Source organism: Salmo salar, chromosome ssa16 (assembly GCF_905237065.1).
Source record: "Salmo salar chromosome ssa16, Ssal_v3.1, whole genome shotgun sequence".
Classification (NCBI taxonomy): Eukaryota; Metazoa; Chordata; class Actinopteri; order Salmoniformes; family Salmonidae; genus Salmo; species Salmo salar.
The window spans coordinates 82216886-82337239 of record NC_059457.1 but is presented as its reverse complement, the minus strand read 5'-3'; the positions used below and the strand labels follow the sequence as shown (position 1 = coordinate 82337239).

At 42.1% G+C, this 120354-nt stretch overlaps 13 protein-coding genes across 24 annotated transcripts; 6 read left to right on the top strand and 7 right to left on the bottom strand.

Moving 5' to 3' along the window:
• Positions 1 to 25698: 25698 nt before the first annotated feature.
• Positions 25699 to 27195, bottom strand: LOC123727769 (gamma-crystallin S-1-like). The gene is made up of 3 exons (XM_045696818.1): positions 27051 to 27195; positions 26644 to 26886; positions 25699 to 26214 (listed from the first exon to the last, which is right to left on the bottom strand). The coding sequence occupies exons 1-3, from the start codon at positions 27069 to 27071 to the stop codon at positions 25942 to 25944; spliced, it is 537 nt and encodes a 178-aa protein (XP_045552774.1). The 5' UTR covers positions 27072 to 27195; the 3' UTR covers positions 25699 to 25941.
• A 4389-nt stretch (positions 27196 to 31584) lies between these two features.
• Positions 31585 to 35801, bottom strand: LOC106596684 (gamma-crystallin S-1). The gene is made up of 3 exons (XM_045696817.1): positions 35764 to 35801; positions 32282 to 32524; positions 31585 to 31978 (listed from the first exon to the last, which is right to left on the bottom strand). The coding sequence occupies exons 1-3, from the start codon at positions 35770 to 35772 to the stop codon at positions 31664 to 31666; spliced, it is 567 nt and encodes a 188-aa protein (XP_045552773.1). The 5' UTR covers positions 35773 to 35801; the 3' UTR covers positions 31585 to 31663.
• A 5485-nt stretch (positions 35802 to 41286) lies between these two features.
• On the bottom strand, positions 41287 to 43101 carry LOC123727895 (gamma-crystallin M2-like). The gene is made up of 3 exons (XM_045698147.1): positions 43056 to 43101; positions 42485 to 42727; positions 41287 to 41655 (listed from the first exon to the last, which is right to left on the bottom strand). The coding sequence occupies exons 1-3, from the start codon at positions 43062 to 43064 to the stop codon at positions 41380 to 41382; spliced, it is 528 nt and encodes a 175-aa protein (XP_045554103.1). The 5' UTR covers positions 43065 to 43101; the 3' UTR covers positions 41287 to 41379.
• Positions 43102 to 46665: 3564 nt separating this feature from the next.
• On the top strand, positions 46666 to 48022 carry LOC123727894 (gamma-crystallin M3-like). Its single transcript, XM_045698146.1, has 3 exons — positions 46666 to 46882; positions 47253 to 47492; positions 47676 to 48022. The coding sequence occupies exons 1-3, from the start codon at positions 46874 to 46876 to the stop codon at positions 47967 to 47969; spliced, it is 543 nt and encodes a 180-aa protein (XP_045554102.1). The 5' UTR covers positions 46666 to 46873; the 3' UTR covers positions 47970 to 48022.
• A 3101-nt stretch (positions 48023 to 51123) lies between these two features.
• Positions 51124 to 52132, bottom strand: LOC106575865 (gamma-crystallin M3-like). Its single transcript, XM_014152566.2, has 3 exons — positions 52033 to 52132; positions 51615 to 51863; positions 51124 to 51450 (listed from the first exon to the last, which is right to left on the bottom strand). The coding sequence occupies exons 1-3, from the start codon at positions 52045 to 52047 to the stop codon at positions 51172 to 51174; spliced, it is 543 nt and encodes a 180-aa protein (XP_014008041.1). The 5' UTR covers positions 52048 to 52132; the 3' UTR covers positions 51124 to 51171.
• Positions 52133 to 54533: 2401 nt separating this feature from the next.
• LOC106595105 (gamma-crystallin M3-like) lies at positions 54534 to 56155 on the top strand. The gene is made up of 3 exons (XM_045696815.1): positions 54534 to 54684; positions 55088 to 55354; positions 55776 to 56155. Exons 1-3 carry the CDS (start codon positions 54676 to 54678, stop codon positions 56067 to 56069), a joined length of 570 nt encoding a protein of 189 aa, XP_045552771.1. The 5' UTR covers positions 54534 to 54675; the 3' UTR covers positions 56070 to 56155.
• Positions 56156 to 59802: 3647 nt separating this feature from the next.
• Positions 59803 to 61289, top strand: LOC106595106 (gamma-crystallin M3-like). The gene is made up of 3 exons (XM_014186480.2): positions 59803 to 60021; positions 60342 to 60584; positions 60945 to 61289. Exons 1-3 carry the CDS (start codon positions 60010 to 60012, stop codon positions 61230 to 61232), a joined length of 543 nt encoding a protein of 180 aa, XP_014041955.1. The 5' UTR covers positions 59803 to 60009; the 3' UTR covers positions 61233 to 61289.
• A 2892-nt stretch (positions 61290 to 64181) lies between these two features.
• LOC106597011 (gamma-crystallin M3-like) lies at positions 64182 to 65097 on the top strand. The gene is made up of 3 exons (XM_014188248.2): positions 64182 to 64290; positions 64387 to 64626; positions 64764 to 65097. The coding sequence occupies exons 1-3, from the start codon at positions 64276 to 64278 to the stop codon at positions 65043 to 65045; spliced, it is 537 nt and encodes a 178-aa protein (XP_014043723.1). The 5' UTR covers positions 64182 to 64275; the 3' UTR covers positions 65046 to 65097.
• A 6855-nt stretch (positions 65098 to 71952) lies between these two features.
• On the top strand, positions 71953 to 73105 carry LOC123727893 (gamma-crystallin B). The gene is made up of 3 exons (XM_045698145.1): positions 71953 to 72031; positions 72258 to 72500; positions 72764 to 73105. Exons 1-3 carry the CDS (start codon positions 72023 to 72025, stop codon positions 73031 to 73033), a joined length of 522 nt encoding a protein of 173 aa, XP_045554101.1. The 5' UTR covers positions 71953 to 72022; the 3' UTR covers positions 73034 to 73105.
• Positions 73106 to 74241: 1136 nt separating this feature from the next.
• On the bottom strand, positions 74242 to 75284 carry LOC123727892 (gamma-crystallin M2-like). Its single transcript, XM_045698144.1, has 3 exons — positions 75230 to 75284; positions 74807 to 75049; positions 74242 to 74573 (listed from the first exon to the last, which is right to left on the bottom strand). Exons 1-3 carry the CDS (start codon positions 75242 to 75244, stop codon positions 74295 to 74297), a joined length of 537 nt encoding a protein of 178 aa, XP_045554100.1. The 5' UTR covers positions 75245 to 75284; the 3' UTR covers positions 74242 to 74294.
• A 4935-nt stretch (positions 75285 to 80219) lies between these two features.
• Positions 80220 to 82245, bottom strand: LOC106575866 (gamma-crystallin M2). Its single transcript, XM_014152567.2, has 3 exons — positions 82113 to 82245; positions 81407 to 81649; positions 80220 to 80546 (listed from the first exon to the last, which is right to left on the bottom strand). Exons 1-3 carry the CDS (start codon positions 82119 to 82121, stop codon positions 80271 to 80273), a joined length of 528 nt encoding a protein of 175 aa, XP_014008042.2. The 5' UTR covers positions 82122 to 82245; the 3' UTR covers positions 80220 to 80270.
• Positions 82246 to 85320: 3075 nt separating this feature from the next.
• Positions 85321 to 91498, top strand: LOC123727891 (MOB-like protein phocein). 3 transcript variants are annotated; one of them, XR_006759852.1, is made up of 9 exons: positions 85339 to 85544; positions 86657 to 86719; positions 87058 to 87158; positions 87277 to 87319; positions 87649 to 87735; positions 88120 to 88199; positions 88429 to 88540; positions 88983 to 90595; positions 90638 to 91498. XR_006759852.1 is itself a non-coding variant. In XM_045698143.1 (8 exons), exons 1-8 carry the CDS (start codon positions 85485 to 85487, stop codon positions 89115 to 89117), a joined length of 681 nt encoding a protein of 226 aa, XP_045554099.1. In that variant the 5' UTR covers positions 85321 to 85484; the 3' UTR covers positions 89118 to 91498. The 3 variants fall into 3 exon arrangements, 1 of the variants encoding a protein (XP_045554099.1); XR_006759853.1 differs by having other exon boundaries at positions 88983 to 90637; positions 90680 to 91498; XM_045698143.1 differs by having other exon boundaries at positions 85321 to 85544; positions 88983 to 91498.
• A 1242-nt stretch (positions 91499 to 92740) lies between these two features.
• LOC106575875 (protein boule-like) lies at positions 92741 to 98991 on the bottom strand. 10 transcript variants are annotated; one of them, XM_014152578.2, is made up of 12 exons: positions 98950 to 98991; positions 98086 to 98129; positions 97068 to 97220; positions 96849 to 96940; positions 96664 to 96718; positions 96191 to 96266; positions 95589 to 95749; positions 95202 to 95285; positions 94835 to 94882; positions 94598 to 94726; positions 94236 to 94346; positions 92741 to 94096 (listed from the first exon to the last, which is right to left on the bottom strand). In XM_014152578.2, the coding sequence occupies exons 2-12, from the start codon at positions 98101 to 98103 to the stop codon at positions 93935 to 93937; spliced, it is 1089 nt and encodes a 362-aa protein (XP_014008053.2). In that variant the 5' UTR covers positions 98104 to 98129; positions 98950 to 98991; the 3' UTR covers positions 92741 to 93934. The 10 variants fall into 10 exon arrangements, with proteins under 10 accessions (XP_014008053.2, XP_014008056.2, XP_045554098.1 ...); XM_014152581.2 differs by having other exon boundaries at positions 97068 to 97199; positions 98950 to 98985; XM_045698142.1 differs by lacking the exon at positions 98950 to 98991 and adding an exon at positions 98735 to 98908 and having other exon boundaries at positions 97068 to 97199.
• Between the last annotated feature and the right edge of the window lie 21363 nt (positions 98992 to 120354).

Below are 120354 nucleotides of genomic sequence, written 5' to 3'. Positions count from 1 at the left end.
TATTTGAGGTTTAAAAAAGCTTCAGAATTTTGAAATTTCCACTTTGAAATTTCAGACTTGATTTTCCCTCACATAAAATGTATCAACCCCTTGTCACGTCCTGACCAGTAAAGGGGTTATTTGTTATTGTAGTTTGGTCAGGACGTGGCAGGGGGGTGTTTGTTTTATGTGGTTCGGGATTTGTTGGGATATGTGTTTATGTAGAGGGGTGTTTGTTTAGAGTATTCCGGGGTTTTTGGTTATGTTCTGTATTTCTATGCTCTGTCTATGTTGTGTATTTCTTTGTGTTGCCCTGTTATGGCTCTCAATCAGGAACAGCTGTACATCGTTGTTGCTGATTGGGAGTCATACTTAGGTAGCCCTGTTTTCACCTGTCATTTGTGGGAATTATAATTTTTTTTTTTTGCATAGCTGTGTGTGTAGCCTGCATTACTGTTCGTTTTCTTGTTTTGTTAAGTGTTCTAATAAAAGTTCAAATGAGCACTCAACCCGTTGCGCCTTGGTCCACTATATACGACGACCGTTACACCCCTACAAAAATTTCCATTACTTATAATCCACATAATAATGAAAATGTTCTGTTGCTGCAGGATTATTTTCCTGCTGTAGCAAACTTTCTCAAATTAAGTGAGCAAGTTTAATAAAATCAAATTAAGATCCAAACAGAACAGCACTGTTTCTTTCTAATAGTTTAGCTGCCCTTGATTGAGCTTTCCAGGCACAATGGAACCAATAGAATAATCCACAAAGTGCAAAACCCACTCCTCTGGCACCCAGGGCAGGCTCAATCAAACGTTCAATCAAACACTTTAAAGAAAACAAATACTATGTGAGTACAGCTCATTGGAGTGATGTTGTCAAGGAGGACTAGAAATATCAATGTTTTTCATTTTCTCTGGTGAATCTCTAACTCTCAATGAAAAACATGGTGTAAAAGATACATGAACAGAGCACTGTGTTTGGCTGGCAGAGTGTTCCTCTCTATCAAGGAACAACATGGTGTAAAGATAGATGAACAGAGGACTGGCTGGCAGAGTGTTCCTCTCTATCAAGGAACAACATGGTGTAAAGATAGATGAACAGAGGACTGGCTGGCAGAGTGTTCCTCTCTATCAAGGAACAACATGGTGTAAAGATAGATGAACAGAGGACTGGCTGGCAGAGTGTTCCTCTCTATCAAGGAACAACATGGTGTAAAGATAGATGAACAGAGGACTGGCTGGCAGAGTGTTCCTCTCTATCAAGGAACAACATGGTGTAAAGATAGATGAACAGAGGACTGGCTGGCAGAGTGTTCCTCTCTATCAAGGAACAACATGGTGTAAAGATAGATGAACAGAGGACTGGCTGGCAGAGTGTTCCTCTCTATCAAGGAACAACATGGTGTAAAGATAGATGAACAGAGGACTGGCTGGCAGAGTGCCACAGGGACAGAAGTGGATGAAAAACATCCAGTAGAGAAACAACAGAACTTATCTTATGACATTGACTCTCTCAGAGAGAGTCAATGTCATAAGATAAGTTCTGTTGTTTCTCTACTGGATGTTTTTCATCCACTTCTGTTCATCCACTTTCATCCACACTGCTGAGTTGTGTAGTGGCTACAGTGCAGAGTGATCATTGTTCCTTAGATGCCTCCCCATGCAGCCCTCCCTTACTCACTCACTCACTCACTCACTCACTCACTCACTCACTCACTCTGCCCCCCCTTGTCTCTCTCCCTCCTTCTGTCTCTACCCCCTCTTTCCCCCCTCTCCCCCTCTCTCCCTCTGCCCCCCCCCCCTGCCACTAGTCTAATTAGCTAACATTATCACAACAAAGTAACATTCCCACACCACAAACATAACATGAGGACATTAAGTGATATTGCGCAACATGGCTTCAGTCGGGCGAATTGAACATTTACCATTGTTTTCTATGGGGATTTTTCAATTCATGCATTTGATTTCAATCCACTTCATGAACTGGGAACATAATTGACCCAAACCCTGTTGTGTAAAATGACGCCAAAAGTGCAAGATGACAAAACATGAGGTAACCAGGCTAGCAACACTATAGCTCTGACATAATATAGAACATATACTTTGCCTGCGCTATGTTTCTCATAGGATTACACAACATTGGCAGCAGCAGTATGTCAGTCCAGTCTCAGATGGAGTGGGAGGAAGGTTTTATATAATACAGTCGTCACTAGGCTTCATGTATGAGGATCCATGCTGCTAAAGCTTCTCTGTTTCTGCCTCCCTCAGGGCTCCAATCATACTGTCCTACTTATATAAAACACCAGATGTATTTTGGGCCTTCCTACAATGCCTGCCGGTGAATATGAGCACTAAGACCCAAAATACCAGTGAGGTGATAAGTTGAAAGAAAAGAGAAACCCCATACACTGCTTTGTCTTGTATCACCTATTTTATTAAAGCTTGAAATGAGAGCAGACCAGAGTCAGACTTCTGAACATCTTACACGTCTTCGGTTATAATAAACATTAAAGTGGCAATCTGGGGTATAAAATGACGCCGGAAGAAATGGCAGCAGTTTTACGGGCGCCCAACCAATTGTGCTCCAAGCTCCTGAACAGGTAATCAAATGGCTACCCGGACTATTTGCATTGTGAGCCCCCCACGCTACTTTTATAGCCTCGCTACTGTATATAGCCTGTCTTTTTACTGTTGTTTTATTTCTTTACTTACCTATTGTTCACTTAATACCTTTTTTGTACTATTGGTTACAGCCTGTAAGTAAGCATTTCACTGTAAGGTCTACACCTGTTGTATTCGGCGCACGTGACAAATAAACTTTGATTTGATTTGATTTGCAGTTGCTACATCCATTCTTGGAATCATAAATTAATGATATGTACCCATTGATTCTTGAAGAATATAACTTAGAAATGCCTCATGAGCTCAGTTCAACAGTCGTACCCCATCAGAACCCAGAATATAAGCTTGTTTTACTCTTATGTTTGTAAACAAAGTAATGTAAACAAACACTAAATAGCCTCAACAAGGTTAAAACTATAATTTTGATATCATGGATGGTCAGTCTCTGCATCCATAGCTCTGTCTATGAATTTGAGAGTGGTTACATTTCTCCAGCCCCATCCCTTTAGCTTTTTACTGAAACGGGGGAGGGCAGAATGCTTTGTTATTGTTTCAACTGCTGATTGCCTCTTCAAGGTGAGACGAGTATGATGTTAGAAAACCCAATGATAGCTAATAACCATGCCTCTACTACTCAACACACTTCTACTACTCAACACACTTCTTCTACTACTCAGCACACTTCTACTACTCAACACACTTCTTCTACTACTCAGCACACTTCTTCTACTCAACACACTTCTTCTACTACTCAGCACACTTCTTCTACTCAACACAATTCTTCTACTACTCAGCACACTTCTACTACTCAACACACTTCTTCTACTACTCAGCACACTTCTACTACTCAACACACTTCTACTACTCAACACACTTCTTCTACTACTCAGCACACTTCTTCTACTCAACACACTTCTTCTACTACTCAGCACACTTCTACTACTCAACACACTTCTACTACTCAGCACACTTCTTCTACTCAACACAATTCTTCTACTACTCAGCACACTTCTACTACTCAACACACTTCTTCTACTACTCAGCCCACTTCTACTACTCAACACAATTCTTCTACTACTCAGCACTCTTCTACTACTCAACACAATTCTTCTACTACTAAGCACACTTCTTCTACTCAACACACCTCTACTACTCAGCACACTTCTTCTACCACTCAACACACTTCTTCTACTACTCAACACACTTCTTCTACTACTCAACACACTTCTTCTACTACTCAGCACACTTCTACTACTCAACACACTTCTTCTACTACTCAGCACACTTCTTCTACTCAACACAATTCTTCTACTACTCAGCACACTTCTACTACTCAACACAATTCTTCTACTACTCAGCACACTTCTACTACTCAACACACTTCTTCTACTACTCAGCCCACTTCTACTACTCAACACACTTCTTCTACTACTCAGCACACTACTACTACTCAACACACTTCTTCTACGACTCAGCACACTTCTTCTACTACTCAGCACACTTCTTCTACTCAACACACCTCTACTACTCAGCACACTTCTTCTACTACTCAACACACTTCTTCTACTACTCAACACACTTCTTCTACTACTCAACACACTTCTACTACTCAGCACACTTATTCTACTACTCAACACACTTCTACTACTCAACACACTTCTACTACTCAGCACACCTCTACTACTCAGCACACTTCTTCTACTACTCAACACACTTCTACTACTCAGCACACTTCTTCTACTACTCAGCACACTTCTTCTATTACTAAGCACACTTCTTCTACTACTCAACACACCTCTAGCACTACTCAACACATTTCTTCTACTATTCAACACACTTCTTCTACTACTCAGCACACTTCTTCCACTACTCAGCACACTTCTACTACTCAACACACATCTTCTACTACTCAGCACACTTCTTCTACTACTCAGCAAACTTCTACTAATCAACACACTTCTTCTACTACTCAACACACTTCTTCTACTACTCAACACACTTCTACTACTCAGCATACTTCTTCTACTACTCAACACACTTCTACTACTCAGCACACTTCTTCTACTACTCAACACACTTCTTCTACTACTCAGCACATTTCTTCTACTACTCAACACACTTATTCTACTACTCAGCACACTTCTTCTACTACTCAACACACTTCTTCTACTACTCAACACACTTCTTCTACTACTCAGCCCACTTCTTCTACTACTCAGCACACCTCTACTACTCAACACACTTCTTCTACTACTCAACACACTTATTCTACTACTCAACACACTTCTCCATCTACTACTCAGCACACTTCTTCTACTACTCAACACACTTCTACTACTCAACACACTTCTTCTACTACTCAGCACACTTCTTCTACTACTCAACACACCTCTAGCACTACTCAGCACACTTCTTCTACTACTCAACACACTTCTTCTACTACTCAGCACACTTCTTCTACTACTCAGCACACTTCTTCCACTACTCAGCACACTTCTACTACTCAACACACATCTTCTACTACTCAGCACACTTCTTCTACTACTCAACACACCTCTACTACTCAGCACACTTCTTCTACTACTCAACACACTTCTACTACTCAGCACACTTCTTCTACTACTCAGCACACTTCTACTACTCAACACACTTATTCTACTACTCAACATTATTCTACTACTCAGCACACTTCTTCTACTACTCAGCACACTTCTTCTACTACTCAGCACACTTCTACTACTCAACACACTTCTTACTACTCAACACACTTATTCTACTACTCAACACACTTCTTCTACTACTCAACACACTTATTCTACTACTCAACACACTTCTACTACTACTCAGCACACTTCTACTACTCAGCACACTTCTACAACTCAACACACTTCTTCTACTACTCAGCACACTTCTTCTACTACTCAACACACTTCTTCTTTACTCAACACACTTCTTCTACTACTCAGCACACTTCTACTACTCAACACACTTCTCACTACTCAGCACACTTCTACTACTCAACACACTTCTTCTACTACTCAACACACTTCTTCTACTACTCAGCACACTTCTTCTACTACTCAACACACTTCTTCTACTACTCAGCACACTTCTTCTACTACTCAGCACACTTCTTCTACTACTCAGCACACTTCTACTACTCAACACACTTCTTCTACTACTCAGCACACTTCTACTACTCAACACACTTCTTCTACTACTCAGCACACTTCTACTACTCAACACATCTTCTACTACTCAGCACACTTCTACTACTCACACACTCTTCTACTACTCAGCACACTTCTTCTACTACTCAACACACTTCTACTACTCAACACACTTCTTCTACTACTCAACACACTTCTTCTACTACTCAGCACACTTCTACTACTCAACACACTTCTACTACTCAGCACACTTCTTCTACTACTCAACACACTTCTACTACTCAACACACTTCTTCTACTACTCAACACACTTCTACTACTCAACACACTTCTACTACTCAGCACACTTCTTCTACTACTCAGCACACTTCTACTACTCAGCACACTTCTTCTACTACTCAACACACTTCTACTACTCAGCACACTTCTTCTACTACTCAGCACACTTCTTCTACTACTCAACACACTTCTTCTACTACTCAACACACTTCTTCTACTACTCAGCACACTTCTTCTACTACTCAACACACTTCTTCTACTACTCAGCACACTTCTTCTACTACTCAGCACACTTCTTCTACTACTCAACACACTTCTTCTACTACTCAGCACACCTCTACTACTCAGCACACTTCTTCTACTACTCAACACACTTCTACTACTCAGCACACTTCTTCTACTACTCAGCACACTTCTTCTACTACTCAGCACACTTCTTCTACTACTCAACACACTTCTACCTACTCAACACATTTCTTCTACTACTCAACACACTTCTTCTACTACTCAGCACACTTCTTCTACTACTCAACACACTTCTTCTACTACTCAACACACTTCTTCTACTACTCAGCACACTTCTTCTACTACTCAGCACACTTCTACTACTCAGCACACTTCTACTACTCAACACACTTCTTCTACTACTCAACACACTTCTTCTACTACTCAACACACTTCTACTACTCAGCACACTTCTTCTACTACTCAACACACTTCTACTACTCAGCACACTTCTTCTACTACTCAACACACTTCTTCTACTACTCAGCACACTTCTTCTACTACTCAACACACTTCTTCTACTACTCAGCACACTTCTTCTACTACTCAACACACTTCTTCTACTACTCAACACACCTCTTCTACTACTCAACACACTTCTACTACTCAGCACACTTCTTCTACTACTCAGCACACCTCTACTACTCAACACACTTCTTCTACTACTCAGCACACTTATTCTACTACTCAACACACTTCTACTACTCAGCACACCTCTACTACTCAGCACACTTCTTCTACTACTCAACACACTTCTACTACTCAGCACACTTCTTCTACTACTCAGCACACTTCTTCTACTACTCAACACACTTCTTCTACTACTCAGCACACTTCTTCTACTACTCAACACACTTCTTCTACTACTCAGCACACTTCTTCTACTACTCAGCACACTTCTTCTACTACTCAGCACACTTCTACTACTCAACACACTTCTTCTACTACTCAGCACACTTCTTCTACTACTCAGCACACTTCTTCTACTACTCAACACACTTCTTCTACTACTCAGCACACTTCTTCTACTACTCAACACACTTCTACTACTCAGCACACTTCTTCTACTACTCAACACACTTCTACTACTCAACACACTTCTACTACTCAGCACACTTCTTCTACTACTCAGCACACTTCTTCTACTACTCAGCACACTTCTTCTACTACTCAACACACTTCTTCTACTACTCAGCACACTTCTTCTACTACTCAACACACCTCTACTACTCAGCACACTTCTTCTACTACTCAACACACTTCTTCTACTACTCAGCACACTTCTTCTACTACTCAGCACACTTCTTCTACTACTCAACACACTTCTTCTACTACTCAACACACTTCTTCTACTACTCAGCACACTTCTTCTACTACTCAGCACACTTCTTCTACTACTCAGCACACTTCTTCACTACTCAACACACTTCTCACTACTCAACACACTTCTTCTACTACTCAACACACTTCTTCTACTACTCAGCACACTTCTTCTACTACTCAACACACTTCTTCTACTACTCAGCACACTTCTCTCTCACTTCTACTACTCAGCACACTTCTTCTACTACTCAGCACACTTCTTCTACTACTCAACACACTTCTTCTACTACTCAGCACACTTCTTCTACTACTCAACACACTTCTTCTACTACTCAACACACTTCTTCTACTACTCAACACACTTCTACTACTCAGCACACTTCTTCTACTACTCAACACACTTCTTCTACTACTCAGCACACTTCTTCTACTACTCAGCACACTTCTTCTACTACTCAGCACACTTCTTCTACTACTCAGCACACTTCTTCTACTACTCAACACACTTCTTCTACTACTCAACACACTTCTTCTACTACTCAGCACACTTCTTCTACTACTCAACACACTTCTACTACTCAACACACTCTTCTACTACTCAGCACACTTCTTCTACTACTCAACACACTTCTACTACTCAGCACACTTCTACTACACACTTCTACTACTCAACACACTTCTTCTACTACTCAACACACTTCTTCTACTACTCAACACACTTCTTCTACTACTCAACACACTTCTTCTACTACTCAGCACACTTCTTCTACTACTCAGCACACTTCTACTACTCAACACACTTCTACTACTCAGCACACTTCTTCTACTACTCAACACACTTCTTCTACTACTCAACACACTTCTTCTACTACTCAACACACTTCTTCTACTACTCAGCACACTTCTTCTACTACTCAGCACACTTCTTCTACTACTCAGCACACTTCTTCTACTACTCAACACACTTCTTCTACTACTCAGCACACTTCTTCTACTACTCAGCACACCTCTACTACTCAGCACACTTCTTCTACTACTCAACACACTTCTTCTACTACTCAACACACTTCTTCTACTACTCAGCACACTTCTTCTACTACTCAGCACACTTCTTCTACTACTCAGCACACTTCTACTACTCAGCACACTTCTTCTACTACTCAACACACTTCTTCTACTACTCAGCACACTTCTTCTACTACTCAACACACTTCTGCCACTACTCAGCACACTTCTTCTACTACTCAACACACTTCTTCTACTACTCAGCACACTTCTTCTACTACTCAGCACACTTCTTCTACTACTCAGCACACTTCTACTACTCAACACACATCTTCTACTACTCAGCACACTTCTTCTACTACTCAACACACTTCTTCTACTACTCAGCACACTTCTTCTACTACTCAACACACTTCTACTACTCAACACACTTCTTCTACTACTCAGCACACTTCTACTACTCAACACACTTCTACTACTACACTTTTCTACTACTCAACACACTTATTCTACTACTCAGCACACTTCTTCTACTACTCAGCACACTTCTTCTACTACTCAACACACTTCTACTACTCAACACACTTCTTCTACTACTCAGCACACTTCTTCTACTACTCAACACACTTCTTCTACTACTCAACACACTTCTTCTACTACTCAACACACTTCTTCTACTACTCAGCACACTTCTCTACTACTCAGCACACTTCTACTACTCAACACACTTCTTCTACTACTCAGCACACTTCTCTACTACTCAACACACTTCTTCTACTACTCTACACACTTCTTCTACTACTCAGCACACTTCTTCTACTCAACACACTTCTTCTACTACTCAGCACACTTCTACTACTCAACACACTTCTTCTACTACTCAGCACACTTCTTCTACTCAACACAATTCTTCTACTACTCAGCACACTTCTACTACTCAACACACTTCTTCTACTACTCAGCCCACTTCTACTACTCAACACAATTCTTCTACTACTCAGCACTCTTCTACTACTCAACACAATTCTTCTACTACTCAGCACACTTCTTCTACTCAACACACCTCTACTACTCAGCACACTTCTTCTACTACTCAACACACTTCTTCTACTACTCAACACACTTCTTCTACTACTCAACACACTTCTTCTACTACTCAGCACACTTCTACTACTCAACACACTTCTTCTACTACTCAGCACACTTCTTCTACTCAACACAATTCTTCTACTACTCAGCACACTTCTACTACTCAACACAATTCTTCTACTACTCAGCACACTTCTACTACTCAGCACACTTCTTCTACTACTCAACACACTTCTTCTACTACTCAACACACTTCTTCTACTACTCAACACACTTCTACTACTCAGCACACTTATTCTACTACTCAACACACTTCTACTACTCAACACACTTCTACTACTCAGCACACCTCTACTACTCAGCACACTTCTTCTACTACTCAACACACTTCTACTACTCAGCACACTTCTTCTACTACTCAGCACACTTCTTCTATTACTAAGCACACTTCTTCTACTACTCAACACACCTCTAGCACTACTCAACACATTTCTTCTACTATTCAACACACTTCTTCTACTACTCAGCACACTTCTTCCACTACTCAGCACACTTCTACTACTCAACACACATCTTCTACTACTCAGCACACTTCTTCTACTACTCAGCACACTTCTACTAATCAACACACTTCTTCTACTACTCAACACACTTCTTCTACTACTCAACACACTTCTACTACTCAGCATACTTCTTCTACTACTCAACACACTTCTACTACTCAGCACACTTCTTCTACTACTCAACACACTTCTTCTACTACTCAGCACATTTCTTCTACTACTCAACACACTTCTTCTACTACTCAGCACACTTCTTCTACTACTCAACACACTTCTTCTACTACTCAACACACTTCTTCTACTACTCAGCCCACTTCTTCTACTACTCAGCACACCTCTACTACTCAACACACTTCTTCTACTACTCAACACACTTATTCTACTACTCAACACACTTCTACTACTCAGCACACCTCTACTACTCAGCATACTTCTTCTACTACTCAACACACTTCTACTACTCAGCACACTTTTTCTACTACTCAGCACACTTCTTCTACTACTCAACACACCTCTAGCACTACTCAGCACACTTCTTCTACTACTCAACACACTTCTTCTACTACTCAGCACACTTCTTCTACTACTCAGCACACTTCTTCCACTACTCAGCACACTTCTACTACTCAACACACATCTTCTACTACTCAGCACACTTCTTCTACTACTCAACACACCTCTACTACTCAGCACACTTCTTCTACTACTCAACACACTTCTACTACTCAGCACACTTCTTCTACTACTCAGCACACTTCTACTACTCAACACACTTATTCTACTACTCAACATTATTCTACTACTCAGCACACTTCTTCTACTACTCAGCACACTTCTTCTACTACTCAGCACACTTCTACTACTCAACACACTTATACTACTCAACACACTTATTCTACTACTCAACACACTTCTTCTACTACTCAACACACTTCTTCTACTACTCAACACACTTCTACTACTACTCAGCACACTTCTACTACTCAGCACACTTCTACAACTCAACACACTTCTTCTACTACTCAGCACACTTCTTCTACTACTCAACACACTTCTTCTATTACTCAACACACTTCTTCTACTACTCAACACACTTCTTCTGCTACTCAACACTCTTCTTCTACTACTCAACACACTTATTCTACTACTCAGCACACTTCTTCTACTACTCAATACACTTCTTCTACTACTCAGCACACTTCTTCTACTACTCAACACACTTCTTCTACTACTCAGCACACTTCTTCTACTACTCAACACACTTCTACTACTCAGCACTCTTCTTCTACTACTCAGCACTCTTCTTCTACAACTCAGCACACTTCTTCTACTACTCAACACACTTCTTCTATTACTCAACACACTTCTTCTACTACTCAACACACTTCTTCTGCTACTCAGCACACTTCTTCTACTACTCAACACACTTCTACTACTCAACACACTTCTTCTACTACTCAGCACACTTCTTCTACTACTCAACACACTTCTACTAATCAGCACACTTCTTCTACTACTCAGCACACTTCTTCTACTACTCAGCACACTTCTTCTACTACTCAGCACACTTCTACTAATCAACACACTTCTTCTACTACTCAACACACTTCTTCTACTACTCAACACACTTCTACTACTCAGCATACTTCTTCTACTACTCAACACACTTCTACTACTCAGCACACTTCTTCTACTACTCAACACACTTCTTCTACTACTCAGCACATTTCTTCTACTACTCAACACACTTCTTCTACTACTCAGCACACTTCTTCTACTACTCAACACACTTCTTCTACTACTCAACACACTTCTTCTACTACTCAGCCCACTTCTTCTACTACTCAGCACACCTCTACTACTCAACACACTTCTTCTACTACTCAACACACTTATTCTACTACTCAACACACTTCTACTACTCAGCACACCTCTACTACTCAGCATACTTCTTCTACTACTCAACACACTTCTACTACTCAGCACACTTCTTCTACTACTCAGCACACTTCTTCTACTACTCAACACACCTCTAGCACTACTCAGCACACTTCTTCTACTACTCAACACACTTCTTCTACTACTCAGCACACTTCTTCTACTACTCAGCACACTTCTTCCACTACTCAGCACACTTCTACTACTCAACACACATCTTCTACTACTCAGCACACTTCTTCTACTACTTAACACACCTCTACTACTCAGCACACTTCTTCTACTACTCAACACACTTCTACTACTCAGCACACTTCTTCTACTACTCAGCACACTTTTACTACTCAACACACTTATTCTACTACTCAACATTATTCTACTACTCAGCACACTTCTTCTACTACTCAGCACACTTCTACTACTCAACACACTTCTACTACTCAACACACTTATTCTACTACTCAACACACTTCTTCTACTACTCAACACAATTATTCTACTACTCAACACACTTCTACTACTACTCAGCACACTTCTACTACTCAGCACACTTCTACAACTCAACACACTTCTTCTACTACTCAGCACACTTATTCTACTACTCAACACACTTCTTCTATTACTCAACACACTTCTTCTACTACTCAACACACTTCTTCTGCTTCTCAACACTCTTCTTCTACTACTCAACACACTTCTTCTACTACTCAGCACACTTCTTCTACTACTCAATACACTTCTTCTACTACTCAGCACACTTCTTCTACTACTCAACACACTTCTTCTACTACTCAGCACACTTCTTCTACTACTCAACACACTTCTACTACTCAGCACACTTCTTCTACTACTCAGCACACTTCTACTACTCAACACACTTCTTCTACTACTCAACACACTTATTCTACTACTCAACACACTTCTACTACTACTCAGCACACTTCTACTACTCAGCACACTTCTACAACTCAACACACTTCTTCTACTACTCAGCACACTTCTTCTACTACTCAACACACTTCTTCTATTACTCAACACACTTCTTCTACTACTCAGCACACTTCTACTACTCAACACACTTCTTCTACTACTCAGCACACTTCTACTACTCAACACACTTCTACTACTCAACACACTTCTTCTACTACTCAGCACACTTCTTCTACTCAACACACTTCTTCTACTACTCAGCACACTTCTACTACTCAACACACTTCTACTACTCAGCACACTTCTTCTACTCAACACAATTCTTCTACTACTCAGCACACTTCTACTACTCAACACACTTCTTCTACTACTCAGCCCACTTCTACTACTCAACACAATTCTTCTACTACTCAGCACTCTTCTACTACTCAACACAATTCTTCTACTACTCAGCACACTTCTTCTACTCAACACACCTCTACTACTCAGCACACTTCTTCTACTACTCAACACACTTCTTCTACTACTCAACACACTTCTTCTACTACTCAACACACTTCTTCTACTACTCAGCACACTTCTACTACTCAACACACTTCTTCTACTACTCAGCACACTTCTTCTACTCAACACAATTCTTCTACTACTCAGCACACTTCTACTACTCAACACAATTCTTCTACTACTCAGCACACTTCTACTACTCAGCACACTTATTCTACTACTCAACACACTTCTACTACTCAACACACTTCTACTACTCAGCACACCTCTACTACTCAGCACACTTCTTCTACTACTCAACACACTTCTACTACTCAGCACACTTCTTCTACTACTCAGCACACTTCTTCTATTACTAAGCACACTTCTTCTACTACTCAACACACCTCTAGCACTACTCAACACATTTCTTCTACTATTCAACACACTTCTTCTACTACTCAGCACACTTCTTCCACTACTCAGCACACTTCTACTACTCAACACACATCTTCTACTACTCAGCACACTTCTTCTACTACTCAGCACACTTCTACTAATCAACACACTTCTTCTACTACTCAACACACTTCTTCTACTACTCAACACACTTCTACTACTCAGCATACTTCTTCTACTACTCAACACACTTCTACTACTCAGCACACTTCTTCTACTACTCAACACACTTCTTCTACTACTCAGCACATTTCTTCTACTACTCAACACACTTCTTCTACTACTCAGCACACTTCTTCTACTACTCAACACACTTCTTCTACTACTCAACACACTTCTTCTACTACTCAGCCCACTTCTTCTACTACTCAGCACACCTCTACTACTCAACACACTTCTTCTACTACTCAACACACTTATTCTACTACTCAACACACTTCTACTACTCACACACCTCTCTCTCAGCATACTTCTTCTACTACTCAACACACTTCTACTACTCAGCACACTTTTTCTACTACTCAGCACACTTCTTCTACTACTCAACACACCTCTAGCACTACTCAGCACACTTCTTCTACTACTCAACACACTTCTTCTACTACTCAGCACACTTCTTCTATTACTCAGCACACTTCTTCCACTACTCAGCACACTTCTACTACTCAACACACATCTTCTACTACTCAGCACACTTCTTCTACTACTCAACACACCTCTACTACTCAGCACACTTCTTCTACTACTCAACACACTTCTACTACTCAGCACACTTCTTCTACTACTCAGCACACTTCTACTACTCAACACACTTATTCTACTACTCAACATTATTCTACTACTCAGCACACTTCTTCTACTACTCAGCACACTTCTTCTACTACTCAGCACACTTCTACTACTCAACACACTTCTACTACTCAACACACTTATTCTACTACTCAACACACTTCTTCTACTACTCAACACACTTATTCTACTACTCAACACACTTCTACTACTACTCAGCACACTTCTACTACTCAGCACACTTCTACAACTCAACACACTTCTTCTACTACTCAGCACACTTCTTCTACTACTCAACACACTTCTTCTATTACTCAACACACTTCTTCTACTACTCAACACACTTCTTCTGCTACTCAACACTCTTCTTCTACTACTCAACACACTTATTCTACTACTCAGCACACTTCTTCTACTACTCAATACACTTCTTCTACTACTCAGCACACTTCTTCTACTACTCAACACACTTCTTCTACTACGCAGCACACTTCTTCTACTACTCAACACACTTCTACTACTCAGCACTCTTCTTCTACTACTCAGCACTCTTCTTCTACTACTCAGCACACTTCTTCTACTACTCAACACACTTCTTCTATTACTCAACACACTTCTTCTACTACTCAACACACTTCTTCTGCTACTCAGCACACTTCTTCTACTACTCAACACACTTCTACTACTCAACACACTTCTTCTACTACTCAGCACACTTCTTCTACTACTCAACACACTTCTACTAATCAGCACACTTCTTCTACTACTCAGCACACTTCTTCTACTACTCAGCACACTTCTTCTACTACTCAGCACACTTCTACTAATCAACACACTTCTTCTACTACTCAACACACTTCTTCTACTACTCAACACACTTCTACTACTCAGCATACTTCTTCTACTACTCAACACACTTCTACTACTCAGCACACTTCTTCTACTACTCAACACACTTCTTCTACTACTCAGCACATTTCTTCTACTACTCAACACACTTCTTCTACTACTCAGCACACTTCTTCTACTACTCAACACACTTCTTCTACTACTCAACACACTTCTTCTACTACTCAGCCCACTTCTTCTACTACTCAGCACACCTCTACTACTCAACACACTTCTTCTACTACTCAACACACTTATTCTACTACTCAACACACTTCTTCTACTACTCAACACACTTCTTCTACTACTCAGCCCACTTCTTCTACTACTCAGCACACCTCTACTACTCAACACACTTCTTCTACTACTCAACACACTTATTCTACTACTCAACACACTTCTACTACTCAGCACACCTCTACTACTCAGCATACTTCTTCTACTACTCAACACACTTCTACTACTCAGCACACTTTTTCTACTACTCAGCACACTTCTTCTACTACTCAACACACCTCTAGCACTACTCAGCACACTTCTTCTACTACTCAACACACTTCTTCTACTACTCAGCACACTTCTTCTATTACTCAGCACACTTCTTCCACTACTCAGCACACTTCTACTACTCAACACACATCTTCTACTACTCAGCACACTTCTTCTACTACTCAACACACCTCTACTACTCAGCACACTTCTTCTACTACTCAACACACTTCTACTACTCAGCACACTTCTTCTACTACTCAGCACACTTCTACTACTCAACACACTTATTCTACTACTCAACATTATTCTACTACTCAGCACACTTCTTCTACTACTCAGCACACTTCTTCTACTACTCAGCACACTTCTACTACTCAACACACTTCTACTACTCAACACACTTATTCTACTACTCAACACACTTCTTCTACTACTCAACACACTTATTCTACTACTCAACACACTTCTACTACTACTCAGCACACTTCTACTACTCAGCACACTTCTACAACTCAACACACTTCTTCTACTACTCAGCACACTTCTTCTACTACTCAACACACTTCTTCTATTACTCAACACACTTCTTCTACTACTCAACACACTTCTTCTGCTACTCAACACTCTTCTTCTACTACTCAACACACTTATTCTACTACTCAGCACACTTCTTCTACTACTCAATACACTTCTTCTACTACTCAGCACACTTCTTCTACTACTCAACACACTTCTTCTACTACTCAGCACACTTCTTCTACTACTCAACACACTTCTACTACTCAGCACTCTTCTTCTACTACTCAGCACTCTTCTTCTACTACTCAGCACACTTCTTCTACTACTCAACACACTTCTTCTATTACTCAACACACTTCTTCTACTACTCAGCACACTTCTTCTGCTACTCAGCACACTTCTTCTACTACTCAACACACTTCTACTACTCAACACACTTCTTCTACTACTCAGCACACTTCTTCTACTACTCAACACACTTCTACTAATCAGCACACTTCTTCTACTACTCAGCACACTTCTTCTACTACTCAGCACACTTCTTCTACTACTCAGCACACTTCTACTAATCAACACACTTCTTCTACTACTCAACACACTTCTTCTACTACTCAACACACTTCTACTACTCAGCATACTTCTTCTACTACTCAACACACTTCTACTACTCAGCACACTTCTTCTACTACTCAACACACTTCTTCTACTACTCAGCACATTTCTTCTACTACTCAACACACTTCTTCTACTACTCAGCACACTTCTTCTACTACTCAACACACTTCTTCTACTACTCAACACACTTCTTCTACTACTCAGCCCACTTCTTCTACTACTCAGCACACCTCTACTACTCAACACACTTCTTCTACTACTCAACACACTTATTCTACTACTCAACACACTTCTACTACTCAGCACACCTCTACTACTCAGCATACTTCTTCTACTACTCAACACACTTCTACTACTCAGCACACTTCTTCTACTACTCAGCACACTTCTTCTACTACTCAACACACCTCTAGCACTACTCAGCACACTTCTTCTACTACTCAACACACTTCTTCTACTACTCAGCACACTTCTTCTACTACTCAGCACACTTCTTCCACTACTCAGCACACTTCTACTACTCAACACACATCTTCTACTACTCAGCACACTTCTTCTACTACTCAACACACCTCTACTACTCAGCACACTTCTTCTACTACTCAACACACTTCTACTACTCAGCACACTTCTTCTACTACTCAGCACACTTTTACTACTCAACACACTTATTCTACTACTCAACATTATTCTACTACTCAGCACACTTCTTCTACTACTCAGCACACTTCTACTACTCAACACACTTCTACTACTCAACACACTTATTCTACTACTCAACACACTTCTTCTACTACTCAACACAATTATTCTACTACTCAACACACTTCTACTACTACTCAGCACACTTCTACTACTCAGCACACTTCTACAACTCAACACACTTCTTCTACTACTCAGCACACTTATTCTACTACTCAACACACTTCTTCTACTACTCAACACACTTCTTCTGCTTCTCAACACTCTTCTTCTACTACTCAACACACTTCTTCTACTACTCAGCACACTTCTTCTACTACTCAATACACTTCTTCTACTACTCAGCACACTTCTTCTACTACTCAACACACTTCTTCTACTACTCAGCACACTTCTTCTACTACTCAACACACTTCTACTACTCAGCACTCTTCTTCTACTACTCAGCACTCTTCTTCTACTACTCAGCACACTTCTTCTACTACTCAACACACTTCTTCTATTACTCAACACACTTCTTCTACTACTCAACACACTTCTTCTGCTACTCAGCACACTTCTTCTACTACTCAACACACTTCTACTACTCAACACACTTCTTCTACTACTCAGCACACTTCTTCTACTACTCAACACACTTCTACTAATCAGCACACTTCTTCTACTACTCAGCACACTTCTTCTACTACTCAGCACACTTCTTCTACTACTCAGCACACTTCTTCTACTACTCAGCACACTTCTTATACTACTCATCACACTTCTTCTACTACTCAGCACACTTCTTCTACTACTCAGCACACTTCCTCTACTACTCAACACACCTCTACTACTCAGCACACTTCTTCTACTACTCAGCACACTTCTTCTACTACTCAACACACTTCTTCTATTACTCAACACATTTCTTCTACTACTCACCACACTTCTTCTGCTACTCAACACTCTTCTTCTACTACTCAACACACTTCTTCTACTACTCAGCACACTTCTTCTACTACTCAATACACTTCTTCTACTACTCAGCACACTTCTTCTACTACTCAACACACTTCTACTACTCAACACACTTCTTCTACTACTTAGCACACTTCTTCTACCACTCAACACACTTCTTCTACTACTCAACACACTTCTTCTATTACTCAACACACTTCTTCTACTACTCAGCACTCTTCTTCTACTACTCAACACACTTCTTCTACTACTCAGCACACTTCTTCTACTACTCAACACACTTCTACTACTCAGCACTCTTCTTCTACTACTCAGCACACTTCTTCTACTACTCAGCACACTTCTTCTACTATTCAACACACTTCTACTACTCAGCACTCTTCTTCTACTACTCAACACACTTCTACTAATCAACACACTTCTACTACTCAGCACACTTCTTCTACTACTCAGCACACTTCTTCTACTACTCAGCACACTTCTTCTACTACTCAGCACACTTCTTCTACTACTCAGCACACTTCTTATACTACTCAGCACACTTCTTCTACTACTCAGCACACTTCCTCTAGTACTCAACACACCTCTACTACTCAGCACACTTCTACTACTCAGCACACTTCTTCTACTACTCAACACACTTCTTCTACTACTCAACACACTTCTTCTACTACTCAGCACACGTCTACTACTCAGCACACTTCTACTACTACTCAACACACTTCTTCTACTACTCAGCCCACTTCTTCTACTACTCAACACACTTCTTCTACTACTCAGCCCACTTCTTCTACTACTCAACACACTTCTTCTACTACTCAACACACTTCTACTACTCAACACACTTCTTCTACTACTCAACACACTTCTACTACTACTCAGCACACTTCTACTACTCAGCACACTTCTTCTACTACTCAGCACACTTCTTCTACTACTCAGCACACTTCTTCTACTACTCAGCACACTTCTTCTACTACTCAGCACACTTCCTCTAGTACTCAACACACCTCTACTACTCAGCACACTTCTACTACTCAGCACACTTCTTCTACTACTCAACACACTTCTTCTACTACTCAACACACTTATTCTACTACTCAACACACTTCTACTACTACTCAGCACACTTCTACTACTCAGCACACTTCTTCTACTACTCAACACACTTCTTCTACTACTCAACACACTTCTTCTACTACTCAACACACTTCTACTACTCAACACACTTCTTCTACTACTCAGCACACTTTTTCTACTATTTAACACACTTCTTCTACTACTCACCGTAAGGACATCCAGCCAACTTGGCACAACTGTGGGAAGCATTGGATTTAACATGGGCTAGCATCCCTGTGGAACGCTTTTGACACATTGTAGACTCCATGCCCTGATGAATTGAGGCTTCTTCTAAGGGCAAAAGGGGGTGCAACTCAATATTAGGAAGGTGTTCCTAATGTTGTACACTCAGTGTAGCTAGAAAGGAGTGATGAATATGCTTTTGAAGCTGTGCTGCAGTGGGTTCACAGGGCCAAGCACAGGTACTTCAGAGCAAGACTCAAAGGGCCTTTAATCTGAGAGGAGGCAGCAAAGGCAGTGAGAACAGAGAGGTGTGCTTCCCAAATGCCACCCTTTTTACTATGTAGTGCACTTCTTTTGATCAGGGCCCATAGAGCTCTGGTCAAAAGTAGTGCACTATATAGGGAATAGGGCAACATGTTGTGACTCGCAGAGAGGATTCATTGGGCACTCATCTTTCATCCTCTCTCTGCAGCTGCCAAATGTAACACCCACACCGTGGTCCATGTCTGACTGCTAGACAGAAATGAAAGTGACACTTCCCTCTGCTGGCCAATGTTGGTAACTGCAGCCCTTATCAGATCTAATGGTCAATTCAGCACATTTGATTTCAACAATAATAATAATAATAATAATACAAGTACCTAATATTTTTTGGTTTCATAAATATTGGTATTTGTCCATTTCTGTTGCATACACCTTTTCCATCAAGTTAGATACAATTGACTGGTTTTGGATACAGTAAAAATAGCAAGGATATTCCCTCACAGACAGATGCTTTTAGCACTGCACAAGGTATTAGTTATGTGCAAAGACATTACAAAGACTTTGCTATGGCAGGTTTGCATGAATCCGACCCTATGACCCTATGAATGATTCCCTCTGCTGGGGGGGTACCCATACTGTACAAGTATACAAAGAGATTTATGAAAGAGATTTAAAGGGATTGAGTGAGAGGATGCACTTACAGGAAAACAATGAAATGAACACCTATAGGTTAATAATACAGGTCAATTAGACTAAAGTAAGATGTAGGGAATCCTTTCATGAAACTGTATTGTTGTTATTGTCACTGTGAATACACAAAGACTACAGAAAACAAATTAATAGCTACAAATGCATGTATGGTGCACGTAGGGAAATATATATATATTTTTAAAATCCCAGACATGATCAACACTTACACATCACAGACAATCATCTATCCATGAGTTATAGGTCCCCTAAATAACAATGACTCGCCATTGATTTGTTGGAGTGGACTAGAAGATGGGGTGAGAATCAATGCTTTTCAATACTATTTATAGATGTCTAAGAACACTTCTATAAAGTAGCTACTTGCAGGAATCCATTTGACCATTCCTGTCATATTATGATGCTGGATACTGTACTGTGCATTGCATGCTGGGTAGCAGGCCCTATGCAGGATGGGTAGTGGTAGTAGTGTCAGAGCTGGCATGTGGTACAATACATTGGGCTGTGCAGGCCCAGGCCCACCAGACCCATGCCTGTTTTTTGCATTGTCAGCCACCTCTGTGTATAAAACACTGTGTTATTTCAGCCACCCCTGGCACCAATCTGGTCTCAGAGCATTTTGTAATATCCTGTATGTAAATCTGAGACGCTCCATTTAGTGTGATATGTTACGTTTCGTATGGTATGTATTAATTTGTGGATGTCCATCATCCATTTCGTATGATGTGTTATGAATTACAATTCGTATTAGATGTTACAAATGTGCATAACGTAGAATATGTTACAAATTTGCTAAATGTATAATATGTTACGAATTCTAGCAAGGTGGCTATCATTAGCTAGGCTATGGGTTAGGGTTAAGGGTTAATGTTAGGTTTAAGGAGTTAGGTTAAAGGGTTAAAGTTAGGGTTAGGGAAAGGGTTAGCTAAAAGGGATAAGGTTAGGATTAGGGGAAGGGTTAGCTATCCATGAGGAGATTTGAACTTGCAACCTTCGGGTTGCTAGATGTTCATGTTATACGCCTATCTGTACACCCCGACCACACACGCTACTTTCATTTTTGCCGTAGCCCTTTCCTGCAGTCAAATGACCTAGTTGCCTCAGGGGTGGAATGTTATGAATATTTTTCATAATTAATAAACAGACAAAGATCCTGTGTTTCTATGTTTCTATGTCAAACATTATTATTATTATTTCAGTCTTCTGTGGTGTATATAAAGTGTAATATTGTAACTCAAACTCAAAATGTAATACATTTCAACTCTATATGTGACATGGTACAGGTATCTTCTTTTTTTAAGCCCATAACCATGTGTGTGAGGTGGATACTTTTGTTTCAAAGTAGATTTGTTTAAGACTACCAAGAAACACTCTGTGTGACCCAGATTTCGCCCACTGCAGTAAATTAAGTAACCATCTGTATTAAAGTGCCTTGCGAAAGTATTCGGCCCCCTTGAACTTTTCGACCTTTTGCCACATTTCAGGCTTCAAACATAAAGATATAAAACTGTCATTTTTTGTGAAGAATCAACAACAAGTGGGACACAATCATGAAGTGGAACGAAATTTATTGGATATTTCAAACTTTTTTAACAAATAAAAAACTGAAAAATTGGGCATGCAAAATTATTCAGCCCCCTTAAGTTAATACTTTGTAGCGCCACCTTTTGCTGCGATTACAGCTGTAAGTCGCTTGGGGTATGTCTCTATCAGTTTTGCACATCGAGAGACTGACATTTTTGCCCATTCCTCCTTGCAAAACAGCTCGAGCTCAGTGAGGTTGGATGGAGAGCGTTTGTGAACAGCAGTTTTCAGTTCTTTCCACAGATTCTCGATTGGATTCAGGTCTGGACTTTGACTTGGCCATTCTAACACCTGGATATGTTTATTTGTGAACCATTCCATTGTAGATTTTGCTTTATGTTTTGGATCATTGTCTTGTTGGAAGACAAATCTCCGTCCCAGTCTCAGGTCTTTTGCAGACTCTTCCAGAATGGTCCTGTATTTGGCTCCATCCATCTTCCCATCAATTTTAACCATCTTCCCTGCCCCTGCTGAAGAAAAGCAGGCCCAAACCATGATGCTGCCACCACCATGTTTGACAGTGGGGATGGTGTGTTCAGGGTGATGAGCTGTGTTGCTTTTACGCCAAACATAATGTTTTGCATTGTTGCCAAAAAGTTCGATTTTGGTTTCATCTGACCAGAGCACCTTCTTCCACATGTTTGGTGTGTCTCCCAGGTGGCTAGTGGCAAACTTTAAACAACACTTTTTATGGATATCTTTAAGAAATGGCTTTCTTCTTGCCACTCTTCCATAAAGGCCAGATTTGTGCAGTATACGACTGATTGTTGTCCTATGGACAGAATCTCCCACCTCAGCTGTAGATCTCTGCAGTTCATCCAGAGTGATCATGGGCCTCTTGGCTGCATCTCTGATCAGTCTTCTCCTTGTATGAGCTGAAAGTTTAGAGGGACGGCCGGGTCTTCGTAGATTTGCAGTGGTCTGATACTCCTTCCATTTCAATATTATCGCTTGCACAGTGCTCCTTGGGATGTTTAAACCTTGGGAAATCTTTTTGTATCCAAATCCGGCTTTAAACTTCTCCACAACAGTATCTCGGACCTGCCTGGTGTGTTCCTTGTTCTTCATGATGCTCACTGCGCTTTAAACGGACCTCTGAGACTATCACAGAGCAGGTGCATTTATACGGAGACTTGATTACACACAGGTGGATTCTATTTATCATCATTAGTCATTTAGGTCAACATTGGATCATTCAGAGATCCTCACTGAACTTCTGGAGAGAGTTTGCTGCACTGAAAGTAAAGGGGCTGAATAATTTTGCACGGACAATTTTTCAGTTTTTTATTTGTTAAAAAAGTTTGAAATATCCAATAAATTGCGTTCCACTTCATAATTGTGTCCCACTTGTTGTTGATTCTTCACAAAAAATGACAGTTTTATATCTTTATGTTTGAAGCCTGAAATGTGGCAAAAGGTCGAAAAGTTCAAGGGGGCCGAATACTTTCGCAAGGCACTGTATGTAACCATACCAAACGTAACATATCATATTAATTTTAGTGTTCCAGATTTACATTTACTATGTTACGTCTAGCCTATGAGACCAGGCTGCTGGCACAGGCTCATCAGGCTGCCAGCTCAGCACAATACCCCCCACTCACATTGCTGTGGATCCTTATTGGCAAATCCCCCTGAATCATCACTGGGGTTTACTGACCCATTGTTCAGACTTTTTAGCCCACATGCCCATTGACCACCACCTGCACCCACCTTTTACCCCACCCCAAACAGACTCCCCAGCTCCCCCCTGCCTCCCAATCCAAATAATCTCTGTATTGATGTTAGGAATCATCGGGTGGCTTCATGACAAAATACAAAAGAGTGATACGGTATTATTGTTGTATCTCTTCCTGAATGTTCCTCGTAAGAGGCGGCTGGTGGGCGAACAGCGGCAGGGTCGAATTTCAATTGGTCGCGTGTGGTCACACGAGGGCACGTCAGGACACAAACACTGTACACAAGATTCAGTTGACCTCATATGACCGAGGGATGTCACCATGACTACACACTTACTGTACTACACAGTCTGGTTGCTCTCAAAAACATCTCACCAAATACCAGCCTGGTCTCATAGACTAGACGTAAAATAGTGAATGTAAATCCAGGACACTCAAATTATAATGATATGTTAAGTTTGGTATGGTTACTTAAGACAGATGGTTAGTTAAGGCAAAAACAAAAGTAGAGTGGTTGGATCGGCGTATAACTCGCATTGCAACTACATTGGAACCCTAACCTTAATACTTTTAGCTAACCCTTGCCCTAACCCTAACCTGGGGCGGCAGGTAGCCTAGTGGTTAGAGCGTTGGACTAGTAACCAAAAGGTTGCAGCTCATTTGGTATGCCAATTGACGGTCTTGATGCACTCCTTCTAGTCTATACAATGCAGCTTACCACATTCATGTGGTGTTTGAAATTACAATTCATGCTGGATTTGTATGTGTTGAGATTCTATTGAGTAGATATGATGGGACAGGCAATGTGTACCCAAAAGGCTTGCTGGCACTCTCTTCTACTGTGGGAACTTACCTCAAGCGCTCTGATGATGTCACACAATGGTGAAAATGTAGCACAATTAAAGATAATGTCATAGTTTCCAGAAACTACACATTTTACAGTGTGCTGTCAAATCTATCTATATGGACCGGTACCATTGATGGCACTACAGAGCCCCACATGCAATCAAGACATATCAAGAGAAAAGGAAGTAGAGTGGAAAAGAAAGGAAGTAAAAAGTCAGATGCCTTCTGATTGGCTGTTGAGCATAACAATGTCTTTATTTGATCACCCTGTTGCAGGAAATTAAAAACTTGTAGTGTATTTGAGTTTTAAAAAGGCTTCTGAAGTTTGTAATTTCCACTTGATTTTCCCTTACAAAATGTCCATTAATTATAATCCACATAATAATTCATATTTCCTGTTGCTGCAGTATTATTTTCCTGCTGTAGCAACCTGACTCAAATTAAAATCCTACATCTGTATGACATGGATGGTCTAAAAGTCCTGGACGCGGCGGAGGGAGCCCACGTTGGCCTGCATGCCCCCCCACTCGGTGTGGCGTCTGTACTCGCCCCTTTCCAGCAGGTGCTGGTGCCCCCTGTAGTTGGGGTGCTCGTAGAAGACCCAGGCGCCGTCCAGCACGTTGGCAGAGTGCACCTCGCGGTGTCGGAAACGCTCAGACAAGTTGGGGCTGTCCTCACTGAACTCAATCATCTGACCGGCAAAGTCGGGGCGCTCGTACACGCGGATCCTGTGCATGCCAGTGGTCTACAACACAGTGGAGCACAGTTCCAAACTTCATCTGAACAATATCCCCAGGGATCAATCAGCTGTGTCATTATACCTGGGATATCAGTGTCCTCATACGGGACACCAACATCAGGTTTCAACAGATCAAAAGACCAATGTTAGAATGGAAATGGATGCACTATAATAATTACATTTGGTCCTGTGTGTGTGTGTGTGTGTGTGTGTGTGTGTGTGTGTGTGTGTGTGTGTGTGTGTGTGTGTGTGTGTGTGTGTGTGTGTGTGTGTGTGTGTGTGTGTGTGTGTGTGTGTGTGGTTTGCATGCGTGCATGGATGCGTGCTTGCGTGTGTGTATGTTCGTGTGTGTGCATGCATGTCTGTGTAGATCCATGAATGAGTAATCAGCATGTACCACTACCACGCACAAATCACCTCAGTGGCTTGACTTACATGTCTGATAATCCGGCAGGACCTGATAGTGTCGTTGTAGCCCATCCAGCGCTGGTAGTCGGGGTACTCTCCCCTGGTCAAGATGTACTGAGAGCCCATGTAGTTGGGTTTCTCGTAGACCACCCAGGCACCACTCTCCACCCTGATGGAGTTGCAGCGGCTGAAATGAGAGCTCAGTTCGGGGCAGTCGCTGCTGCACTCATAGTGGAGGCCCTGGAAGTTCCGGTCCTCATAGAAGAAGATCTGCACAAAGGATTGTTGTCTTTTAAAAACAGTTACTTAAAAAAAAGAGGGAGGAACACACACACACACACACACACACACACACACACACACACACACACACACACACACACACACACACACACACACACACACACACACACACACACAGCCACCTACAGTACCTTCCCCTGCATGCGGTCCATGTTTGGATTATTCTTTTTAATACTATTCTACACACAATAAAAAATATCCCTCTAGACATACACGGTAATGTAAGGACACTGCTCTGGGGGAGTTTTATATATGTATGACATGGAAATGCATGGCCAGTGGAATCATTGTCATTCAAATGTGCACCACTATTAACTAGGGCACAACAGCTGATGCTGTGTTTGTTTTAAAACACCGCGGCTTCATGCCAAGTTTAATGATCTGTTGTATAAATGCTGACCTTTTGATCCTACGGAGCCTGATTCCAGAATCTTTTTAATTTATCCAATAAAATTGTTGCCAGCGGTGAGCAGCAGTTACTAGAACATAGCTATTAGTCTGAATACACTGTAGTCTCTGATAGTTCCAGTTTGCTGTCTGTAACACTTTACCTAAAGCCAGCTGCTATAATGCCTTATGATGTAGTTATAATGCATTGTAAGACTTGAATTAAGAAGGAAAGAAATTCCTCAAATTAACTTTTGACAAGGCAAACCTGTTAATTGAAATGCATTCCAGGTGACTACCTCATGAAGCTGGTTGAGAGTATGCCAAGAGTGTGCAAAGCTATCATCAAGACAAAGGGTGGCTACTTTGAAGAATCTCAAATATAAAATATATTTTTATTTCTTTAACACTTTTTTGCTTTCTATATGTTTCCATATGTGTTATTTCATCATGTTGATGTCTTCACAATTATTCTAGAATGTAGAAAATAGTACAAATTAAGAAAAACCCTGAAATGAGTACATGTGTCCAATCTTTTGACTGGGACTATCCAGTTGAAGTCGGAAGTTTACATACACTTAGGTTGGAGTCATTATAACTTGTTTTTCAACCACTCCACAAATTTCTTGTTAACAAACTATAGTTTTGGCAAGTCGGTTAGGACATCTACTTTGTGCATGGCACAAGTAATATTTGCACCAATTGCTTACAGACAGATTATTTCACTTATAATTCACTGTATCACAATTCCAGTGGGTCAGAAGTTTACATACACTAAGTTGACTGTGTCTTTAAACAGCTTGGAGATTCCAGAAAATGATGTCATGGCTTTAGAAGCATTTTATAGGCTAATTGACATAATTTCTGTCAATTGGAGGTGTACCTGTGGATGTATTTCAAGGCCTACCTTCAAACTCATTGCCTCTTTGATTGAAATCATGGGAAAATCAAAAGAAATCAGCCAAGACCTCAGCAAATACGTTGTAGACCTCCACAAGTCTGGTTCATCATCGGGAACAATTTCCAAACGCCTGAAGGTACCACGTTCATCTGTACAAACAATAGTACGCTAGAATAAACACCATAGGACCACGCAGCCGTCATACCGCTCAGGAAGGAGACGTGTTCTGTCTCCTAGAGATGAACGTACTTTGGTGCGAAAAGTGCAAATCAATCCCAGAACAACAGCAAGGGACATTGTGATGATGCTGGAGGAAACGGGTACAAAAGTATCTATATCCACAGTAAAACGAGTCCTATATCGACATAATCTGAAAGGCCGCTCAGCAAGGAAGAAGCCACTGCTCCAAAACCGCCATAAAAAAGCCAGACTACGGTTTGCAACTGCACATGAGGACAAAGATTGTACTTTTTGGAGAAATGTCCTCTGGTCTGATGAAACAAAAATAGAACTGTTTGGCCATAATGACCATCGTTATGTTTGGAGGAAAAAGGGGGAGGCTTGCAAGCCGAAGAACACCATCCCAACCGTGAAGCACGGGGGTGGCAGCATCATGTTGCGTGGGTGCTTTGCTGCAGGAGGGACTGGTGCACTTCACAAAATAGATGGCATCATGAGGGAGGAAAATGATGTGGATATATTGAAGCAACATCTCAAGACATCAGTCAGGAAGTTAAAGCTTAAATTTGTGGAGTGGTTGAAAAACGAGTTTTAATGACTCCAACCTAAGTGTATGTAAACATCTGACTTCAACTGTGTATATATATATATACTGCTCATAGTTGAATGTGCTGACAACAAAATCACACAAAAATAATCAATGGAAATCCAATTTATCAACCCACGGAGGTCTGGATTTGGAGTCACTCAAAATTAAAGTGGAAAACCACACTACAGGCTGATCCAACTTTGATGTAATGTCCTTAAAACAAGTAAAAATGAGGCTCAGTAGTGTGTGTGGCCTCCACGTGCCTGTATGACCTCCCTACAAAGCCTGGGCATGCTCCTGATGAGTTGGCGGATGGTCTCCAGAGGGATCTCCTCCCAGAGCTGGACTAAAGCATCCGCCAACTCCTGGACAGTCTGTGGTGCAACGTGGCGTTGGTGGATAGAGCGAGACATGATGTCCCAGATGTGCTCAACTGGATTCAGGTCTGGGGAATGGGCGGGCCAGTCCATAGCATCAATGCCTTCCTCTTGCAGGAACTGCTGACACACTCTAGCCACATGAGGTCTAGCATTGTCTTGCATTAGGAGGAACCCAGGGCCAACCGCACCAGCATATGCTCTCACAAGGGGTCTGAGGATCTCATCTCGGTACCTAATGGCAGTCAGGCTACCTCTGGCGAGCACATGGAGGGCTGTGCGGCCCCCAAAAGAAATGCCACCCCACACTATGACTGACGCACCGCCAAACCGGTCATGCTGGAGGATGTTGCAGGCAGCAGAACGTTCTCCACGGCCTCTCCAGACTCTGTCACGTCTGTCACATGCTCAGTGTGAACCTGCTTTCATCTGTGAAGAGCACAGGGCGTCAGTGGCGAATTTGCCAATCTTGGTGTTCTCTGGCAAATGCCAAACGTCCTGCACGGTGTTGGGCTGTAAGCACAACCCCCACCTGTGGACGTCGGGCCCTCATACCACCCTCATGGAGTCTGTTTCTGACCGTTTGAGCAGACACATGCACATTTGTGGCCTTTGTATAAATGATTGGAGACAGGTGCAGGAATACGTAATAAGGGTTTTTAATACTCCACCAAAAATACAACATGCTATGAAAGTCACAGGGACAAAGCCCAAAACAAACAAGTATACGAAACACAGGGATGTAACCTAACAAAAGAGTGAGGTAAAACCTCTAAGTATACAGGACGAGACCCGCAATACACTACACGGGGTGAGACCCGTAATAACAAGTGCACAATACACGCAGCACGAAAGCCGAAATAACAAAGCACAGGTACTCACAAGACCAATGGACATGGGAACAATAACCGCTCAAGACAATGGTGAACGGAGGGCACATATATTCACATACTAATCAGGGGGAATGGGAACCAGTCTGTGTAATGAGATAAGACAGTCCAGGGTTGTTGGTGATGATCCAGTTCAGTGATGCCTAGAAGGTCTATGACGTAGACCTCTGGAACTGGTGAACAGAATGAGCAGCAGTACCGGGGGAATCCGTGACAATTATTCTAAAATTGATTTTTTTTTTAAATGCTTTCCTAATCAATCTACACACAATACCCCATAATGACAAAGCAAAAACAGGTTTTTAGAAATGTTTGCACATTTTTATTCAGAAGTATTCAGACCCTTTGCTCAGTACGTTGTTGAAGCACCTTTGGCAGCGTCTTGGTGGTTCCAAACTTCTCCCATTTAAGAATGATGGAGGCCACTGTGTTCTTGGGGACCTTCAATGCTGCAGACATTTTTTGGTACCCTTCCCCAGATCTGTGCCTCGACACAATCCTGCCTCCGAGCTCTACGGACAATTCATTCATGGCTTGGTTTTTGCTCTGACATGCACTAACTGTGGGACCTTATATAGACAGGTGTGTGCCTTTCCCAAATCATGTCCAATCAATTGAATTTACCACAGGTGGACTCCAATCAAGTTGTAACATCTCAAGGATGATCAATGGAAACAGGATGCACCTGAGCTCAATTTTGAGTCTCATAGCAAGGGGTCTGAATACTTATGTAAAAAGGTACATTTGCAAAAATGTCAACCAAAAAAAAATGTTTTCGCTTTGTCATTATGGGGTATTGTGTGTAGATTGAAAATAAATAAAATAAATATAATCCATTTTCGAATAAGGCTGTAACATAACAGAATGTGTAAAAAGTCAAGGGGTCTGAATAGTTTCCGAAGGCACTGTATTTCCATATTGTTTCTGTAGTGGTTGTGCATCTACAGACCCATGATCCTGGAACAGGGTCCTAGCTCAGCTGTAATGCTTGGTAACCTCTGACCATTGTTTTGGTTAAAACTTAGAAAAATGTCTTTAACCCTTCTGGGTGACAACCAATAGTTGTAATGCTTTTTAAGTAGCATGTACATGTTGTTTCTCTGCATGGGTTTTGGAGCTGATAATAGCTGTTATTTCGACAGGATCGTTATATGAAGACACACGGATGTCATAATGAGCTTAAGACACATCTTACTATGCATTCAAACTGCATCACAAAGCATTGTACCTATCGCCATTAAGTTAAGTGTTACCTCATGCGCCCAGGTTTTGAAATGGGACTACAACTGTCACGAAAATCTATGGTCAGGACCAAAATAAAGGAATGAGATTCAGCCCATATCGATCACTCAAGCCTGAATATTGTACTCATATTGCAAATAAGTTTTTTAGATTTTCAACACAACTTTATTTGTACTTCTTACACACAATCATGCACATCCTCAACCCTTGGTGGTGACGTGCCGTACTGCCTGACACAGCGGATGGAGCCTACGTTGGCTTGCACGCCCCCCCACTCGGTGTGGCGTCTGTACTCTCCCCTCTCCAGCAGGTACTGGCGCCCCCTGTAGTTGGGATGCTCAAAGAAAACCCAGGCGCCTTCGAACACCTTGCAGGAGTTCACCTCGCGGCTGTGCCAGCGCTCCTGGAAGGAGGGCATGTTGTCTGCCACCTCCATGCTCTGGCCCTCAAAGTTAGGCTTCTCCCACAGCTTCATTCTCCACGAGTTGCCCACCTGGAGTCAGGAAACAGAATCACAACAAGAACTAAATGTTACAGCATACATTTTTTTAGGGAGGATATGACCATCTAAATAAAAAAATTATATCTTGACCTGCCCCTTTATGGCTGAACAATAACTGCTGCACAATCAGACATGTAAAATACATTTACAGTAGGGTGGTAAGGTCTTGTTAGGAACAAGCTCTGTAAGTGTGATGCTAACCTGGGTATAATGATTACAGGTTGGTTATACTTCTCTATTCCATATGAACTCTTTCAAAGTGTCTCATATTGTCCATCCATCCACTCTACTCACATTTCTAACGATGCGACAGGACCTGACGGTGTCATTAAAGCCCATCCAGCGCTGGTAGTCAGGGTACTCTCCAGGGGTCAGCACATACTGGAAGCCCATGTAGTTGGGCCTTTCGTACACCACCCAGAATCCCCCCTCCACCCTGACTGAGTTACAGCGGCTGAGGAAGGTGTGCAGGTCGCTGGAGTCACTGTCGCACTCATAGTACCGTCCCTGGTAGTTCCGGTCCTCGTAGAAGGTGATCTGACACCAAACATCATATAATTAAGTGATCATTCCTGAGAAGCCTGTGGTAACTTGTGGCATAGACACCAGCTGGAATGCGGTTTTAACCAATCAGCATTCAGGATTAGACCCACCCGTTGTATAATACATATTATGAGTTACTGTGTAACTTCAATGACATATGCAGTTTGTATATAACTTACTATAGAGTTATACTTTATGGTAACTTTGATAACTTTGTGATAGCTTTATCAATAACTGAATGTGGTAACTTTATCAATAACTTAATGTGATAGCCTTATCAATAACTTAATGTGATAGCTTAATCAATAACTTCATGTGATTGCTTTATCAATAACTTAATGTGATAGCCTTATCAATAACTTAATGTGATAGCCTTATCAATAACTTCATGTGATAGCCTTATCAATACTTCATGTGATAGCCTTATCAATAACTTCATGTGATTGCTTTATCAATAACTTCATGTGATAGCCTTATCAATAAATTTGTGATAACTTTATGAATTACTTTCTGATTATTTTATCGATAACTTCATGTGATAGCCTTATCGATAACTTCATGTGATAGCCTTATCAATACTTCATGTGTGTCACGTCCTGGCCAGTATATAAGGTTAATTGTTTTGTAGTTTGGTCAGGGCGTGGCAGGGGGTATTTGTTTTATGTGGTTCGGGGTGGTGTGTTTGTGTAAAGGGTGTTTGATTTAGTATTTCTGGGTTTTTGGTTGATGGTCTATGTGGTTGTATTCTATGGTTAGTCTGGTGTGTGTGTTTCTATGTTTGGTTAATTGGGGTTGGGACTCTCAGTTGAAGGCAGGTGTTCTCTATCTGCCTTTGATTGAGAGTCCCATATATTAGGGTGTGTTTGTGTGTGATTTGTGGGTGATTGTTCTGTGTTTCGCCTTGTGCCTTACCAGACTGTTTTTGTTGATCGTTCGTGGTTTGTTATTTTGTACGTTCATTTTGAAGATAATTAAAAATCAAGATGAGCATTCACGTACCTGCTGCGTTTTGGTCCTCATTCACCGACAACAGCCGTGACAGAATCACCCACCACTCAAGGACCAAGCAGCAGAAGAAGGAGCAGAGGGAATTCGAGTTGGACTGGCGGGAGAAATGGACCTGGGAGGAAGTTCTGGACGGGGCCGCACCTTGGCACCAGGCTGGGGATTATCGACGCCCGCAGTGGGAAATTGAGGCAGCCAAGGCAGAGAGGCGGTGGTACGAGGCCAAGTACGCGCTGAAGGAGAAGCACGAGAGGCCCCCCAATAATTTTTTTTGGGGGGGCACACGGGTAGTTTGGCTAGGCGTAAGAAGAGCCGGAAGCCAGCTACCCGTGGTTATATGGAGGTGCGTATGGGGTGGAGAGCGCTATGTTTCGCAGAGGAGCGCACTATCTCACCCATACGCACGCACAGTCCGGTGCGCGTTATTCCAGCCCCTCGCAGGTGCCGTGCTAGAGCGGGCATCCAGCCTGGTAGGAGGATGCCTGCGCAGCGCATCTGGTCGCCGGTACGCCTCCGAGGACCAGGCTACCCAACTCCCGCTCTACGCACGGCTACCATCAGGCCCCTGCACAGCCCAGTCTGCCCTGTACGGGCACCCCGCTCGTACAGGGCTACTAGTTCCATCCAGCCAAGACGGGTTGTGCAGGAGGTAAGATCGAGACCGACTGTGCGCATCCATAGCCCTGGGTTTCCAGCTCCTGTCTCTCGTGCGGACCCGGAAGTGCGTCAACCCAGTCCGACTCGTCCTGTTCCCGCTCCCCGCACTAGCCTGGAGGTGCGTGTACATAATCTGGTAAACCCAGTACCAGCACCACGCACCAGGCTACAAGTGCGTCAACCCAGCCTCGCCAGTCAACAGTCTTCATCAGAGCTGCCCGCCAGTCAACAGTCTTCATCAGAGCTGCCCGCCAGTCAACAGTCTTCATCAGAGCTGCCCGCCAGTCAACAGTCTTCATCAGAGCTGCCCGCCAGTCAACAGTCATCGTCAGAGCTGCCCGCCAGTCAACAGTCTTCGTCAGAGCTGCCCGCCAGTCAACAGTCATCGTCAGAGCTGCCCGCCAGTCAACAGTCATCGTCAGAGCTGCCCGCCAGTCAACAGTCATCGTCAGAGCTGCCCGCCAGTCAACAGTCATCGTCAGAGCTGCCCGCCAGTCAACAGTCATCGTCAGAGCTGCCCGCCAGTCAACAGTCATCGTCAGAGCTGCCCGCCAGTGCTGAACTGCCGGAGTGGCCAGACTGCCCCGAACTGCCGGAGTGGCCAGACTGCCCCGAACTGCCGGAGTGGCCAGACTGCCCCGAACTGCCGGAGTGGCCAGACTGCCCCGAACTGCCGGAGTGGCCAGACTGCCCCGAATTGACAGACTGCCCCCCGAATTTCCAGACTGGCCCGACTGCCCCCCGGCGATGCCAGACTGGCCCGACTGCCCCCCGGCGATGCCAGACTGGCCCGACTGCCCCTCGGCGATGCCAGAGTGGCCCGACAGCCTGGAACGGCCGGAACCAGAGCCACCTCCAGAAATAGGTGGGTTGGGGAGGGGGGGTGTAGCACAGTGCCGTCGTTGACGGCAGCCACCCTCCCTTCCCTCCCTTTAGAAAAGGGGACTTTTTGTTGGTGTTGCTTGGGGTTATTTTTTGTTAAGGTGCTTCTGGGGTAGCACCTTTAAGGGGGGGGGGGGGTACTGTCACGTCCTGGCCAGTATATAAGGTTAATTGTTTTGTAGTTTGGTCAGGGCGTGGCAGGGGGTATTTGTTTTATGTGGTTCGGGGTGGTGTGTTTGTGTAAAGGGTGTTTGATTTAGTATTTCTGGGTTTTTGGTTGATGGTCTATGTGGTTGTATTCTATGGTTAGTCTGGTGTGTGTGTTTCTATGTTTGGTTAATTGGGGTTGGGACTCTCAGTTGAAGGCAGGTGTTGAAGGCAGGTGTTGTCTATCTGCCTTTGATTGAGAGTCCCATATATTAGGGTGTGTTTGTGTGTGTGATTTGTGGGTGATTGTTCTGTGTTTCGCCTTGTGCCTTACCAGACTGTTTTTGTTGATCGTTCGTGTTTTGTTATTTTGTACGTTCATTTTGAAGATAATTAAAAATCAAGATGAGCATTCACGTACCTGCTGCGTATTGGTCCTCATTCACCGACAACAGCCGTGACAATGTGATAGCCTTATCAATAACTTCATGTGATAGCTTTATCAATAACTTTGTGATAACTTTATCAATAACTCTGCTTACCTTTTCCATGGTTAATTACCAGTAGGCCAGGCGTGATACATTAAACATTAAACCACCAAGCTCCACCAATATTCTCTTTATATGGAGCCAGGACAATAAATGCAAGCACATGGTTACTAGCACTGTTTGAATTGTATATAATTCATTCAGCAATTCAAATCCAGACTCATCACATTGTTCAGAAGCACTGATGCCCCAATCTACAAACAAAGACAAATGGAAACCATCCAAACCATGCACTTTATACGCAACACCATGCTGACCAAAACAAGGGCACTAGAGGACATTGGTTTGATATCAAATGTTTTGGGTCAGGGCCCATCCTTTTTCATTTGTCAAAGAACCTGCAAGAGGTCTGGTCTCCACAACAGGACAACAGGTCTGGTCTCCACAACAGGACAACAGGTCTGGTCTCCACAACAGGACAACAGGTCTGGTCTCCACAACAGGACAACAGGTCTGTTCTCCACAACAGGACAACAGGTCTGTTCTCCACAACAGGACAACAGGTCTGGTCTCCACAACAGGACAACAGGTCTGTTCTCCACAACAGGACAACAGGTCTGTTCTCCACAACAGGACAACAGGTCTGTTCTCCACAACAGGACAACAGGTCTGTTCTCCACAACAGGACAACAGGTCTGTTCTCCACAACAGGACAACAGGTCTGGTCTCCACAACAGGACAACAGGTCTGGTCTCCACAACAGGACAACAGGTCTGGTCTCCACAACAGGTCAACAGGTCTGGTCTCCACAACAGGTCTGGTCTCCACAACAGGACAACAGGTCTGGTCTCGACAACAGGTCTGTTCTCCACAACAGGACAACAGGTCTGGTCTCGACAACAGGTCTGTTCTCCACAACAGGACAACAGGTTTGGTCTCCACAACAGGACAACAGGTCTGTTCCACAACAGGACAACAGGTCTGTTCGGCACAACAGGACAACAGTTCTGTTCTCCACAAAAGGACAACAGGTCTGTTCGGCACAACAGGACAACAGGTCTGTTCGGCACAACAGGACAACAGGTCTGTTCGGCACAACAGGACAACAGGTCTGTTCTCCACAACAGGACAACAGGTCTGTTCTCCACAACAGGACAACAGGTCTGGTCTCCACAACAGGACAACAGGTCTGTTCTCCACAACAGGACAACAGGTCTGTTCTCCACAACAGGACAACAGGTCTGTTCTCCACAACAGGACAACAGGTCTGTTCTCCACAACAGGACAACAGGTCTGTTCTCCACAACAGGACAACAGGTCTGGTCTCCACAACAGGACAACAGGTCTGGTCTCCACAACAGGACAACAGGTCTGGTCTCCACAACAGGTCAACAGGTCTGGTCTCCACAACAGGTCTGGTCTCCACAACAGGACAACAGGTCTGGTCTCGACAACAGGTCTGTTCTCCACAACAGGACAACAGGTCTGGTCTCGACAACAGGTCTGTTCTCCACAACAGGACAACAGGTTTGGTCTCCACAACAGGACAACAGGTCTGTTCCACAACAGGACAACAGGTCTGTTCGGCACAACAGGACAACAGTTCTGTTCTCCACAAAAGGACAACAGGTCTGTTCGGCACAACAGGACAACAGGTCTGTTCGGCACAACAGGACAACAGGTCTGTTCGGCACAACAGGACAACAGGTCTGTTCGGCACAACAGGACAACAGGTCTGTTCGGCACAACAGGACAACAGGTCTGGTCTCCACAACAGGACAACAGGTCTGGTCTCCACAACAGGACAACAGGTCTGGTCTCCACAACAGGACAACAGGTCTCACAACAGGACAACAGGTCTGGTCTCCACAACAGGACAACAGGTCTGGTCTCCACAACAGGACAACAGGTCTGGTCTCCACAACAGGACAACAGGTCTGGTCTCCACAACAGGACAACAGGTCTGTTCTGCACAACAGGACAACAGGTCTGGTCTCCACAACAGGTCTATTCATGTGCATCTTTTTTGCCACTGCTGATGGTGCTTATGATGATGTCTATAACCCTCTTAAAGGGATAGTTCACCAACACATTTCAAAATGACAAATGTTTTGTGGTACCTTGATATCAGGTTATGAACAAGGAGAAGGAGAGACTGCAGTCCATGCTTTTGGTTTGTTTACCCAGCCACTGTCACTACCTGCTTAAAAAAAAAGTCTAGCCCCAAACTAATGTGAGACAATGTAGCATACCAGATATCAGTGTTGTAGTACTCGAGAGGTCTTAAGACCACGTATTGAGTGTCTCAGTCTTGTCTTGGTGTTGGGAATACATTTGTACTCGGTCTTGACTCACCGAGACCAGCAGAGACCAGCGGAGTAAAAAACTCCTAATTATCAGCTTCCATTCAGTCAGCACATTAAACTCCTAATTATCAGCTTCCATTCAGTCAGCACATAAAACTCCTAATTATCAGCTTCCATTCAGTCAGCACATAAAACTCCTAATTATCAGCTTCCATTCAGTCAACACATAAAACTCCTAATTATCAGCTTCCATTCAGTCAGCACATAAAACTCCTAATTATCAGCTCCCATTCAGTCAGCACATAAAACTCCTAATTATCAGCTTCCATTCAGTCAGCACATAAAACTCCTAATTATCAGCTTCCATTCAGTCAGCACATAAAACTCCTAATTATCAGCTTCCATTCAGTCAGCACATAAAACTCCTAATTATCAGCTCCCATTCAGTCCAGTTCATAGTGAATGATGGCAGGTCCTACTGCCTGTAAACACACAGTCCAGTTCATAGTAAATGATGGCAGGCCATTCTGCCTGTAAACACACAGTCCAGTTCATAGTGAATGATGGCAGGGCCAACTGCCGGTAAACACACAGTCCAGTTCAAAGTGAATGATGACAGGTCCTACTGCCTGTTAACACACAGCCCAGTTCATAGTAAATGATGGCAGGCCATTCTGCCTGTAAACACACAGTCCAGTTCATAGTGAATTATGGCAGGGCCAACTGCCGGTAAACACACAGTCCAGTTCAAAGTAAATGATGGCAGGTCCTACTGCCTGTAAACACACAGTCCAGTTCAAAGTAAATGATGGCAGGTCCTACTGCCTGTAAACACACAGTCCAGTTCATAGTGAAGGATGGCAGGTCTTATCGTTCAAGTAATGATGGCAGGTCCTACTGCCTGTTAACACACAGTCCAGTTCAAAGTGAATGATGACAGGTCCTACTGCCTGTAAACACACAGTCCAGTTCATAGTGAATGATGGCAGGTCCTACTGCCTGTTAACACACAGTCCAGTTCAAAGTGAATGATGACAGGTCCTACTGCCTGTAAACACACAGTCTAGTTCAAAGTGAATGATGGCAGGTCCTACTGCCTGTAAACACACAGTCCAGTTCAAAGTGAATGATGGCAGGTCCTACTGCCTTTAAACACACAGTCTAGTTCAAAGTGAATGACGGCAGGTCCTACTGCCTGTAAACACACAGTCCGGTTCAAAGTGAATGATGGCAGGTCCTACTGCCTGTTAACACAAATTGTCAAATGATTTGAATACATGTCATTAAATGGCACTTATTACATTTGTTAGAAGTTGTTTCAAGTTGTGTGTATGCAGGGAGGGGGCATGTAACCATAGATATATTATTGCATGTAATGAGTGTGGAATGACTAACCTGTTTACAGCTTTACTCAGACTTCAAAGCTGGGGTCTTTATCTTTGTAAAGAGTGTATAACTACATCTAGAATGTAAGTATCGTCTATTATTTCCTATTCTACGTCTTTATATACTGTAAGGTTGGGATGTTTTGACTTTTACTTTCCCTAGAAACTTGATTTCAGAAATGATGTTAAATTATTGGTTGGCAGATTGTGGTGAGTTGTACAAAGGTGTGCATATCTACTAAGACATATTATGGATCATAATTTAAGGATCGAGGTACAAAGGGAAATCCAATAGAAACATTAGGATCCTGGTGGCGCAGCAGACTAAGTAGGTTACAGGGCTTGAAGATCGCAGGTTTAAATCCTTCTTTAAAAAAGCTATAGATACTTTTGTATATATAGTGTATGTGGACACCCCTTCAAATTAGTGGAATCGGCTATTTCAGCCCACCCGTTGCTGACAGGCGTATAAAATCGAGCATACAGCCATGCAATCTCCATAGACAAACATTGGCAGTAGAAGTGCCTTACTGAAGAGCTCAGTGACTTTCAACGTGGCACTGTCATAGGATGCCAGCTTTCCATCAAGTCAGTTTATCAAATCTCTGCCCTGCTAGAGCTGCTGTGGTCAACTGTAAGTGCTGTTATTGTGAAGTGGAAACGTCTGGGAGCAACAATGGCTCAGCCGCAAAGTGGTAGCTCACAGAACAGGACCGCCGAGTGCTGAAGCGCGTAGTGCGTCAAAATCGTCTGTCCTTGGTTGCAACATTCGCTACCGAGTTCAAAACTGCTTCTGGAAGCAAGCCTAAAATCACCATGCGCAATGCCAAGCGTTGGCTGGAGTGATGAAAAGCTCGCCGCAATTGGACACTGGAGCAGTGGAAAACGCGTTCTCTGGAGTGATGAATCACATTTCACCATCTGGAAGTCCGATGGACCAATCTGAGTTTGGCAGATGCCAGGAGAACGCTACCTGCCCGAATGCATAGTGCCAACTGTAAAGTTTGGTGGAGGAGGAATAATGGTCTGGGGCTGTTTTTCATGGTTCAGGCTAGACCCCTTAGTTTCAGTGAAGGGAAATCTTAGCGCTACAGCATACAATGACATTCTAGATGATTCTGTGCTTCCAACTATGTGTTAACAGTTTGGGGAAGGCCCTTTCCTGTTTCAGCATGACAATGCCCCGGGCACAAACTGAGGTCCATACAGAAATGGTTTGTCGAGTTCGGTGTGGAAGAACTTGACTGTCCTGCACAGAGCCCTGACCTTAACCCCATTAAACACCTTTGGGATGAATTGGAATGCCGACTGCGAGCCAGGCCTAATCGGCCAACATCAGTGTCCGACCTCACTAATGTTCTTGTGGTTGAATGGAAGCAAGTCCCCGCAGCAATGTTCCAACATCTAGTCGAAAGCCTTCCCAGAAGAGTGGAGGCTGTTATAGCAGCAAAGGAGGGGAACCAACTCCATATTAATGCCCATGAAATTAGATGTTCGATGAGCAGATACTTTTGGTCATGTAGTGTATGTTTGGACAATACCCTAATAAAATATAATGATGTCAGAAGATTGAAATGCCATTATCTTTAAGTTTGCCAATGATAATAATGTTACATTCTTTGAATGTTAGCTCAAACCCTAACTAGAACTTGGGACTGTGGACTGTTAGCTAATGTTCTGGGAATGTTCTCGGTTTGCTTGGCAGTTTGTTCATTGACATTTAGAATACTCAGAAGGTCGCTTATGAAATTAATTTGTCAGAAAAGTTTAGCATTGTGGTAGGATCATGGTGTCCTACCACCAAACTCATGAAACCTTGATGTTATCTTTTGCACATGTTTGTATCTCATCTCAACAGATCACAAAACCAGTTTCAGACACTTGCAAATAGTTCATTTTTTATTGGATCATGTCACACAGACTCAATAAGATCAGAGAACAACTCGATCCTACACTCAAAGGTCAAAGGTCACAGAGCCCTAGAACTCGGTGATCCTGCGGAAGGAGCCCACAGCGGCAGATGCGGCGCTCCAGTCTGTGTGGCGGGGGTACTCGCCGCGCTCCAGGAAGTACTGGCGTCCCCTGTAGTTCGGCAGCTCGTAGAAGGCCCAGGCGCCGTGGGTCACCATGCACGAGTACACCTCGCGGAACTTAAAGGCCTCGTAGACCGAGGGGCAGTCCTCAGCCCACTCCACCATCTGACCGCCGAAGTCTGGCCTCTCGTACAGCCTCAGCTTCCACACGTTGCCATGCACCTGGCAGGAACAGAGGGAGAGAAAGACAACCATTGTGAAGGGTTAGTTAGGGTTTTGATTTGTACCAAATCTACTGTAATATAATTTATTGGGTGTTTCAGAGGCTTCTGAAATTCAGTTGGATATCATAATAGCTATAGCTGCCGTACATTCATGTTAAATATAATAAACTGCATGTAAGATATTGTCTTCACTTATGTTGGTCAATAAATTATTTTTAATTTAGAACAACTCATTCAAATTTAAATGACGTTGTAGCATATCTAACGTGGATTTGTTCGTCTCTTTTCGTGTTCGAAGGGCATGAAGTATTAAAGGAAAATGCCCCTTTAAAGGTTTCTTGGCATATTTCCTCTTAAAGTGATGGGCGTGGGGGTAAAATGCTGCCAAAAATGTCTGCTTTTGTCTGCTTGTATTGTCTGCTGGATTATAGAGCAGTGTGTTATTCCCTGATGCATTCTGGGCCTGAGGTCCACTTAACCCTGTATGAAACACTATCTCAGTCCCGTTCTGTAACATAGACTTTTATACAATATTAGACAAGAGGGAGAATTAGCTTACCTCCTAGTCGAGACTATCAAACATCATATTATACAGCTTTTTTTTTTACACACTTTTCAGAGCAAATTTTAAATGCATATTGGTTTGCGTTACAAGTTTCTGCGATGAAAGAGACACATTAACTGCTGGGAACTATGGGACTAAGATTTTTTTTTGAAAGCATACAGAAGAGAGAGAGAGAGAGTATGGAGGGCGGGAGGAGATAATTAGGGATGTAGGGAGTAGAGAATTATGATATGAAATATGGATATGCAAGGAATCATCTTACGTTTTTGATGGCGCGGCAGGACTTGACGCTATCGTTGAATCCCATCCATTGCTGGTTGTCTGCGTACTCCCCTGGGCTCAGGATGTATTGGTAGCCCTTGTAGTTGGGTTTCTCATAAAGCACCCAGGCCCCGCTCTCCACCCGCGCCGAGTTGCAGCGGCTGAAGTAGCAGTGCAGGTCGGCACAGTCGGTGCTGCACTCATAGCAGCGGCCCTGGAAATTATTTTCCTCGTAGAATGTGATCTAAGGAAGGATGGGAAGCAGAGAATACTCTGCGGTGAGTTATGGATAAAAACAAATATCATATTACTACAGGATCACATATTACATGTCCGCTTTATTCACATATTCTCAAAGTCATATAAAAATGGCAAAGCCATATCTTCAAACTATTATCAAGTTCACTTTTTGTGTTTGCAGGAATATGAAGAGTCTTGGCTGCATATGAATGAATAAAAAAATAAACATATAAAAACCCAAATGCTCAGCATTTCTATTGAATAAGTATATGCATTGAAATTACTATCATCACTGATAAATACAGACCATTTTTTTTCATGCGTCACCTTACCTTCACCATTTTGCAGCACTGTATACTACTTTCTTAGCTGCCGCACCGTCAAAGTATTTATGGATAAACAAAATGTGCAGAGTGTGGAAAGCCTTTGATATCCAAATGAGGTCGATTTGCATATCAGCAAAAATGATTTGGTCATGTTTCATTTCTCTTTGTTCCAGTCTAATGACTCTGTAACAAACAATTGCTGGAACAGTGAAATGAATGTTATAAAGGCCTAAGTCACAGCATTCTGCTCAGACTATTTTATGATGATTTATTTTTCTGTTGGGGTTTACATCTTGGATATACTGAGTGGGTTTCCTATTCCACTACTCTTGTTGAGGAAAATGGACTTGATCAAGTTTCTTCTTCATCTGATATCAAAGATGATCTGCATGTTTATGTGAGATTTGTGCTTTCTTTTTTTTTAAATATCCGTAACTGTTTCTGCTGTATTGTACTACATTTTCAAATGATACAAACATTTAAATTGCTACTTGGGCTTTAAATACAGTATCTGACATTTTTCAATAATTACTTCAGTTGTGATTTTTGAAATTACAAACATGTAGCCTATTTTTAATTGATAAGCAGGGTGTTGATAAGCGGGTGTTGATATTGGCAAGATATTTGCCTCGCTACCACTCTCTGTGAACAGATACTTGATACTGATTTGAGGTCAAATCATTCCTTGGTAGAAATTGAAGTGGATGTATACTGAAAGTAACTATGGATACTCAATGAAATGTCAATGAGAGCTAAATTAACTCTAACCTTGATAATGAAAATACTGGAAAAACAACCTTTTAGCTAAGCTTAGCATATTTATCTATAATCTTGGATAATTTCTCAACCTGGTCTCAGAGCATTTTGTATCATTCTGTACGTAAATTCGAGACACTTCATTTAGTATGATATGTTAGGTTTCTTCTGGTATGTATTCATTTGTGGATGTCCATCACCAATTTCATATGATATTTTAGGAATTACAATTCCTATTATATGTTACGAATTTGCAAAATGTACAATATGTTACGAATTTACAAAACGTATGATATGTTACAGATTCTAGCTAGGTGGCTAACATTAGCTAGGTGGGGTGGGCCGTCATTGTAAATAAGAAATTGTTCTTAACTGACTTGTCTAGTTAAATACAGGTTAAATAAAAAATGTACAAATACATAAAAAATCTAGGCTAGGGGTTAGGTTTAAGGTTAGGGTTAAGTTTAGAAGTTAGGTTAAAGGGTTAAGGTTAGGGGAAGGGTTAGCTAAAAGGGTTAAGGTTAGGGGAAGGGTTAAGGTTATGGTTAGGGTTAGGGGATGGGTTAGCTAACATGCTAAGTAGTTGCAAAGTAGCTAAAAAAGTAGTAAGTACCTAAAATGCTAAAGTTGTCCATGATGAGATTTGAACTTTCATCCTTTGGGTTGCCTTAGATTTCAATCTGTTTTATGTAACCATACCAAACAAATGGTTATCATACATTTTCTATGTTAGGTCTAGTCTATGAGACCAGGTTGCATTTATATATAATTATGTAGGCCTATCATTACCTCAAGTACTGCATCCAGCTTTTCCATATTTAGTCATCAGAGCCAACCTCTTTGAATGTAAAGTAAAACCCTTAATGGCCCTCTATCAGCCATCAGTAAAGAAGTCAAGCATTCATAATTTCATAATTGGTTGCATTACTGGCATGCTTGTTAAGGCCCACCTCCAAGGAAGTATTTAGAGTAATTCATGTCGTAGAGCAGAAATTCTTGTTTAGATTCCACCTCAAAGGCTGACTTAGACTGCTAAAACATATTATGGAATTGGAGATGGATAAAGTTGTGGTGATTCCCACGTGTAGCAGAGAAATAACAACAAATAGGCCACTGATTGACAGCGGTCAGTGTAACTAGCTAGCATGCTAACCTTAGCTAGCTAATGAAAGTTATATGAGTACCATTTAAACTAAGACAAGTCAGGTGAAAATAATGATTTCAGAAACAAACTACCAGCCTACCTGTCAAGAGATGAGTCTCAGCTAAACTGTGCCTATACCAGTTGTTGACATGTTGAGGGCTGACATTTGTCTGACTCTTGCAGTTTTGATAATTCCAGTGAAACTGTCGGCTTCCAGACATCATTAATATTTATACTTGTACAAGAACATAATCAAATAGCTATATTCTTTGTTCTCTCTGTTATCATTTCAGCTAGCTAGCTATACACTGACTATACATAACATTAAGACCACCTGCTCTTTCCGTGACATAGACTGACCAGGTGAATCCAGGTAAAAGCTATGATCCGTTATTGATGTCACTTGTTAAATCCGTCATTGTAGGCCGTCATTGTAAATAAGATTTTGTTCTTAACTGACTTGCCTCGTTAAATAAAGGTAAAATAAAATAAAAATGTAATCCACCTCAATCAGTATATTGGTGTTCTAAAATACAATCATATCACACAATTTGACCATTTATAAAATCATCATGTATCTTTTTCTATGTAGACTAGCTTAAAAATAAGTGAAATCTGACAAATGATCCAATGGATTATGATAATTAGCTGGTAAAAAAAGGGAAAGTGTAAAAACATTACTTTGCCCCCCTATTTTAATTTTCTCCATGGCAAGTCGGTCAAGTGTAGGGTCGTCACTAGTTAACACAGCCACAAAGTCATAAAACAGGATTTTAAACCTAACTCTCACTTTAACCCTAACCTTAACAACACTGCTAACTTTAGCCTGACCCTAACCTTAAATTAAGACCAAAAAAGCACATTTTTGTATTGTATTGTATTGTATGATATAGCCAAGTCTGACTTTGTGTCTGTTTTTATCTAGTAGAGCCCCACATGTAGACTTGAGAAAAGCTGTTTGGCTCTCAGTCGACTCGCGGATAGGAAGAACTTTGCAGCGGAATGAAAAAAAAACATTGCCATGCTGGTGGGTGGTAACATTTAAAGAAAACCCGGCCCTGAAACGGAACGTAGGCTGAAAATAATTCGCACATAATCTCATAGGATATGATACGGAAGACTCACGGAAACGTCTGAAGTCACACATTCGGATTTGGCACTTCAAGGTCAATTATATCATACTTTGACTAAAATGATGACTGAGTGACTTACATTGTTGTGCAACATCATAGGTAAGCTGTGGCCATCATCTTTTAGCTGTAAAAAGTGGATTTCTACTAGTGTGGGCGTTTAATAATGTTAAGTAAACTGCTGGGTTGGTTTCCTTACTCTGAGTTCCCCTAGCCTCTGTCCCCCTATAGGCTGAGTCACTGCAGGATTAACTGAGCATGACCTCGTGACCCCATCTGCTCCCAGGACTGTTGACATTCGCCTCTCAAAACAGTTGTCATGGTGACAGACACATTCTCACCCCCCCATAAAATGTGTATGTTAAATACATTACACAATCATTAAGATATATCTTCACTGCCTAAAAAAATGAAATAAAAAATGAATGCACCATATATTTGATACTCCAAACCAATTATAATGATGGTCAAATGTGTTGTTCTTTTGTAAAACACAATCCAATACGTGTAAAAAGTGTTTGTAAATACTCTTGGTAAACTATGATAAAAACAGCTACATGTTTTAAATACCTATGATCACGTGATAATTCTAATACAGTATTCGTGCCCACTGTCTCTCTGCTTGTGCCAGCCAAGGGCACAGCTGCACAAAAACAACAGCAAGAAGCATCCTGCTTATTCATCAGGATGGGGAATTTGAATAACAAAAAGCCATTTGAAATGGTATAAGGTATAAAAGCTTGAGTGAACATGGCCTATTGGACAACATCCCAGAGCCGCAGCAAACAAACACCATGGCCAAGGTACAGTGCTGTATAGCTGGATTTTCTGCCTGATACAATGGCAATTTACTTTATTTTATTTCTTTATTTTAGAATTGTTAAGTTACAGTTTTGACGTTAAAAGCTCTTTTTACTTGACTGTTTTTATGTTCAGTAACGTTCAGTTACATTTCAACAGCTGTTCTTCATGGCTGAGATTGTGTGGGCCTCATTCCTACATTTAACCATTTCATTGTTGATTTACTCAATTAATTACCAGTTGTTCTTCTTACAGATCAAATTGTTTACATTTCAATATTTAATTATTTAGTTGATTAAAAATTACTTTTGATTTGAGGCGTATCCATCTCCTCTCTGTGTTATGATTGATGTCTTTCCTTGGTTGCTCCAGATCATCTTCTACGAGGACAGGAACTTCCAGGGTCGTTCCTATGAGACCAGCTCAGACTGCCCTGAGTTGACCCCCTACCTGAGCAGGTGCAACTCCTGCAGGGTGGAGAGCGGCTGCTTCATGGTGTACGACCGCTCCAACTTCCAGGGAAACCAGTACTTTGTGAGGAGAGGAGAGTATGGTGACTACCAGCGTATGGGCATGTCTGACTCCGTTCACTCTTGCCGTATGATCCCCATGGTAAGATGGCTCTATTAGAAAACAAGTTATATATGATGCATTTATAGTGTCATATGTATAATATATATAGCTTAATACAATGCATAAAAAAATGTAAGTATTTGATTGTAAACTGATCAGATTCCTATTTAATTACTTTGATCATGTTCTTACTTTAAATATGTGTCCTTATAAACTTTACAGCACAAAGGACAGTTCAGGATGAGGATCTATGAGAGGGAGAACTTCGGAGGCCAGATGCACGAGGTGATGGACGACTGTGACTCCATCCAGGAGCGTTACCGCATGTCCGACTGCCAGTCCAGCAACGTGATGGAGGGCCACTGGCTCATGTACGAGCAGCCCCAATTCAGAGGCAGGCAGATGTACGTGAGGCCTGGAGAGTACAGGAACCTCAGAGAGATGGGAAACAGCTCCGTGAACAGATACAGCTCCATGAGACGTATCCTGGATTCCTGCGAGAGCCAGCATCATTGAAGTCTGAGATTCTTATTGTTCTGACATTCAAAATAAATATTGTATAATTGAAATGCATGTTTCATTGTCTATGTATTACCTACCTAAACTTTACTGATCATTCTAGTACAAGTGAATGATATTTTGTCTCCAGTGCCTTTAGAAAGTATTCATACCCCTTAACTTATTCCACACTTTGTTGTGTCACAAGCTGAATAATAAAACATTTAAAAAGTGAATACATGTTTTTAGATATTTTTGCACATTTATTGCAATTTAAATACAGAAATATCCCATTTATATAAGTATTCAATACTTTGTATAAACACATTTGGCAGCGATTACAGCTATGTGTCCTTCTGGGTAAGTCTAAGAGCTTTCCACAAGTGGATTGTGCAACATTTGCCCATTATTCTTTTCAAAATTCTTCAAGCTCTGTCAAATTGGTTGTTGATTATTGCTAGACAACCATTTTCAGGTCTTGATATAGATTTGCAAGTAGATTTAAGTCAAAACTGTAACTCGACCACTCAGGAACATTCATTGTCTTCTTGGTAAGCAACTCCAGTGTAGATTTGGCCTTGTGTTTGAGATTATTGTCCTGCTGAAATGGGAATTAATCTCCCATTGTCTCGTGGAAAGTAGACTGAACCAGGTTTTCCTCTAGGATTTTGACTGTGCTTAGCTCCATTCTGTTTCTTTTTTATCCTGAAAAACTCTCCAGTCCTTCAACGATGACAAGCATACCCATAACATGATGCAGCGACCACTATGCTTGAAAATATGGAGAGTGGTACTCAGTAATGTGTTGTATTGGATTTGCCCCAAACATAACACTTTGTATTCAGGATATAAAGTTAATTGTGTATTACTTTAGTGCTTTGTTGCAAACAGGATGCATGTTTTGGTATATTTTTTATTCTGTAAAGGCTTCCTTCTTTTCACTCTGTTAATTAGTTAGTATTGTGGAGTAAGTATTGTGTTGTTAATCCATCCTCAGTTTTCTCCTATCACAGCCATGAAACTCTGTAACTGTTTTAAAGTCACCATTGGCCTCATGGTGAAATCCTTGAGCGGTTTCCTTCCTCTCCTACAAGGTACAGAGATGAGGTAGTCATTGAAAAATCATGTTAAACACTATTATTGCACACAGAGTGAGTCCATGCAACTTATTGTGTGACTTGTTAAGCCACATTTTACTCCTGAACTTATTGAGGCTTGTCATAACAAAGGGGTTGAATACTTATTGACTCAAGACATTTCAACATTTCATGTTTAATAAATCTGTAACAATTTAGAAAAACATAATTCCACTTTGACATTATGGGGTATTGTGTGTAGGCCAGTGACCAAAATATCTATATTTAATCCATTTTAAATTCAATCTGTAACAGGACAAAATGTGGAAACGTGAAGGGTGTGAATACTTTCTGAAGGCACTATATTTCCTTTAGTGTCAATTAATGAAAAAATGCTTTTGGTTTAGGAGACTTATGTTATATTGAATAGTCCTAAAATATACACCATGTTCAGTTCTGAAACAACTAATATTGCATATACTGTATATGTTTATATCAGAGCCAACTTAGGTGCACACTACCACCTTACCACCCCGATACAGATTCAAACACAGCTCTGATGATTATAACCATGTTTACATCTAGACATTATTCTGAAGCCCACCAGGCACCAGAATAATGGATAGTCCATATGAATGACAGAAACTCATATACGGTATGTGTCTGTGATATCATCTTGAGTTGAACTTAGGTAATGCAAGTGAGTAAATTGATCTAAAAAGGAACATTTGTAAATAAAAAAGGGACATTGTACAGACAACTTCATTATGTACAGGGCCACAACATGCACTTGCAGTGTTGCTCTATGTTTTGGTGATTGTGGGTAATTTGGCTCATTGTGAATTTCGTAAATCTTGGGTTATTGAACTTAATACCCTTCGTTCTTACAGTGGTAAATGGTCAGTAATTCTAATAACCGGCAAAGTCAGCCCTTCCAACGTGGAATTGGCTGGTCAAACTACTGAATGTACCATTTGAGGGGTAGAGTATGCAACCTACTGTAAAAAATAACTAACAAAATATAATTTGGCTGACATGTTGTCTAAGCCTTTAACTTATTTTGAATTTACTTGATTATTATGAGTTACACAAACAAATAAATCTAAGTTGAAACTTTGTTGAATTTAATAAATCAGGCTAGCCTACCATTTTTCCTAGGATAGCTACTGCAGCAAGAGAGTGAAGGAGAGGTTGCTAACTAAGTGTATGTAACTTTTGCTAGCCAGCTAACTAACTTTGGTACCTGGGGTGAAACAATGAAGCTCTTTTAGTTAGGTAGCTCCTGCAGCGCTCTTTGCTACTTAACATAACGCCAAAACTCATAGAACTCCAAAACTGGTAAGGTAGCTTCAATAATGTTGATATTTGTGATCTGTCCCCTTTCCAAACGTATTGCATAATATTTACTGAACTTATTTATGGATTCAACTTCAATTCTTTGTCATTGAATCTAATTACAGATTATCTCAACATTTTGAATGCCGGTGACACCATGTCCCTTTGTCAAATGATGCATGTCTGATTAAAATGAAAGAGTGATCTTTGTAAAGGAGTGGTTTACCATGTACAGTACATGTTTACAGGTTAGTGGTTTACCATGTACAGTACATGTTTACAGGTTAGTGCTGTAGCCTTCTAAAACTATAACCAGCACCATTCACTTAGAAAGTGGATTACATCACAATCTGTCAAATGTAAACACAACTGCAGACACCTTATCATTTTTGGAGGCGTGTTCTTGACACAACAGCATTACAGTAGCTAGTAAAAGAGTTTAGGAGTGTCTGTTAACAATCTGTAAATAACTTTGGCTGGCTGGCTAACTAACTTTGCTGATCTGCAGGCCAAAACAGTTCACTTATTCACAGCTAGTTAGCTATCTCACCGTTCTTTGCTATCAAATGTAATGTTACCCCCAAAACTGAAAAGGTGTCTTCTCTAATGCTTCCATTTTCCTCTTTGTGACATGTCCACTTTCCAAGCCTATTAGCTCATGGCAGACACCAGACCTTACGCACTTGTCTTACTAATTGGTTCCTTTTGATTGATGAGATGGTTGTTGTGCTCTGTTTTAAAGAACTAGGACACATCAGGAATAATTACAAATTTAACACTTTATTAAGTTAAACTACAAAGTTGTGATTTTAACAGGAATCAGTGATACGTCTAACAGACATGAATCTATTCATGGAGCTGTTTCCCATCTCTCTGAGGTTCCTGTACTCTCCAGGCCTCACGTACATCTGCCTGCCTCTGAAGTGGGGCTGCTCGTACATGAGCCAGTGGCCCTCCATCACGTTGCAGGACTGGCAGTCGGACATACGGTAACGATCCTGGATGGAGTCACAGTCGTCCATCAGCTCGTGCATCTGGCCTCCGAAGTTCTCCCTCTCGTACATCCTCATTCTGAACTGGCCCCTATACTGTTGATAAAAGCAACAGGTCAGACAGATATGGAACTACTGGAGATCCAACCGCTGGGCTCATACATTTAAATGTCAAATCTTGTTGATGACACGAGTTCACGACCCTTGCTGTTGAAACTATCTGCATCAGCTAAGAAGCAGCTACACACTCCATTACTTACACTGGGGATGTTACGACAGGACCTGATGCAGTCGCTCATGGTCATACCCATCAGACGCTGGTTGTCGGGGTACTCTCCTCTCCTAACCATCATCTGGTGACCCATGAAGTTGGGGCGCTCATAGACCATGAAGCAGCCGCTCTCCACCCTGCAGGAGTTGCACCTGCTCAGGTAGGAGGTCACCTCAGCACAGTCGTTGCTGGTCTCATAGGAACGACCCTGGAAGTTCTTGTCCTCGTAGAAGATGATCTACACAGACAATCACACAGTTAGTGCTCGATATGTTGAAATTAGTGCACTAATGCTCATTTGATTAGCAATGCCTTGTGTTTCCGATCCGACAGTCTTCTTTGGATGCAGGGCTGCTTGGATAGACCCAGAGAGATAGGCATGGAGGAAGACTTGCAGTGGCACTTACCTTGCCCATGGTCATGGTGATGGTGATCCAATCTCTTATCCAATTTCAGATGGAATGCTGGACCATCAACCTCATGTCCCTTTTATACCTTGGACTGCATTCACATCTCCATATTTATTGTTCTGGAACTCCATGAGTCATCATTCTATATTGTTGTGCAAGCCAGTCCTATAGTGCCACGTAGTGAATGCCACTTTTCTAACTATGTCACGGGGGGTAAAATAGAGGATCATGTTTGTTTCCAGCTAACCCTAGCTACCCTAATACTAGCTGAATTAGTATATCAGTATTTTATCAAATATTCCAGATAAATTGAGATGGAACTGAGATGGAATTCAATGTATATTGTAGCATTATTTTATTGTGAGGTATTATTTGGTTGGATATTTTTTTTTATGGCACTATGTACACTACCGGTCAAAAGTTTTAGAACACGTACTCATTCAAGGGTTTTTCTTTATTTTTACTATTTTCTACATTGTAGAATAATAGTGAAGACATCAGAACTATGAAATAACACATGGAATAATGTAGTAACCAAAAAAGTGTTAAACAAATCAAAATATATTTTATATTTGAGATTCTTCAAATAGCAACCTTATGTATTGATGACAGCTTTGCACACTCTTAGCATTCTCTCAACCAGCTTCATCTGGAATGCTTTTACAACAATCTTGAAAGAGTTCCAACATACCCTGAGCACTTGTTGGCTGCTTTCCCTTCACTCTGCGGTCAGACTCATCCCAAACCATCTCAATTTGGTTGAGGGCGGGGGATTGCGGAGGCCAGGTCATCTGATGCAGCACTCCATTACTCTCCTTCTGAGTAAAATAGCCCTTATACAGCCTGGAGGTGTGGTGGGTCATTGTCCTGTTGAAAAATAAATGATAGTCCCACTAAGCCCAAACCAGATGGGATGACGGATCGGTGCAGAATGCTGTGGTAGACATGCTGGTTAAGAGTGCCTTAAATTCTAAATAAATCACAGACAGTGTCACCAGCAAAGCACCCCCACACCATAACACCTCCTCCTCCATGCTTTACGGTGGGAAATACACATGCAGAGATCATCCGTTCACCCCCATCGCGTTTCACAAAGACACGGCGGTTGGAACCAACGATCTCCAATTTGGACTCATCAGACCAAAGGACAAATTTCCACCGGTCTAACGTCCATTGCTCGTGTTTCTTGGCACAAGCAACTCTCTTCTTCTTCTTAATTTCCTTTAGTAGTGGTTTCTTTGCAGCAATTCGACCATGAAGGCCTGATTCACAGTCTCCTCTGAACAGTTGATGTTGAGATGTGTCTGTTACTTGAACTGTATAAACCATTTATTTGGGCTGAAATTTCTGAGGATGGTAAATCTAATGAACTTATCCTCTGCATCAGAGGTAACTCTTGGTCTTCCATTTCTGTGGCGGTCCTCATGAGAGCCAGTTTCATCATAGCGCTTGATGGTTTTTGCGACTGCTCTTGAAGAAACTTTCAAAGTTCTTGTAATGTTCCTTATTGACTGACCTTCATGTCTTAAAGTAAGGATGGACTGTCGTTTCTCTTTGCTTATTTGAGCTGTTCTTGCTATAATATGGACTTGGTCTTTTACCAAATAGGGCTATCTTCTGTATACCCCCCTACCTTGTGACAACACAACTGATTGGCTCAAATGTAATAAGAAGGAAAGAAATTCCACAAATTAACTTTTAAGAAGGCACACTGTTAATTGAAATGCATTCCAGGTGACTACCTCATGACGCTGGTTGAGAGAATGCCAAAAGTGTATAAAGCTGTGATCAAGGCAAAGGGTGGCTATTTGAAGAATCTCAAATATAAAATATATTTAGATTTTCTTTGGTTACTACATGATTCCATGTGTGTTATTTCATAATTTTGATCTCTTCATTATTATTCTACAATGTAGAAAATAGTAAAAATAAAGAAAAACCCTTGAATCAATAGGTGCTCTAAAACAGTAGTGTATGTATTTCTAAAATGTAGGAAATCAGTAGTGTTGTATTAATTCATTATTTACCTGATAATTACTTTGTTCTCTGATTCTTATTTTTTGTTATTTTGAGAAGAACCAGAAAGTTGTTGACTAAGTGTGACCGAGTTCACTAAGTGGGACCAAGTTCACTAAGTGGGACCAAGTTCAGTTACTGTGACCAAGTTCCCTAAGTGTGACCAAGTTCCCTAAGTGGGACCAAGTTCACTTAGTGTGACCAAGTTCACTTAGTGAGTCCTAATTCACTGTGACCAAGTTCACTTAGTGGGACAAAGTTCACTAAGTGTGACCAAGTTCACTAGTAAATATACTGTAACTGTATTTTGACCTGGTAAAGTACCATCGAGCATAATCACCCAAACTGAAGAATATGCCATGTTCTATTTCTGGTGAGAACAATACATGTCATGGCCCCCATGCTGCATTCAGCATCCAATAATAACTAATTGAGATGTGCTGTGTAAAATGTATACAAGCCCCACGTGGGCCTTGTGATGACTCATGCTATTTAGCACAAAGGTGTGCAAGGTGCCCTGTGGACCCAATGTCAACATAAAAGTGCCACTGGATCGACACAACACACCGTGTCTTCTGCGTGTCATCTAATCAAGCTTCACCATCAAGCTAAACCACTGTAACCATGACCAGGGTAATACAGAGCAGCGGATTTTTATTCACTATAAGAGCTGGCCATTGAGATATGAATATAGTGTCTTGCATAGCAGCTATAACCACAAAATCCTAATCCAAATAATATCAATCTGTGAGAATAAAGCAACGTTTTTCAGCTAACTAATGCTAAACTATTTGTTTTATTAAAATAATATAGAGTTATTATATGACATCATGCCGTTGATATGCATTATATACATTTAAGAATTTACAATTATGTTTTTAATTATTAATAGTAATGACAAATTAATCACAATCAATTAATAATGATTAACTATATTAATTATGTAAAACATTTAAAATCATAGCCTTTATAATCTTCTCAACATAGGTGAAGAGGTCATAGGTTAAATAATTTCTTAATCAAATCACCCTCTCAGATCATCTTCTACGAGGACAGGAACTTCCAGGGTCGCAGCTATGAGACCAGCAGCGACTGCCCCGACCTCAACATGTACCTAAACCGCTGCCAGTCGGTCAGGGTGGAAATGGGCTGCTTCGTCATCTATGACCGCTCCAACTTCATGGGCAACCAGATGTTCCTGAAGAGGGGAGAGTACTCCGACTTCCAGCGTATGGGCTCCATGATGGGCATGGGGGATATGACCATGCTGGAGTCCATCCGTTCCTGCCGCATGATCCCAATGGTAAGACGTCCACAGTTGGAGTTCCACCATCTCCTTGTGTTTGATGATGACATGATTATATTTATGATATGGTTCATGCTATTTCTCTTCATATAAAGAGTGCATTTTTATATTTTTGAGTAGCTAGATGTTCGTGAATGGTGATGAAGTTTGAGTTACTAGGACTCTGTACATCTAATACTTGACGTGCTTTTCACCTGGGTCGTGTTCAGCAGGGCACACCGTAGCCAAACGTTTTGTAACAGAAAACAAAAATATGTCTTCTAATTGAACAAGTTTCGGTATTATCTAAACAGTTTGTCCCTAATGAACGTGGGCCTCTATTACTGTAGAAGTCAGCTGACAAGCAATGATAAATGTAATACTGGAAGCATACAGTACACACACGGTAGCAACTGTCAATGTTCTCTCTCCCCAACAGCACCGGGGACAGTTCAGAATGAGGCTGTACGAGAGGGAGAGCTTCAGAGGCCAGATGCATGAGCTGATGGAAGACTGCGAGTCCATCCAGGAGCGCTTCCGCATGTCCGAGATGCAGTCCTGCAACGTGATGGATGGCCACTGGCTCATGTACGAGCAGCCCCATTTCAGAGGCAGGATGATGTATGTGAGGCCTGGAGAGTACAGGAGTATCAGAGACATGGGCATGAGCACCATGATGAGAGTTCACTCCATCAGAAGGATCATGGATGCCTGTGAGGGTCAGCGGCATTGATGCCTGAGATTCCTGCTGTCCTGACATCGAAAAAGGCTGCTAAAAGTCACAATTCTCATTGAATGAAATAAAACTCTTATTTTGAAGTACCTGTTCTCTTCTCTTTTTTCTATCAAATCTAATCTACCCATGGTATTTAAATTACACTGGTTTATTCTGACAGATTGTTGTCTGGAGAGGGATTTCAAATGGTCTGAAAGAAAAAAAGTAATATAATTCGATTTTGATACACCAAATGTGCACAGAACATTCATTTACCAATAGCAAAAATATATATATATATATATATATATATATATATATATATATGCATTTTCTCACTGGCTCAATTGAACCAAATTTAACCCATGTTACAGTACATCAGAAATGATATACAGTACATCAAATTATATTACTCAGAAAGCCTGATGTACTGTAACCTCCAGTTTCTCAAACTTATTTTGCAGCAAACTAATCCTTATTGTCCATTATTAGCATTACGCTAGTTTACATTTTCTCCACAGTATAATGTAAAACCAATGACCTGGGATAGAGAAGTAATGTATAACCAATGAACTGGTTTAGAGACATTAGAGAAGTAATGCATAACCAATGAACTGGGATAGAGAAGTAATATAACTAATGAACTAGTTTAGAGAAGTAATGTATAACCAATGAACTGGTTTAGAGATGTTAGAGAAGTAATGCATAACCAATTAACTGGTTTAGAGACGTTAGAGAAGTAATGTAGAATCAATGAACTGATTTAGAGAAGTAATGTGTAACCAATGAACTGGTTTAGAGACGTTAGAGAAGTAATGTGTAACTAATGAACTGGTTTAGAGACGTTAGAGAAGTAATGTATTACCAATGAACTGGTTTAGAGACGTTAGAGAAGTAATGTATAACCAATGAACTGGTTTAGAGACGTTAGAGAAGTAATGTGCAACCAATGAACTGCTTTAGAGACGTTAGAGAAGTAATGTGTAACTAATGAACTGGTTTAGAGACGTTAGAGAAGTAATGTATAACCAGTGAACTGGTTTAGAGACGTTAGAGAAGTAATGTATAACCAATGAACTGGTTTAGAGACGTTAGAGAAGTAATGTATAACCAATGAACTGGTTTAGAGACGTTAGAGAAGTAATGTATAACCAATGAACTGGGATAGAGATGTTAGAGAAGTAATGTGTAACTAATGAACTGGTTTAGAGACGTTAGAGAAGTAATGTGTAACTAATGAACTGGTTTAGAGACGTTAGAGAAGTAATGTATAACCAATGAACTGGTTTAGAGACGTTAGAGAAGTAATGTGTAACTAATGAACTGGTTTAGAGACGTTAGAGAAGTAATGTATAACCAAAGGACTGTGGACTGGTTTAAAGAAGTCAGAGGAATTAGACCTTCCATGACCTCTGGTGGCTGATCATATTTTGTCAGAGGAACTCTTTGAAGAACATCTTCTGCATTGGGGTTTGAATTGGACATCATTTTTGTTCATAATAATAGTTCCTAAATGTGGACTGTATGTGAGCATCAAATGTGCAGCATGGATATGTATCCCTTTTTCTGTTGTTGTTTTTGGGGGGGGTTTCTGAAACATTTCTCTTTTAATAGTTTCAACTGTATTCTTTGTGGGCATGATACATTTTTGTAGTGACATCACAATGCAAATGAATGCCATTACAGTACATAACAACCAGACAGCGGTATACCGCTCTATGCTACTTCATGTTGCTTGGTCAGGGATTCTTCACAATGGGGCCACCCATTTCACTAAACACAATAGATGTATTATAAAAGTAAGGTATTAGATAGGGGTCAGGCGTACAGTACATTGTGGCTATTCAATTTCAGAACAGATCAAAGTGTATAGTTGCCTACCTGCTTACATAATTCATGTATTGCAGTCATCTGCTTTCTTTATGCCCATGCAGGTACACACACACACTTATGCACACACACACACACACACACACACACACACACACACACACACACACACACACACACACACACACACCAAAAATATGCACATGCACAGCACAGCACACACACACACACACACACACACACACACACACACACACACACACACACACACACACACATATGCACAGCACAGCACACACACACACACACACACACACACACGCACACACGCACATATGCACATGCACAGCACAGCACACACACACACACACACACACACACACACACACACACACACACACACACACACACACACACACACACACACACACACACACTATGCACATGCACAGCACAGCACACAGACACACACACTCTCTTGCACGTTGAGCGCCAAAAGGCAACCACAAAACCAACCCTATAGGAACAACTTAATGTAAAGTGTTACCCTATAGGAACAACTTAATGTAAAGTGTTACCCTATAGGAACAACTTAATGTAAAGGGTTACCCTATAGGAACAACTTAATGTGAAGGGTTACCCTATAGGAACAACTTAATATAAAGTGTTACCCTATAGGAACAACTTAATATAAAGTGTTACCCTATAAGATAAACTTAGTATACACTTTTATCCTATAGGAGCAACTTAATATAAAGGTTTGATTCCTGCTGGGGCCACCCATACGACAATGTATGCACATATGACTGTAAGCTCTGGATATTACAATTTTATTTCATTAGGATGATGTACAGGTAACTGCACAGATAATGGAAACACTTGAGTAAATGAGGGATACAAAGTGTATTGAAAGTGTATTGAAAGTGTATTGAAAGTGTATTGAAAGTGTATTGAAAGCAGGTGCTTCCACACAGGTGTGGTTCCCATCATGCTTAGGATCATGCATACAAATGCTGGGCAGGCCATTATTTTGGTTACCATGGCTATGCATGCCCCCATAGGCTGACATTGCCCCATCCACAGGGCTCGAGTGGTCACTGAATGATTTGATGAGCATGAAAACGATGTAAACCATATGCCATGGGTGATTCTGGAGCGGCACCTGAGACAGGAACACTTATGGGGGACTCTGGCGCGGCCCCTGAGACAGGAACACTTATGGGAGACTCTGGCGCGGCCCCTGAGAGAGGAACACTTATGGGGGACTCTGTCAAACTAAATATCACAGTATCTTTCAATGATATTGAATGTAGCTACTGTACAAACACTTGCATAAAAAGTGCATGCACTTTTTAAATAACACTGAATTGGAATATTATATTGCTGAAACACTCAAGGAGCAATTCAAACAACCCCCATATTGCTTTTGCTACTTTTTTTAATACTATTTTGATACTATGCAATATGCAATATAAATTGTAAGGTACACCTTTACCTACACCTTACCAACCACTTAAAGGTAAAATCAACTATCTTTTGGTATTTTTGTTCAATAGTCCACAGTTTGCATCATGATGATGTGGCCGGTGACACTGTACTTCTTCAAAGTCCAATATCTTGTAAACTTGACTGCTGACATGCAAAATATTTCGGGACTGTAATCAATAGTGGAATACCAAAATATCGTTTTTGAGTGGAGGTTTCTTGTGTGCACTGCACAAATCTATTCCTAATGCAAATGAAATAGGCATGAACATAGCCTATAAAGTTAAATAAAGGTTAAATTACAATTAAAATAAAAAAATGAAGTGTTTCCCCCAAATGGTTAATTATGAGCACATCATTTACACAAATGTATTGTTGAAGCTAAATTAAAATCACAGTCTATTTAAAAGAGACTATACAATACATCTAAAAGGAATCGGACCTAATCTAAACCCTTTTACCTTACAGAGCACTAAATGATAACTCTTTGCCGTGAGCGTTGCGTTGATGTAGAGTACAGTACAGTGTTGCTCAGCTGACTCAGCGTTTTATACAATTGGGCGGTAGATTCTTCTGGAGCTACATCAAGCATAAAAGGCAGCACGCCAGTAGGGAGAACAACAGAAATCAAATAACTGTGACCATGAACGGAAAGGTACTGTAATGTGGGGCTGTGATCAAAGTCTGTGCACAGTGCTGAACTGTACGTCACCTGGCATTGGAACTATGAATCTAGGATGCATCAGAGCCCATTTCCAATGGGAAATATATCCTTGATGTGTGTGTTTTTAGATTCAGAACACTATGATAACTACAGATTACTTATAATGACTTGTTTGATTTTGTCAGACACATAAAAATTATTATGTAGAATCATTTCTGAACGGGATAGAATGTATGACTTTTGCACATCAAAATCAATTGGTTTCACGTCATGATGTTTAGACCTTCAACGCATACTTTCTCTTTCTCCAGATCATCTTCTACGAGGACAAGAACTTCCAGGGCTGCTCCTATGAGTGCAGCAGCGACTGCTCCGAGCTCTCCTCTCACCTGAACAGGTGCAACTCGTGCAGGGTGGAGAGTGGCATGTTCATGGTGTACGACCGGCCCAACTACATGGGCCACCAGTACTTCCTGAGGAGGGGAGAGTACCCTGAGTACCAGCACATGATGGGCTTCAACGACTGCATCAGGTCTTGTCGTATGATCCCCCAGGTAAGCAGTTCTGCAGACAGAGCACAACAGACCACAACTATTCACAACCACACCACAATGACCACAATCATCGATGCCATAAAACTATCTTACACTCCAAAATCGAAGACTGTCTAATGTTTTCACACCTCAAATGTAATCTAAAGTCAACATAAAAACACATCCCATGCCATCGGTTGTGTAGATCCAGCTATATGCCTCATCTGCAAATGAATGAAAAAGATAACAATTATACCGTATGGTGCTTATCTTTTTCATTCATTTTAGATTGTGGCATATTGCATTGTATGCCATCCTATCAACCAAGCTCATCCTATTCAGTTAATAGATGCGTGAAATGTGTTATTTTCTTTCCAATAGCACATGGGCCAGTTCAGGATGAGGATCTACGAGAAGGAGAACTTCGGAGGCCAGATGCACGAGGTGATGGACGACTGTGACTCTATCCAGGAGCGTTACCATATGCCCGAGATGCAGTCCTGCAACGTGATGAACGGCCACTGGGTCATGTACGAGCAGCCCCAATTCAGAGGCATGCAGACCTACCTGAGGCCTGGAGAGTACAGGAACACAAGAGAGATGGGAATGGGAAATGATGAAATGAGGTTCCAGTCCATGAGGCGCATCAGCGGCGATGCTGCCTTTTAAATGTGCTGTCTTTATTAAAGAGTGCAACGACTTTTTAATAAACATTTTAAACCTTCATTTTTTGCAGCGATTTTCTTACCTTATTTCCACAAACCACTGCACTGTAAATTACTGTTATATCAATATAATACTCTAACCACTAAAAAGCCACTATAAGCAACTATTATACTGCAACCACTATAAACACTAATATCAGCTGTAATGTATGTAAACACAATGTAAACAAAAATGTCCCTTTTTCCCCAAATTCTATAATCCTTATATTTAGTCTTCCCTGTGGCTCAGTTGGTAGAGCATGGTGTGTGCAATGCCAGGGTTGTGGGTTCGATTCCCACGGGGGGGCCAGTACAAAATAAATGTAAGAAATGTATGCATTCACTACTATAAGTCGCTCTGGATAAGAGTGTCTGCTAAATGACTAAAATGTAATCTTAAAAAACCTCTAGCCTATTCTTGACACTGCCTTGTGTATGGGTGTTTTAGACATGATAAGCTCTTAACATCGGAATCCTACTGACTACGCCAAATGAGGATCGAAATAAGACTACACCACTTTTTTGTAAAAGGCAAGGAAGGTCCTCTAATTAACTAAAAAGATGAAGCATGGAAATCAGACAAGTGCTCAAGTGATCAATTGTTTTGTTTACTTTGAGGAGCTTCAGCTTTGAGGAACTTCAGCTTTGAGGAGCTTCAGCTTTGAGGAGCTTCAGCTTTGAAAGCTCAGCTCAGCACATCATACTGCCCTTACTCAGACATAATCAAGCATGTTGCTGCTATAATAAAATAAGGACATTTCACACTCACAAATTCAACTCTTAAGAACTAGTGACAACTTGTCACAACCCTTCACACTACACAGTGGCATGCCTTATTTATCAAACCACTTCCCACTTCCATCCTCCAAAACTGTAACATTACCATAATACAAACCACAAACTCATCAAATAGAATATGTGTAATAATTTCCATGAGGCATACATAACTCCTTATAAGTGCCTTAGTAATGCCTTATAATACATTTATAGTGCCTTATAATACTCACTATAAGATATAATAATTTATCATAAGTAGTTATAGCTTTCTTACAATACATTACTATAATGCATGACGTCTTCCAAAACAATAACCTATTTTTTTATTTAATAAACACATTTTCAAATGTCAGTCAGATCACTTAATCAAATCTAAATTATTTCAATCAATGGGGGTGACTTGAATACGGTGACTAAAGGAATAGTACATATCTGGCATAATCAGGAAGTGAGGCATGTCCAGGAAGAAGGAAAGTGGATCCTGAGGAGAATAACAAGCTCACCTTGCCTAAAACACTAACTTACTGTTGCTTGACATCAAATTTGGATAAAAGAAACACACACTTTAAACAAACTACAATTTGTATAGGGCATTCATAGCCTTTATAAGAACTACACAAGTGCTTCCCAAATGATTCATAAGCTCCCGAGTGGCGCAGCAGTCTGAGGCACTGCATTTCAGTGCTAAAGGCGTCACTACAGACCCTGGTTCGACTCCAGGTTGTTTCACACCCGGCCTTGTTTGAGAGTCCAATAGGGCGGCGCGCAATTGGCCCAGCGTTGTTAGGGTTTGGACAGGGTAGGCAGTCATTGTAAATAAGAATTGGTTCTTAACTGACTTGCCTAGTTAAATACAATTTAAAAAAATGTGGTACTAAATTAAGGGTAAGGTTAATGGACATTCCATCTGGTATTTTGACGAATGTGGCATAACCCTTTTACTATATTTATATAGCATCTCATTGCTAACAAAGCCTTTACAAAGCCTTACAAGTTGTAGTTCCTTTAAATGCACGGTGGATCAATAGCAAGGTCAGGTGCAATAGTAAGGTCAGATTCAATAGCAAGGTCAGATTCAAATGGATTAACTACAGTATGTGACAGTGACGACAATGGGTATTTCTCAATATGCATACTACCGTGCTCTGAGCATGCAAATTGGAGCACAGAACGGTTGGAGTGTGAGTCCAAATCAGAGTATGTGAAACGGGAATGGACTATGGCTGCGAGGGGTTTTGAGGTTAAGTCAGGAGGAGGCCACCCACACTGTTCATTGGTAAGACAACAGACAATGGATAATGGACTAACTCCAGGCTGTTTGGCAACAAGGACGAAGTGGGCTGATGCAGAAATAGGCATGAAGTCTATATAGACCACTACACCAAGTACTGATATATAATAGCTTCATTTCTTGCAACAAATTCAGTTTTGTTTGACTATTGGTCATTTTTGACCAATTTGTATGTATAAATACATTTCTGTTCAGAATTAAAGTATCAACTGAACTGATTTCCAATCAAAGTTCAAGACTGCAAATTGGTTTTCCATTTCACTCAGGGAACTAGAGATTCTCAGGGAACTAAAGATTCACTGAAAACAAAAGCCAGCCATAACGTTGTCTACCTGTACAGTACTCGTGTAATAATTTACAGGAAATATGTTGATTTAGCTTGTTTTCACTTTGAAATGAAAAACATAATCCCAGTCAATCAATCACTTATCACTGAACATCTAAAGATCAATTATTGTTTTCAGTGATTTCTCTGACAGGACATGTCAGTGCGTTAAATTGAGAGGCAATGTACAGTACTATACATTACCAGCCTCTCATAACAAGACGTTTGCTCTCTCATATCACTCACTCATTATGATGTGCATAATGTTATGTTATTATAATAATATTATACAGTAGATGGGTGCCCTTTGAGGTAAATGATCATAATTGGACCAGAGAATTTTCTTTTTTTCTCTCTGTCATCCAAACAGCAACAATCCAAAAATGGACCCCACCTCACAAATGCACACAATGGGGAGTAATAAAGGATTTAGCTGGAAACCATTGTGTAAAGGGGCCCCTATGCCATTATGCCAACTCAGGACTTTTCACAATGGAGCTGGGGGTTCTTTTGATGTTAAGCCAGGTATAAAAGTACCCAAGGACGGAGAATAAGCTATACATCTTCAGGCCAAGTATCACCGTATATCTGTAGGCTACCCAAACAAGAGTCACCATGACCAAGGGAAAGGTACACCAACAACTTTCAAAATTGCAGTTGAACTTGAATTTTGAACTTGTCGTATTACTGTTTGGAGTCAATATTGTTGTTTCTTTTGACCTCCAGATCATCTTCTACGAGGACAGGAACTTCCAGGGCCGTTCCTATGAGACCAGCTCAGACTGCCCTGAGTTGACCTCCTACCTGAGCAGGTGCAACTCCTGCAGGGTGGAGAGCGGCTGCTTCATGGTGTACGACCGCTCCAACTTCCAGGGAAACCAGTACTTTGCGAGGAGAGGAGAGTATGGTGACTACCAGCGTATGGGCATGTCTGACTGCATTAGGTCCTGCCGAAACATCCCCATGGTAAATAAACAACTAATTAATATGTTTCTGTAATCACTGATAGTAGTTTCGATTGGATAAAATAGTTATAATTGGAATAACATTTTATAATTAAAAAAAATTCTAATGGCTTTGGTTGTTGTGGTTTTCCATTACAGCACAGCGGCCAGTTCAGGATGAGGATCTACGAGAGGGAAAACTTCGGAGGCCAGATGCACGAGATGATGGACGACTGTGAGAACATGATGGACCGTTACCGCATGTCCGACTGCCAGTCCTGCAATGTGATGGACGGCCACTGGCTCATGTATGAGCAGCCCAACTACAGAGGCAGGCAGATGTACCTGAGGCCTGGAGAGTACAGAAACTTCAGCAACATGGGAGGAAGCATGGGCAACATGAGATGGCAGTCTATGAGGCGTATCATGGATTCTTGTTAATTCACTGTTTGATGTGAATATTAGGTTTATAATAAAGGCTTGTATAAAAGCATCTGTCATGACGTGACGTTGGATTGATTAATGTGACGACTGCTGTTCAATGAATGATTAATTGTTTATAATTACGTGATTAAATGAATCAGGTAATTATTAAGTCATTAACCTGGGGCACCATGGGAAAGTTTGGTTTTATTGAGTTTCTATTTCCCAAATTAACTCAAAGAATATCAGAATATCGATTTTACAACAGTCGCTAATTAATTAATTTCCTCTACAGTCTGAACGTCCTGAACTTCGCATAATCCGGGAATCTGCACAAACCCGAGTCCCACTAAAAAGGTCCGTACCACACCAATTGAGTTGATTATTTATTTACTAACAAGCTAAAAATATAATATAAGATACACATACACACAGTCTAGGCTATTGATTAGAACCTAGTACAATGAAACGGGTCCCTAGCGGGCCAACACAATATCACACATGTTACACAAAATGGGGATTTCAAAAGAGAGAGAAAGAGAGAGGGTACGAGAGAAAGGCACACTTGGGTACATTTGTAAACTATGCTTAGTTTAACCCTAACCTTAACCCGAACTGCCGCTCTTATTGGTCAGAATATAATGATGTAATTATGTGTCGAAGTGTATCTCCTTGTGGACCGAGTTCCGAATTCTCCTCTGAGGGCGACACTTCTGTTGTTATCGGGTGTATTTCTCTAATTGTCCACACAATGTCAGTGTCCTTTCTCTTCATGGTCTGTTTCCTCACCCTTGTTCTGAAAGGGGGTCTTCTGAGTACGGTCAGCTGTGTAACTCAGGGCTCCAGTGTAGGAATGAAAGCAGTGTAGACACACGATTCCTTGGAGAGTGGTAACCGGGTGGTCCTGCTTGAATTCACCCTCTTAGACACAGCTACTCATCCGTAGCATAGATTAAGACGTTCCTTTGTCTTCTTCAACCTCGTGTTACGTTTTGGGGTTACAACTAATTGGACCTTGGCTGCAGTTCGTGGTCACCTAGTCTGATATGTTAATTCTTAACTCACATGCTTTATACCCTTGGGTCAGAAATTGGCCTTTCCGCCTTTAGGGCATAACTAGTTACGAGGCAAGGTCGGGATTTTACTCAGATACAATTTAGACAACTAACTTCACATTTCCTCTTTACAAAAACATTTTACTTGATCTGGACATTTTCCACACAATGTACAGTATGCAAACATCAGGTACATATTGTGAAAACTCTTCAAGTTACAATGTTTTCGTTATAACATCGTCATTTAACTTTTAACATAACAAAAATGACATTCATTTTCATATTCCATCTATCGTCATTACTACCATTTTGGCTGACGAAACATATTGTTCCAAAGTCTTTTTATTGCATGTTACTGTTCTGAGGTAGGTTCTCCATAGGCCCGTCATACTTTCTATTCCTCCATACTGAGAGGACAAAGGGATTTTGTCTGCTGCCTTAAGATTTACAATGGGCGTGAGATGTCATAAAACCCCCCACCTCCATACCTCTCGATCTCTCCCCCTCTGGTGGGTGTGAGAGATGTCTCTTGTAGGAGTGTGGTCCATGGTAACCTGATCCGAACAGGCCAGTCATGACACATCCATCTCAAATTAATTGATTCAATGTTATAGGTAATTTTAATATTTGAATACAAAATAATGTTACATACAATCTATTCCCAAGAAAATATGCTTGCAATCTATAACAAAAAGAAATACTTCAAGTTACTCTAAAATCAACTTCCTCTCATAACATTGAAAACTCTTCTACACAGAGGTCATTGGTAGCCTAGTGGTTAGATCGTTGGGCTGGTAACCAAATGGTTGCTGGTTTGAGTACCTGAGCCAACAAGTAAGGCTTTTAACCCTAATTTGCTCCAGGGCTGCCGTACTACTATGGCTGACCCTATAAAAGACCCCGTTTTCCTGCACCTATCTGGTGTATGTGATAACAAAACATATCTATTATTTATTTATTTATTTACAATTAGAAATCATTTGTACTAGGTCTGTGGGCCTTTTTCTGAGTTAACCAAAACTCTACTAGTTGACGCCACTAGTTGGTCCCTTCCTCATTAATAGTTTGGCATGGAAGTGTACGGTGGCCTGCAGGTCCCAAAAAGCCTCATAGAGCCAGGCCAGTTTCTTATTGAAATGGCGCAAGGCCTAAATTCCAGCCGTGCATGTTTTCAAATGGCCAGGGGATGTTAGCTCCAATGTCCCATAATATTCCAACCAAAATAAACATTAGGTTCTGTCTGTTAGTTAATTTTGTAGTTTTGTTATTTAGAAATCATTAAACTTGTTCATCAAGAGATGTATTTTGAAAAAATATATGAGTTTTGCGATGACGCTGAGAGAAGGCAAACACCTTCTCCCTAAAGAATGAAACACATTTAGAATTTGACTGTTGATAGACTGCTGCTAGGTACTCATAGTAGGAGGCTGTCCCTTCTCTTTCTAGAACAAAAAACGTACCTGCTGCATACCGACGAACATGCCATTTCTACTTGTAGAATCACAACGCTCCTCAGTGGCCGACAACTTGACTTTGAGCCAATCAGAGAGCACAAAGTGGGGGAGCCGAGAGGAGTAACAACAAAAAGGAAAAATAATATTGTGCTAGCTAGCGAATTACATGCTAAAGGTTTAGCTAACAAAAATAAATGGCACTGGCAGCATGGGATTATGGAGAGTGAATTAAATTGTTTCTTTGTCATCTTGCTAGCTAGTTATTTAGCTTTGGCCATCTGGCAAGGGTCACCAAGGGCATTCTACAACAATAGCAACATTAGCGCAGCTAGCTAGTTAGCTAACATTGGATCCCTACAAAACAAAATACATAGGGACTAGCATTGTCAAACTAAGCTGAAGAATGCAACACTACTGTTACCTTCTAGTTAGGAGTATTTTAACAAGACTGTAAACTTTAATTCATAGGCTAGGTTGTAGCAACCGCATGATGGCTACAGGGAAAATTCAAGTATCATGTAGTAGCCTAAATCTATCACTGTTACATTGAACTGGCAGAATGGAATATGAAGGACAGTCATCCAATATGCTGTAATAGAAATAAGGCCATGCTCATGAAAAAAAATATCGGCCTCCTTCATCTTAAACTGCACTGACCGCCACTGATACCAATATCTACATGTCCTGTAGTCAAAAATATGGAGAAAAAAAGGTCCTAAGAAAATTACTCTCTATGATGTCATCAGGAGTCATAATTAAAACTAAATGAGTTCCCAGTTGATTCCACACACCAGTAAGATTGTCAGACGTTTGCTTGCCATGAGTACTTAGCACCTATGAACAGAGTTTTGGCAGTCAATCTCTTTTGTGTGTTCACACCGAACATACTTTGAAGCCATCACACTTGCCTGCATCTAGCTGATATAGGGTGTAGTCATTCGTCCCACAGTTGCAAACAAGAGTTTCTATTGGACAAATTCAGGTATGTTTATCCCCATTTTTCAACAGAATCGGTACAATTAATTCACCACTGATCACGTGTAAACACAGTTCGCTTTCATAGCAGCCACGTTCTATTCCTTCTCGCATCTATGCGCTCTCCTCCTCTCACCTTTTCCCTTCGCTTCCGGACTACAATGCACAACACATCAGCTGTATGTGACCAGGCGAAGAATAACTTTCCAAGCCAAACCATATGATAACCACTACACACAGCCTACATCATTGTCACAATATTAGCTAGCTAAAGTAACATCATAGTCAACATAGCTATAGAACTAACACGCTGGTAAAGCCGCTACAATCATGCAGTAACGTTACAGTGTAAGCAGTTTAGCACTTAAAAGCAGAAGCTTGCCTTGACTTGGAGTAGTTGTGTTGGATAGTCATAGCCAGCTAGCTACAGTAACATAGCATACCTCTGTTTGAGCAGGGTGTTTGAGTAGACTAAACTAGCTAGCTGCATTTGCTAGCTAAGTGGAACTAAAAGTGAAGAAAATGATCATCTTTCTCTATCTCTCTCTTGCTTCTCCTTCATTTTGGAAGAAATTAATTTGTTCAAAACTGTTCAACTGTTGTCTTTCTCTCTCTTTGAGTCAAATACAGACCACATTTTATGCACTACATTGCTAGATAGCTGTAGCTTATGCTTTCAACACTAGATTATTCTCTGATCCTTTGATTGGGTGGACAACATGTTATTTCATGCTGAAAGAGCTCTGATAGGTTGGAGGACGTCCCCCGGGAAGTTGTCATAATTACTGTGTAAGTCTATGGAAGGGGGTGAGGACCATGAGACTCCTAGGTTTTGTATTGATGTCAATGTACTCAGGGGAGGACAGAAGCTAGCTGTCCTCCGGCTACACCGTGGTGCTACCCTACAGAGTGTGTTGAGTTTATTTACTTTATTTGTATTATTTTATTTTTAACCCTTTTTCTCCCCAATTTTGTGATATCCAATTGATAGTTACAGTCTTGTCCCATCGCTGCAACTCCCGTATGGACTTGGGAGAAGTGAAGGTTGAGAGCCATGCGTCCTCTGGAACACGACCCTGCCAAGCTCCACTGCTTCTTGACACACTGCTCACTTAACCCGGAAGCCAGCCGCACCAATGTGTCGGAGGAAACACTGTACAACTGGAAACCGTGTCAGCGTACATGCGCGATGGGACAAGGCCATCCCAGCTGGCCAAACCCTCCCTTAACCCGGACGACGCTGGGCCAGTTGTGCGTCGCCTCATGAGTCTCCCAGTCATGGCCGGCTGCGACACAGTTCGGGATCGAACCCAGTGACTCCTCAAGCACTGCAGTGCCTTAGACCGCTGTGCCTCTACAGAGTGTGTTTTAATAAATTATTTGGTGACATGATTATATTTATTATAGTTTTATATAAAAAGGATAACTTTTTAAATGTTTAAAAATATATATTTTTATGAAATTCACTGAGGAAGATAGTCCTCCCCTTCCTCCTCTGAGGAGCCTCCACTGATTGGTATGGTGCTGAAGATAATGAATATGAGGTTACAAAGTGGTTAAAAAACCTAATAAAGCTTCAAATCCACCATTTTGTTATAAAGAATGTTGCTTGTGACTTATAAACACATAAACTTGTTTGTTACTTATATTTTCTTTGTTTAGACACGTACTAGTATGTCCCCATCGATTAGTAGCTTCACTTTATTTTCTTTGTTAAGACACATACTAGTATTAAAACCTTTGAGGGATTAAGCCTATAGAACATCTCACAGTAGGAGGATTTGAAGCCAACAAAAGCAGAAAGAGACAGAGAGTTTATTATGCTGACCCCATAGAAATGAAGGGTGGCTCAACTGTAAATACGCAACGTATAAAAGGTCCACTGCAACACTAAATGAACACAAACATCCCCATGGGAGCGGGTTTGTAATGACTCTAAGTACAACATGTAGATTAGATAGATAATGGATACAGACAACAGTTCAATTGTAATAGTTAGAGAAGTATTGGCTCTGCATACAGCTTGATCTTACCTGACAAAGTTGTCATCTCTGCAGGGAAAACAGTGATAGAGCTGATGTTTTGGTCAATGTTTACTTGACCTCTGACCCAGATCTGCAAGGGCTGTTGTTTACTTTACCTCTCTGACCCAGATCTGCAAGGGCTGTTGTTTACTTTAACTCTCTGACCCAGATCTGCAAGGGCTGTTGTTTACTTTACCTCTCTGACCCAGATCTGCAAGGGCTGTTGTTTACTTTAACTCTCTGACCCAGATCTGCAAGGGCTGTTGTTTACTTTACCTCTCTGACCCAGATCTCCAAGGGCTGTTTTTTTACTTTACCTCTCTGACCCAGATCTGCAAGGGCTGTTGTTTGGCCAACACCAGCTACTGCTTACCCTAACCGGCCTTGCAGTGGCATTCCTCACGTATGTACAAATGCTTCAACTATTTTGATACCTCCATTTTTCTGAGATTAACATTTTATGTAGCAGGGACACCATTTAAAGCAGAATTGTGGGTAGTATGGCCATTGCCATGTGATTCATTGCAAAATATGATTACAGAAACAGAGATATTGTACATATTAAATTAGTGTGGCCAAACCACTTCTGTTTTTTGTTTCTACCTGGTAGTTAATTTGCACTCACCTGGTGTCCCAGGTCTAAATCAGTCCCTGATTAGAAGTAGAGGATGAAAACCAGAAGTGTTTTGGCCCTCCAGGACCAGAATTGAACAGCCTTGAATTATAGCATTAAATTAGAGTATTATGTTTTCTTGGTTTTATCAAAACGTCACAATGTAGAACTGAGTAAGTAACACAAGGCACATTGAATATATAAAAAAAATGTGATGACTTGACATTGGATGAGTTATTCAATTATATGTTTTACAGTGTTTTTATGTTAAATCCATGCCATCAAGTTTTCCCTTCAGAGAGCCAAGAGGAAGATTGGTGACATAGAGATGTTTCAATTTTTAATAGTTCAATAAAGAACTCCCCCTCCAAATGTACTGTGCACTTTGTTTTTTATGAAATGTGATGGGGTACATACAGGAAAACATCATTTTCACTACTATAATGTTTTAACTTGGGTTGGTACACAAAACTGGACACTTGTATTACTCAGATTGGTCTGCCATTTCTACACCAGTTTAATTTCTTCATATAGAAATATAGGTGTTAATGTATCACAATCAAATCACAATCTAGTCTAAAACAACATAGTTGTAATCGTCAAGAGATGATCACTCATCTACAAGACATTTTATAATTACAATCATCCTAAATAAAATAAGCCTTTGTTGAAAAGGAAAAACGCTTACTTTGTTGACCACCTAAGATAAAAATACATTGCAGTGTTCACAGCATTCTTGCGGAAAAAAACCCGCTGACGTGTTAAAAGTCAAACTATTTACATGACAATACTGCCGTTTGTCCATGGATTATAAAGAGAGGACGCACCTCCCAACCCGTGCTGAGTGCCAGTGAGACCAAAGTTAACCTTCACAATGGGAAAGGTAAGGCTGGTTTTTATGCTATGCATATTTTGTGCCTCTGCATTCCTCTATAGATTATTCTACCAAAATCAATAAAAGGGGATGAGATTCATTAAAGGTAATGTGTGCCTCTGATCAGGAATTTTAGTCTGTACAATATTTCAAAATAATTCAAAATCTTGGGGCTTACTGCTGGGGAAAAGATCTGGTCTTACACAATAAAACACCTCAATTGATCTGTTTTTAGATAATTTTCTACGAAGACAGAAACTTCCAGGGTCACTCTTATGAGTGCGGTGGAGAATGCTCTGACCTCCATGCCCACTTCAGCCGCTGCAACTCCATCAAGGTGGAGAGCGGCAACTGGATGGTGTACGAGAGGCCCAGCTACATGGGCTATCAGTACTTCCTGAAGGAAGGCGAGTTCTCCGACTACCAGCGTTGGATGGGCTTCAATGACTGCGTCAGGTCCTGCCGCATGATCCCCCAGGTAAGAGACGGATTAAGGAAGAGGTTAAAGAGATCCCGTTAACTCTGAAGTATTGGAGGGATTCTAAAGTATTACAGGGAATTTTGGACCTTTGTAGTTTGATCCCAAAACTACACAAAATCAACTGCTGGCTCACTATCCTACCCATTTCTCCCTCCACCAGCCTCCACTGACTCTGAGGTTTGACATAGTCTACCACATATTTTTCTGAGATAGGCTACACATGAGTATCATCCCAATAACATTGCTCTCTGTATCAACAGCACCAGGGATCTCACCGTATGAGAATCTTCGAGCGCTCCGAGTTCGGAGGACAGATGACGGAGTTGACGGACGACTGCCCCAACCTCCACGAGCGCTTCCATTACAATGACATCTACTCTTGCAATGTGATGGAGGGCTCCTGGCTTTTGTATGAGCACCCCAACTACAGGGGGCGCCAGTACCTGCTGACCCCGGGAGAGTACAGGAGATACAACGACTGGGGAAGCATGAGCGCCAGGGTGGGCTCCGTCAGACGTATTGCTATGTAAGAAGCTGAATGTATGACTGTTGAATCAATGACCAATGGGAAATCATTTTGAAATAAATCCATCCACACATTAGAGCCTTTTTTCCTGCCTTTTGTATTTTAAACCACAGAGAAAGAAGGAATATGCAAACTTATCTGTTAGGTTGGTTGAACTTTTAAAATGTTTTACCATGAATTAACTCCCATATTACCCATATTACCGGAGTGAATCAACCTAGAACAGACCATGTGTGTACCGTAAATACCTCACATCAAATATTGCTATTTATTGGTTATTGTCATGAACAGGCTGTTCATGACAATTTGAGAATAATATGAAATGAAGACCCTACATATTTTGCTTTCCACTCACATTTGTGTAATGTGTTACAGATGTAGGATCCTAATTTAATCACCCTGTTTCTGGCGAACTTTCCTGCAATGCATTAAAAAAAGGCTTCTGAAGTTTGTCATTTCCACTTTGACATTTCAGACGTGATTTTCCCTTACAAAAAATGTATCAACCCCTACAAAAATGTCCATTCATTATAATACACATAATAATTCACATTTCCTGTTGCTGCAGGATTATTTTCCTGCTGTAGCAAACTGTCTCAAATTAAGATCCTACATCTGTACTCAGCAGAATTTGCTAATATTCATTCATGATACAATAGGGAAACGTCTGGGCAACTCATTGTCAGCACTGTTGATTGAAGAACTTGAGTTACAGAAAGGAAATTGATTATGTTGCAACATTGCAACATGAAAAGGTGAATCTGATGATGTTAACGTTGTATTTTTGAACCGTCTTCCATGTTGTAATGGCTTGAATGGAATCATTGGAATGGTATCAAACACATCCAACACATGGAAACAATGTGTTTAATGCCGTTCTATTGATTCCATTCCAGCCATTATGATGAGCCCGTCCTCCTATAGCTTCTCCCACCAGCGTACTCTACCATGCATATGCATACATTTATTGTTATACAATGCCGTTAAAGTGCATGATACTGTAATACTAAATATTGAATACAAATCCCTCTGTGTTCTGTGGATGGTTCTAGAAGCACCTACATTTACATTTAACATTTAAGTCATTTAGCAGACGCTCTTATCCAGAGCGACTTACAAATTGGTGCATTCACCTTATAATATCCAGTGGAACAACCACTTTACAATAGTGCATCTAAACCTACACAAGTGTTCACTGTTTGGAGACACATATTGTTTGGTTGAACATGAAGCTTTATTGAGAACAGACATAGGACATAGAACTTTTAGTTGTTGGAGTCAGAGATTCGTCTGAGGGATCCGATCCTGGGGCTCAGGCCACCCCAGTCGCTGGGTCTGCGGTACTCGCCAGGCTTCAGGTAGTACTGTCTGCCCTTGTAGTTGGGCTGGTCGTACATGAGCCAATGGCCGTCCATCACGTTGCAGGAGTTGATGTCGGACATGCGGAAGCGGTCCTGGACATTGGGACAGTCGTCGTTCAGCTCCTGCATCTGGCCACTCATGTCGGGGCGATCGTACAGCCTCATCCTGTAGGAGCCGCGGTGCTACAGGACGAGGAAATAGAGGTCATATTGGGTTTTTACATTACTACAAATTAGAGGTAAATTATTTACAAGACATATAGCAAAATAGGTGGGGCCAAAACGGAGCCTTGAGGAACACCTTTACTAAGTTCAAGAAGATTTAATTGGTGCTCTTCTATAAAAACACATTGTAATGTGAGATGGGCCTAGTGATGAGCGTAGCCCTGTGTTTGAGGCATCTACACTGGGTTTACCATGGGGATCATGCGGCAGGACCTGATACAGTCGTTGATGCCAATCATGCGCTGGTTGTCATTGTACTCTCCCCTCTTCAGGAAGTACTGGTGGCCAGTGTAGTTGGGCCTCTCGTAGACCATGAACATGCCACTCTCCACCTTGATGGAGTTGCAGCGGTTGAAGTAGGAGTGCAGGTCGGCACAGTCGCTCATGCACTCATGGTGCCGACCCTGGAAATTCCTGTCCTCATAGAAGATGATCTGCAAAGGGGAGTGTAGACATTTTAAAGCATTAAAACATGTATCTTACATCTACTGAACTGATGTATTTTTTTCAATGTTGTGGTCATTATATGGTGGACAAAAACTAAATGTTTTATGTTTTTTTTTCAGTTATACTATAAAACTAGTAATATGAATGCAGGTGGGTGCCTGACTTACCTTTCCCATTGTCATGGTTGCGTGAGGGGCAGATAGACAGTCAATGGTCACTCTTTCTGTGCCTCTGTCCTTTTATAAAAAGCAGCTGGGTGATTGCGCAGCATAAAGTATTGTCATTCAAATCATGATCTGGAGTTAGCACACAAATCTGTTTATGTGTAGCCATGCCTTATTGTGTGACAAGTTATTGTTGTTGGCCAGTTTTCACATGTTCATCACTATTGTCAGAAAACACTACTGTATAATGGAGATCCGGTGCGTTGCTGGGCTTAGCATCAGCAAAACAACTCAACGAGACATTTAGCATATCATTGTAATTCACAAACACCGTCAATTTCAATTGTGTCCTTTTATGCACAATTATGCAAATGTATCAGCTTATAAAATGCCTTTCTGGGATTGAATCCGTGAGAATGAGCCAGAGAATATGTTTCTTATTTCTAGATGTAGGCATGCACTCTGAAAACGCTGACGTTACCGTAAATTATGTAATGAACTGTTGTTTGGCCCCATACTTTCATTGTTCTGCTCTATACTTAAAGATCTGTGTTTTGTGGGCGAACAAAATATCTGTCTATATGAATATGTATGTATGTAATCATATATCATGTTTACATACATAATGGCCAACAATATTGCCATGGTGTCATTAGCAAGAAAAAAAAGCAAGTAAAAAAATGTGGTAATTCACTTTGAGAGGAAAAACTTCATTTTCATCCTGATCTGGATTTGAAAATGAACGTCAATGTTATACCGACGGTCAGTGAACGGTTACGTGATGAGTAACCTTGTCGGAGACCTGAAGATTTGCGTTAGCTCTCCAAACTAAAGGCTTTGGCTCAGTGGGCTAATACAGTCTTTGTGGTGCACAGGGGGACCCGCATTCGAATGCCAGTCAGTCACAGAGACAGCATCATGTCAGTGTTGTGTAATTGAGAAAGTTAACGATAGCTGTAGCCAAGCATCCAGGAAAAACCATCGGGAACATCAGGATAACTGATGGTTCAAATCTACCCAAACCTCTAAACATGAGTTATCTGTGGTTCCTCATATATAAGACGACAGTTGATGATAGTGTTGTTGTTGTCGTTAGAATGATATATTATTGGATGTAATGTTATTGGTATTTTGTATTGTTTTAGTAAGTATGTGTATTGTGACTGTGTAATTGTCCTTGGCTGCTCTGGGACTACAGGTGCAAATTAGCTTTTGGCTAACCCTGGCACCTTTACATGGATGTTGCATTATTGTAATATTGATGTTGATTAATGTGCATTGTCCCCTATAAATGAATAATAAATAATTGATTGTTTTATTTAACCAATTTATTAATTGTGTGAAAAAAGGCATACAGGAGACACTTTTTTATTTAACTAGGCAAGTCAGTTAAGAACCAATTCTTATTTACAATGACGGCCTAGAAACAGTGGGTTAACTGCCTTGTTCAGGGGCAAAACAACTGATTTTTACCTTGTCAGCTCAGGGATTTGATCTAGCAACCTTTCAGTTACTAACCCAACGCTCTAACCACTAGGCTACCTGCCAACCCAAGATTGATCAGGATTGGTTTGTTATTGAAAGTCCTTTTCTTAATTAAAAGGTATCTTTTATTAGAGGTCCATGAGACGCCTGATGGAACCGATCCTGCCTCCCCAGTCACTGTATCTACGGTACTGGCCGGGCCTCAGCTAGGACTGCCTGCCCCTGTAGTTGGGTTGGTCGTACATCATTCAGTGGCCGTCCATCACGTTTGAAAGGAGTTGAAGTCGGACATGCGGAAGCGGTTCATGCGGTTGGGATAGTCGTCGTCCATCTCCATCATCTAGCCGGCCGTGTCATTGTGTTCGTACATTCTGAAGCTGCCACAGTCCTGTAAGGAACGACCAAGTCACGTCACTCAACCCAATTTGTACATGTCATCAACATAGCCAGAATAAATGCAGCTTGTTGAGTGATGTTCAACACATTATTTAACTAGATGTAGATTAGAATTTACAATTGTCAGGTAGGTCATTTACACAAATAGTCAACTATAATGGCTCAGTAAAAGAACCTTGTCGCACTCCAGTACCATTTTATAGATTTAACAATCCATAGCATAAGATTACCGGTGTACAGGCCTATTCATATCCTGGTATTAAACACCATACCATGGGGATCATGCGGCAGGACCTGACACAGTCGTTCATGCCCATCATACGCCGGTAGTCGGAGTACTCTCCCCTCCTCAGGAAGTACTGGTGGCCCATGTAGCTGGGACGGTGGTAGATCATCAAGCAGCTGCTCTCCACCCTGATGGATTGGCAGCGCTGGAAGTCGGGGTACAGCTCAGAAAAGTTGACCATGCATAACCTCAGGAAGTAGGGGTTCAGGTCAGAACAGTTGACCATGCATAACCTCAGGAAGTAGGAGTTCAGGTCAGAACAGTTGACCATGCATAACCTCAGGAAGTAGGGGTTCAGGTCAGAACAGTTGACCATGCATAACCTCAGGAAGTAGGGGTTCATGTCAGAACAGTTGACCATGCATAACCTCAGGAAGTAGGGGTTCAGGTCAGAACAGTTGACCATGCATAACCTCAGGAAGTAGGAGTACAGGTCAGAACAGTCGACCATGCATAACCTCAGGAAGTAGGAGTTCAGGTCAGAACAGTTGACCATGCATAACCTCAGGAAGTAGGAGTACAGGTCAGAACAGTTGACCATGCATAACCTCAGGAAGTAGGACAGAACAGTTGACCATGCATAACCTCAGGAAGTAGGACAGAACAGTTGACCATGCATAACCTCAGGAAGTAGGGGTACAGGTCAGAACAGTTGACCATGCATAACCTCAGGAAGTAGGGGTACAGGTCAGAACAGTTGACCATGCATAACCTCAGGAAGTAGGAGTTCAGGTCAGAACAGTCGACCATGCATAACCTCAGGAAGTAGGAGTTCAGGTCAGAACAGTTGACCATGCATAACCTCAGGAAGTAGGGGTTCAGGTCAGAACAGTTGACCATGAATAACCTCAGGAAGTAGGGGTTCAGGTCAGAACAGTTGACCATGCATAACCTCAGGAAGTAGGGGTACAGGTCAGAACAGTTGACCATGCATAACCTCAGGAAGTAGGGGTACAGGTCAGAACAGTTGACCATGCATAACCTCAGGAAGTAGGAGTTCAGGTCAGAACAGTTGACCATGCATAACCTCAGGAAGTAGGGGTGCTGAGGGTTCTGGAGCATCCCCTGAATAATCCTGCTTCACAGACGTTAACACACTAGAATAATGCAACACGGCATGTAGACATGTTGAAACTCTTTTTTGTTGTTGTGGCATCATTTTGGTATCAAGTATCGCGATACTAAACCTGGTATCGGTATTGAAAGTCAAAATTCTGGTATCGTGATAACACTACATTATTGACATAATCAAGTATTACACTTTGGTGACACTTTATTTTACTTTAGTAGTAGGCCTTTTCTACAATGTCTGGTTTAATTCAGATTATTGATATTTGATTTGATCTATTTTGTATTCTGCAAACAGATATTGTTACAGGTTTTGCTTGTACAATATTTTTCTACTCAGAAATGCATATACACTGAACAAAAATATAAACACAACATGTAAAGTGTTGGTCCCATGTTTCATGGGCTGAAATAAAAAATCCCAGAAATGTTTCATATGCACAAAAGCTTATTTCTCTCAAATGTTGTGCACCAATTTGTTTACATCTCTGTTAGTGAGCATTTCTCATTTGCCAAGATTATCCATCCACCTGAGGTGTGACATCAAGAAGCTGATTAAACAGCATGATCATTACACAGGCTCACCTTATGCTGGGGACAATAAAATGCCACTTTAAAATGTTAAATTTTGTCACACAACACAATGCCACAGATGCTGAGGAGTATTTCTGTCTGTAATAAAGGACTTTTGTGTGGAAAAACTTATTCTGATTGGCTGGTCCTGGCTCCCAAGTGGGTGGGCCTGGCTGCCAAGTTGGTGGGCCTATGCCCACCAATGCACACCCATGGCTGCACCCCTGCCCAGTCATGTGAAATCCATAGACTAGGGCCTAATGAATTTATTTAAATGTACTAATTTCCTTACATGAACTGTAACCCAGTAAAATTGTTGCATGTTGCATTTATATTTTTGTTCAGTATACATAACTGATCTAACCAGACATAGAAAATATTAGATTTATTATAGAACAATCTTATTAGTAACAATATGATTCATACCATAATTACAATATTTTCACTTCTGACAGCACTTTAAGCAAATTTTGATAGCACTTTAAGGTGGTCCTTAAACATGACTTATAAAAGTGTAATTTTATTGACAAAAATCCATAATGACAATGTAAGCCCGTCTATACACCTTGAAGTCCCTGGAATATTATTATTACGTTATTGACATTAATATTTGCTTCTATATACTTTGACTGACAGGGCCTAGTAACCAATAGGATTTCTGTTATATTGCATAAGGTGGAAGCGCACACTAGCACGTATGAAAATATCTGTAGGATCTCTGTTTTATTATTTTATGGGCTTTGTTTTGGGACCTTTTTCTGGTTGGGAACTTTGCCAACGAGGAGGTAAGTTTCAACTGTGTGACCCTTTTTGGCCCAGTGACTCTGTGTCAAAGAAGCATGTAGAGTGAGTAAGCTAGAAACTTGATCCTGCACATGGTCTGCTTAATGTCATATGATTCAACACTTTAATGTTAAATGTGCAACACAGAGATACACCATTAAAACAGCCCATTCAGGTACATTTTTAAGGTGTATTTCAAATATATATTTACATCCTCTTATTTGCAGTATATTCCATTCTATTTAGACCTACATGTACAACATGTGCCTCTTGCTCAATATATTGAGGTTTGTCCTCCATTTAAGCTAAAGGCACAAACACAGACCCCAAATATCATAAAGGTCACCAAATAATATCAATCACTTAATCAGAAACAGTGAAATGGAAATATCAACAGCAAGCTTATTTAAACAATGGTTTTATTGACTGGTCAGAGTGGAGAGGATGTTGGGCCTAAAAGTCGGTGATCCTTCGGAAGGAGCCGGTGGTGGCACAGGTGGCTCCCCATTCGCTGAACTTCCTGTACTCGCCGGGCCTCATAAAGTATTGGCGCCCCCTGTAGTTGGGATGCTCGTAGAGGGTCCAGTAGCCGTCCATGACGTTGGCGGAGTAGATGTCACGGCTACGGAAGCGGTCCTGGACGGAGTCACAGTCCTCGCCGAACTCCATCATCTGTCCCTGGAAGTCTGGCCTCTCGTAGATTCTCATACGGTAGGGACTGCCGCTGGCCTGCTCGGACAGAGAGGTACAGGAGAGGTAACACTGGCAAAACACAGGTCACTTGGGGGGCATGGGGAATCACAGGTAACCAGTACATCTGACATGTTTCAGCGGGCCTTAGGTTAACACGGGTAAGTAAAAATGCTAAAGTAGCCAAACACCACATTTGATGTCAGAAGTGGATATCGCAATTGGGGAGGTTGCAGTGTGCTAACATAGGCCAGGGTCATGACAGTCACAAAGGTAGTTTAGGACATGTCTAAAATGTCTCAGAAATGTCTCTTGAAGGAACCCAAGATGAACCCAGAATGATCTGCATGAGATATTCTGCTGATTAGGTATTGTTTTGGTTGGTGGGAGGGTCCAGTCTGAGGCTAGACAACATGAAACAGCATTATGTCATTAACATGACATACATGGTAGATAACTATGTCATATGAAACCTAATACAAAGGGTCTATGGGATTAACATTTTATGGGCTTCCATCCATCCAACCATCGACTCTCCTCCTCTAGGCGAGTCGTAGAGTCATGTTGCTTTATTTGCCATGTACCTTCAGACCTTTATGTGGTCTGGTTATCTCCCAACCATTCACAGATTCATGTGTTGTGCTTATAAAACTATGGGCCGGGTTCCCGGACACAGATGAAGCCTAGTCGTGGACAAAAATCAATGGAAAATCTCCACTGAAAGTGCTTTTTAGTCCACGACTAGGCTTCATCTGTGTTAAGGCAACCTGCCCTAAAACCACCAGTTGAGTGAACAAGTATACACTGATAAATCCCCACAATGCATTACTACAATACAGATTGAGCCATGAACAAACCAGACATTAAAACCCATCTTCTCTCACATCCCGGCTACTCACATAAGAAAAGGTACGGCAGGAGCGAATGGTGTCGCTGTATCCCATCCAGCGCTGGTACTCTGGGTACTCTCCCCTGGTCAGTACATACTGGTAGCCTCCGTAGTTGGGCCTCTCGTACAGCACCCAGCAGCCGCTATCTACCTTGATGGAGTTGCAGCGGCTGAAATGGGGGTGCACATCGGGGCAGTCCGTGTCGCACTCATAGGAGCGACCCTGGAAGTTTTTATCCTCGTAGAAAGTGATCTACACAGCCAGGGCCGAAGGTCGGAGGGAAATGTTAACATCAGTTAGGGCATACACTTTTTTTTCTTTCATTTTACTGCATTTCAAATAAAATGACACTTCCTAATATAAAAACACATTTTCTATGATTTCTATAATGGAAAAATATACTGCCTTCTCTGGACCAACAATTACGTACAAGTAAGTTTGTCTCCTGTTTATAGGTCTCCTGTTAAAGGCTACTACACTGCTGGCATTCTACAGCTTGTCTACCAGTAAAACAGCGATCAATGATCATTTTCATTACCAAACACTATCAAACTTACCTCTGGATTATCTTTCTTGGCAGCACTATGACATTACTGTGTTGAACAATCAACCAGTTTCTTTCCAAATCAGCTTTAAAGTCCATGAAAACAAACACAGACCCAGAGAGCTGTATACAGTAGTGCCAACTAGCTAGAGAAAAACTGGTCTGCCTTACCTTACTCATGTCTGGGCTGTTGTTAGAGCACTCTTCCTCAATGTAATATCCAGGACAGAGGGCCACGAGCCTCTTTTATAAAACTCAATCAAAGGTTGCCGGATCAGAGGTTTTGTTATTTTAATGAGCAGGGATTTAGTGGCATTGAGATGCTGCCAAGGCCTTGATCCTGTCCATACAGATAAAACCCCTGATTCATCAATGCAGATGTCCTAGCCCTGCACATTATTGACCCACGTGCTGTGGACCACGGCCCTTTTGATACTGTACGTCTACCAAAATACATTTTATTATCCAGTAATCCACAATAAAGGGACACATGTTTACTGTTTGGAATGCATCATCACAATGCTACAGTATCTGCAGGCCCACATTCATTCTCTTAAAGTCATCACAACACTATGGTATAGGACCATCACAATACTATAGTATAGGACCATCACAACACTATGGTATAGGACCATCACAATACTATAGTATAGGACCATCACAACACTATGGTATAGGACCATCACAACACTATGGTATAGGACCATCACAACACTATGGTATAGGACCATCACAATACTATAGTATAGGACCATCACAACACTATGGTATAGGACCATCACAATACTATGGTATAGGACCATCACAATACTATAGTATAGGACCATCACAACACTATGGTATAGGACCATCACAACACTATGGTATAGGACCATCACAACACTATGGTATAGGACCATCACAATACTATGGTATAGGACCATCACAACACTATGGTATAGGACCATCACAATACTATGGTATAGGACCATCACAACACTATGGTATAGGACCATCACATCACTATGGTATAGGACCATCACAACACTATGGTATAGGACCATCACAACACTATGGTATAGGACCATCACAATACTATGGTATAGGACCATCACAATACTATAGTATAGGACCATCACAACACTATGTTATAGGACCATCACAACACTATGGTATAGGACCATCACAATACTATAGTCTAGGACCATCACAACACTATGGTATAGGACCATCACAACACTATGGTATAGGACCATCACAATACTATAGTATAGGACCATCACAACACTATGGTATAGGACCATCACAACACTATGGTATAGGACCATCACAACACTATGGTATAGAACCATCACATCACTATGGTATAGGACCATCACAACACTATGGTATAGGACCATCACAACGCTATGGTATTGGACCGTCACTACACTACGGTATTGGACCGTCACTACACTACGGTATAGGACCATCACAACACTACGGTATAGAACCATCACAACACTATGGTATATAACCATCACAATACTATAGTATAGGACCATCACAACACTACGGTATAGAACCATCACAACACTACGGTATAGAACCATCACAACACTACGGTATAGGACCATCACAACACTATGGTATAGAACCATCACATCACTATGGTATAGGACCATCACAATACTATGGTATAGGACCATCACAACACTATGGTATAGGACCATCACAATACTATAGTATAGGACCATCACAACCCTACGGTATAGGACCATCACAACACTACGGTATTGGACCGTCACTACGGTATAGAACCATCACAACACTACAGTATAGAACCATCACAATACTATAGTATAGGGCCATCACAATACTATAGTATAGAACCATCACAATACTATAGTATAGGGCCATCACAACACTACAGTAAAGGACTATCTGCAGTACACATTCATTCTATAAATGACATGGAGGCCTGTTAGAGATAAGCTTCTCTATATGGAGTACAATATGGAACATAGGAAGGAGCAGACACTCTCAGATTCCGTCCAACCATGACGTTATTGTTTTAGGGTATAACAGTTGTTATAACAGAGTATAAACAGCTTGATCATAACATCTAATGCATTGTGAGGATAGAATGGACTATAGAACATGGAACATTGTCATTGAGAGTAAGCTAATGGAGAATCAGTTAATATTTACAAACAGGTTATCCTGTGGAAATGCCTGATCCTACAGTAGGCTACTGCAGCCACAAAAAGGCTTATGAGGCTTATGGTATTATTGGGGGAAGAGTGTCTGACAGGGGAACAATATATTATGGGGGATAGGAGTATCTGTTATGGAACAACACATAATGATAATAATATAGCCTCTACTGCATCAGATACTGTCACAGGACTGGTGGTCAACAGTGTGGCCTGTGAATTTAAAAAGACTCAACAGTATTAATCAATCAAATGAAAGGAGACAATAAACAGAGAAAATTACATTTGTTTTCTTACATATAAATACATTGAAGTCAAAATTACCCCCTATTTTTCCTCAAAATATTTATGTTGAGAACAATTTAATAGCTTTCCACAACTAAACAAATATTATTCTTATTTTCTATTTTCACTGATATATATATATATATATATATATATATATATATATATATATATATATATATATATTATAGCAGCAATGGTGTGTTGTGTGTGTGTGTGTGTGTGTGTGTATAAGAGAGGATGTATCAATGTATACTTGATTTAATTTCAGCTCTCAGATCCACACGGGTGGGAGAACTGGGTGTATTCATTATTTGGATTTATGAATTAGTCGGACTCCGTTGCAAAACGTTTGGTCTGTTGCAAAAGGTTTTGCAACGAAAACGAGAGTTTCTATTGGAGAAATTGAAGTAGGTCCCTCCCCGTTTCTTTCCGTTTGTTCTGTTTGTTTCCGTTTGGTTCCTAGAGTAAACGGTAAACTATATATACACGCACACACTACATTGACACTCCCACACACATACACTACATACGCTAACACACATAGGCTAACACACACACGCACACAGAGACCGACACAACACAAACACACACTTTTACACTCATCATTTGCTGCTGGTGCTCTGTTCTTTATTTTATTCTTATTATCGATCCTGATGTCTAGTCACTTTACCCTGCCTTCGTGTACATATCTACCTCAGATACCTCGTACCTCTGCATATTGATCTGGTACTGCTACTCCCTGTCTATATACTGTAGTTCCATTCTTGTGTATCTTATTTTATTCCTCTTGTACTACTTTATTTTTAAACTCTGTCGTTGGGAAGGGCTCGTAAGCAAGCGTTCCATGGTAAAGTCTACACCAGTTGTATTCGGCCCATGTGACAAATACAATTAGATGTTATATTATTTGATTTAAACGGTTTCTTTTTCTAAAGCGTTTTTCCAACAGAATCCGACTAATGAATACACCCCCGAGGTTCAATCAAATCCGCAATCTCATGTTTTACTGAACGAAGAAAGGCTACTTGCAGGGCGAGCTGACACTTCCTCTAGCGTTGGCAACATCCGGATTCCAGTCGAGATGGTCATGGCGGAGGGTGCAGCTGTTATGAGGAGGAATCGACCAGGGACTAAGGAAAAGGTACCGGATTTTAGCAACATGGTTTAATTTTAGTGTGCTCAATGCTCCTGTCTTGCATTTTACTTGGGCACATTTGGATCCTTTCCTTTATGGCCCGTTTGTCAGCTGCTAACGTTAGCTTACTTAACTAGCTAATGTTGCTAGTTAGCGAGGCTACATACTGCCAGCTGGCTAGCCAGTCAAAGTCAGGAGCTATAAGATATGGGTTGGTAACAGCTATCAAACGATGCCTGTTTATATTGTTAATTGTCTGAAGTTATCTGAACATCGAATCTACAGGTAACTATGTAGTAGCTAACTACCTCGCCCTTCATCACGACTCTCAGTGCCATTAGATTACACATCAGTCACTGGATGAAGGATTCTTCTGTAGGTGGGAGTTTTGTAAGAGCCGCGACATTCGGTCTGAACATTAACACGGATAGTTTGCAGTACGATTTTGGAAACATAACGACCTTATCTTTCATATCGGCGAGAAATAATGTAAAAAAACAAACAACAAAAAACATGTGAAATTGATACACATCTTTAAAAGGTTAGGGTACCACATGGACATATTTCCATTTTACAACGCTTGTTAAGGTCTCGATACCTGTGCTAATTAGCTGTCTCTGAACAACTGTGTGTAAACTGAAGACAGGCCACAAACATGTCACTGAAAAATACTGTCCACTGCAGCTGTGTTAACCGGTTAAACCGGTTAAACCAGTGGCGGCAGGTGGGAGGACCTATATGAGGAACTCATTGGACTGAGCCCTTCCTATAGCTCCTCCCACCAGCCTTCACTGGTGTACAGTAAGCTGTATTTTGCATTTGTGAAATTATTTTGTGACGTGAACATAAATCCCTCTATGTTTCTAGAACTGTACCACAATTGAGAATGGATTCATGTTTAGATGGAGTATTTGGCTTCCAGAGCCAATTCGCCCTTTAAACAGAACATGTATGGTCCTTGGACTATAAGGAGTGATGTTAGGCTCCTTAAGTCCAATATTGGGCTAGTAGCTACCTAGTCATTTACCAGACAGAGATAAGCTAGCTGGCGAGGTGTTTTTGTCAGCTGAATCAGTGCAGTTAGTTTGCCCTGCTCAGTTTCTTGTGTATGCCCACAGGACTTCTACAACTGGCCCGATGAGTCATTCGAGGAGATGGACAGCACACTGGCTGTGCAGCAGGTGGGAGTCAGATGTCTCTGTTAAAATGTTTGAAATATCTTACTGTTTGAGTCATTTGAATATGATGACAGTGTGGTTAATTGAAGAAGTCTAATCAGGCATTCTACTAGCTACGTAGCTAGGGTTGATCTGTGTCGGCAGTTCTCTGTAACATTCTCCAGTATGGATTGAGCAGTTGCATATAGCCAAAATATCAGAGAAACTGAAATCTTTCGAGTGTAGACAACAATCAGACTGCTATTCTGCCATTTGAGTTGCTGAGGTAGAATGGCTTAGTCAGGTGATATATTTAATACAGTTCTGTTCTGCTTCTAAAGTGTGTTTGTGGTTCTTGTCAGTACATCCAACAGAACATCCGTACAGACTGCTCCAACATGGACAAGATCCTGGAGCCCCCAGAGGGTCAGGATGAAGGGGTCTGGAAGTACGAACACCTCAGGTAGTGGCTGCCATTTACCACTTACAAGAAAGTCATGTGGACATCCAAAATGTGTACTGGTGCTGAAAACAAATCCTTCTTTTAACATTTGGTCTTGTCTCCTGTCCTCCATTTTTAGGCAGTTCTGTTTGGAGCTGAACGGACTTGCTGTGAAACTACAGGTATGCTCTTACGATTGACCAGCAGGCCTGGGCATTTCCAGTCCTCGGGGGCCTGATTGGTGTCACAGTTTTGCTCCAGCTAACACACCTGACTCCAATAACCACCTAATCATGATCTTCAGTTTAGAATGACATTTGATTAATCAGCTGTGTTTGCTAGGGATGGAGAAAAAGTGTGACAATCAGGCCCCCGAGGACTGGAGTTTCCCAGGCCTGTGACATAGCTCTTCAGGAAGATCATGTTGAACATCCATTCTTCTCACACTGTGTTTGTTGGAGTGGTAACGTCCAGTAAGTCTGTTGCTAACATGTACTCTATCTGTTCACAGGGAGAATGCCACCCAGACACATGCACCCAGATGACGGCAACAGAGCAGTGGATCTTCCTCTGCGCTGCACACAAGACTCCCAAAGAGGTAAGGTCCTCTCTGCCCACAGCATTTGTAGAGAGGGATCCCTCATCCAGTTCCTACCCCCTTTCCCTGGTATAAGAATAGAATACTAATATAAACCAGTTACACTTTTATCCAAAGACACTTAGTCTTAGTGACTTAGTCATGCGTGCATACATTTTTTGTATTGAAGTAAGCATTTCGTTGGACTGTGTATCCCAGTGGGAATCGAACCCCATGGCACTTAGCATTGCAAGCACCGTGCTCTACCAACTGAGCCACACAGGACTACAAGATAGTTGTCCTCTGGCACCGAACATTCAACATGCCAGGACTAATAACACCATTATAGTCATTATTGTATCATGGCTGGTACTCAAGCCTGTTGTTGTTTGCTGTCTCCTGCAGTGTCCAGCCATCGACTACACCAGACACACTCTGGACGGAGCCGCCTGCCTCCTCAACAGTAACAAGTACTTCCCTAGCAGGTAACAACTGTTTACCGTGTTCCTATGTCTCCTGTGACTTTCTCATTAACCCCCAGCACCCTTCACACACAAATCACAATCGTTTTTTTATTTAACACCGTTTCATCCAATTGATCATTCGCATCGTACTGATTTATGCAGCTACCTACACTTGCTGTAAGCGTTGAAGCGTTGTAATAAAGTTGCTGTCTATAGATTGTAAACTGATTTGGTCTCTGTTCTATGGTAGAGTGAGCATTAAAGAATCCTCAGTAGGGAAACTGGGTTCAGTTTGTCGACGGATCTACAGGATATTCTCCCACGCTTACTTCCACCATCGTCAGATCTTTGACAAGTATGAGGTAAGCATTTTCTATGACTGTCTTTATTCCTGTGAATTGTAATTACACATGTACATACTGTATTTAAAGCACTAACCCAAAACCTAGCCCTAAGGCTGGGATTCAATCTGATCCCGCGTTGTCGAATGTTCCAGCGGCTGCGGAGATCACGTTCACGGTTAACGCTGCATATGTCGGCTCAATGGGAAATGACCTTTACATGTTAAGTGTGCTACAATGTGTGATCAGATTGAATCCCGCCATAACTCTTACCCCAACAGGTTTCACATAGATTCAGCTGTGATTGTGATGATACTTGTTACATTGCATTTAATATAATTTGACTCTGGTTTATTGGTTACCAGTGATTACAGCTTTCAACTAGCATTGGATTTAGAAATGTTGTTGTTGTTGTTAGGATTTTATATAGGAAAACTCAAGCGAATGCTCTTGCCCTCTCCAGAACGAGACGTTCCTGTGCCATCGGTTCACGCGCTTCGTGATGAAGTACAACCTGATGTCCAAGGACAACCTGATCGTACCCATCATGGAGGATGAGACTAACCCTAACGAAGCAGAGGGCGAGAACGACGCCTGAGGACTGGGATCTGAAGAGGATCTGCTACACCCTGCCAAACTATTTCAAACACATGGCTGTTACACACACACACACACAACTACACAATACTCTCAAAAGCACACTAAAATCACCAGTTTAAGTAGAATATTTTCAATATTGTATGAACATCCTAATTTAGCTTGTATGTTTCAGAGAACAAGACAATGTTGTGGTTAAATGACTAACCAATATACACTGTGGCCAGTTAATTAGGTACACCCATCTAGTACCGGGTCAGACCCCGCTTTGCCACCAAAACAACCTGAATCCTTCAGGGCATGGATTCTACAAGGTGTCGGAAACGTTCCACGTGGATATCGGTCCATGCAGACGGGATGGCATCACGCAGTAGCTGCAGATTGGACGGCGGTACATTGATGCTGTGAACAGCCCGGTCTACCTCATCCCAAAGATGCTCTCTATTGGGTTTGGTCAGCAACAGTGTTCAGATACGCTGTGGCGTTCAATCGTTGCTAAATTGGTATCAAGGGACCTAACGTGTGCCAGGAAAATGTTCCCCACACCAGTACCCTACCGGCACCAGCCTGTACCGTTGACACCAGGTAGGATGGGTCAACGCACTCCTGCTGTTTACTCCAGAACCCAACTCTGTCATCAGCATGAACCGGGATTCGTCAGACCAGGCACGGTGTTTCCACTCCTCAATTGTCCAGTGTTGGTAATTGCGTTCCCACTAGTGCTTCTTCTTTGTTTTAGCTGATAGGAGTGGAACCCCGTGTGGTCGTCTGCTACAATAGCCCATCCGTGACAAGGATCGACTAGTTGTGCGTTCTGAAATGCCGTTCTGCACATCACTGTTGTACTGCGCCGTTATTTGCCAGTTAGTGGCCAGCCTGTTAGCTTGCATGATTCTTGCCATTCTCCTTCGACCTCTCATCAACGAGCTGTTTTCACTCACAGGGCTGCCGCTGACTGGATCATTTTTGTTTGTCGCACCATTCGCGGTAAACTCTAGACAATGTCGTGCGTGAAAGAGGCCGGCCTCCTGGGATTTTCAGAGATATTGGATCCGGCGCACCTAGCACAGACGATCATACCACGCTCAAAGTCACTTAGGTCTCTAGTTTTACACATTCTAGCATTCAATCAAACAGTTACTGAATGGCTCGATGCCTGTCTGCCTGCTTTATAGACCAAGCCACAGCCACGTGACTCACTGTCTGTAGGAGCGAATCATTTTGGTGAACAGGGTGGTGTACCTGATAAACTGTGAGACACCCTTGGCTAGTTACTTTATCATGTGCTTTCTGTTTGGTCCTTAGGCAGCGTTTACACAGGCAACCAAATTCTTATGGGCAAAATAATTGCTCTGCTTGGTCAAAAGACCAATTGGTGGCAAAAGATCATAATTGGGCTGTCTGTGTAAACGAAGCCTTTGTTGTGTTCTAGGTGTCAGGAACTCTGGTCTAATGTAGAGCTACAAGTTAATATAACAGGTATTTAATAAACAGCCTACATTATACAGGTTGATATAACAGGTATTTAATAAACAGCCTACATTATACAGGTTGATATAACAGGTATTTAATAGTCCATTATTTCTGACTATACTGTATATAGCACCACGTCAGTCTTCCATCCTAGATTAAGGAAGTGGAAGGGCATGATTAATTGAAGACTATAACAAAAAATGGGTTGTAGGGTTTTAGTCCACTAATGACTGAGTTTAGGATTAGGGGAAGGGAAGCTGATCCTAGATCAGCTGAGGTTAGGATTAGGGGAAGGGAAGCTGATCCTAGATCAACTGAGGTTAGGATTAGGGGAAGCTGATCCTAGATCAGCTGAGGTTAGGATTAGGGGAGGGAAGCTGATCCTAGATCAGCTGAGGTTAGGATTAGGGGAGGGAAGCTGATCCTAGATCAGCTGAGGTTAGGATTAGGGGAGGGAAGCTGATCCTAGATCAGCTGAGGTTAGGCTTAGGGGAAGGGAAGCTGATCTGCACCTAGGGGAAGCTTTAACCCAGAGCCAAAAACTGCATCATTGCCGCAGGATAGCCTGTTTACTGGGCCAGAGTTCCTACATCTTTGACACTACAGACTGTTTTCCTAATAACTTGTTTCTATAGAAGGGGACGGGGGTGTTTATGTTCATGCCAACAATCTCTCACTGTATTTATTTAAAAGAAAGGAATTTGATGTTTTATTAGTGAATATTAATTAATGACAGCTACTCAGAAATGCCTTAGGTTTTCAAAGCACAAGTATGTCTCATTCACTTTCTATATTCTTGTGATTAACTATTACTCAGGCAACACAACGATGTGTTTGACTGTGTTGCCATTTTGTCCCTGGTGGATATCTATTCACTGTTTCTTATTAAAATATCAGATATATTTACAATCAAGTGCCATGTGTATTCCTATTGTACATTTGTGACCTGTTGTCTTCACATTTTCACTGTAGTGCAACGTTTTCAAACAGGCTTCCATTTCATCAGTAAGGGTTTTTTAATAAAGGGTTGTTTCCCTGGGCTCAATGACACACGGACGTATCCATCCTTCTCAAGGGTTCAAACTTTATTCTTATGAACAAGACGACCCACTTCTGAACACAAGTCTTAAACATTTCCCCCCAATATTCGGAAAGAACAAGGCACAATGTAATGTGCAGAAGAACATAAACATCCAAACGTTAGCTAGTGTTCAGAACTATATACAAAACATACAACATGCACTGAGGTTAAAACAAAATCTTAACTGTAAGGTCAAGACAACTTAGCCTCATTTAGAAAACGGGTGGACGAAGGGAACATATCTTAACTCAAACAATATTTGACATTTTTTAAAGGCTGTACTTTGGAGCAAAGCATAGTTGATCTGCTCCTCAAATTGAGTAATGGGATTACAGGAAGTAGAGGAAGGGAAGAAATGGAATATCCTCAAACGTCTAACATTGTAATAAATAGTTAAACATTTGTTTTAAAAGGCAAGACACATTGACTTGACAATGTGGTGCTATGGAAATATGTAAAGAGTAAAACATGTTTATTTAAATGTAACATTTTGAGAAATTACAGGCATGCTTGGAATACAACAAAATACTTTTCCTAAAATGATCTAATTTCAAATCAAACTTTGATTCTGTTTTATTAGTAACTGACCAAATCAAATTTACCTAAAAGTTTACTTTAATGTTAAATTAACAGAACGTGGGAGCACTTATTTATGAAATTCTTCTGTCATTTGTTTTCATCTGGCATTGACTTTCACTATGATCAAAATTCTCAACAAGAAAACAAGTACGTTTCAAAGCAAAACGGCATAACTTTTCAATTGTGAACCGTTGTGGAAAATTCGAGATGTTTCTACCCTGATTATATATTTTTTTACAGGGAAGATAATGAAAGTGAATAGCAGTTCACACAAAACAAAATCAGACACCTCATAGTACATGCTATTCAAATAATTATTCCAAAAAAATAGGCCTACATGAAATATGTGATGTCATAAATTCTTTAGTTAAACCTCAACACTGACACCCATAGCTTATCAGTTATAGAATACAATTTATAAAAACTTTTTTACAGAATACATGCATAAGCAATGAGGGAGCAGACCAAGACAGGATGCAGGAAAAAAGAAACCTGACCATGTAAACCTGAGTGGACCATGGGTGACTCATGACTGAACCAAGGGTGATTGAAGTTGATGAAGATGAGGTGAATAATTTACAGGCAGGAAAGAATGGCAAAAAAAAAAGAGCTTACTTTGTTGACCTTCCAATCTTGAAATGTCCCAGCCGTCACACAAAGCCAACGTGAGACCACGTGAAACTTTATTTGTGGTCCCAGTCCTGTGGACAGAGTTATTTTGATGTTACCCCTCATCTGGAGGGCACATCGTTTTTAGAGACTCACAATCACAGAAAAATCTACATGAAACAGCTCTCGAAAACATGAGATACATAAAAATGCATAAAATAATCTCCTGTTTATGTATTTTTTCATCCAGTTGGAGAATTATGTAACGATTAACCCTCTAGGGATCTATTTGCCCTCTTCTGTGACAGCAGCCTAATTATTTTTAAATACATTTTCCAACATGTATTGCTGTCACATTAAAAAGACAGTAATCTTGACTATTCTAATACCATTGAGATAAAACATGCTCAATAGCAGATAGAGCTTTTCACCAATATTGGCAATAATCTTCGTTAGACTTTTTTTTCATTGCGTTAAGAGCTAATTTGAAAAACAAAACTTGTGATTGGCCAATAGGCCTACATAAAGCAGTACCAGGAAATAGTTACCTATTGCTTCTATACTCTGAACGGTTACATGGCAAAAGTTTGACACAGATGCCAATGGAGGAACATTCTTGTTACAAAAGATCGTTTAGCTTAACTTTAAGCTCAATCCTGCATTAGGTTAAGTTATGAAACAGTTAAACAGTACAATACAGTACCAAGAGCTAGTTATCCCTCTGAGTTGTGGAAAAAACACCAGAGAAAACTATGCACTTTTTTACAGTCCGGAAGTGATAGAACGAGCACTTACATCATAGTGCTTACAGTACTTTTTAGTAGCTAAAATGATAGAATATTACATTAAATTATACTACACAGATAAAAAAAAATGAACATTCAGCGAGCACATAGTTGTCTGGACTGAATAATATAATGCGGGTGAAGGGTTGGAGGAGACAGGGTCATGAGAAGCGGGTGGAGCGATTGAGAAGTGGGTGGAGCGATTGAGAAGCGGGTGGAGAGATTGAGAAGTAGGTCTTTCTGCCTGAGGAGATGGGCGTTTCATTGGCCGAAAGGAAACGTGGATGACCTCTACTTGAGTGGTTCGGTGGCGGGCAGAGGGGAGGGGTCAGTGGTGATTTCTGGGCGGTACTCCTTGCGCAGGTGGGCGTAGTGCGGGTTGCGGCCGTACCTGGGCTTCAGGGTGACCGGTGAGGAGGGGTAACCTCGCCTCATGGCGTGGAACTTCTGTTCCTAGATGGGGAACGTAACAGACACGACACATGACAATCCTTCTCCAACAGTCATTCCTCACAACAGACCAATAAAGATGATTCTCTAGCATGCATTATCATATGTCATAATAAGTTTATACTGGTATTATAACTGGTACCTTTCCTGGTTCTTGCTGTATCATCACAGGTGTCATCCCCCCTGGACTTTGTGGGTAGTATGATAACGTGTGATTGTAGGCTGGTTGCACCATGTGGTCGATGAACTGCTGCTGTGGTAAAACAAGTAAGCACTGAGTACGGTTTTATACATCAACTGTCACCTAATGCTAACGCTATGAAGTAGCATATGCGAAATAGTACCCTGACCGAGGGAACTACAAAACGGTTGTGTTCAGTAGGTCGTACTGTGGCAAAACATTTTGAAACAGTCAATACAAATGTGCCTTTCTTATTGGACCAAGGTAATTTTTTTCTCAGTTTTGAGCGTAATGAACAGGACCCAGGTCAGGATGTTACCAACCTCTGGGATGGGGGCCTCTATGAGGGGCATGGCAGGCTGGACACAGCCCCCGTCGCTGGGCTGCTCCATGGGCTGGTACAGGAGCTCAGAGGGCTGCATGTACAACACTGGGCTGGAGGGCACTGGAGACTGACACACACACACACACAATTAGTTGACATTTAGAAAACACCTTGCCTCTGATAAAAACCCACTCACAAACGTAGAGGTGAAGAACACAGAAGCCCATCTCCTTACCTGAGGAACGTTCCATTGCAGGTGACTAGGGTGACACTGTGTAGGGGCCTGACGGACACAGAGTATAGGAAACATCAGTACCCAGGAGTACACCAGCTTTCTCCCGGAATAACACCTCAATAGCATTACATTACATCTGAACAGCTGACTTGGCTGTCAGTGGCTGAGGTACCAGTATTTACAATGGATGTCTTATGATGCTGTACTGGTGACTACGGTTAGCCTGGTCCCAGATCTGTTTGTGCTGTCTTGCTAACTCCTATGGTCATGAACATAATTCCTATAGAACACAAACAGATCTGGGATCAGGCTGGTCAGCTGAGCTGTAATGGTGGTGGTGAGACGGTCCAGAACAGTCTGCTCTGACCTGGTAGTGATGGTAGGCCGGCTGCTGGTAGATGGGTGGAGGCTGGTGGGCCAGCATGACTGGAGAACCAGGCACTGAGCGGGACTACAAGGACACAGACGCACATGTAATATGTGGGACACCAGCCATGTAAGAAAGAACATGTATCTTTATGCCAAAAAAGCAAATGTACAATAACTTAAGATTTTATCAAATGCAATGAATTGTATAAAATGACTAAAACACTGTAGTATGTCATGTCTGTTTCCTGTATGAAACATGATCAATAGTCTCTCTATGATTCTCACATGTTGCTGTGTAATCAAATCTTCATGTAGAATGCACATTTCATTCACCACCAGGGAAAATGTGGCATGAGCACATGGCTGAGTGAAGGATAGGACTCACAGGCCAGTGGTAGGGGGTGGAGGGGCTCATCTCTGGGGTGTGGAAGTAAGCCACTCCGTTGTGGTAGGTGTAGGGGTACCCCGTAGAGGTGGTGAGGTACATGGTTCCACAGGGGGTGGGCATCATGGCAGGAGTATGGCTGGACACAGAGAAGCTGTTTGCTGAGTGGAGGAGGAAGGAGGCACAAGTCAACCACCAGGTTATGTACAAAGGCAAATGTTATCGACACTCAATCCCAGGTGATGATTCAGCATTTTAAAGCCAACAAGTGCAAGAGCACATTAGTCCCCCCCACCACGATCAAGATAAGACAATATATGGTATGATAGTTCAAATGTTCAATGATGCATTACAAACGTGTTGAAAAACGTATTTCCACCACTATGTAATCCTACTGCTTCAGCTGTCACTCATCTACAGCATGGTAAGACAACCCTGTTCCTGAGGTGCTGCAGGATTCTGTTCAATCTAGGCACCACACCTGACCAAATTAGCTAATGTTCAGTGACTGCCTAAATTCAACACACCTGGTCTTCCAGGTCCGTTAAAGCACTTCAGGACCAGGGTGACCTAGCCCTGCTCTATGGTGCTCTGTTACTTACGGTGACCTCCCACTTGTTGCTTGCGGACAGCCTGGCCGATGTTGAGCCTCTTGTCCCGGAAGCACAGTCTGTCAGCCTGGGGATGTGGTGGTGGCAGAGGGACAGGGGGTATCCGGTACAGATTGAGACAGATCACTTTACTACCCATGACCATGACTTTACTGGTGATGGACTGAGCTAGATCTAATGTGAATTTGAGCTGCTGTCTGCCAGAAGGAGATATAAGGTTTGTATTGTATCATTTCTATCCCATATCTCTACAGTATACTGGCTCTAAAAAAAAAGGTGCCATCTAGCACCTAAAAGGGTTCTTCGGTTATCCTCATAGGGGAACCATTTTGGATTCCATGTGCAACCCTTTCCAGAGGGCTCTACATGTAACCCAAAATGATTATAACTGGAACCAAAAAGGGTTCTCCTATGGGGACAGTCGAAGAACCCTTTTGTGAAAGAGTGTACTTTTAGTTACTCACATCATGAAGGATTCTCTCTGTATCCTCCTGCGTCTCAAAGGTAACAAAGCCATATCTGTGGGATGGACACAAACACACAGTGTCCCTGGATTACATTTCCATTGCCATACCTTATTTAATAAACATCATTGCAAGTGTCATCCAGTCTATGTGGGGCAGAACATCTCCAGTTTAACTGAACTCACCCTTTTGACACCCCAGCACGGTCAATCACTATCTTCACCTCCTTCACTGCTCCATGCTGGGAGAAGAAGCGTCTCAGGTCGCTCTCATTGGTCTACACACAAAAAGAACACACCCTTTTTATGCTCCAGTAACATGCAGCAGCAGCAAAAAGGTAAAGTTAGGTCGCAAAACACAAAACCAGGAGGCCCTATGAAAGTAAAGAAAGAGACAAAATTCACCTTGAAATCAATGCCTCCCACAAAGATGCGGTTAGGGATGATGGTGCCAAAGCGGGGGGCATGGTGAGAGGGAGAGGTGTTGTTGCTGAGGTCTTGAGACACTGGAGTAGGAGGAGGAGAGGGAGTGCTGGTCTGCGTGCAGATTGAGATTAGCTTGAAACAGAACAAGAGCATCACTGGATTGGCCATCCTCACCAATGCTGAGAAATTCTGATAATGTAGCAAAAGTTAGCTATTTTACAAAGCAATATTGTTTGATATCTTTAAGACAAAAGGTATGTTGTAAGCCTTTGATCTTTCAAAACAAACTGTCTCTACAACTGTATTCTTGGGGACAACTGCACCTTGAAAAGAGGTTGTCTTTGTAGATGCACTTTTGTTTTGTCTAGAGCTGGGAATAACTAGCCAACCCTGAGTGACCTTTTGCTTTTTAAAGCCTATAATATGGCTCACAGAAATGCATGAGAAACTGCACAATGCTAGGCTAAGGTTTAGGAGAGAACTTAGCTACTTAGCTAGCTACTAGCTAACAAGAGTCAGCCAACACATTTTCGATCAGGAGAAACATGCAAGATTAATCACCATTTACCAATAAACGAGTTACAACATAACTTACTCTGGTTTGGAATACATTATCTATATCAAGCGACATATAACTGAACAGAAAGAACGCTAGTTAACATAGCTAGCTAGATAAATTAGCTAAACTAAATACCTTGCTAACTTTATGCACTGGAAGCTAACGTTTGTGATAGCTAGACAATTATCGTTAGCATTCAAGAGTGACATTTTAACTTACTGGCTATATAACATTAATTTATATAACTGTAGTATTGGCAACCCACATTGTTACATGAATCACAATTAAATATACCGACACAATCAAACGTAACACTTATCTGTTTAACGTTATATATATATATATATATATATATATATTTTACATATTCATCTTAGTTAGCTACTGGTAGCTAGCAAGATGGCAAGTAAAGTTAGTACGCTCGTAAAGGTAACTTACAGCTATTTCGTTCTCCATCGTAGACACTGTGCTTAATTAGATGGCTTGAACAAGTAAAGTGGAAACAAATAATTGATTGAGGGTTATATCCAATGTAAAACAGCAAGACAATGGCAACTAAAGTTAAAACACCTTGCAAGCGAAGTGCACACAGCCAGGGACAGCCGACCTTGTATCAGAGTCATCAACACCAGTCTCGCTCTAGCTGCAGCAGGAACGAAGGAAAAATATCTGGCGTTTACCAGATCGAGCTAGTCGATCCTAAACCATTCATATTCATAGGTGGGCAAGTATTGGTTACATTTCTTTTGTTTCATTTGGATTTAACCAGAGAAACATGTATCTATAGATTATTGTTAGTTTGTTTCCATGTGCCAAAGGTAGGAAACTTTAGGTTAGCTAGCTAGTTTAATTCGGTTTTATTTCCCGCTCTTCGAGGCTCTGCCGCCCTCAACTTGTCAGGATGGCACTTTCCCAGTCCCCAATGACAACGTTGTTGGCGGGAGAAAAACCGTTTTTAGGAAAAACGTTTTTATTGAACAATTTCAGTTAATTGCTACATTATAAGTGTGCACGAATGAACATGGCAATTTATCGTATTATTAACATTTTGGCACAAATATTCTACAAAGAAAACTAGCAAACATACCAAAACATTTAGGCACATTTACCCTATTGCCCGAGTGTATGGTTGGTACCGGGTTCTGTCTTGCCTGGTTGCCATTTTTTTTAAAGCTCATGTTCAACTCCTTGTACTTCATATTCACATGACTTGGAGAACAAGGAGTGGAATGTTAGCTAAACAGACTGGCAACCAGGCTACTAGGTTCTGTCAGGCAGAGACCGTTCACATTGATACAGCACCTGTTGCTGTCTTCAATGCAGCGCCCCCTCCCAGTCTGGCTCTTCCTGAGAGGCCTTTTATATATGAACCCTCTTTGATTAGCCATGCACTGTAGTGTGAAGTCCTTAGCTGATCTTTTCACAAGTAGACCTATGGGTAAATGAAATAGAATGTATCTGTGACGTTCAGCATTATTTTTGCTAGGTCGTTACATTACATAGTCCTATTGAAAGCATTGAATTGATTTTGTGTGCAAGCATCCAATATTGCTATTAATATGTTGCAGGTGTTGTGCAGTACGGTACAAGCTACAGGTGCTATTATTGGTTGCGTTCCCCTGCTCAAACGCTGCATGCATAAACCAATGGTTGCCTGCCCTGTCATCAACTGTGCAGTTTTGCACCAAAATGCTAAAACATAAGATGTGGTTAGTTGATACATAAAATACATATCCGGGCGTTGTAAAATCTGGCATGTGTCAGCTACGTCAGAGCAGAGGAACTCAGAGCAGAGGAACACAACCATTGCCATGCCTTGTTTTGTCATGTTCCCTAGCCTAGCAGAATGTCACACCTGTTCACGCTGCTGGTGCTTGGCTTACCTACCTGGGAGCACTGAGGTCCAGGGAGGCTGGAGGGTGAACCGTGCATTTCTCCACGGTCCTGGGAGAGACAGGGTTTGGTGCGATGAAAGAAAGAGACACTGTGAGAACTCTGTCACCAGGCTTGCAATGCCTGTGCTGCACATACCAGGACGGTATCGTTTAACCGTGAACTGTGGGCAATGAGCACCACCATCCACCCTCTCCTGCCCCATATCTCTCACTCTGTGTTGCTTTGCTTATAGTCCCTCCTTTTTCTTTATCCTTCTCTAGCCCTGACCAAAGAAAAAGTTCTAGTATATACACTCTGTCTCGGCTATACACTGAGTATACAAAACATTAGGAACAACTGCTGTTTCCATGACATTGGCTGACCAGGTGAATCCTGGTAAAAGCTATGATCCCTTATTGATGTCACTTGTTTAATCCACATCAATCAGTTTAGATGAAGGGGAGGAGACAGGTTACAGAAGGATTTTTAAGCCTTGAGACAATTAAGACATGGATTGTGTATGTGTGCCATTCAGAGGGTGAATGGACAAGACAAAAGATTTAAGTGCCTTTGAACAGACTATAGTAGTAGGTGCCAGGCGCACCGGTTTGTGGCAAGAACTGCAACGCTGCTGGGTTTTTCACGCTCAACAGTTTCCTGTGTGTATCAAGAATGGTCCACCAGCAAATGTGACACAACTGTGGAAGCATTGGAGTCAACATGGGCCAGCATCCCTGGGGAACGCTTATGACACCTTTCCCCGACACCTTGTCCATGCCCTGACAAATTGAGGCTGTTCTGAGTGCAAACTCAATTTCAGGAAGGTGTTCGTAATGTTTGGTATACTCAGTGTATATCCTTCCTGGTTTGGTCAGTATTATTGCCAGTATGCAATATACTGGCTAAAGGTCTCCAGAATAATGTAGGCCTGAATAAATATTTATGCAATATTCAAAATCAGTCACAAGAGGGCAATGTTTCCCTCTGAATTTGTGCTGTTTAGACCAAAACATAGCCTGCCTGTCTACTACAACATGCCATGAACTGGGTTTGTTTGACATTTCTAATCCAGAGAACGGTAAAGCATGTTGTAGGTCTAGTATGTAATGAGATGCTTAGAGAACCTTTCATTTGATAGCTGTGTTCTATCAGGCAATATGGCTCATAACAGCTTTATCCACCACCAGGATAGGTTCAGGCCTATCGCTGGTAGGGTTAGGCCTATAGGATGTGTCTGTCTGACTCCTAGGCAGGGGGACAAAGTACCTGACAGACTTAGCTTATAATGCAGATGTACATCTGGGGCAGTATTTCCCTAGCATTACACACTTGATTTAAAGGTTTGATGATGAGTCGATTAGTGGAATCAGGCGTGTAGTACTTGGGCAAAAACATGGCCTCCTCAGCCTGACAGGGCTGCATGCGGAAAGGAGTCTCCATCAAATAAAATTGTATTTGTCACATGCTTTGTAAACAACAGGTGTAGACTAATAATAAAATATTTAACTTACGGGCTGTTCCGGACAATGCATAGAGAAAAATAATAGAAAAATAATAACACAAGGAATAAATACACAATGAGTACAAATAACTTGGCTATATACACGGGGTACCAGTACCGAGTCGATGTACAGGGGTATGGTCAGGTTACAGTCAGCCATGTAGCCTCTTTTAACTCAGTCAGGTGTGACATGTAGCCATGTAGCCCCCTTTTAACTCAGTCAGGTTACAGTCAGCCATGTAGCCTCTTTTAACTCAGTCAGGTGTGACATGTAGCCATGTAGCCCCCTTTTAACTCAGTCAGGTTTGACATGTAGCCCCGTAGCCTCTTTTAACTCAGTCAGGTTACAGTCAGCCATGTAGCCTCTTTTAACTCAGTCAGGTGTGACATGTAGCCATGTAGCCCCCTTTTAACTCAGTCAGGTTTGACATGTAGCCCCGTAGCCTCTTTTAACTCAGTCAGGTGTGACATGTAGCCTCTTTAAACTCAGTCAGGTTTGACATGTAGCCTCTTTTAACTCAGTCAGGTGTGACATGTAGCCTCTTTAAACTCAGTCAGGTGTGACATGTAGCCTCTTTTAACTCAGTCAGGTGTGACATGTAGCCTCTTTAAACTCAGTCAGGTGTGACATGTAGCCTCTTTTAACTCAGTCAGGTGTGACATGTAGCCATGTAGCCTCTTTTAACTCAGTCAGGTTTGACATGTAGCCCCGTAGCCTCTTTTAACTCAGTCAGGTGTGACATGTAGCCTCTTTAAACTCAGTCAGGTGTGACATGTAGCCATGTAGCCTCTTTTAACTCAGTCAGGTTTGACATGTAGCCTCTTTTAACTCAGTCAGGTGTGACATGTAGCCATGTAGCCTCTTTTAACTCAGTCAGGTTTGACATGTAGCCTCTTTAAACTCAGTCAGGTGTGACATGTAGCCTCTTTTAACTCAGTCAGGTGTGACATGTAGCCATGTAGCCTCTTTTAACTCAGTCAGGTGTGACATGTAGCCTCTTTAAGCTCAGTCAGGTGTGACATGTAGCCTCTTTTAACTCAGTCAGGTGTGACATGTAGCCATGTAGCCTCTTTTAACTCAGTCAGGTTTGACATGTAGCCTCTTTAAACTCAGTCAGGTGTGACATGTAGCCTCTTTTAACTCAGTCAGGTGTGACATGTAGCCTCTTTTAACTCAGTCAGGATTGACATGTAGCCATGTAGCCTCTTTTAACTCAGTCAGGTTTGACATGTAGCCTCTTTAAACTCAGTCAGGTGTGTGCTTTAGAGTGAGAAAAAGGTTCCACTCTTCAAGTTCCCCAGCACCTTGTTCAGTATTCTAGGCTATTAACAAGCTGTGACAACAACAGCACTACGACCTGCTGAACTTATTACAGCAAGTCACCACCCTAGACGTTGTAGTGCCTCCCTCCCTAAGTCCCATTGGGCTATGTTTGATTTACAGGAGTATTTATGGTTCTGCGCCCAGATATCTAACTGATTACTTTCCCTGTGTTAGGGATGCACATAATCACAGCACCAGATCAGGTGTTGTTAATGTGTGCTTATACAGGTTCAGGAGTAATGCTGGGAATTTTGTTGTTATATGTGTATTTTCAAGTTATATGTGTGCTTGTTTTTTAAAAATGGTCGAATCAATAAACTAAAGTAAAAAACTAAAGGTTTCTCTCCCTAAGTCAAATTGGGCCAGGTACTGGTAGCTGGAGAGAGACAGTGGAGGGGAGAGTGGGTGGGCGGCCAATTAGCGGCGCAGGTAGCAAGAGCCTCGTTAAAGACATGGCTGATTCAGGTGGTGCAGTCGGAGCACTTTGTTAATAAAGCTAGTACATGTAATTTGGACGCTCTGCCCCACACAATGCCACTCGACGCTGTGCTGATCCTCAAAGAGCCACTTTGTCTCTGATTATAGGCCTCGTGCAGCTATAATTTCTCTCTGATTGAAGACAGATCACTCTAGTCTTGACAGTCTGTAAATTGCATCTTATTTTTTCCCAACCTCTCTTACCACAACAAAGGGATACAGCATCAGTTGTACCAAGAGAGCACGAGGCAGCAAATCGCCTGCTCCATTACCTGTAATGCATGGACGACTCCGAGGGGGGCGGCATACTGAAAAGTGTTCACGTCCAAACTTTCCCATCCTGTGTGGGCTTTTACTGTTACGCATATGCTGGTTGGTCGAATTTCTGTTTTTATGTCTCTGCTTTTTTCCTGGATCGAATTGTCTGTCACTTATGCTTTGTCAATACTTTACAGTGACCTTAAACTGGCAAATGAGTGTTTTATACTGAACTAGGCCTATGTGCTAGAGCTGAGGACAAAGCAGACATTACCTAAGGATGAGCTGGTTGGGTTCAAACGTCATTCCATTTACAGCCTTTCTCTGTACAATTTAGATTTTGAAAGACCTCTCTCTCTCTCTCTCTCTCTCTCTCTCTCTCTCTCTCTCTCTCCCTACTCTCTCTCTCTCTCCTACTCTCTCTCTCTCTCTCTCTCCTACTCTCTCTCTCTCTCTCTCTCTCTCTCTCTCTCTCTCTCTCTCTCTCTCTCTCTCTCTCTCTCTCTCTCTCTCTCTCTCTCTCTCTTACTCTCTCTCTCTCTCTCTCTCTCTCTCTCTCTCCACACAGACTTGTCTTGTCCCTCCATACATCAACACTCTTGGTCATACAGCACTTAGCATCTCCCCACTGTTCACTGAAAGCCTCATAAAATTAGCCCCATGATGAATCCCCTTCTTCCTTGTTCCTTCTTCATTATTTCAACCCCCCATCCCCCCATTGTCTGCCCTCCCCACTCTGCAATATGGACCTCTCAACTGGGGCTGAAGTCACTTGTTGTCCACGGCCACTGGAAGTTAATTGGCGCTTTAAATTTGCCAACGAGGTCTTACTGTGCTAAATGAATATGGCTTTGCTTGATAATTACAGCAATCTGGCACCCCTTCCATTTACATCCCACAAAGATGGTTTTAGATAGAAGGCTTCTCTGAGAACATCTCTTGCATTAAACAGAAACCGAATATAAAGGGGCCCATTCTTTTTATCTACTGTGGAAAACTACCTGTATCCATACATGCATGGCTGAGCGAGTGTTTTTACACAGTTATTATTCAGTTATATGGGGAATTTTAACTTCTACAGTAGAACTCCCTCTATTCTGTATCCTATATATCTGCCTATCCCCTCACTCTGACAGGCTGTTTCTACCCCAAATCTGCTCTGATGCAACATGACATGACAAGCCTCCTGCAAACTGTCCTGCCACTGTCACTGTCACACCCAAGGGAAAGGGTATAGCTAGGTATATCAGGGTATAACCTACAGAACTAGGTATATCAGGGTATATCTGCTAGTACTAGGTAGATCAGAGGATATCATACAGGACTAGGTAGATCAGAGTATAACCTACAGTACTAGGTAGATCAGAGTATATCATACAGCACTAGGTAGATCAGGGTATAACCTACAGAACTAGGTAGATCAGAGTATATCATACAGTACTAGGTAGATCAGGGTATAACCTACAGAACTAGGTAGATCAGGGTACATCCTACAGTACTAGGTAGATCAGGGTATAACCTACAGAACTAGGTAGATCAGAGTATATCATACAGTACTAGGTAGATCAGAGTATATCATACAGTACTAGGTAGATCAGAGTATATCATACAGTACTAGGTATATCAGGGTATATCCTACAGTACTAGGTAGATCAAGGTACATCCTACAGTACTAGGTAGATCAGGGTATAACCTACAGAACTAGGTAGATCAGGGTACATCCTACAGTACTAGGTAGATCAGAGTATATCCTACAGTACTAGGTAGATCAGGGTATATCCTACAGTACTAGGTAGATCAGGGTATATCCTACAGTACTAGGTAGATCCGGGTAAAACCTACAGTACTAGGTAGATCAGGGTATATCCTACAGAACTAGGTAGATCAGGGTATAACCTAAAGAACTAGGTAGATCAGGATATATCCTACAGTACTAGGTATATCTATATCCTACGGTACTAGGTAGATCAGGGTATATCCTACAGTACTAGGTAGATCAGGGTATAACCTACAGAACTAGATAGATCAGGGTATATCCTACAGTACTAAGTATATCTATATCCTACGGTACTAGGTAGATCAGGGTATATCCTACAGTACTAGGTATATCAGGGTATATCCTACAGAACTAGGTAGATCAGGGTATAACCTACAGAACTAGGTACATCAGGGTATATCCTACAGTACTAGGTATATCTATATCCTACGGTACTAGGTAGATCAGGGTATATCCTACAATACTAGGTAGATCAGAGTATAACCTACAATACTAGGTAGATCAGTTTGTCCATGGCGCTGTATGTGTTTTATTTAAATGTTTTATTTAACTAGGAAAGTCAGTTAAGAACAAATTCTTATTTACAATGACAGCCTAGGAACAGTGGGTTAACTGCCTTGTTCAGGTGCAGAACAACAGATTTTACCTTGTCAGCTCGGGGTTTCAATCTAGTAACCTTTCGGTTACTGGCCCAACACTCTAACCACTAGGCTACCTGCCACCCCGAGCACCATATGACACCGTATCAGTTCATGTCTATGGAGCAGTTTTGAGATGCAGTTAAATGAAACCTTGCAGGACCGCAATTACTAGAGGTGGTAGTTCACCCCAGCTCACAATGTTAAGACTGAGAGGAAAAGCAGGTAGGTTCCATTCCAATACCTTGTGTTTTCACAGAGTCCAGTGTTCTGAATGTGTAGCCTACTCATTCAGCTGGTTGTTTACAGAGTCCAGTGTTCTGAATGTGTAGCCTACTCATTCAGCTGGTTGTTTACAGAGTCCAGTGTTCTGACTGTGTAGCCTACTCATTCAGCTGGTTGTTTACAGAGTCCAGTGTTCTGAATGTGTAGCCTACTCATTCAGCTGGTTGTTTACAGAGTCCAGTGTTCTGACTGTGTAGCCTACTCATTCAGCTGGTTGTTTACAGAGTCCAGTGTTCTGAATGTGTAGCCTACTCATTCAGCTGGTTGTTTACAGAGTCCAGTGTTCTGACTGTGTAGCCTACTCATTCAGCTGGTTGTTTACAGAGTCCAGTGTTCTGAATGTGTAGCCTACTCATTCAGCTGGTTGTTTACAGAGTCCAGTGTTCTGAATGTGTAGCCTACTCATTCAGCTGGTTGTTTACAGAGTCCAGTGTTCTGAATGTGTAGCCTACTCATTCAGCTGGTTGTTTACAGAGTCCAGTGTTCTGAATGTGTAGCCTACTCATTCAGCTGGTTGTTTACAGAGTCCAGTGTTCTGAATGTGTAGCCTACTCATTCAGCTGGTTGTTTACAGAGTCCAGTGTTCTGAATGTGTAGCCTACTCATTCAGCTGGTTGTTTACAGAGTCCAGTGTTCTGAATGTGTAGCCTACTCATTCAGCTGGTTGTTTACAGAGTCCAGTGTTCTGAATGTGTAGCCTACTCATTCAGCTGGTTGTTTACAGAGTCCAGTGTTCTGACTGTGTAGCCTACTCATTCAGCTGGTTGTTTACAGAGTCCAGTGTTCTGAATGTGTAGCCTACTCATTCAGCTGGTTGTTTACAGAGTCCAGTGTTCTGAATGTGTAGCCTACTCATTCAGCTGGTTGTTTACAGAGTCCAGTGTTCTGAATGTGTAGCCTACTCATTCAGCTGGTTGTTTACAGAGTCCAGTGTTCTGAATGTGTAGCCTACTCATTCAGCTGGTTGTTTACAGAGTCCAGTGTTCTGAATGTGTAGCCTACTCATTCAGCTGGTTGTTTACAGAGTCCAGTGTTCTGAATGTGTAGCCTACTCATTCAGCTGGTTGTTTACAGAGTCCAGTGTTCTGAATGTGTAGCCTACTCATTCAGCTGGTTGTTTACAGAGTCCAGTGTTCTGAATGTGTAGCCTACTCATTCAGCTGGTTGTTTACAGAGTCCAGTGTTCTGAATGTGTAGCCTACTCATTCAGCTGGTTGTTTACAGAGTCCAGTGTTCTGAATGTGTAGCCTACTCATTCAGCTGGTTGTTTACAGAGTCCAGTGTTCTGAATGTGTAGCCTACTCATTCAGCTGGTTGTTTACAGAGTCCAGTGTTCTGAATGTGTAGTCTACTCATTCAGCTGGTTGTTTACAGCAAAGACCAGGTCTTGACTAATGCTCCTGTAAGTAAGAGGGGGCCAAGCAAGGAGAATGGACCATGCTCCCAAAGACAAGACCAGACGCCCTGCCCCAAATTACCAGGGGGTGTGGGAGTCAGTCAGTCAGGCCAATCCCAGTGTCTCTGGCCGGTCTCCAGTGGCAGGTCATGGTGGATGTCTGGTCTGTGAGCCAGTTCTTGACAAAGCAGGGTACCCAGCAAATCAATTCAACCAAGGCGCAAATACAAACAGCAATTCATTTCTGTCACTGAGCAGGGCGCCTGGATTACATGGAATCCTGGTTGTTGTTGCTACCCAGACGCCAGACTTGTATAGGGGTTTGTTTGTTTGGGCTCTGTTTTGCAGTGTACTGAAGAGGTGCACGTTTTGGATGAATGGTCACACATGTAGTTTGAGCTAGTTACTTTGGCTTATAGGCCTATATGCTTGGTATAAAAAAGTGTACATTATCGGCAACCACATCTCTCTCTGTCTCTGTCTCTGTCTCTCTCTCTCTCTCACACACACACACACACACACACACACACACACACACACACACACACACACACACACACACACACACACACACACACACACACACACACACACACACACACACACACACACACACAGTCTGTGTTTCTGAACACCCTCCTGCTATGCTAGATTGCTCAGACTGATTTTCGTTAGATCGTTAGATCCATTTCCTCCCTATCAAACCCAGTGCCACCGAGCCTCCTGATAGGCCAGACAAAAGATGAAGATGAAGATAAGCCTTAAACACAGGCACTGTAAGGAAGATAATTGATACATACAGAAAAGGATAGGAGTGAGGCAGATGTATAATTGTTGAACTCTTTAAAGCTGAAGACGCCAGACAGTTTCCCTATGCGGTATCTGTGATTGGCCATTCTTGAGAGTTGTGTTTGTCCAAATGTTGACTCTTCACCTGATGAAGTGTGTATGGAGCAGAAGAAAATGAGTGTCTGTAAAAAGAAACAGGCTTTGATTGACAGAGTGGGATGGTACGCTGCATGGATTGAATGGTTCTCAGTTGTTATTCAGTGTTTGAGGATGTCCTCAGATTGACAAACGCTGTTCTTGTTTTATTTGATTCTGTTGCTAAATCACAACGAATATTGTCCTCTGCATTGCCACGTAGGTTAGCCTTTTGACAAGGTAAAAAAAGTCATACATTCTATGTTTCATGCAGTTACCATAAAACAGTGGTTTGGCTCAACTATGTCATTACTTTACAAATCTCTGATTTCCCTTCCTTTCACTTTGGGCTATTTTTAGACAGGGGCATTCCTTTGGAAAATAAATAAGCTCCTTCACAAAGTACAATACCAGAAATGAATGGTTTAGACAAACATTTGCAGAGGCGTGGTTGAGCACACTGACCACTACTGGCCTTGCGTGTGGTTCTGGTCCTCGTGTGGTTATCTTTCTCCAGGGCACAGTAGGTTGTTTCTGAATGTTTTTCAATGTTAGAGCCAAAGATAGTTTAAAGAAAAATAGGCCTGTATTGTTTGTTGGCTGAATGAGTAGTGTTGATGGTTGGTCTAGAAAGTTAAAAAAGGTCAAGTGTGTTTTACAGTCATCCTTTACCCCGACCTATTCCCCTGCTTACTCAAAGAATGCGATCAGAGGCAAACACATCCTGCAAAAATGCATACCCTCCTTACACACACACACACACACACACACACACACACACACACACACAGTCTGTTGTGTCTGTGGAAGCTCAGGTAACGATAGTCCTTCAGACCTCCCTACTCCTGTCCCGGTGTGTTTATGTTATAATCACAGGTCTTTATTGGTAGATCTGCCCAGCCCTCTTCTCCCGTTGAGACTAACCACCTCTGATATGTGTGGAGAACCTCAAGCTTCCACAGTGTTTAGGTTATCAGAGGACCATATTTACAACGAGGAGTTCCTCATTGATTATTTCTGCCCTCCACTCTGTTTACAGAGGAAATAAAGAACACATGTGGCCTTCTTATCCTCTCTACCACTCATTCCATCTACTTCCCACAATCATTCCATTCTTTTATCATACTAGGCCTCTTACTCTCTTTGATGATCTGGAGTTACATGTTGGTCATTTAGCAGACTCTCTGATCCAGAGGGACTTACAGGAGCAATTAGGTAACAGTGCCTTGCTCAAGGACACATCTACAGATTTGACACCTAGTCGGCTCAGGGATTTGAACCAGCGACCTTTCCGTTACTGTCCCAGCACTCTTAACCGCTAGGCTACCTGGATGAGTTTTCACTGTGTGTGACTATGTGCGTGAGCGTGACAGTATGTGTATGCGTGTACATAAATTTGTGTGTGAGCGTGACTGCGTGTGTGTGTGTGTGTGTGTGTGTGTGAGACTGTGTTTGTGTTTGCATGACTGTGTGACTGTGTGTGACTGTGTGTGTGTGTCCTATAATTAAGCAATAAGGCACAAGGGGGTGTGGTATATGGCCAATATACCACAGCTAAGGGCTGTTCTTATGCAAGACGCAACGCGGAGTGCCTGGACACAGCCCTTAGCCGTGGTATATTGGCCATATACCACAAACCCAAGAGGTGCCTTATTACTATTATAAACTGGTTACCAACGTAATTAGAGCAGTAAAAATAAATGTTTTGTCATACCCGTGGTATACGTCTTATTTACCACGGCTGTCAGCCAATCAGCATTCAGGCCTGGAACCACCCAGTTTCTAATGCAGCATCAGACATTACTGTTATAAATCTCCTGGCTGGTACAGTGAGTCTATACAACAAAACTCTTTTAAGACCTCTGAAGAAATGTCTTATCTTAAACCAATGGATGCCAGATGCATTAGGAAATAGTTTGTATACTTAATGTTTATACTCCAAACCACAAAGAGAGAGTAGAGATATTCACACAGTAGAGATATTCAACAGCATAATGGGTAAATGGCAGGTAGCCTAGTGGTTAGAGTGTTGGGCCAGTAACTGAAAGGTTGCTGAATCAAATCCCTGAGCTGACAAGGTAAACATCTGTTGTTCTTCCCCTGAGCAAGGCAGTTAACCCACTGTTCCCTGGGTGCTGTTGATTAAAGCAGCCCCTGCACCTCTCTGATTCAGAGGAGTTGGGTTAAATGTGGAAGACACATTTCAGTTGAAGGCAGGTTTCTCCCTTTAAACATATTCCTGTGTCAAATATATTCTTACAGAGAACTGTGTGTTTAACAATATCAATGTGAATAGTAGGGCTACTTAATCTAGTGACCTCTGTGTACTCTGCAGATAAATTCAATGGACCATATTCACAGATCAGAGTCTCAGAGTAGCAGTGCTGATCTAGGATCAGGTCCCCTCTGTTTATATCATCTTATCCTTTAATGATGATCCTAAAGTGACATCTGATCCTAGATCAGCAGTCCTACCCTGAGACTCTTTGTGAATACAGGCCAAGGTTTTCCTTCATTGTCAGTTTCACTTTAATGTTCTAATAGTAATAGAACCCTGGTCAGGAGTATTCAACTATTATTCAACTGTCACTAAAGTATTTACTGTCACTAGCGAGTTGCCATTCTATAGTCTCCCAACAGGGGGCAGTAGAGTCTGGATAAGGACAGAGCCAGCGGCCCCCTACAGGCTTCATGCACTGGATCCTCCTCAACCAGAACTACACTCAGAGAGAGAACGACATCCTCACTGTGAGTGAACACTTCTGTGCCCTTCTACAATCTACACCATACTAACTGAATGTGTCATCCTTCTACAATCTACACCATACTAACTGAATGTGTCATCCTTCTACAATCTACACCATACTAACTGAATGTGTCATCCTTCTACAATCTACACCATACTAACTGAATGTGTCATCCTTCTACAATCTACACCATACTAACTGAATGTGTCATCCTTCTACAATCTACACCATACTAACTGAATGTGTCATCCTTCTACAATCTACACCATACTAACTGAATGTGTCATCCTTCTACAATCTACACCATACTAACTGAATGTGTCATCCTTCTACAATCTACACCATACTAACTGAATGTGTCATCCTTCTACAATCTACACCATACTAACTGAATGTGTCATCCTTCTACAATCTACACCATACTAACTGAATGTGTCATCCTTCTACATTCTACACCATAGTAACTGAACGTGTGAGGTTTGGTATATGGATATGGATAGAGAGAGGGAGGAGAAAGGGAGGAGAGAGTGTGGAGAGGAAGGAGAGAGGGAGGAGAGAGTGTGGAGAGGAAGGAGAGAGAGAGGGAGGAGAGAGTGTGGAGAGGAAGGAGAGAGAGGGAGGAGAGAGTGTGGAGAGGGAGGAGAGGGAGGAGAGAGTGTGGAGAGGAAGGAGAAAGAGAGGGAGGAGAGGAAGGAGAGAGTGTGAAGAGGAAGGAGAAAGAGAGGGAGGAGAGGAAGGAGAGAGTGTGGAGAGGAAGGAGAGAGAGAGGGAGGAGAGGAAGGAGAGAGTGTGGAGAGGAAGGAGAGAGAGAGGGAGGAGAGGAAGGAGAGAGTGTGGAGAGGAGGGAGAGAGAGGGAGGAGAGGAAGGGGAGAGTGTGGAGAGGAGGGAGAAAGAGAGGGAGGAGAGGAAGGAGAGAGTGTGGAGAGGAAGGAGAGAGAGAGGGAGGAGAGGAAGGAGAGAGTGTGGAGAGGAAGGAGAGAGTGTGGAGAGGAAGGAGAGAGAGAGGGAGGAGAGGAAGGAGAGAGTGTGGAGAGGAGGGAGAGAGAGGGAGGAGAGGAAGGGGAGAGTGTGGAGAGGAGGGAGAGAGAGTGTGGAGAGGAGGGAGAGAAAGGGAGGAGAGGAAGGGGAGAGTGTGAAGAGGAAGGAGAAAGAGAGGGAGGAGAGGAAGGAGAGAGTGTGGAGAGGAAGGAGAGAGAGAGGGAGGAGAGGAAGGAGAGAGTGTGGAGAGGAAGGAGAGAGAGAGGGAGGAGAGGAAGGAGAGAGTGTGGAGAGGAGGGAGAGAGAGGGAGTAGAGGAAGGGGAGAGTGTGGAGAGGAGGGAGAAAGAGAGGGAGGAGAGGAAGGAGAGAGTGTGGAGAGGAAGGAGAGAGAGAGGGAGGAGAGGAAGGAGAGAGTGTGGAGAGGAAGGAGAGAGTGTGGAGAGGAAGGAGAGAGAGAGGGAGGAGAGGAAGGGGAGAGTGTGGAGAGGAGGGAGAGAGAGTGTGGAGAGGAGGGAGAGAAAGGGAGGAGAGGAAGGGGAGAGTGTGGAGAGGAAGGAGAGAGAGAGGAAGGAGAGAGAGAGGGAGGAGAGGAAGGAGAGAGTGTGGAGAGGAGGGAGAGAGAGGGAGGAGAGGAAGGAGAGAGTGTGGAGAGGAGGGAGAAGTGTTGTTCATACACCAGTATGTCTCAGGAGGCAGGCCTGAGGAGTGCTTTAAGGATTCTGTCAACAGGTCTTCTAGTACTGCCCTCTGCTCAGACTGTCAGTCTTCCTGCCAGTACTGTCCCCTGCTCAGACTGTCAGTCTCCCTGCCAGTACTGTCCCCTGCTCAGACTGTCAGTCTGCCTGCCAGTACTGTCCCCTGCTCAGACCATCAGTCTGCCTGCCAGTACTGTCCCCTGCTCAGACCATCAGTCTCCCTGCCAGTACTGTCCCCTGCTCAGACCATCAGTCTCCCTGCCAGTACTGTCCCCTGCTCAGACCATCAGTCTCCCTGCCAGTACTGTCCCCTGCTCAGACCGTCAGTCTCCCTGCCAGTACTGTCCCCTGCTCAGACCATCAGTCTGCCTGCCAGTACTGTCCCCTGCTCAGACCGTCAGTCTCCCTGCCAGTACTGCCCCCTGCTCAGACCGTCAGTCTGCCTGCCAGTACTGTCCCCTGCTCAGACCGTCAGTCTCCCTGCCAGTACTGTCCCCTGCTCAGACCGTCAGTCTGCCTGCCAGTACTGTCCCCTGCTCAGACCGTCAGTCTGCCTGCCAGTACTGTCCCCTGCTCAGACCATCAGTCTCCCTGCCAGTACTGTCCCCTGCTCAGACCATCAGTCTGCCTGCCAGTACTGTCCCCTGCTCAGACCATCAGTCTGCCAGTACTGTCCCCTGCTCAGACCATCAGTCTCCCTGCCAGTACTGTCCCCTGCTCAGACCATCAGTCTGCCTGCCAGTACTGTCCCCTGCTCAGACCATCAGTCTGCCAGTACTGTCCCCTGCTCAGACCATCAGTCTCCCTGCCAGTACTGTCCCCTGCTCAGACCATCAGTCTGCCAGTACTGTCCCCTGCTCAGACCATCAGTCTCCCTGCCAGTACTGTCCCCTGCTCAGACCATCAGTCTCCCTACCAGCACTGCCCTCTGCTCAGACTGTCAGTCTGCCTGCCAGTACTGCACCCTGCTCAGACCGTCAGTCTGCCGGGCCAGTGTACCAACCTCAAATGGACGGAGTGTGTAGAGACTGACGACAGTGTTAAGTGCATAGCAGTCCTGGGTTCAAAATAGTAGGCCTACTTGTTTTTCTTTCAAATAATTTAGCACACTGGGGTCAATGGAGTAGTCCCAAAAGTGTAAGCCCCGACCATCTGGCACTATGTGTCAAATAGGGGGTATGTCAGCTAAGAGGGTAGGTCAAAAGTTTGGGAGGGGGGTGGAATGAGTGTTTGCGGTTGAAGCAATAGCGTCCAGTAGCATAGTGGTCGGTTGGCTCATTACAGTTTTTCTCAATTGTTTACACACAAATACTGGTACTTGAGACACAATGACCACAACATGTAACTCATGCACCAACCCCCTGAACCAATTCTGCTAAACTACAAGCACAATTCCTGCTTTACACTCAAATTGCAGTTCTAAAACACACTTTTTTCAAAACACTACACGCAATTCTTTGCATTTGGCACAATTTTCATGCAGAAAATCTCTTGTTTTCACAATGAACACACTGCCATTCAAATATGCACACTGACTCATCACATGGGCAAACACCCGTCACACAGTTTTACAATTAGCAATCAGAGCTTTAGCATAAACGGGCAACAGGTGAGCTCTTCTGTTTTGGAGCAATGGATGCCAACATTGGAAACAGAGGCAGAGCCAGAGGAGTGAGAGTAAGAGGAGGAGGACGGGGAGGACGAGGACGAGGAAGGCCAAGGACCGTAATCTCTGATGAGATCTGATCCACTTTGGTTGATCATGTGGTCAACCATGGTCTATCAATGAGGGAGGCTGGGCAAAGAGTACAGCCAAATTTGAGCAGGTACACTGTAGCATCCATCATCCGGACATCCGAAATGAGAATAGGTAAGAAATCTACTCTCACTAGAAAATTGCAGTACTGCATATCAATACAGTACTCAATGAGTACAGTAGTACAGTATTGCCTGTGGACTGTTCTGTAGGACTGTAAAAATAAAGTATGTTTCAAGTATTTGGGAAATGTATTCCTACTTTGTATTTACAGTATTTTACTATTTGTTTGGCAGAACTGAAAGATTACCAACACAAGGTGGTCGGGAACGTGTTCTGTCTCCTGAACAGGAAACTGAAATCATGAACATGGTCCTAGAAAATAACGCCATAACATTACGGCAAATACAAAGAAAAATAATAGAAAACAATGAGATATTTCAAAATATTGATAGGGTAAGCTTATCAACACTGGACCGTGTCTTGCGCAGAAATAATCTCAGGATGAAGCAGGTCTACAGGGTGCCATTTCAACGCAATTCAGAAAGAGTCAAAGAATTGCGATATAACTATGTGCAAGTGAGTCCTGTACAATCCCACAATTGATGCATACTCTCAACACTGTATAAATTATACATATTTCAGTATTGTAATCATAATGATTGTGCTTCACAATAGTGACCACTCCATTTCTATTTCTGATATTGTCATGTGTGTTTCAGAGAGTCCTTGAGCTAGAGGTGGCTGCAGTGGAGCACCAGTTCATCTTCATTGATGAGGTTGGATTCAACCTCACAAAAAGACGAAAGAGGGGAAGGAATATCATCGGCCAGCGTGCCATTGTTCAAGTCCCTGGCCAACGCAGAGGGAACATCACAATGTGTGCAGCCATTACCCACCACGGCGTCATCCATCACCATGCTACCCTTGGCCCCTACAACACCGCCCATCTGATCACATTCCTGGACACCCTACACAACACACTCATTCCACCAGATCAGGTAGATGGCCCAGAGCAGCTCAGGCACGTTGTCATTTGGGACAAGGTAAGTTTCCACAGGGCTGCTCTGGTTCGTAACTGGTTCACTGCCCACCCACGCGTTTTAGTTGTTTATCTCCCTCCATATTCTCCATTCCTCAGTCCTATTGAGGAATTATTTTCTGCCTGGAGATGGAAAGTGTATGACCGAAATCCACCAACGCGTATACCTCTTCTCCAAGCTATGGAAGACGCATGTGGAGATATAGCAGCTGATGCTTTTCATGGCTGGAATCGCCATGCTAGGCCATATTTCCCCCGCTGCTTGGCCAGGGAAAACATTGCTTGTGATGTGGATGAGGTGCTGTGGCCAGACCGCAACAGAACAGAGGATGCAGCATAGTTTTTTTAGTTTTTTATTACTGTAACTGTATACATTAAATTCTTCTGTTTTGTATGTAGACCACTGTATGTGCAACTTTGTGTTGGTTGGGATTGGGATGTACACTGTGTACATTGTTTTTGTGGGAAAAATAAAATATATTTGTTACCGTGTATTTGTGTGTTCTGAGTATAAAAACAATATTCTCAAATATTTTACAACACACTTATGTATGTACTGTCTGTAGTAATGGTAACACTGAACCAAAAAAGGCCTAAGTCATTATGATGAATGGAGAAGAAGTGTTTTCCATTCATCATAGTGTTTTACATTGAGCACATCAGTGTTCAACTGGTTCTTATAAATGTCTATTCATATGATGGTTTGTGTGTGTCATTTGAAAACAAAATACCATTTTGATAAGAAATAACATTGTTTTGAATGTAAAGTTTCATTTTGCTGGAGAATTGAGGGGTTTTGCCCATTGTGTGTGTTTTTTGATTTGTGTGTAGAGTTCTGAGAATATGAGGCATGCTTTCAGAAAATGTGTTTAAACTATCGAGGAAAAACTGTAAGAGAGAACACAACCATTTCTGTCCCCCCCAACAACAACTCTCTTTTACTAACATGAAAAGACCTCACTATTTACAAGCAGGGTGACAAACAAGATCTGTTCACTTTTTATTACCATAGTAAAACCACATAAGGCTTACTGATCAGAGTCTATTACTATCCTTTGTACTAGTTTAGATCACATAAAAATCACATGAAAGTGAAATAGCCGTGCTCTTCATCCAAGGACTTGTTGCTGACGTGATCCTGGGAAAGTGGCATCTATGGTGCCTTGATGTTTGCAGTTCCTCTTTATGTGATCACATGATGAACAGTGGATGGAGTCATCATGTGGATTATTTCTACTAAACACCATTGATCTGTACAGGACGGTGTGTTGTGACTCCACTAGATGCTTGTCATTATGGAAGTAGGTCCCCTTCCTGAACACTGACAAACTCATGGACTGTCAGTCTTTGCATCTAGCAGCTATTTCTATGTAATAGTCATCCAAACGAAAGCTAGAAAGTCAGGGAGTGATGTATAGAGGACAATGTTTTGATACATTTTGACTGCGAGGAAATATAATCCATTTATAATATAATCTATTTAAAGTGAGGCCCTAGGGACTTCGGTGAGGACTGAATGCGGCCCGCGGTGCAAAATGAGTTTGACACTCCTTATCTAGCTACTTGTATGAATTGTCCCAGTCCGGTTCCTCATCTCAGTAGTGGCAGGGAAGCAGCTGTTGGCTGAAACACAAGCTGCAGATTGTAGCTTTAAGTATAGATGGTTAAACACCCAGCAACATATTGATGCCACTGGGAGGGCCCATTTGATGTGCTTTACTACTGTGGCTCCTCATACATTCCTGTTCTAATCTACTCAGATAAAGCAGTGACAACAATAAGTGTCTTCTGACACCGTCAGCTCAATGTCAACTCACAAAACATCACCCTTTACCTCTGTAGAATCACATTCATTTACTGGTCCGTCCGCCCGCCCGTCCGTCCGTCCGTCCGTCCGTCTGTCCGTCTGTCTGTCCTGTTTAATCATAGGCTTTTAAGTGTAATTTAAATGTACAGTAAATGACCATCATTCATCTCCATGTTGAAGTGTTATGTCAGCACATGACTGGCCTTGACATGATCTGTAGTTATTGTCTAACGAGGAACCGTTACGGTACTATGGGAAATGATTTCCCTATAAAGTTTTATTCTCTTCAGTTTTACTGTCTCTCTGTAATCAACTGTTCTCTGGTGGGGGCCAGAAAGAGGTGACAGTTCGTGTGTGTGTGTGTGCGTGCGTGCGTGTGTGCGTGTGTGCGCGTGTGCGCGCGTGTCTACACAGTGTTGATTAATCTGAGTCTTGGATGTGGTAGAGATGTTTAGGAAGTATTGGTTCCATTATTTGTACTTTTATTTGTCATAGTTTATGACACATATTGACCACACCATTAAAAACTACGTTCTCTCGCACTTGCACAAACACAAGGTCATGCACACACACACATGCATGCGCGCACACACACACACCCTCTTATCTACACACTCTTCAATGTGAACTCAGATGTATATGAAGGTACAGTCCTACCGTGGCCCTATGTGTGGCGAGGCCCTGGTCACTGTCACAATGCCAGCATTCCCCTGTGGGTTAGGACCCCGGACACACAGCACCTCCCTCCTTTGTCTCCCCTGTGAATTAGGACCCCAGACACACAGCACCTCCCTCCTTTGTCTCTCTGTGGGTTAGGACCCCAGACACACAGCACCTCCCTCCTTTGTCTCCCTGTGGGTTAGGACCCCAGACACACAGCACCTCCCTCCTTTGTCTCCCTGTGGGTTAGGACCCCAGACACACAGCACCTCCCTCCTTTGTCTCCCTGTGGGTTAGGACCCCAGACACACAGCACCTCCCTCCTTTGTCTCCCTGTGAATTAGGACCCCAGACACACAGCACCTCCCTCCTTTGTCTCCCCTGTGGGTTAGGACCCCAGACACACAGCACCTCCCTCCTTTGTCTCCCTGTGGGTTAGGACCCCAGACACACAGCACCTCCCTCCTTTGTCTCCCCTGTGGGTTAGGACCCCAGACACAGAGCACCTCCCTCCTTTGTCTCCCTGTGGGTTAGGACCCCAGACGCACAGCACCTCCCTCCTTTGTCTCCCTGTGGGTTACGACCCCAGACACACAGCACCTCCCTCCTTTGTCTCCCTGTGAATTAGGACCCCAGACACACAGCACCTCCCTCCTTTGTCTCCCCTGTGGGTTAGGACCCCAGACACAGAGCACCTCCCTCCTTTGTCTCCCTGTGGGTTAGGAACCCAGACACACAGCACCTCCCTCCTTTGTCTCCCTGTGGGTTAGGACCCCAGACACAGAGCACCTCCCTCCTTTGTCTCCCTGTGGGTTAGGACCCTAGACACAGAGCAACTCCCTCCTTTGTCTCCATGTGGGTTAGGACCCCAGACACACAGCACCTTCCTCCTTTAGCTCCATGTGGGTTAGGACCCCAGACACACAGCACCTCCCTCCTTTGTCTCCCCTGTGGGTTAGGACCCCAGACACAGAGCACCTCCCTCCTTTGTCTCCCTGTGGGTTAGGACCCCAGACACACAGCATCTCCCTCCTTTGTCTCCCTGTGGGTTAGGACCCAAGACACAGAGCACCTCCCTCCTTCGTCTCCCTGTTGGTTAGGACCCCAGACACACAGCACCTTCCTCCTTTAGCTCCATGTGGGTTAGGACCCAAGACACCTCCCTCTATTGTCTCCCTGTGGGTTAGGACCCCAGACACCTCCCCCCTCCTTCGTCTTCCTGTGGGTTAGGACCCCAGACACAGAGCACCTCCCTCCTTTGTCTCCCTGTGGGCTAGGACCCCAGACACAGAGCACCTCCCACCTTTGTCTCCCTGTGGGTTAGGACCCCAGACACACACCACCTCCCTCCTTTGTCTCCCTGTGGGTTAGGACCCCAGACACAGAGCACCTCCCTCCTTTGTCTCCCTGTGGGTTAGGACCCCAGACACACAGCACCTCCCTCCTTTGTCTCCCTGTGGGTTAGGACCCCAGACACAGAGCACCTCCCTCCTTTGTCTCCCTGTGGGCTAGGACCCCAGACACAGAGCACCTCCCTCCTTTGGGTCCCTCCACCCTGTTTGTTCTCTCCCTTTATAAAGTATTTAGCCAGAATGGGTAAATAGCCATAGGGCAGCAACACCCATTTATTTCCCTAACAGTAGACATATATTTAGTGTTTTAATGATACGGAAGCTATATTTAATGGGCATGCAGAGCAGAGCAGAGCAGAGCAGAGCAGAGAGAGAGAGAGAGAGAGAGAGAGAGAGAGAGAGAAAGAATTATTTTCTTGTTATTCCAAATAAGACATTCTGTCCATTATAACAGGAGAGTGAAGTGAATAAGACATTCTGTCCATTATAACAGGAGAGTGAAGTGAATAAGACATTCTGTCCATTATAACAGGAGAGTGAAGTGAATAAGACATTCTGTCCATTATAACAGGAGAGTGAAGTGAATAAGACATTCTGTCCATTATAACAGGAGAGTGAAGTGAATAAGACATTCTGTCCATTATAACAGGAGAGTGAAGTGAATAAGACATTCTGTCCATTATAACAGGAGAGTGAAGTGAATAAGACATTCTGTCCATTATAACAGGAGAGTGAAGTGAATAAGACATTCTGTCCATTATAACAGGAGAGTGAAGTGAATAAGACATTCTGTCCATTATAACAGGAGAGTGAAGTGAATAAGACATTCTGTCCATTATAACAGGAGAGTGAAGTGAATAAGACATTCTGTCCATTATAACAGGAGAGTGAAGTGAATAAGACATTCTGTCCATTATAACAGGAGAGTGAGGAGACGGAACATACAGAAACAAGCTCCAATCAAGTGATTGGTTGTAATGTGGCCATCCCGGATCATGAATTATTTGGCATCATGACACTCGTTTTGCATTAGACCTTAGGCCTCGGTGCGTCGGTGCATTCACACTCTGCCATCTACTCCCCATCTTGTTGTTAGTTAACTCTCCTGGCGCTTTCTGATGAGAGTGTGTGTTGTGGTGAATATAGGTCAATATATGTGGTGTGTGTGTGGTGGGTCCGCGGCACGTTGTGTGTGTGTATGCGTGTGTGTGGT

Excerpts from the sequence above, each read along its gene's own strand:
- LOC106597011 (XM_014188248.2), top strand. Across the intron at positions 64,627-64,763 it reads CCTGCCGAAACATCCCCATG|CACAGCGGCCAGTTCAGGAT; the intron begins GTAAATAAACAA and ends TTTCCATTACAG.
- LOC106575866 (XM_014152567.2), bottom strand. Across the intron at positions 80,547-81,406 it reads CCTGCCGTACCTTTTCTTAT|GCCAGCGGCAGTCCCTACCG; the intron begins GTGAGTAGCCGG and ends CTGTCCGAGCAG.
- LOC123727894 (XM_045698146.1), top strand. Across the intron at positions 47,493-47,675 it reads CTTGCCGTATGATCCCCATG|CACAAAGGACAGTTCAGGAT; the intron begins GTAAGATGGCTC and ends TAAACTTTACAG.
- LOC123727893 (XM_045698145.1), top strand. Across the intron at positions 72,501-72,763 it reads CCTGCCGCATGATCCCCCAG|CACCAGGGATCTCACCGTAT; the intron begins GTAAGAGACGGA and ends CTGTATCAACAG.
- LOC123727892 (XM_045698144.1), bottom strand. Across the intron at positions 74,574-74,806 it reads CCTGCCGCATGATCCCCATG|CACCGCGGCTCCTACAGGAT; the intron begins GTAAACCCAGTG and ends CTCGTCCTGTAG.
- LOC106575875 (XM_014152578.2), bottom strand. Across the intron at positions 94,883-95,201 it reads CGGCCTACCATCACTACCAG|GCCCCTACACAGTGTCACCC; the intron begins GTCAGAGCAGAC and ends TGTGTCCGTCAG. Across the intron at positions 94,727-94,834 it reads TGCAATGGAACGTTCCTCAG|TCTCCAGTGCCCTCCAGCCC; the intron begins GTAAGGAGATGG and ends TGTGTGTGTCAG.
- LOC123727891 (XM_045698143.1), top strand. The coding sequence starts at position 85,485 with ATGGTCATGGCGGAGGGTGCAGCTGTTATGAGGAGGAATCGACCAGGG. Across the intron at positions 86,720-87,057 it reads GCACACTGGCTGTGCAGCAG|TACATCCAACAGAACATCCG; the intron begins GTGGGAGTCAGA and ends GGTTCTTGTCAG. Across the intron at positions 88,541-88,982 it reads AGATCTTTGACAAGTATGAG|AACGAGACGTTCCTGTGCCA; the intron begins GTAAGCATTTTC and ends TGCCCTCTCCAG.
- LOC106595106 (XM_014186480.2), top strand. Across the intron at positions 60,585-60,944 it reads CTTGTCGTATGATCCCCCAG|CACATGGGCCAGTTCAGGAT; the intron begins GTAAGCAGTTCT and ends TCTTTCCAATAG.
- LOC106575865 (XM_014152566.2), bottom strand. Across the intron at positions 51,451-51,614 it reads CCTGTCGTAACATCCCCAGT|TATAGGGGCCAGTTCAGAAT; the intron begins GTAAGTAATGGA and ends TTTTATCAACAG.
- LOC123727895 (XM_045698147.1), bottom strand. Across the intron at positions 41,656-42,484 it reads CCTGCCGCGCCATCAAAAAC|GTGCATGGCAACGTGTGGAA; the intron begins GTAAGATGATTC and ends TGTTCCTGCCAG.
- LOC106595105 (XM_045696815.1), top strand. Across the intron at positions 55,355-55,775 it reads CCTGCCGCATGATCCCAATG|CACCGGGGACAGTTCAGAAT; the intron begins GTAAGACGTCCA and ends TCTCCCCAACAG.
- LOC123727769 (XM_045696818.1), bottom strand. The coding sequence starts at position 27,071 with ATGGACCGCATGCAGGGGAAG. Across the intron at positions 26,887-27,050 it reads TGGACCGCATGCAGGGGAAG|ATCTTCTTCTATGAGGACCG; the intron begins GTACTGTAGGTG and ends TCCTTTGTGCAG. Across the intron at positions 26,215-26,643 it reads CCTGCCGGATTATCAGACAT|ACCACTGGCATGCACAGGAT; the intron begins GTAAGTCAAGCC and ends ACTGTGTTGTAG.
- LOC106596684 (XM_045696817.1), bottom strand. Across the intron at positions 31,979-32,281 it reads CCTGTCGCATCGTTAGAAAT|GTGGGCAACTCGTGGAGAAT; the intron begins GTGAGTAGAGTG and ends TCCTGACTCCAG.